General features: G+C 30.0%; 3 protein-coding genes across 4 annotated transcripts; 1 reads left to right on the top strand and 2 right to left on the bottom strand.

Moving 5' to 3' along the window:
• Window positions 1-40,090: 40,090 nt before the first annotated feature.
• nito (RNA-binding protein spenito) lies at window positions 40,091-44,653 on the bottom strand. Its single transcript, XM_075359494.1, has one exon. The coding sequence runs from the start codon at window positions 44,552-44,554 to the stop codon at window positions 42,203-42,205; it is 2,352 nt and encodes a 783-aa protein (XP_075215609.1). The 5' UTR covers window positions 44,555-44,653; the 3' UTR covers window positions 40,091-42,202.
• Window positions 44,654-45,016: 363 nt separating this feature from the next.
• LOC142321423 (mucosa-associated lymphoid tissue lymphoma translocation protein 1-like) lies at window positions 45,017-111,407 on the top strand. 2 transcript variants are annotated; one of them, XR_012755628.1, is made up of 14 exons: window positions 45,017-45,395; window positions 49,325-49,488; window positions 53,208-53,382; window positions 61,197-61,464; window positions 65,644-65,736; window positions 74,347-74,380; window positions 77,336-77,539; window positions 84,164-84,356; window positions 90,090-90,274; window positions 95,159-95,263; window positions 99,848-100,044; window positions 104,711-104,871; window positions 109,026-109,103; window positions 111,237-111,407. XR_012755628.1 is itself a non-coding variant. In XM_075359493.1 (13 exons), exons 1-13 carry the CDS (start codon window positions 45,247-45,249, stop codon window positions 111,390-111,392), a joined length of 2,001 nt encoding a protein of 666 aa, XP_075215608.1. In that variant the 5' UTR covers window positions 45,017-45,246; the 3' UTR covers window positions 111,393-111,407. The 2 variants fall into 2 exon arrangements, 1 of the variants encoding a protein (XP_075215608.1); XM_075359493.1 differs by lacking the exon at window positions 104,711-104,871.
• Window positions 111,408-127,842: 16,435 nt separating this feature from the next.
• LOC142321422 (m-AAA protease-interacting protein 1, mitochondrial-like) lies at window positions 127,843-139,406 on the bottom strand. The gene is made up of 3 exons (XM_075359491.1): window positions 138,700-139,406; window positions 136,953-137,154; window positions 127,843-128,255 (listed from the first exon to the last, which is right to left on the bottom strand). Exons 1-3 carry the CDS (start codon window positions 139,108-139,110, stop codon window positions 128,014-128,016), a joined length of 855 nt encoding a protein of 284 aa, XP_075215606.1. The 5' UTR covers window positions 139,111-139,406; the 3' UTR covers window positions 127,843-128,013.
• Between the last annotated feature and the right edge of the window lie 4,773 nt (window positions 139,407-144,179).

Genomic DNA, 144,179 nt, shown 5'->3' with positions numbered 1-144,179 from the left:
TCTCTCTCAAGTGTGTGTGTGTGTGTGTGTGTGTGCGCGCGCGCGCGCGTGTGTGTGTGTGTGTGTGTGTGTGTGTGTGTGCATGGGTGCATGTGTGTGTGTGTGTGTGTTACTGCAGTAACAGCTTACAGTTGCATTTCAAATCTTATGCATATATGAAAATTAACACTGACTACATTTCTTACATTTACATCACTCACCATATTGCTTTAAATATAAATAATATGCTACTTCATTAACTTAATACCACAAAACTAAAGAATTAATAACATTTTTACCTACATAATAAATATTACTTTTGCTTAGCCCCTGTACTTCTCTCTCAAATAACATGTTTTGAATGTATCATGGTATTTGATTCCTAAGAAATAATTTCTTAGGAAATCACTCATTTTCAAATCACTCTCTTTTTTCAGACCTACAGCAATGACTGATGTGACGGATGGAATTATTAGTTAAGGAGGGATTGGTGATATCTGTTTGGATGCATGAATGACAATGCAAGAGACAAAAAATATCACAAATAATGAATGCATTCATAGGGCAAGCTTTTTAACAAGGACCCTCTCTAAAGCAACAGTAATGCTTAATCAGGAGAAATGTTGACTTGGTTTCAACAATGTTAGAATGACAGCCCTCATAGTAAATGAAACAAATGTGATTCCAAACATTCATCACCAATTCGATTGAGCAGTGTCAAAGTAAATCTACTTGAAAACGAGTAGCCAAACATAATACATTGTGCATGATTTTATTGAAAAATACTTAAATATGAATATATTTAATGAATGATGATGGAGATGGAGACATGGAACACTGTGTTGCAATCAGCCTTGGTTTATTAGTATAATTTCCAAATGCAGTATCCCTCACAGGAGTGTTGTTTTCTAATGAACGTATAATTTATCTCAGTCCATGATTGAGGAATGTGATATTCAGAGTTAAGGAGAATCCTCATTTTGTGCTCGAGTCGGGAATAGTTCCACCATCTGTCTCAATGTAAGCTGGGATGACATACTGATATTTTTTCAGGCCATATTTTTTTGAATTGTAAATGAATGGTTATCTTACTTCAATTTTTTTTTTTTAACCTCCGGGTCCACCAATAGGTATTGCTTCAGAGGATGAGATGAATGATTTGCAGTATATGTGAAAATGCCATGCCTGACCAGTATTCAAGCCCGGTACCTCTGGATGAAAGGCTGAGACGCCACCACTCGCCCAATGGAGGACGGCTACTTAAAAGTATTGGAAAAATGGTTAATAACTCTAATTAAAGAGAAGAGTATTACTGAACATGCCTGGATACAGCAAGACAGGGCTCTAGCCCATTTTACTCTTCTAATAAAAAGTATTTTTTTTATTAAATTGTTGCCTTCTTATCTCTGGTTCTGACAGTTTACATTTTCCTAAATGAACAATTTCTAGACTGCTGGATTGACCATAAGCATCCATGGTTCATAACCTTTCCACAGTAATGGTTACCAGGAAGTCCTAACCTTACCACACCAGACAACTCATTATGGGTATGACCTTATCTCAATGTCGATATGTAACAAAAGATTTACATAACAGTGTGAAGAAAGCCTTTCAAATCAGTACTTTGGAAATGGTTGGCAACATGTTACGGAAAACATGGAGCTCTGTATGCATTGAATATGATGTTGCACCAATCAATTGAATAAATGATTGTAAGTACAAATACTTCAAAACGTTCAAAAATATGTACAAAGTCAACAAAGTACACTTATCAAGGGATACAAAAGACTTTTTGGACATGCTATTCATATCCTATACAATTAAACTAACTAAACTTAAAGTCTTTAATAAATGAACTTATTAATCTTTGTCGTTTCTTAACAAGATTCTGCCATAAATTTATATTAGATTTGTTATTATTCTGTAGTTATTTTTTCATATATAATATCTTCATGTAATAATACTTAACATTATTTCAGTGTTTATATTTTAACAAATTAGTATGGACTTTATCAAATTTATTTTTTATTTTATAATTATTGTGTACTTTATGATGCTGCAGTGATCAGAAATTTATTATTGTTTCCCTTGATCCACCCAGTCAAGTGCTGGAGTAATTCCTTTTTTATTCATGGAGTAGCAAATCTAATACGATTGACATGAAGTATTACCAAGTACTGATCAGAATAAAAGATTTATTTACCTAGATTTATTAATTATGAAGTTATCCAGTATTTTTAACCAAAAACCTATAATAATAATCTACATAACATCATAAAACCCATTTAATATGTTATTAAAATTAAATAAATAAAAAATTATACTAACCTGAGATATTTCTTATTTTTATTGCTTTCATAATGTTTTAAAAATCTATTGTGTGATGAATTTAAGAAATATTTTAATGAATTTGCTCATCTTTTCAATTTCATTATTGTTCCTTGTTTAATATGTTGCACATGAACAGTAGATTGGAAGAGGTTGATCACTTCTACTACAAGCTCAAAATGAATAATCTTAAATCTTTTGAATAGATCAGTAGTTCTCCATCACCTGTTCTGGGAGCTGTGAACTTACTTTACATCAGAATACTTAATGTATGTTTCACCTTCAGTAAGAACAATGCAGTCAGGACATAGGGCATCTTTGCCAAATGACATCTTTGGTGTGCCTTACAGGTTATATAAAACTGTAACTTTTTTTTAATTTTTCAGTACATCAATTCAAAGGCATCATTTCATATTGTTTATTTAGCTAAGTTCTCAGCTAAATTATTACCAATTTAACTTTACTGAAATATAGTCTCCAGTGATTGGCTTCAAGAGTTCTAATTTGTCATTTTTTTCATGAGCAAGTTGTATTTTTAATTGTTTTTAACAAGCTTATTTAAATTTGACTGCCAGTAGATGTTTTAACTTTCTATTAGCAACTGTACTGTTGATCTGTTTCCGTTTTGCAAATAGCTTAAAAAATATTTTTTATTAGCAGATTGCAAGTCATTCTGCCTGGTTAAATATTTTTTATATATTGATTAAACATTGCATATGGTGCAAGCTGCTGGTGGTAAGCTCTTTTTTGGTTATTGTAACTATTACTCTTTTTCTGAACTATTCTAATACCTTGGCCAACTCCAACTGCAATTTTGTTAATATCTGAGTATATTTCTTATTCTCTGAAAATATTCTGATAATAACAGATTTCTTATTTTTTTAGAGAAAATTTTATCTGATGGCTGTACTCATTTTTCAACTTAATTTCTATTTTCAGCATTAACCATCGGTTACTAATTTTTAGTAACCAATTGTTAACCATTTGTAGCTAATTTTTATCAGTATAACCACTTAAAAATTCAAAGAGCCTCAAAATAAGTAACTGTAAATGCTTTAGATATTTTAACATTTATTAATCCCTGGAATCTGTCAAGTTAAATTCTAATACATGTAAAATCTAATGCCTTTATAAATGTTGGAGCATTGTAAGAAAATAAGATGAAGTCTGTACCTTCATGTATCATGTTGAATGGTTCAACATTAAGACCTTGATTCAACTTTGATCCCAGACCAATTGTTCATTAATTTTTTGTATCAACCGGTTATATAACTAGTGTACTTATTAAAATTTAATCTATTTACAGTTACAAGAATAAATAATTGCACTGAATATCTTTGATTAGTTGGTAATGAAAATTTATACTAGATAATCTAAAGCAGATAAATATTATAAGTTTTTGTGCCAGTCATTATAATTATTTTTTTTTCTTATTTTAGGTCTATTCTTAATTTATATAAAAGGACAAATAACCTAATTAGTAAATTTATCTTTATATCTTATTTTATCTTTTAGATTTGTTGATATAGCCTTGTATTTAAAAAAAAAAACTGTTTCACACATAAGTGTGTACATATTTATAAAAATGTTATTAATACCTCTGTTTAGAGAAATGAGCTTCTAATAGACTAGTATGGAGTAAGTGGCAGGTATCTATTGATAATTCTGGAATAAACTGGTGACAAAGTTAATTTATATACAAGTATGCTGCTGTATGTAGAGGATTTCTTTTTAGAAGCACAGTAGCATCTGTATGAATCAGTTCATTTCCTACTCATATGCTTAATAACCTAACGTACTACAAAAGGTTTTAAGGAAATTTGAACATTTTTTAGCATGTTGAAAAAGTCAATATCTTTTTGGTTTAATTGCATATAAATTTTTTTAATGCTTAAATAAAAACTTTGTGAAATTATTACATACCATTTAGTGCCATGTGTGAGTGAATTCATAAGACAGTAACTGAAAGTTAATTGTGTATCAAAACATAAATCAGATGGGCAAAGTTTACAAGCAGACATAAAATCAGAATATGATAAATAACCAAACAAAACTCTAAAATAATTATTACTAATCTTTTATGTAAATAAATAAATAAAAATATTTTACATTGCAAAAATATTCAAAATTATAAAATCAACTGTATAGAAACACTTAAAGTGTTGCCCACATTGGTATACTGTTATAAGATTTTAAACTTTACTAATAGTAAATTACTATAAATAGTATATTATATAGTAAATTTATTTATAAATAAAAAAATTTTCAAGTTACTAAGTGAACTAAATTTAACAAGCATAAGGTTTTAAAAACTCCCCTTATAATGAATGTTATCAGCTGTACTTTGTGGCAACTTGTGACAGTCTGCGCCTGTCTTCAATGACTCTTTTTTCTGTTTAGCTTCCAGAACCATCGTAAGGTATTACTTCAGCGGATGAATGTGGATGAATGTAAGAATGTAATGAAGTATACTCTTCTACAGTCAACCATTCCTGAGATGTGTGGTTAATTGAAACCCAACCACTGATACTGCAAATCTTACCCGGGTGAGAGCTGATGTTATTACTGGTAATTTTATTATAAAAAAATTTATTGTATTTGAATTCTGTATGTTCATTTAGTACACCATTCTTATGTGTTTTTATAACTTATAATATTCAAGTTTGTTAAAACATCTTCTTTTGACACACATGCACGCACTGCAAATGCAATTACTAGTGCTGGCTTGCCAGGCCTAACATAACTGCGGATATAGTGCAATGTAAGTGTAAATATACTGGTAAACATATAGTCTGAAACAGACTCAGGTTCACCACTCTTGAGATGTGTGGTTAATTGAATTCCAACCACCAAAGAACATCGGTACCCACAGTTTAGCATTCCAATCCATATAAAATCAACTGCATTTATAAGGGCCAAATTAAGCTATGTATGATATACTGCAAAAATAAATGCTGCAGAAGAGGTAAATGTTAGTAAACATCATTGTGGTAATAATAACCAATTAAAACAGGAATACAAGGTCTGATAGTTAAATACAAGTCTATACTTCTCATAATATAAAACTTGAGCACAAACAGCTACACTTGAGTTAAAATAGGCAGTCAACATTCACCTTAGATGCTCCCAAATCTGACCTGCAAATTCTACTCCTCTCCTACAATTATGTTAACTACCATATACTGCCGGAAGCTTTCTTGCTCTGTTTAGCCTCTGAAACCACTGTAAGGTATTACTTCAGAGGATGAATGAGGATGATATGTATGAATGTAAATGAAGTGTAGTCTTGTAGTCTCAGGTTGACCATTCCTGAGATGTGTGGTTATTTGAAACTCAACCACCAAAGAACACTGGTATCCATGATCTAGTATTCAAATCCATATAAAAGTAACTGCCTTTACTTGGATTTGAACCTTAGAACTCTCAACTTTGAAATCAACTGATTTGCAATGATGAGTTAACCACTAGACCAGCCCAGTGGGTTATTGCTACTGTTAGAAGCAAGATGTATTACATGTATTGAAAAAATGTTTACTTCAGAAATTGAGAACATATTAACTTGAAATTTTCACCCAAACTAAACAAAATGATAACTGAATGTTTTTATTTGTTAACTGGAAGTATGAGAAAATTTTTATGTATTATGCAGAAATGTCTGAGTGGCAAAAAAACATTCCAGAAAAATGTTGAAGATAGTAAACTACCAGGAATAATTCATTTTTATAACCAATTACATCATTTAATGAATAGTACATATCAATAAATAGTACCATTACTTTATTTAAATAGGAATTAAAATATAAGAATTTATAAAACACTATTATGACACTTGATTAGTTTATGAAAATAAAATAGATTAACTGGAAAAAATAACTGGCAATAAATAACTTAACTCACTCAATTAGGCATGTACTAATACACCAAGTTTAACCACCAGAGCAGAGGCTTTAACTACTTGAGAGAATGAATGTTTTCAAAAAGAGAGATATTCTAGGATGCCTCATTAATTAAAATGTGGTTGGAATGATGTCATATATTTAATATAGCTTTTATTTGTCCAGCAATCAGTCACACTCTAAAGCATATGATAACAGATAGTTACTATTATGCAACAAAAATAACAAGCAGGGACTTCACACTAAAATAACTCAAAAATGTGACATAATAGAGCATTCTTTATTACATTTTTTGATTCAGAATAAAAAATACTTTATAAAACACTCATTAACATATCTGTTCTGAATGTTGTATAGACTAGTGTTATTAAATGAAACACAAAATATTCCATATGTTCAAGAATTTTAATATTTAGGGAAGACAATTATAAAAGGAGAATAAGAAAGATAACAAAAACTAATGAGTTTAAGCAAGTGGTACATACAACTATAAAAGAAATTAAACCAACATCAAAGATAAATAATTGTTTTATGGAAGTAAATTAAAGCATAATGTAGTTCTATAAATTTGGATAACAGCATTAAACCAATAAATTATGATGATCAATGTTCTTTCCTTTGTTCAGGTCTCAGTACATAACCTCCAAACCAACAGATCTTCCACTAATCTTTTTGTTTGCCTGTATTTCCCTTCTACCCGTTAATTAGCTGAAACCTTCTGCTTCCTCTTTGTCTCCTTCTTTTCACCAATATCTTTTAACATTGGTATACATGTTCTACTTCTAACAAGGAATAGAGATTTAATAAATAAAGGTTTAATCAAAGACCAAGAATTAAGTTAAAGAATTTCTAAATAAAGTGGTCTTGAGATGATTCTGAGATAAGAAACAGGCTTGGAGCAAATTTTCCTAAGAAAAACATGAGTTGTAAGTTAATTAAACTCATTAAAATTAATTGAGAACAAAAGTTAACTATCAGTTAACAAAATTATTTTTTGCTAATTAACATAGGTATTAAAAAGTGTAAGAACCAAAATGTTTAATAAATGATAAAATATTTAAAATAAATAAAACTAAAAGATAAATATTAAATAAAGTTTTTTTTTTAACATAAATGGTGTGAGTATTTTAAAGAAATATAAAAATTATTTTTCATCTATTTTAATGAATTGAAAATATTTATTTTATTATTATGTTAAAGCATGCATTTATTTATTAATTAATTTACAGTATGTATATTTAATTAAACTATTTATTAAACTTAATATTACCATGTACAGAGTTTAGGGAGCTCGCTCTATTAATCATACAGCAGTAACTTGCTTTTTTCTTTGTAGTATGTTTTAGTAAAAAAATAATAATAATAATAATGAAGAGCGGAAATCTCTGTAAAAATATGGTTTACAAATAAAAGCAGCAATCGGGAAAAAAATTAATAAATAGATCCATTACTTCTTTTAATTAAGGAATAGCATCACATTTTAAAAATATTTTCACATTATTCATCATTATGAATTTATACCAATTTTCCCCAATTTGATGTGCAAGTACATCAGAATTGGATATTAATTTTTGGTAATAATTATTTGCTCATTTATGGTATATGAGCTGATAGAGAATAACATAGGTGAAATTCTACTAAAACCCCCAAAAAATTGTTTTATTAATATTTGCATTTTTGTCTAAATGTAGAAGAATTGGTACATCAGTATATTTTGATAAAGTTCAGAAAGGTAGTACAAGTATACTCCAATCAAAGTTTTTGCTTTAACAAAGTATGACTATAACAGAATAATTGCCAGAAGATTTAGTTTTTTTTTCATTTTTATCTCTTGACTTGCAAGAAAGTTCATTTTTCAACAAAATTATTGAACAGTAGTTGCAAAATTTCTAGAGCTGTTTTTTATACCCATTATTTTCTGCCAGTTGAAAAATAGTGTTTTGAAGCTGGTTTCTTTAATGGTAATTTATGTAATCTATCTAACATATATTTAAAGCCAATAATTTATGCTCCTTGGGTTTGATTTGAATCATAAGCTATGATGTTATCTGTATAGGTTTCTTTTCTATATATTTCAAAATCTAGATTATTATTTCTTTCTATTGTTAGGTCTAAAAAGGTAATAGGCTTGTCTTTCTCTTTTTCCATTGTATATTTAATATTATGGTGGAATTTGTTAATTTCTTCCAGAATCTTACTTCATTATTTATCAAATAGCAGAAAATAACAAAGTAAAAATATAAAAAAGAAATGATCAGAAAAATGAATAAAACTAGAAATAAATTAAATGAAATTAAAACAATAAACAATAGAGACCTTTAAATGGAATAAATTAACATTTAATGGGAAATAAATTTACCCAATTAAACAATTCTTTAGTAAACATCATTATATAAAAATGGCTATAAATACAAATAATACACTAAAAAAAGACTTTTAATAGTGACATAGAAGAAAACGATATATACAATAGGAATGGTATTTACAAAATAAAATGTACATACAATGCAATATACACTGGACAAACTGGAAGAAACTACAATTAAGATATAATGAACACATGAGATCTTTTAAAAATCAAAAACAAGATTCTAACATCGCAATGAATTTAATAAAATTAGGACATACCTTGATGAAAATGGAAGAATCAATGAAATTAATTCACAAATGTGTTAAAGGATGAAGAATGAACATTTTAGAAAATTTAGAAATCTTTAAACTAAAAAGTAACAATAAAGTAATCACAAATGAACATATCAACGATGAAGCAGACATCTTTCACAAGAACCTCAATTTATTGAAAACAGGAAACAGATAAATAAAATTAAAAAATATGAATAACCATTAATAACAAATAAACAAGAAGAAGGTCAGATAAGGCATGACATCAAATAAAGGGAAGGGTGTTGACTAAATGCTATATAAAGATTAACAGAAATTCAAAAGTACCAGTACAATAAGTTTTGACAATGAAGTGGTTCTGAAACACGTCAACATATAATAAAGGAATGAAGCTAAGAAAGTTAAACAGTACTCAACATAAAAAAAAACAATTATAGAACTTGGCAAATTTCATCTATTTAATGGTGCATTTTACATCAATTACAATGAATTAGAAAAGCAACACTGAAATCAAACGAAGCTGTAGAATATAGCTGAGATTCCTCTTCTTGCAATGAAATATATTTTCATCTTCTGATTCATCAGACTGGGCTTCATAAGTAATAAAAGGGGCCCCATCATTGAAAATAAAAATTTTGTTATCTAAAAAATTTTCACAATTTTCCCATTAGCTTGTTTGTGAAAAGTTTTTGTGAAAATTTCTGCAAAAACGTATGATAAGCACACAAAAATGTGATCAAATAAAAAATAATATTTTACCATAAATAGATAAGCAGTGTTATAGATTTAATAAAATAAAAATGTATTGACCACTACGAGGTAAAAATAAAAATGATTTTCTCCCCACAAAAGAAAATACCAAAAACCACTAAGAACAAAAAGAAATACAATACAGACAATCTAATAAATAACCAAAACTACCAAGAATCAACCAAAAATGTTAACGAAAAAGAATTAAATGAACTCACAACAAAACTAAAAGATTCAGCAAAAGACAATGCTCCAATCCAACCAAGAGCCAAGCACCAACGGTGGAATAAAGATTGTGACATCGCAGTAAAGAAAAGGCACCATAGTTAGATCAAACACCAATGTGACCAATCAGAGGAGTCTCGCTTGCATTTAACAAAACAAAGAAAAGAAACCCACAAAACAATAAGATACACCAAAAGACAATTCCAAAAAGACCTACTAAAACAAACCGAAACTGAAAATGATAAAAATAATACAAGTGAATACTATAGAATGTTTAAAACACAAATACAAAAATATCAACTACCAAATATAAACCTAAAAGATGAAGATTGTAAACCCTCACACAATAATAAACAAAATGCAGAAATATTAGCTAAATTGTTCAAAAAACTACTAAATTGTTAAGAACCCACAGAACTCTTCCAAATTCACAAACACAGTTATCAAATAAAACAAAAAGCAAATAAACCCACCTACACTAAAAGAACTACACCAAGCATTAAAAGAAATTAAAAAACAAAGCAAGCGGGGAAGACCAGACAGTGGTAGAACTTTGGAAATACTCCTCCAAGAAGATTAAACAGTCACTTCTGGAAAATCTCAAAAATCTGGAAAGAAGAAAAATTACCTAAACACTGGACTGCTGCACACTCATACACCCACAACACAAGAAAACTACATTGGAATTTCACTATTAGATTGGACATATAAAATACTCTCAAGAATAATACTGAAAATAAAAGATCAACTTGAAAACGAGCTGGGAGAATATCAGGGGGGATTTAGACTGTGGAGAAGCTGTCCTGAGCAAATAATCACTCTCAAACTAATAATGGATATAAACAAAATGAAACGAATACAACTCAAAATATCATTCATTGATTTCCAAAAAGCCTACAACAGTATTCATAGACCATCAATGTTGAAAATATTAAGAAACCTAGGATTACACCCGAAACTAGTAAAAATGATAGAACTAACATTAACTGACACATACTCCAAAATAAAATTCAGAGGAGAAATATCAGAACCATTCCTAATCAAAACAGGTTTAAGACAAGGAGATGGACAATCCCCACTGCTCTTTAACTGTGCCCTAGAATATGTATGAGAGAGTGGTACAAAAAAGACCAACCACATGTAACAATTGAAGCAAGGAAACATGTAAACCGTATCAAAGTAAACTGTCTAGGATTTGCAGATGACCTAGCATTTCTAGCCAATAACATCTCATAAGTTAGAATCCAAGTAACATCATTGGAAGAACTAGCAAGAAAAATAGGCCTAAGAATATCATATGAAAAGATTAAAATAATGGCCATAAATCCCCTGGTATTGAACCACGTAATCATAAGCGAACATAAAGTTGAGCTAGTTGAACGGTTTAAATATTTAGGAGAAAATATCACACATAACCTCAAAGAAAAAATAAACTGGAAAGAAAGATCACAAAAGCTCAATTATGCACAAAATACCACCAAAACAACATATAATAAAAGATGCATCTCAATAAATACCAAACTCAGACATTACAAAACTGTAATCAGACCTATAATATCATGTGGAAGTGAAACACTCTTCAAACTAAAATCCAACATTTCCTTCTCATCAGAGATGCAAAGAATAGAAAGAAGAATTCTAAGAACATGCATAAATAAAAAACAACTTACTGATAGGGGAGAATAGAGACTCATACCAAACCATGAGGTACATAAAGATGTATAACCAGCTCTAGACTACTTTGAAAGAAAAGAATCTCCTTCTTTGGACACATAAGAACAGAACTGAACAGGCTCGTCAGGAAACTGGTCGAGAAATACTGGAAAATATCCAAAACACCGACCTGGATAACCGAAATTAAACAACACATGCAAGAACTAGAAATCACAACAGAAGATTTATGAAACAAAACTGACAATATAAAAATACTAAAAGAAGCAAACTCCGGATTTAAAATTAAAGAAAAAAAAACAACAAGGGTTTGTTCAGAAGAACTCAGAAAAGAAGATCTTACAGAATGAAGAAGTATTGGGAAGCAATCAAGAAAAAAATAAAAAGAAAAGACGAACCAGAGTTGACTAAAGTGGTCCACTTTGACCTCAAAAAAATAAAAATATAATCAACATAAGAAATAATAAATAAATCTTTTATTCTGGTCATATATAAAAATACATAATGTTCATGTAATTACAAAACAAATTATAAATATGAAAACATAAATTACACAATACAAAATAATGTTATTAAAATCCATATTAATTATTTGAAATATAAATTCATAAAATAATGTTGCGTAAATTTATGATTAAAAAATTACTACAAAATTCATCCAGTTCAGATTGAACACTCTACAGAAAATTCAAGTCTTTTTTAAATTTTCTAATTAGTACTATTTTTAAAAACTCATTGACAAGTTTCTAAAAATTAAAATTTTTAAATTTTAATTTAATTAAATTTGATTTTTTTTTCACATTTTAAATCTTCCTACGGGAAGATTTATTAAAAATGGGAACAGAATCATAGCAATCAAGTAATGAATAAGCAATAATTGTATTAACTAAAACAAGAATTGTATTATTCATAATCACTCTGCAAGCAATTAGTAAAATAATTGAAAACTGTATAATAAATAATTATTATAAAATAGTTACGTGAGATGAAGCTTTAACCAGCATAAAATATGGTAATAAAAGTATGCTATTCTTAGCTCTGTAAATGAAGACAAGTAAAGGAATGAAATATAATTTGATATAGACTGAATTTAATCAGGATTCCATCTTTATGTTAACATAAATAGTGCTGTAATAACCAGTAATATGCAATTAAGAATAAATGACAAAATTTTTTACATGAGAATTATCTTCAAGCAACAAGAAATTCATATATTTATCTAGTTTGCTCTAGGCACAAATGATAAAGAAAAACTTCTTTACAAATTATTACCCACACTAATGATTTCAACAGCAATACAATATCTTGAATATTTCTTAGGCAACAATGATTTATAAGTCTGACTATGTTAACCGCAAGCCGATTGTCAATTTGGCCATTATTACTACAATATTAAGATTTTTCATACATTTTGTAATACAAAGTAAAATACTGAAAAAATTTTATTTTTTCTGAGAAAATTTCTTATGTTTATAGTATTAATGAGACTGATTGCTTTGCTAAGTTGAAATATAATTCAGAAAATGTTAGTTTTATTGTAACAAAGTAGCTATATATCACTAAAGTATCACTTATTGGTCGTAAACATAGAAATTTGAATAATTTTTTGTATTATTATAAAATGTCTACTTTATGTTACTATAATGATATTTTAAACATTTAGTTGAAATTAAGAAATGATTGGGGAAAAACATTTAAAAACTGAGGTACCAGTATCTTAGAGAGATTGGAATATATGAATTGATGAAAAAAAATAATACAACAAAGAAATATAATATGAAAGATGTTTTCCAATTTTTTATTTATTTTAAGATATTTGTGTAAGTCGTGTGTTTAAAGATTTCATATCTTTCTAAGAATATAATCTACTATTTATAACTATTTTTTTAACTATTCATAAAAAAAAAAAATTATTAGTATTTCCAAATGTGTGTATGTGTAACTTAATGAGTTGATCTAAAAAAAGGTTTGTGTGCTCTGTTGGTTACTTTTTTATTTTAGTGTGACATTTGATTGCTAAACTTATTTTTTAAAAGGAAGATGATGGATGAAGTGATAAAATAATAAACCCTTGCCAAGAATTGAACCCAAAAATTAGAACCCATCAGGTTATTAACCTCAGCCAACCAGTTGGTATGTATTCATAAATCTGATTAATGTTTGTATATAATCTGAATAGACATCAAAATATTTTGATGTCAAAATATTTCATATTAGTTCCTTGTATTATTTATTTGATCATACATATCTTTGGTGTAAATATTTTTTGAGTCTGTATGTATGCATCACTTTAGATGATGTTCATGGTCTTCTGTAGGACAGACAATGTGAGTTTCTGCACAATACATGTAGCACTGTTAATAAAATCATCAAAAATAAAGATATCTCATCTTAAACCTTTCAGGCCCAATATACATTAAATATAATATACAGCATCAGTAGGGACAGTGGAAATCTTGCAATTCTATACATGTACATCACATTACATGGTCTTGATGTCAGTTCTGCTTTTTTTTAAAATAATTATTATAGTGGATTAAAATAAACTTAAGATACTAACGCAACACAATTCAGTTTAGCTCGTCTAATAACAAATCACATATACAAGAACTCAGATATGTTAAAGATATTTCAATAAGATAACAGAGCACAGCAGAACAAAATTAAATGTGTTAATATTGCTCATTATTTTTTACATTTTTTTTTTACCACAAATTACTCAAACAATTATATTCTTTATAATTTTATGTTGATTGTAACACCCCACTAACACAAATCAAAAGTGTATCAATTTGACAAATCTAGAAGTAGCACTTATTTTATTTAAGTAAAGATTACTTTTATGATGTTTTTCATTAACAAAAGGAACATCAATTGCTACAAGCAGCCAATAACAAATGCCAACTGAATGCAGGAAAACTTCACTTCATACTAATTAACTTTGGTGATGTACAGGAACTGTTCAACTTAAAATGGCTTTAGGCTATTAGTATTTTATCTATACTTAGGATACATTTTATGTTACTCTTCAATTTGCAGGATGTAATTGCAAGACATACGGAGTTTTAGAACCATTTACAATCTTACCCAGGATTCATATCTCCTTATGTTTTTTGTATATTTGAAAACAATCTTTTCTACAAAATGAAAATTTTGGGAAAATCTAAAGTAATGCAAAAACTTTAGTGGAACATAATTCATAATCTTTCACAAGGCTACATACCTTTTAACAATTTTTAAAATGAACTAATAACTCCTTGCTGCTTTGCAATGTTATTTTTACAAAGTAATGTTATATGTTTTAAAAAAATCAGCTAAAACCCTAGTGTATTCATGCTGCTCTGCAACATTATTTTTACAAAGTAATGTTATATAATTAAAAAACTTAACTAAAAACCTATTCCGTTTAAAACACATCTCACACCCAACTCATTTGTTTTTTTTTCTTACCTAAAACAAGTAAAACACATGCTCAAAACTATGAGTCATTCCAAGCACAATAAAAAAAATCAGCCTGATTTGTCAATTACAATGCCCAGATGGACTGGAAATAGGTTTTCAGCACTTTTTTTAATGTGTTGAATTACTACTTTATAGTTTTTATTAACATTTGAATCTAATTTTACTTCTAAACAAATTTTCATAGATTTTGTTTCATAATCCCCTCTTAATTCATTTTCATCATTATAACCACTGTTCAAAATTTGTCTAACTAATGATATCAGTGAAATATATCTATATAAATTATAATATAGCTCATTTTTGGACTAAATTACTTCCATAAACAGGGAATTAATTTAATTTAAATAATTTGTACTTACATAAAAGTATTTTATCTTGAAATTTAAAAAGAAATAAGTAATCACAAACAACTACAAGAAATCAATCAATTAAAAAAACAAAGTTTAAAAATACAGTAATATACGCGTGCGCGCTCGCGCGTTTAGGTAATAAAGTTTTTAAATTAGCAAAAAATCGGCACTTAACATTCGCAAATTACAAAATGGCGGCCATATTTATTTTTCAATCCGTTATATCTCCATAAATATTAATTTTATCAAAATTTATATTATTTTATAAAATATTAAGCCTTTTATTTTAAACAATTATTTTTAAAAATAATTGACATTTTATTTTTTTAAATCGGTTAACAAATAGTCGAGTTATGGCAGAAAATTGATGTAATTTGTCTGTTTTCATGTCCTTTATGTTCAATTCGATTAAATGTTGTTTTTATTTATTGTTAATTCTATTAATATTCTTTTTATTGTTAATTTTCTCACAATAATAGACCTAATAATTAAAAAAATAAAAACTACGTGTGATAATCTTACGTTAATTGTTATAAAACGTTAGGTGTACTTATAAACAGAAAAGTTACAAGAGATGTTCAAAATGTCCACCATTAGAAATTACATTCTCCAGTCTCTTTCTGAGAGATTGTCTTAATCGTTCAAAAATTCCGAGAGTATTCTAATTTTTGAACTTTATAGACACAAAATATTAATGCGATTCCTCTATCCGAACTTGGGATATAGTTTTTATATAAAAATAACAAAATTGCGAATAGGGAGAGAACGAAGGAGAAATTGCTATAGGATATTAGAACAATTATCCTAAGGATATTTTTTGTTTAGTTTTACAAGTAGAATCCGAAAAAGAATAGCCAGCCCGCCATTTTAGAATATACATGATCTACCACCAAAATGTTACGCTTTGAATTTTATGAGCGGAAATTCGCTTTTATTGAAATAAAACCCTACTCTCCAATAGGAGCTTCTTTTCTATTTTTGATGATTATACCCATTTACATAACCTGGGTTTCTTTAAATGGATAATATTTTACAATATTTATTGTTCAATATTAATTTTGTAAAAGATGATCAAGCAAAATTAAAAACAAAAGACAACTTAATAAACCTGAAATTAAAAATATAATTAATAGTGCATACCTAAACATGCAATAACTTATAAGGATTTTTTTTTTTTTTAATAACACTGGCCTTACTTAATGCCATAATTTTGGGTCCTATTGGCGGCTCACGTATTGGCACTGTGGAACTGCAGCACCCCTATTTCCACTGATATCAACATTTATTATAATGAGTCCTTTTTTCTTTCTTTATACTTATACAATATACGAGTATAATCCTTAAGCTTAATGTCAGTAGCCATCCCCAGTTTACGAAAAGATACAAAAATCTTTGTATGGAACTGTGCGCTTCACAGTTCCAGCGGCGTGATTTTTGGCTGTTGTGTGCATGGGCACATAGCAAGCTGCACGCGAGAGAGCGCTGTCACTTCCGCAGTGCCAACCATGGTGTACTGATGTAAGGTAGTTTTTTTTTTTTACTCTTGGTTTGTTCCCTTTTGTTTTGTCTGTGGAAGGCAAATGAAAGTTTTGTTTTTTCAGTACTGATCAGAAAATGGCGCAAAGAAAGGGCTCTTTGATTGCAAAATCTGTCCAAAAATATGATTGAGGGGTGAAAGAGAAGGTTATTAGTAAAAACTAATTATGCATTTGTTTCTGTATGCATAGAAATTTAAATTACACACCACTGGACTATAGTGTTTTTAAGCGGACATTTTATTAAGTTATTATCTAATAATATTATCTGCAATGACATTTTATTATTTGGTTAAACCATGTACCATATTCTTGAATGTGAAAGTCTAAAATTAAATTATTATCTTGCTTCCAGCTATTCTACTAATTCATTTTTTCCGGTTCTTTTATTTTACAGAAAGCTTTAACAATGCCCTTGAAAAGGCTCAGAAAAAAGTTTCTGGAGCAGCACCCCACCAATTTTAGCTAAGAGCTGCCACTGCTAATACCTTGTGAAATGTTAATCTACCATTGTAATTTGTAGTATTAGAAATCACTTATGAACATACCAAAGAAAGCTTTTATTAAAGAAAATACTAATTTATAGAATAAGCTTTTTCAATCTATGCGTTTAAAGTAATGTATTATGATTGTTACATGTAATTAATTGTAATGGTACAGCTATTGACAGGTGAGGTAATCTAAATAACTAAAGGTTTTCAGAATTCACCAGTATAAGTATATATCTCAACTATTAAGTTTGTTATTTGTTTTTTAACATTTCTATATTCTTTCCCTCTCTCTAAATATGTACATACACACCTCTGTATGTCTATTTTTAATATGATGAATTATTTAAATTGACAAACGTTTTTTTAATAAGTAGCTCAACTGTAACAAATATCTCATTCTCATTCAGTTCATGGTGATAACTATTGTTTTTTACATGTAACAATTATAATACATTAAAAGTAATCACGGTTTTTATTAATAACCAATTACAGCAAATGAAACTACACATTCAATATAAAAAAAAAGTTTGTGTACCTTGATGTTGTATTGTTCATATACCTTGATTTTACAGGTTTGTGAAGAGAATAATTCAGTTTAGATATTAATGAACAAATATATTTATTTCATAAAAATTAAAACTCAATGCTTTAGACTTACCATATTACTTGGATCAAAGTGTAACTTGAAATTACATTAGAAAATCTAACCCTAAAGAAATTATCAGTGGATGTGGTCTAAGAACATGACAAACTATTTTGTATTTCATTACTAAAAATCTTTTTAACAAAATTATTAGCAAGACCAATAGCAAGGATTAAACTGCAGTTGCCCAATCTTGGCTTGTCAGCCAATTCCAACATATTTTTAAAATTGAGAACGTAAGAAATGTATACTTACGAAAAAAATGTTTTCTTATCCTGAATTATCAGTTCAATTAATTTATAGAAACAAACTTGCATAAATAAATCTTCATTATTTAGCTCATAAGCAGAAGCATTGTTGCAACTTGGCTATGCAAACCCACTGGGTTGGTGAATGCGTCTTCCCAAATCAGTTGATTTGGAAATCTAGAGTTCCAGCATTCAAGTTCTAGTAAAGTCAGTTATTATTGTACGGATTTGAATACTAGAGTGTGGATACCGGTGTTCTTTGGTGGTTAGGTTTCAATCAATCACACATCTCAGGAATGGTCAAACTGAGACTATACAAGACTACACTTAATTTACACTCATACATATCATTCTCATTCATCCTCTTAAGTAATACCTAAAGGCTAAACAGGAAAAAGAAAAGAAACTTGGCAGTGCAAAATTATTTAGTAAAGATGTAGAAACCAGGTTCAACATTAAATTTTCTAAAAGTTCAATTTTGATTGAAAATGGGATTTAATTAAGAAAAATTGGAATTAAAGTTTGGTTATGATATAGTAAAAACTAAAAATTAAAATAAAAAATGCGATTCATTATTTACAATAACCTTTTTTTTTTTAAAATTAGTATACTTCAGTGTCTCCAAACTTCTAATAGCTGTACATAACCAAAATCAGGTTAGGAATACAAGCTCATATATATCAGGCAGTACTGTATTAACAGAATTGAGTACATGCTACTTGCCTCATATCTGTAGTACCCATTTCAGCAATTGTGAACCGCTTAAGGATGTTTCTGTAACACAAAGCACCAACTCCTTCAAAGGATATATACTTACGTGTTAACCCATGCTCCACATTTTCTGATATAGCTCAGTACCTTTCACAGCTTTGTAGATACGACACATATTCAGCATTGCAGCTACATTTTTACCTATTATTATTATTATTTTAGTTCTGGATTAAATAAATTCATGTACAGCAACATATCAGTACAGTTACAATAGTTTTTCAGTCGAATTTTTTCACAACTTGCTAAAATTTTAATATTTGACATAAGATTTTATTTTCCATTCTTAATGTGCATGTTCCAACTTGTGCACAATAAGTAACCCCATGGGCCAATGAGATAAGGATGACATAACATTAAAAAATAATCTAAGAAACTTACAAAAATCAACTACAGTAATATTACCTTCTTTTATTGTTTTGATATCAATTAAAGTGTTCAAAAATGTATATTTGTGAACCATGTTTATTTGAGAACTGTCATATGTCATCAAAATTGGAAAACAACTATAATTTTGCATAATACATTTTATGAAAATAATTAAATGGGAACACAATGCAATAATTCTTGTGAAGGAAAACTACATTTATTGTCCACAACTTTTTATTACTTAATAAAAAAAATATAGATCTTGTTTATTTTTAGATTACTTATTTTCATTTTTTTTAATAAGATTTACCCACATCTGTTTTGAGTCTTAACTATAACCCTGAGTACATCAGAGCTAACAGTACCTTATGTCTAATCTTATCTGTACTTGTATGAAACTAGTCAAAGAAAAACCAGGAGCATACATGGAAACTAGTGTTATCCCTCTAACACTAGTTTCCATTTCTCCATTTACAGTTGTGTAGTAAAAATCTGGACTACTGTAGCTAAGGGAAGAGGTTAGTTAAATGCTTTGTATTTTAAAGTGAAACATGAACAATGAAGAAAAGAAATAGAAATTCAATTGGGTCTTTTGAGATGTGAATATGGAGAAGGATGAATAAGTAAGATAGACAAGTAATGAACGACATTAAGAAAGAAAGAGCGCTTAAGATGAGAAGTACACAAAAGAAATAAAAACCAATTATGACATGTGGTTAAGAGAAAACAGCATTGGAAGGATTAATAGGAGAAAAGAAAAAGGATGAAATTAATGAGGCGAAGATTGGAAACATAAAAGGGAACAAAGAAGCAGTTTGGGACAGAAATGAATGGGAACAGTAGTGTTGCAAGGAACCTCCCACAAGGCACATCACCAGATGGTCATGACAAAAGCATAAGGAGCTTGCAATTTTTATTCTAATACTTCCAATTTTAGTTAATTTATCCTTCAATCAAAATTCCATTGACTTAAAAAATAATTGTGTATATTTTTGTTACAATCATATCATTTAGGTCTTTTACTTAAAATACACAAAAACCCAATTCTTTCTTTCCACTTAACAGAAAAACAATTAAATTCATTATGTGAAATCACTAATCAGTAACTAATACTGTTACCCTCAATCTGTTCTTATTCCATTGCCAGTTTCATGTCATCAGATTTGTTTTGTTCCATCTTAAAAGTTTCGTAGCATTTAATTTAAATTAATAAATGTAATAAAAAGATATTAAGTTCTGAAACCTGTACCGTAATAAACATAGGGCTGGAATCTATATGAAATATTAAATCTTAATCATTTACAATCTTTATAAATCTTAATATATAAAGATCCCATTTCAAACAGATAAACAACTTACCCAATGACTTCCCTGTTTTATAAATGTTATGATGATATTTAGCAGTAAAGATTATACAAACTATTTATTACCTTTTTTAACGAAAAACAGAACAAATTATATGTTTTATATTTTTATTTGCTTGATTTAACATATAGCACTCTATTTTTTAATGCTATGATAATCCTCGGTATTTTGTTGAATTATTTAGTTAATAGTGCTGTTTTAAATAATTCATGGTTAATTTTTTTTTCCAGAAAAATACAATTTTAACAAGAACACAACTATTTAAGATGGAGTTAAATATACTATGGTATTTAGTACTTATAATATAAGTACATACATACATATAATAAATAATTATGGTAACATTATATAGTATATATGCAACATAATTAAAAAATATACATATCTTAATTGTGGTTACAGGAAGGAGATACTAACATGTCGCCCTAAAGATTTAAGTTTTAATTCTTGTTAAAATGTCATTAGTTGCTAATTATATTATTTTAGTTGAGCTACAACAACAGTCTGCCAAATGTATACATATATATTTATTTTATTTAACATACTTTGAGATAATTATCTTCTGAACAAGATAAACAGGATTTTATTGTGTTTTAAAATAAAAACCTGTATAATTTTAACATCTAATGAATGTGATACAATTCCAAATATTTATAATAGTATGCAATATATTTTGATAACAAGCTAAATGATTTTCATTAATTGCTAAGATTAATTACAAATTTAAAATGTGTCAAGAAAACATAAAACAAATTATTCAACAGCATTATTAAAAAAAAAAAATTACATATAATTTACATAAAAATTTCATACATTGTTACTTGTTTAACCTTTCAAATAACTGTCATCAATTGACACAAATTAATAATAAAATAAATTTTATGTATTGTATGCTTTTATCATGTTTGACAAAATGTTCTTTCATACAAGAACTGACAAGACCGACAGTCATGATAAATGCATGCATTACAAATAAGTTTTTAAAATTAATTTCCATCAACTGCAGACATCTTTTGGAAAGCCAAAAAACATATTTTATAAATAAATGCACAGGTAACAAAATGTGGCACCTTTCTGTATATTTTTATAACTTTTTCAATATCATAGATTAATGTTAAACAAGGAAATATTAGAAATTAGTAATACATTATAAGGAAAAGAAGGTTAACGGTAAAGGAAAAAACAAAACAATGGATTGATTATGAAACATACTCATTTTATTATTTAACTTTTGTACAATGTTAATTTTTGTAATTTATTTAATTTTAATGCTCCTCAAAATTGTTAAAATTCCTATAATTGAATGCTTACATAACACTAATATTATTATAGATTTTACCTGAACCAATTAGAATGGGAATCAGAACACGGAAAGACATTTAGAACAAAGAATAACTCTATTAGTACTTAAAAGAGGCAAACAAAAATGGAGAATTTATTTACTTTTTTTAAAAGTAAATCTTTCTTAAAAGATTAATTCACGACTATCTCCTTCAGCTTGTAATTGTAGCTGTTAACTAACTGGGATTCAAAAGTAGGATACCAAAATCCTTAGAATTATTTATTAACCAAGTGTAATTTTGCAAAGATCATTACAATTACATATTTTTAAATCCACTTCTATATTACAGAATTACTACCACCACAATCTTTATCTTCAACTGTTTCATTTTTCTAAATACCATTAAAAAAATTTCTGTTCTTATATCTTACCTATTTCATTTAATTAATTTAAAATATAAATAACTTTTAAACTATACTCTTAACTCCATTTTAGTGCAACAGACTAACCATTGAAGTGATCCAAATGTTAACAGTAGTGTAGGCATTCTCTTCCATCACAGCTATTAGACAACTATCATAACAACAAAGTTTCAGAGTCCATTCTGTGCTATTTTCCCCAAAATTATAAAAGTGAACTAACGTATCAAGAGCAACACTACATTAATTACTTAGGAAACAAACATTCATTAACCTACTCCTCCTATACTTTAAAACAAATAAATTAACAACAAATACCGACTATCAGTGTGAAAACATAGCGAGAAGTTTTTACAGGATGATAAATAAATATCATTAATAAATATCTTATTAATGAGTCTACAATTATATTAACCCTCATCCTATCAACACAAAGTAAAACATCTTTGCTGTAATTGTAGAACAGCGTGCTGCTTTCATTACTGAACCATAATGAAAACTACTTTTTTCTTAAACTTTATAGTTTCCTTAAAAAAAGTTCACTAAAATGTATTCCTATCGCACAGCACTGCAAAGAATTTCTGAAATCATCTAATTTCAGGTACATCTAAACATTAGAGTACTATTAGAAAAAATATGACATTACAATGATTTGTTTTATTCTCTTTAACTGTTTTTCTGCAAATCCCAAATCAGGTATAACCCCTAACCAATTCTGGTTTTCCTAAATGTACAAATAGCTCCAATATTTTCACTAATGAACAACCCTTTTTGTTTGTTATCTGTACCATAAATTTAGAATCCCATTTACTTAAAATGAACTCAAAATAAAGAAAAGACAATTAATGCAAACGTAAATAACGTTCAACAATAGGATTTGATTCATTCGTGAACAATAGATAGTAGAATCAACAATATTGTTGATGTGAATATATTTTATCAACAATAAACAAAAAATAATACAACACACACACACGATGAGTATGTTTCCTATTCAACCACTTGAACTGTTCCTAATTTTTTTCTGTTGAAGCATTATTTCACAAACATTTAATCATTAATAATTTTATTAATAATCTCATAAAGGGAAGGTGGATTAATGGAAGGGGGTAAAAATTAATGTTGATTAAGGGAGACTACAATAACCCACCAGGTTGGTTTAGTAGTGAACTCATCATTGCAAATCAGCTGATTTTGAAGTCAAAGGGTTCTACTAAGGTTCAAATCCTAGTAAAGGCAATTACTTTTATATGATTTGTATACTAGATCATAGATACTGATATTTGGTGGTTGGGTTTAAATTAACCACATCTCAGGAATGTATAAGAGATTTGACTACACTTCATTTACATTCATACATATCATCCTCATTTATCCTCTCAAGTAATATCTTATGGTGGTTCTGGAAGCTAAACAGAAAAAGATGAAGGAAGACAGTATAAATTTTATTGTTTTTCAACATTCATCATTTTTGAGATTCACTTTTCTAGGAGGGATTCCACAAAAGTTATAGATCTTCTATCATAAGTCTTACCATCATTAATAGATAATGTAGTAGCTTAAAAAACACATTAAATTCCTTAGAATTGACTCTGTAGAACAAAACAATAAACATCCAGACTGAAAGTTAATTAATTTACTATATATATTTTTTAAATATATATATACACACAATATTCATTAATATGAAGGTGGACTCACAATTGTATAAGTTCATTTGTCTAATTACAACCCACTTAACGAAATATGAACACTGGTTATATCAACCAATCAATCAAAAGAGAAAGATAGGGGATGTGTACAAGTATGCTTATAATTAATAAATAATAATTAAGTATGGCATGTTTCATCATCTTACTAGCCAAAAGAAAAATTAACATGAAAATAATGGGGGAAAAAATAACCCATTTAAGCTGAAAATCTTGCTGCTAAGCCCACTTAAGCCATTATGTACAGTTATACTTGAAATATTATATAATAATAATTATCAATATCAACAACAGCAGACAATTGTGAATATACGGACACAATTTATAAATAATTTTTAAAATCTTTTAAGATTCCACAGAACAGCATCTCTTACTAATCTGTTGCTCAATTGTATACTTTCACTTCATTTGTATAGACTGTATTTTGAACATAGAACATAATAATAATAATGAAAAACTTATGTAGTAGATCCACACTCAGAAAAACAATTTACTTTTCCATTGTGAAGTTATCATTCAGTTACTTCTTGCAGGATTTATAAAGATGCACACTTCTGGTAAAACGCCTGTACATTACCTGAGCTGCAAATTTTTAAAAATAAGAAGACAAATCATTTGAAATAACTTACCTTAATCACTCATTACTCGAGACTAAAGCACTAAATTACATTCCAACAATTAAAAAAGTAATTAACAGAAATCCCAACTGTCTCATACATTAACTCACTACTAAAATGGTATAATAATTTTATATGTTACTTCCATGATATATACCTTTAAAAATTTAACTAAATTATAATCTATTTCAACATGAAATAATTTATTATCACAAGTCATGTTGTTATGCAAAGGATAAATTTCAAAAATTTATCCTTATTTGATAGTTATCAAAAAGTTTAGCACTGCTGCAGGACAACTTAAATATTCTTGAATGTAACTTTAATTTAAATAAAATAAATTTTCAAGAGAATTCACACAACAAAGGAAGACGTGCTCAAAAACATGGGAATATGGTGTGGTATTTTAACATATGAAAATTTCCAAGCCAAGCTTAAATTAGAATCTCAGGTAAAAAGGCAAAAAAGGTTAAAAGGTGGTAGAAAAAAAAGCAATGCAGTTGTAGAAAGAAAAAATTATTGGAAAGCAAAACTAGCAAATAAAAAACAGATAATTTCTGGGTAAATTAACATTACCAAGAGTATCCCTCCAGTAAGGTTTGACTGAACTGTTACAGTCCAAAAATACTTTTACACATTTCAAAATTCTGAAAATGAGTAAAAAACTTTCATATGGAAGCATAAATCTCAATTTATATGGTTCTGGAATAACCATAGGAGAAAAAATTGTTACAGCATATATATATATATTTAAACTGGTATATACAACACTGTTGACCAGAAATGGGCTTTCACAACCTAAGGATATCCCAATAGAAGTAAAACTTTTTTAACAAAAATATGACACGAGATATAATCTTATATAATCAGACTTAAAATACTGTTTATGCAAACCAAGACTGCAAATACGATGGTAGAATATATAAAACCCTAGAAAAGTATTACAATGGAAGATGGGTAATCAGACTTCAAGAAGCTTCTTGTAAATTATTACAAATGGTGTGTGCTTCTACATGAATGTGAAAAATGGATACAAGAAAAGAGGGGAGAAAAGGGCTAGAGGTTTTTGAAATGTGGGTATAGTGGAAATTGGAGGTAAAAAATTAAATGGGATAATTAAGATTCAAGTGTAAAATGAAATGATGAATGCTCTAGTATAAAAGCTTAATCAGAACAATTCAGGAAATAGTAAACTGAACTGGCCAAGACATAATGAAGACATCATTTTAAACAGTACTAGAAGGATCAAAAGAGTAAAAATCATTAAGAAAAAAAATAGTAAGTAACTCAAAGGTTAGCTGGGAATAAGGAAAACGCAGACAGATCTATATTCTCAAGGTACCAGCGCTTGAGCAGATCTCTTGAAAGCAAGAACATATATGTTAGTAATAACACACAAAACAATGTGATATCTCAGAGCAAATGAAAGTAAATAAAATAAAAAAAACATCAAGAAAGTATAGGTAAAACAGACATCACTAGTTCTTAGATTAATCTTGTAACACAGGGTGAAGAAAAACAAATCTGTTTACAGGAGATGTAAATAAAGCATTTAGTATAGGAACTCATGTCTCACCTAATTTGACTTGTGAATGCTTGGCTAGATAAAATTACAGTTTCCCTCTGTTGCTTTTCAATTTGTAAATAGAAAAATAGTAATTGAAGGAAAACATTATTGCAGGGTAACAACTCAAAGAGAGCAGATAATGTTAAAATTTTACAACAAATGCTCAAAAAATAAGTAGTATAAATAAATGCTACGGACTCTCATGAGCAGAACAGAAATTCCAACTGAAAATAGCATAATTTAAATTTTATATTACAAGACAAGGTTGAAAATCTGAAATATAATGGAGAGCACTGCAAAAATCTTTAAAAAAATGATACTGCTAAGCCTAGGCATTATGTAACCCCTAATACAACTAGTTTTTAAAATTCTGTATGTATTAATTTTTTTTTTAAACTGGAAGATAATCTGGAAAAGTGAAATTTTACCACATTCTGGTTCAACTTCTGAGATAGTGATGGAATACATGTAGCAATGGTAATATCTTCAATGTTTAGCCTTTTAAATTTAAAATTAGACAGAAGTATTATTAAAATAAATTCATCACTATAATATATTTATAACTTTATTGAACATAATTACTTGAATTTTTGAAACTAATGAATCTGTAATATGTATAATCTCATTCCAATTTTCTTTTGATTCTATTATAAGTGATCATTGTTACTGCTATGTTTGTGATACTTCCATTTACAATGGATAAAAGTAAAAAATATACAAATAAAAACTTGTCACTAGAAAAAAGCGTTAAGGCAAAATCTACAAGTAAGCACATTTATTAAGATATAAAAAGCATATTAACTGATATGACTGATTACATTATTTTTGTGTCACATGATAATTACATGAGAATGCACAGAATACGTGTTCAGAATACCAGTTTTAGAAAATCTATATTCTCAAAAATAAATGAAAGTACACAGTGCTCCAACACATGACAACAAACAATAAAAACCCCTATACATTGTTAGCTTTTGGAGTTCAAGAAACATGGAATAGGAAAAGTTAATTTCACACAGTCTTAAAAACCATATCTGTGAAATCAAACTGCTTTGATTTGATAAACCTAACCTCTTCTTAAAAGAGTGCACACTATTTACAGTCTAAGCTCAGAGTAGTAATGTATTTCAATAAGAGCAGATTCTGATGTAAAGTAACATTTATGAAAATTAAACCAAATTTGTAGAATAATCAGTAGCTAAACTTCAAATCAACTGAAATAAAAAAACAAAATTAGTTACAAGAAGGATTTTAGGTAACCATGTACTTGAAGAAGATGTAATTGTTCTACGCACATTAACTCAAATCCTGTACGAAAATTATTTTTATAAAATGTTACCTCCTGGTAAGAGCAAAAATGTTGTTAAGAGTATCACTGACATTTTTTAAAAGACATTTACCATAAATGTTGATTATTTCCATTAATACTAAAATTTAGCCTAATTACCTTCCATAAGTGTTTTTTAGCAAAAAAAGAATGTCTAAGCCAAATATAATAAGCTAAAACAAAAAAAGAACCATTTGCTAGAGGTCTACAGCCATACACAATATTGCAATGACCTAGTTTTATTCTATAAATCAGAATTTTTTAATGTCTTAGTGAATGTTGACTAAGTATATGAATGTTATAAAACTACCAGTCCGTTGATCAGATTCATAAAATCAAATATGGTATAACATTTATTAATTAATATTGGACAGCTCAGAACCTGCACCACAACAAAAAATGCACCTCAATTCAGTGAAAACACATATTTTAAGGGAAAATGAAAAGTATTTCTATGCCACTTAACTACCTCTTTTCAAAAAATGTTAAGCAACTTGAAATTCAATACATTTCAGGTATTTTTTGGATAACATGGATTAATGAAACATAATCCTAACCTACCAAAACATATCAATCAATTTAATTCTGTTGTTTTTACGTGAACTATATTATCCTGCAGACCCCTAGCAAACTGCTATTTTAATGCTCATCATACATAGCTTAAACATAAATATTTTACAGTCAAAATAATAAAAATCTAGGATTTGTTTTCCAATCTAAATTTATATCACAAAGAAAAAATCTTTTATAATTTAAAAGAATGGAATTAATTTCTGGAACAATATTACAAAACGAAATCGAGGTCCTGCATTAAACGCATTTTAACAAGACTACAATTAAATTACATGTTTAATAATATTGTATCACATACAATGTTTAAATTTTATGTAACATTTAGAATACTTCCATCATATGGTTATATATTGCAAAACCATAAAAATTTATATGATTTCTGTAGCGATTAAACAGTATTATAAAGTTATTTTGAATTGTAAAATATTTAACAATGGCTCAATAAAATCAAATTAATGCAGTATTAACACTACTGATCAAAAAGCCATTGGTGTACATGGAATGCATTCAAAACTACTGCAATTAACAGAAGTCAGTACATACATGAAATACTGTAACGCCTGCAGATGACCAGATATGAAATAAAGTCATTCCTAAAATTGCTCCAAACAAGAAATAACTGAACACATCAATTATAAAATAAAAACTAGAACTGAGCATCATAATTTAGTTCTGAAAACACCCAGGCCGATACATATTAAAAATATAAAATGAAAGATCTCCATGCATAATCTTTAAATGCATACATAAATATATTAGACAAAAAGAAAAATTTACTTATATTAAAAATGATAAAGAAATTACATACATTTTTAGGTCAGAAAACTAAATATATACTAATAAAAATACACAATCTTTAAAAATACTGGCTTCTGTCTAGCTCTGCCCAGCAGATCACCAAAGAATTATACTTCTGTTTGTATGAAAAATATTAATATTACATAAAAGGCAGTGAAAATTATCACCAGAAAAATTTATTTCATTACCATTTTTAGATCTGCAAACAGATACCGTGGTGTAATCAAATGACTATAACATCTTCCTACTTTGCAAATAATAATACAAAGTTCTTTTGTATTATTTTTTTTTTAATTTTTTTTTGTTCAGTTCATCAGCTATTTGACTACTTTGATGTTATTCTTTATTTCTTTTTGTTTTGTTGTAATTTACTACATCCTCTGTTTTATAAATTTCAGTTTTTGTCTTCTTTAGTTTTTACCCACTATATTACCATATTAATTATTAACTAAACTTGAATGTCTTAATACCTAATCTGCCAACAACATAACTCTCTCTTCAAAGATTCTGTCTCAAATTTCTCTCCTTTCTAATAAGATATAAGATTTATATTAAGATTTTTCCATTTAAAATTTTACTGACCCACCTAATTTTCAACATTCATCTTGATACTACATTTCAAAAGCCTCTAATTATTTTTCAATCAAACATATTACATCATCATGAAGCATTATGCTTTTATGTTTTCAAACAAAATTTTCTAATCTTAGATCTATACTTATAGTGTACTATCCAAATTTCTCCTTGCATACACCAGTGTTCTGGTGTTTGTATATTATACTCCCATTTCTTGATATATATTCCCTTCTAAAATTTTAGCTGGAAAAAACGGAAAACAGATTTGTTGCAAGGATCTGCCTGAGGGAACGGTTTTTTAATATTTTGGGAAAGTTTATTATATAATCATTTAATTCTTACAAGACAGCTGTAAATTAACTGCAAGAACTGGTCATAATTCCCATGGTCAGAAGATTGGCTGTTAATTATGCCCAGGGTCTGCAAAAGAAACTTAATTATGACACTAATGCGACTGGATTACTCATTTGTTAAAAATTAACCACAACCACTGCAATCTGATATTTTTTGCATTGATTTACAATGTCACTTATGGCATTCCAAACATGTCTTGATTTTCTTTAGTAAAAAATTTGAACAGACATCAGTTAATATCTTTGAATTTAAAATAAAATTTAACCTAATAAAAAAAGTAAAATTATTTATATACTTATTAAACATAAAATTGTAAAAATAGTTCATTTCTCAAGTTTGATAGAGGTAGATATTGCTATTTTTTTTAGGAATAAATGATTATTTTTCTTTAAGTTAACATTCATGAATATCAAGCATGGGATTTGGATTAAAATAAAGCATAGAAAATAAATTTGACTGTTTTTACATGGCATTATTTTGGTATGTTAAGATAATTTCCAATTATATTTTCAATATTTGCTTTGAAATGCACTGTAGTAATTTCTTTCTATTAATTACTATTTAGTTAAATAGGTTTAAATCTTTAACTGAATATTATCACATTTTACATATATGGCCTTGTGTGTTGTTTCTTAATTTCAGTATATTTAAACAAGCTTCTATCTTAGCTATTCTTGTTTAAAAAGTATATTAATATTAATATGCTGATTTATCAGCATATATTTAAACTTAGGAATCAAATAAATTTGGAAATTTATGCTAGGATGTATTATATTAATTAAAAGAGTATAGCAGAATACTTAGTGTAAAAAAACCAAGAAACTATATATATTTGGTGTCTAGTGATGTTTAAAATAAGTACATTTTTACTAGATACTCTTCTCAGTAATCTAATAAATAGGGTAAACAACTTTTGTCTAAAACATTTTTTAAATCTGAATTAGAGTTCTCTAACTGTTGTAAAAGTTGAAATTTGAAATGTGGAACCGACATAGTTGGTTAATTCATAAAAAGTGTTATTCAATTTTATATATCTTGGGTAATTGATTAAAAAAAATTAATAGTTGTGGCCAGATTAGCCAATATAAACAAAGCTGATTCGTTTATAATATTTGGAGCTATCAGCTTCATTTACTACAACTAGTAGATTTTAATTATTAAGATATCAACCACATCAGCTAAAAGTTCTTTAGGATTAAAATAGATCCTGAAAAGTTGGTTTAAGGCACTAAAACAAAATCATTTAAATTAATAAGAATAAGAAAATTTTACATATAGCCTTAGCTTCCTGATCACCAGTGAAAAAATATTAATTCTGGAACAATTTAAATGTTAATAATAATATATCTCTTTTCATCAGTTTTTTTTTACGATAAATTATTCACTCAACAGACTACTAATGAAAATATTATGATACTCTTTTTAAATGAACAAGATTTAGATATAAATAGAAACAGTTAAGAAAAAAATTTAATTAATGCACATACAACACAACTTTTTATTTAACTGGTATAATTAACATGGTCAGCCAACACTAATAAACCTATTGTTTACTTCCTGTAAGTCAGCCATACATATATAGCACGTTGCAGGCTTTAACTCAAGCTAACCAAGAATCATATTTATTTTTATCCTGCATGTCACATTTGCAATGTGTATTCTGTGATTTTACTGTACCCAGGTTTTCACTAATGAGGATTTCATGAAGTTTTATGAAAACTGTAAGCAAATTATGTCACATGTTTAGTATATTCCTTACAATATTATATTCAATTTTCAATCTAAATGTAGTTTTTATGGCAACTGTGTTCATTTGACATATTAGCTTACTTTGCATAAAGAAATTTGAAATAAAATTTGTTTGTAGTAACATAGAGAACATCACAATAATATAGAAAAAAGGACATCAACATTCGAGAATAAAAAAAAAATCTTTGGTTTTTTCAAAAGAAAAATACTATCAATTTTTACTTTCCCATATGTAGCACTATTACAACTGCACCAGTGTAGTTACAAAGGACAAGTATAACTGCCAGGCAAAATTTTGACATCAGGGTTGTCTTTACAATTATCAACATTGCAAGACTTTCTTAGTCTAAAAAACAAAAATTATAGAGATTTCCTTATACACACACACATATATATATATTATATATATGTGGTGACGTGTACTTTGATTTATATCTCTATATCTCCAGATTGGCTTAACATAGATTCTCCAAAAATAACAAAAAAATTTCTATACAGGGATACTTATGGCATTCAACTTTTTTCCAGAATTACAAAAAGGAAAGTGATAGTTTTCTTCGGTTTTAATGTTTGATCTTTTGTATAGTGGCAGTGGAAAACTGAACTTTAATAAAAGTTATTTAAAAATCCAAAGTTTTAGGACGACTGGATTTAGGGTTGGGAGATATTCCAACACTATTTTAAACAGTTTTTGTATTACAACTCAAAAACCCTTTGATCAAAAGAGTTGAAATTTGAACTATGTACATATCCCACAGCTTTGACCCCACTGGACAAGGGACTATAATTTTTTTTAGTCTGGTCGAATAACATTGCACCAATTTGGTCAGACTTATTTAAGTAAATATTTATTCAAATAAACAAACATTTAAGTGCCCAAAAAACTTCAATCTTTAAAATTAAAGTTTAAAACCTAATTGTATCAAGTATGTTATATATAGTAGCTGTCTCAAGCAACACGGTCAAATCGGAAAACTTTATTGAGTATTATGCTCTTTTTCACAATTATTGTGGGGTAAATATGTTTCTTGTACCCAGTCAGCCATACCAACAAAACACTATTTTCACTATTATTAAAAATAATAATGATTAAAATCATTATAACTTATCTAATAGTATTAATAAATTTTATTTTCATTTACTTATTATTTTCATGGCACTAAATATTGTTTGATTTTTACATGTGTCGAAGCCTAATGATAATAATCACAATTTTTATTTAAAATTAAATAAATTTTAATAAATTATTTTATTTTATTGTATTATTTCAATTTTAAAATTTTGTTGAACATAAGGGGCAGTGAAAGAAAAGCTTTGCAATCTTTTGCCAGCTCTTTTATTTTCCAAATTATTAAATAACTTTTAATAAGAGAGGAAGTCCTGTTCTTCTTTCTCACAAAAACTGATTCTAACAGAACAAATTGTTATTTTTTTCTTCAGTTTTCAACTGAATCATAGTCATAATGTTCTGATAAAACAAACATCTTAAAAAAATGTTTTAATCGTCAATATCTTGGAGAAATTTATTCGTCATGAAAGTGCTAGTTTATCTTTTTTAATTATTTATCTTCATTTTTACCACTGATAAAATGACATGCTTAAATTAGTTACTGTTAACACTGCACAAGTTAATATGTTCTCAAGCGAAAGGATAAATTAATGAAGATGTAAAAACAAAAATTTATTATACAGGTGTAGAAAAACAAATACCAAATTTCAAAATCATACATCTGTGCAACTTTGCATGACCAGAGAATGAAATTTTTGTAAGTTAAAAATGCATATACTAGAGTTTCAAACACTTACACTAACCTCAATCATTAACAACATGGTATCTATGCAACAAAAGACATTTTGTGTTCTATAATTTAACCAGACAGAGACTGTAATAACAGTTCAGCGTGCATTTCAGGATCAATCCAGCATTGAGTAAGAAACATTCGTGGCAGGTGTAAGCAATTTCTGATTTCAAAGTCAAGAATTCTAAGGTTCAATCCTAGTAAAGGTAGTTATTATTTTTATATAGATCTGAATATTAGATCATGGACACCAGTGTTCTTTGGTGATTGTGTTTCAATTAACCACACATCTCAGGAATGGATGACCTGAGACTATACAAGATTACACTTCATTATTCAAACATATAATCCTCATTCATCCTCTGAAGTAATACTTTATGAGTTCCACAACAAAAAAAGAAACAAAGGTGTAAGCAATTTAAAGAATCACGGTTACATAAAAGGAAGAGCCCAGAGCAACCACAAACTTTAAAGGAAAATGAATAACAAATCCAAGATGCTTTTCATGAAGCCCAAAAATTTAGAAAGCGTCAAGACAAAATTTGCATTTTAGTCTATACAGATTAAAAATTAAGGTAATAACTTCTGATAAACAAGTTATATAACTTACAAACTCTTTGAGCAAGTGACAAAAGAAAACAGATTTCTGTGAGTTGCAAAATCCACATGAATTTTGTATAGCAGAAGCAAGATTCCTCAAAAGTTAATGTTTTTATGCAGTTTTGTTTTACAGTCTTGAGATGAAGGACTGCCTTTTTCCAAAACTAAATAAAGATTCTGAAGAATTCATTTTTCAGCAAGACGGGAGCGCCATCAAATTCATCAGTTTCTAAATGAGACTTTGCCTAGACGCTGGATAGTGTATACAGGAACCTAAGATACAGCATACATACTTGACCTTACGACTTTCTTGGGAGATACGTGAAAAACAAAATGTCTGTTCCACTATTAACTGATGATTTAGACAATTTGAAAACTAGGATCACAGCTGCAGTACCTTCTGTAACAAAAGACTGTCTGCAACATGTTGCGGAAGAACTCAGCTATCATCTTTATATTATTCATGCAACAAATGGAACAATAATAACTTGTTAAATGAAATTTTAAGCATTTTTGAAAAACACATAATTTTTCTTAACTGTAAAACATTTTTACTATAAAATAATATCTGTTTGAAATAGGGTCATTTTTTTTATACATACTATATTTAAGAATTTAAACTAGGCATGAAACAGAATTGTGTAATTGATTTAATATGTTAATTTTACTTTTCTATTTACTACTTTTATTATTTTTCTTTTTTCTAAAATGTTATAAACCATGAAAATTTGTTCCATGATTCTGAAACAATAATGATCTTAAGTGACAACCTTGGATAAAAAAAAGTATGAATAGAATGTTCAGATCCTGTAACATTACATTTAAAATGTGACCTGATACAAGTAGTCACTTTTAAACAGGGTAATACTACTCTAAAAATAACAAACATGCTCTACCAGCCTTAGTAAGGAAATGAGTGAAGAGGTTTCCTGCTGCTGCCTTCTTCACTCACCCGAAATGTATTTTGTACATGAGTACGGTAACCCCAACAAATTTCAGCTGGTACTCAGCCCTCCAACTGGCATTTTCCTCTGGCCATCAATGAAAGGGACTACAATGAATATTATATCATATTATATTATATTCATTATTCTCAGAGAAGTAACTATAACAAGTGTGGTTTATACCTCAGCTGTTTCGCACATGTCACAGCTACTTTTTTCAATGGTATTTTTTTCCAGACAGAAGATTTAATTAAATAAAAATTTTTTAGAACAATGTTTTCAACTGAGAAATTTTTGTTTAAATACTGCACATTTTAAGTTGCTAATGTAACAAAATAACAAATTATTATTTATTAAAAATAAATTAACCTTAAAAGATTTCAAAGTTTAAAAACTGTTTTTATAACTTGTAAAGTTAAATAAAGTGATATCAATCAACATAATTTGTAAAAAGTACATATACTCTTTTTTCTCATAAATTTTAATAAGTTTAGAAATGGAAAACAAATGCCAGAATATAAAAACTTTTAATAGCAAATGAAAAACATTCCAAAATATCTACAACACAACATAACAAAGGTCTAGTTATGCAGTAAATAGCTGGTGTCCTAATGTCCTAACACATTAAATACAGAAATGCTCTTGCTTGATGTCACAGTTTATATTTTGACATTAAATTACCTAGTAGGTGGTGTAACCAGTGACTGACCAAGTATTAGTAAGTTCTGATTTGCATAGTTAGTATTTCAATAGCCATAATAACCTGGCTCCATAACTGATGCTACATCTTAAAAGGAAAAAATTTTTATTCAAATAAAAAATATATTAAAAGGTGAATTTATTCATAAATGGAAAATATCACTCATTTCCTACTCAAATACCTTGCACAAAATTTAACTTAAACTCAATTTTTTTTTTTCATTACTTTTATAATCTATCCAGAATGATGTAATCTACCCTAACATATAATTTTTCATAAAATTTTAGTGTAAATTTTAGGGAAGCAAAGCATGCTTCCCATATTGCTATCATTCAACTCTTGGGAGCTGGCTGGAACAACCAAATTAAAAAAAAAAATTCAAACAATTACATCTTGATGAAATAGACATGTTTAACCCAATCTGTTGTATGCATTATTTTTTTTGTAAATGTCAACATACTCTCTTCTTCACCCCTTTATATTTTTCCTTTTGCAATTATTAATAAATCGTTTATAATCCTCAAGCTACATTCTTTTAAAATATTTCACAAAAAAAAGAAAATATTATTGTAGGGCTGCAGCATTCTGAGAAGTAACATATTCACTGGTTTAGTTATACTAGAATTAAAACTAGGTTAATTGCTCTATGTTACACCATGCGCCTTCTTATAGCTTGCAGGGCAGTTGCTTCTTTAGAGGGGGACAGTGAACCTCTGAATATATGGAATTGTCTAAGGACTATTCCTATCCAGATGATTGCATAAAAATTAACACCTAAGGTACCTACTGGCGAAGGCCAGGCTTCCTAATCTTAACAATAATGTATGTTCCAAAAGATTATGCTAAGGTTTGAACTATTGTATCTTCTGAAAAAAAGAAAAAACAAAATAAAGTTAAAATTATTGATGTCATCATTACCTCTGATTAATAAAGATGAAATTACATTAACTTATCATCCTTAGTTTATTAAAACATAAAAAGAAAATTCAAGTTTTTGAATATGAAATTCAAATATCTTCCATATAAAAACTAGCAGAATTCTACAATTAACATTATTCATTCACTTTATTCTGCAGAATCATAAAATTTCCATCATAAAGAAAATAAAATTAGTATGTAAACCAATAAAAAACACAGCATTCATCATACTAAAAACTAATGTCTAAATTTCTGCAAAGAGAGTTACAACAACTAACATCTAAACATCTTGAAATACCCTACAAACTGTAATTAGCAGTAAATTAATACATAATTAAATGTATCAATCAATTTAGGTCTTCATTATTGGTTACAAGCAATTAGTCTAAAAATAAATCTGTAGGAAAGAAGCAAATATTATAAATTACGTAAGAATTAAACAAAATTTATATTTTGTACTTTTACTTATTTCAAGAAATATGTTTTATAGTTTTCTGTAATAGGAATATAGTTTTCTGTAAGAATAAACAACAATTTTTTTCTTTTTTTAAAATTATTTTGCTTTAATTTAAAATATGAATAGGCCCATAAAAAAAAGTAGCTTTGTGAAAAAAACAAATTCATATGAAAATGTGAGACGCCTACATCTTAATAAACATAATAAAAAGGACTACTACAGAGCCAGACTAAGGCTCTCCTGGAATGCAGGAATACCTAAATCTCTGGTTAACTGCAGACATGAAAAAATATATATCAGACGTATGAGATATCAAATGAGACTGTCAAGCAACATTTTTTATACCTAAATTTAATAGATGAAAGATTATATCAGTCCATGGCTAAGTGTTCACAATAAATAACAGCTGCAAAGGTGGAGGTAACAGAACAAAACGTTGACAAAAGAAAAAAGAGTGCACAGCAAATTTTGTGAAATGGTTCATTCATAAGCAAAGGCACTTTTTCAAAAACGACACTTAAATTTTCATATGTTTTTGATTGTACCTTGTACAATGTGAAGCAAAGCTTTCTACAAATGAGAAACCAAAATTTCTTCATACTGTGGTGTACAAATACGTAAATTTTGTTTTAAAAAACAAAGAATTGAAGATCTGTTTTAGAACTTCATTGAAGTTACTTACATAAAAAAAAAATAATAATTTTACTACAGGACCATCAGAGTAACTTCCTCTACAAAAAGAAAATAGTCATCAGAATAAGTACATTTGGTAAAATGTAAAGTTGAATTGAAAACCTCTAGCTTTTTAATTTTATTTATTTTTTTTAAGACTTACAATAAATTTATTCTGAATTCACCAATATTATATTCTAAACAAACAAAAAAAAAACAAGATAATTAGCTGCTATAACTTTCATCTCTCAGTATTTGGTTAACATGAAAAATAAATAAATAAAAGTAAACAGAAAAATTATATTAATCTGTATGTGGTGGGTTTCATTACAATTTCACAATAAAAGAAATTGCAGGACATTAAAGTGTTCTTTAAAATTATGAAAAAATCTTACAAAGAATTGAAGAAATTAGGAAAAAATAGGTTTACTCTAAGATCAGAATTTGAAAAGGGTATTTAGTAACTGACACAATCAAAGGATATTAGTCATATAAATGACTAATTAGTTAATGCATATTGTACTTAGGATGGTACTTTGGAATCAAACTACTGTCTTCTAATATTAGTCCAACCAAATTACACTTAGAGAAAAAAAAAATTGTTACCTGGACTTATATAAGTGGAAATGGTAAAGAGGCTTATAATAAACATTAAAAAAATGCGTGAGCAGATGCGATGGAGGGGGGAATTTTAACAATCTCAAAATTTCAGAGAAAATGCAAAAATTTTTTTTGTTTTTTATTTTTAATTTCCACAAAAATAATTTAATTTTGATGAAACTTGATAAAAGTATACCTTTCTGCGTCTTAAATAACCACAAATATTATTGACGTCAACTTTCACCAAAAACTGTGATAATACCACCACTGCCTCCGCAAACCCCGCTCACTCATTTATTTTTTTATGTTTATTATAAGCCCCATTACCATTTCCACTTATAAAAGTCCAGGTAACAATTTTTTTCCTATAAATGAGTTATTTTCAACAGTCTATGCATAATTCTTCTTTATAATAGTAAAAGTTTCAGAACTTTTTTTGAGTTTTATTTTTGGTTTCAAAACAATGTCACATTTATGACAGTAAACAATGTCACCCGTATTAGTTTTTAAAATGGTTAATTAAAAAAATTAAAAAAACAACCGTGTAAATAATAATAAAGCTAAGGATGATAAATATATTTTAAGGAATTCTTTTTTCTTTTTTTAAGATACAATAACTTAAGCTCAAACATCATCTTTAATGGTGAACATTAACTCATATTTAATGTACTTTAAAATACATTAGCAAATAGCATAAAGCAATCACAATAATTACAGTATTCAGAAAATGTAAAACTGCAGGATATCTTAAAATAATAATTACCAAAAAATTATTGTGTCGTAAATTCAATTTAAATAAATGAATGAATAAAATATAGTCATAAACCATGTGAATGGTTGTCTTACAAATAGTAAAATATACTTATTGAGAACTTAAAAAAAAAAAAAATAATAAAATCAAACTTACCTTTTAGTAATACATCAGAGAATCCACATACACTTAACTACTGTTCTCTTAATAATACTAATTTAGTGTAAATATATAATTTATGTAGGGAGAACTGAAGTTTAGCTCGAAATGGCTGACTCTAAACAATTAGGCCAATTTATTATACGGAATTATCATTTAATGTGAAAAATTAACAAATATAGCACCTCACTAGTAAATTCACTATCTCTTTCATTCATTAACTGAATTTTTGTCTACTAATTTATCACATTAAATGAAATAAAAACTCACAGTTTTCAAACTGTTCATGCAAGCCATTATATGAAACTCTTATACATTACTGGCTTACGTGGAACAAAAATAATTACAGTAAAATTTTTTTCCTTTTTACTTTTCACTAATTCATGCTGAGATAACTTTCACTTTCTAACTTCACTCACATAAAATAAGCAAGGTACAATCTATACTTTTGAATAGAATAAAAATGGGATAATAAAAATTTGTCTCAAATTAACTAATACACTGGTAATAAACTTACTACAAACACTTATTTTCACAAATAGCTACATTTTTAAAGCTCTTTTCAGCTAACACCTTTTACCTATCTTATGGTTTTTGTTTTTCACTGTTTCAAGAGCTCTGAAATGTTGCATGTGGATGAGATTAAAAACTATTTTACAATTAAACAAACTGCACTCCACTTTAAATTTCACAATAAACAAATAGATTTTTTAAGCAAATTTTTAACTCACTTGTGTAGCACCACACACATCTTTACATGTATTATTTTTTTTTACAGCACATAAATGACAAAGGGGTGAAAATGATTTAAAAACGATTTCCAGAACCATATTCTATTATTTTATCAATAATTACACCACACATCACTGAATGTAATACACAGATTTAAATAACTTTTAGCGTCTGATATACATATAATATATATTTAATTACACATAACACAAATCCAAGCAATATACTCATACAATAACAAAAAAAAATAATAATATTAATAAAGTCTTTCAAAATTTGCAGTTTTTCCATGCATTATATTGAAACAAACAAAAGTATATTATATTGGATGAAGAAGTCACATAAAGCACTATTAAATACTTTGGAAAAAAAAACAAAAAAATAGAAAGATTATCACAATTTTTACCTTAAGCATCACAAAAAAATCTAATCTAAGCATAGTTAAGTTATATGATACCACTTCGAAACTGTTAGATACCATATAAACATACATATAATTTTAATTTATTATTAATCCAGTAAACATTACAGAAAATATTAAGTTATGAAATTTTTATAAATGTTACATTTAAAATAAATATATGGTTTTAATAAACCTCATCAAATCAAAATGGGTTTGCTTCATCTTGAAAGACAAATTAATTACTTAGAATATAGTTATTACTGGCTGTTTAATTAAAAGTAAAACAAAGAACAAATTATTCTGTATCTCAAAATTAACAGTAAGGTTATTCTTGTAAATAAATAAAAACATATTCATCATACTATGTCACTTCAATTATTCAGATTGGTTACATAACGTCTTTGCAGAACCCTTTCATCAAAAAGAGATGATTTGAACAAAAACTACAGATATAAAAACATGTACTTTAAATATGTATTATGCATCTTATCATATGAGTAAATTTATGTATGCAACTGGAACATGGACAGTGTTCAAAAATATGAAGTAAAAGAATTGTGTAAAACTATATATAATTAGTATAAATATGATATGTTTAAGAATTATGATGTATGTAATCCAAGTTTTAAGTATTAAAACAAATATAGTTTAGTTCTAATTAGGCCATATGATGCAAAAAATTCCCCAAAGCTTCCTTGTAATTAATTCTGAATAACAACAGAACTGAGATAGTAAAGAATAGAATATCACTTCACTTGCAAAAATAACCAAATTCTACTAAAAATTATATTTAAAAAAAAATGTAAGAATGACTCCTAATACTGAAATAATTTTGAAAATTCATATTTTATGTAAAAAATTCATCTTCTATAATTAATAGTATGTAATCCTAAAAAATATATAGCTGTATTTAGATATTAATTAAAGAAAAAAAAAAATATTTACATGCTTATTGCATATTCGTGTCCTTACTGCTTATTACTTTTAAATGAAATTATAAAAATTTATTATAAATTCTTAAAATGTTTTGTTTGCAAACTCATTCTGATTTCCAAAAATAAAGCAATTTATGTTTTTAAATAACAAAAAATGAAATTCACAGTTAATATACAAAGTTGAGACTCCTTTAAAACATCAAATAACTAACTAGTCAACAATGATTAACATACTACATTATTTCTTATATAAAAAGATAAATAAATAATTATTTGCAATAAAAAAGGAAACAAAAAATGAATCTTTTATCTTTTTTCCAGTACCAACAAACTCAGGATCAAATCAGAACACTTTTGTAACAGAATTTTTCTGACTATATTCTGAGGACAGGAAAACATGTACTAGGAATTTGTAACTTAGATGTAATATTTATAATCAAATTCATTTAAAAAAATGCAGGCCAGTATCACTTAAAATTTAATAGTTCTGGTTTCCTATAGGCCTTAATTCAACACCTCAAAATTAACCTAATACTTAACGTTAGTCAATCTAAAATAACAAAGCATTAAATTTAAACTGCATAATGAATTATGTGTATCATCAGTACTCCAAAATAAATATTAACCTGATCAATGAATCTTTAACAAGTTACATCGAAGTTGAACAAAAATAACATCAATAATTCTTACAACTCAACTATAGAGTAATAAACAATTCAAGTAAATTATAAAATAATACATAAATTTCTGTTACATATCTTCTATAAATTGACATTCAAATCAATTATCAATAGTATGATACCCAAAAATAAAACAAAATTTCCTACACTCGGAGAATGCTACCAAATTATAAATCATATTAAGCTGTTCCACCTCTCACAACTACTACTACTAAATGGTCTTCTTTTAGGCCCTCCTCCGATAAATTATGAGCAGTTCGTTTGAGAAGTTCTGTTGAAAATGCACAAGGAGGAAACGCATAAAGAACTCCCGTTGTTTCAGTGTCTTTATTTACTAAAGATATAACACCAGCAGCTTCTTTTTGTTTTAAATAAGATACAAGATTTCTAAGAGGGCGAGTCTGCACAGACGTATCTTCACTAGCAACTGAAGCAGTGGAACCAGACAAACCGAGGAATATCGCATGTGAACTTGATGTAGCAATACGTTTAGATACATCCTCCAATTTAGGTTGGTCCAGTCGTAATCTCTGAGTTATACGAAGTAGATGTTTACCCTCTTCATCTTTCATCAGACTGTCTACGATGTCAGTATCACCATCTGTCAAATGAAACTTGGCTGGAAATAGTGAGTTTTTCAATATTAAAGCACCCTGCCACATAACAACACATTTTCTGGCAAGCTCTGGTAAAGTCCTGGCAGAACTAAGAACACCATTTGGACGCCCCTCTGAACCGGAATCACTGTCAACTGAATGTCTACGAGGAGAATGTGAATCTGATCTATTAACACCCGGCTCACCTGAACCAGATCTTTTAAATGGTCGACCGACTTCATATTCTCCTTCAGTAGGCGGCCTTCTACCAGCCCATTCAGGATCTTCCTTCATATACATTTCACCAGGATAACCAGGACCTCTGTAACCACCTCGACCGCCACCTCTTCTATCTTGCCAAGGCATACCTCCACGACCACGAAACCCTCCTCTTGGTGGGCCATATCCAAATTCACTATCAACCCACGCCTCATAAGGAGCTTCATATGGGAACTCTTCACGTCCAGGTACCCTACCTCTGAAATCTCCTCCAGCCCCCAAATCCTCAGGAAAAGGACGTGGTTTAAAGGGAAATGAAGGTGTTACATCAGCAAAATCAACACGTAATTTACGATCAGGACCACCTAAAGGAAACCCTCTCATTTCTTTAACGGCTGCTTGAGCTGCATCAATTGAATCATACAATATATAAGCATTATTATCGCCCTTCATGTAATCTATTTTCTTAATTGCTCCAAAACGGTCAAATTCTCGTTCTAACTGAGCAATTGATGTCCATGGGCCTAAACCACCCACCCAAATTCTAGTTGTTGGAGTTGCTTTACCATATCCAATTTTGCATTGAAATTTCCCAATATACTGACCTGACAGTTCAACTTTTGATCTGTGAGCCATATCCAGATTCTGATAACGAACAAATGCATAAGCGTTGCCAGTACCTGGTAACGGACGTTTAATGTCAATATCTTCTACAACACCATATCGACTAAATATTCTACGTAATTCTTCTTCAGAAATATTAATTTCAAGATTACCAGCAAATAAAGTTCTAGTAGCTAACGGGTCATCCTCTGGAGGAACATGATGCAAGTAATTTGGAAATTTATCCTTTTTGTTTTCTACCTTTTCAAAATGAGGAGGAGGAGGTTTAAATCCATGAACCATATGTCTTGGTGGGCCATAATGGTGAGGAGGTCCAGGAGGCATATGAGGTGGAGGACCATGATGTACTGGTGGTCCTCTAATAAATTCATGATGAGGAATTGGTGGCCCTTCTCGTCTGAACTCACGGTGAGGCAATACTGGAGGAGGGCCATATATACGATCATAAGCCCTTTCAGGAGGCCTATGGCGTTCTGGGCCAGGAGAATGTCTATAATACCTATCATAATCAGGACTAATACTCCGTGACCTAGGTCGACTACGACCCCTATAAATATCACTCGAACTGCGACTGCTTTCGTAAACAGCCTCAACTATTGCAACCTTATCAAATAAAATAATTCTAGGTTTACTGTGTTTAGCGTCTCTAGCATCTTCGGAGTTTCTAAAACAAACATATGCTACCCTTTCATCAAGATCATGAGATATTCTAATACTGAGTTCACCAAACTTTTTATACTCACGGTACAATGTATCTTTAATCACTTCATCACTGGCTTTAGGATGTAACGCACTTACACATAATACCTTATAACTAGGATAAGACCTTTCAACTTCTCTGGATCGAATATAATCGTCACGATGAGAACTCTCAGATGCATACCTCGGTCTTGGACTCGGAGGAGATCGACCACGACTCCGACGGCGGATTCTTTCAGGTGTTAGACGTTCATCAGAACTATCGTCGTATCTACCGATACTGGAACGAGACCTTTTCCTTCTCAAAGGTGGTGTATCTCGACTAGAACTCCTCTTCATATTACGTACTTTCACTGTAATTCTAGGTTTATCACTTTTAGAATACGCGCTCATCAATATAAATATAGAAAATCCTTACGCCATTCACTAATTACTTCATTAACAATAACGGAACTTCAACACCAATTCGTCACTCACAATAACAAAATGGCTAACCACAACGATTTGTTAATACAGCAGGAATACTTATGCGAACAAGCTTCAAACTCGAAACGTACAATCAAATTACTATTATCGAGATATTATCTTAAAAATTAATTTAAACATGGAAAAATTGTTATCTATCATTTTCCATATCTTCAACAAAAAAAAAACAATGAAGTATTATACTATAATATAAAATTTAAATATGTCAAAAATTTAACATTTATTTTATTAATATAAACCTACATGTATAATAATTAGAATAAAATTAAGTTTAGTCTTTGGAAAATTTTTAATTTATTACTATAATAAGAATGTTTTTCGCAGAGGTAACCCTGATTTGCTTATACTCCATATATTGTTAGGCTATCTTGTTCGAATGTGGAGGGAGAGAGGAGAACGAGGAAAGTTCGTAATAAAAAATACTTTGACATTCAAATAAATTGTCTCTGATATGAGTCAGACAGAATATACTTATAGGAATTTATTCGATCAACCTTTTAATAGGTGGATTTGGTGTGTTTTATTGTAATTTAATGATTGGTTAATTTGAAAACTGTATAAATTAGAGGTTAGTTAATACAAGTTAACATACGTTCAAAATGTTGAATGAAATCTTATCAGAACTTAGCATTGGAGAATTTTCAGCTAAGTTCCCTGATCTTTTCTACAGACTACTACTTAAGTTAAATTTAAATGATTCATGGAATCGTGTACTCAGTTACTTGGCATCTGATGAATCCATGTATAGGTAAGCTACAAGAGATTGCACTGCACTTGCATTGTTATAAGTTTTTCTTTTTGGATATAAAATTGCAGGTTGAACAGCTAGCTTTACCACATTCGGCCATTTTTTTTTTGTTTTGTCATAATGTGGTTCATATATTGCATACACATTGTTTTTCAATAACCATGGCAGGTTATTGGATTTGCATCTCAGGTGGTTAAAAAATTTGAATTTGATCATTGTATTCTGTTTGAATCTGTATCTGATGTTTGTGTAATGTACATTGGGCATTGTAGAACATTATTAAACCACAGCAATCAATAAACAGTAATAAGTGCATTTGTATTCAGTTTATTATGTTTGGTTGTAGTATTTTATGAGCAATGTTTTTCCTTTGTTCTGAAGACATTATTTTATTAGATTTTTTAAATCTGTCAACTATTTTGTTCAAGTTTTGTGTTATAATGATTGTTTGTTTCATATCACTTTTATATCCATCTGTGTGTGCTAGATGTTTTACAGTATGTTGAATTATATTTCATATTAAATTTGAATGGGTGTTGAGTAGTATGTGGTTCATATTTCAAAAAGCTTTATATGACATTGAATGTTTTAAATATGAACGAATGTATCCATCACTTTTCGTTTTTCTGTATATATTGAAAGTCTGCTTTTATTGTTTATGTTTTATGATTGTGAGGTCAGAAAAATGTAATTGGTTATTGTGTTCATATTCTGTGATAAAGGTTAAACTGTAATATCGTTTGTTTATATATGGTAATAAACATTCTCAACTTTCATTGTTTAAATCAATAAATTGTACAGTATATTATTCTATAGGCATATGTGTCTATTCTACTTAATTAAAACAATTATCTGCTAGGATCCTGTAAATAGGGAGGTCTTAGAAAGACTTTAGTAATATCTGTTTTGGAATATTAAGTGATCATTCATTAAATTCTTTTTTACACTTATACAAGTGTGGTCATCTAACAGAAGTTACCCTGCTGTACCTTATTCACAGTTCTGGTTACCTTGTTTGTATTCGTTTTATAATAACATAATTTGCTCCGTATACTGTTTGACCACTTGAATATACCTTTTTTTAAGAGGCGGAGGAATCCCGTTTATGGGTGCATAGGCAGTGTTGGGCACATTAGCAGGTTCCACAAGATATTAAATGCGTATGTGTTCCTGCACACTAGTGACTAAGCCTCCACTCCTGGCTACCCACCCTTCCTGATACAGCTGGTGTGCATTACTTCAGGAAGAGGGGAATATGCCCTCCCACACATTCAGACACCACAGTCAACAGATACGGACTTCATACCCACAAGATACCAAACATCAAACTAAACTTTCATCACACACTGGTATACTTATCATATGGGTTACCATCGGAGCAGGAGTGGAGTGCCCACAACCTCATCGCACCCAGACGATCCCCACACATACGGTGAACCCCCTAGGCTCTCAGCCACATGCTTGTTTGCTTCTGCACCCTCTGACAACCCCTTCTACCCCTGCAAGAATCCTCCCAGATGTATAGCTTCTCCATGATCTTCCTAGCAAATCTTGCTACAGCCATCCAGTTTTCCGCACTTTCCAACATGATCTGCTGCAGTTCCCTTTTATCTATGGTGTCCAATATTTCCCTCCTTACATCCTCAAATCGGGGGCAGCGGAAGAAAACATGATATGCTGTCTCTCCCTTATCTACACACACTGGATTAGCGGAAGGATCTAGCTTAAACCTAAAAAGGTATTGTCTGAACCCCCCCCCCCCCCGCCCTGTGTGGCCTTCTAGAAACTGTGTAAGACAGTAATCTAGCGAGCCATGGGCCTTCTCACACCAACATCTCGGATCCCTAATTATACGGTGTGGCCAACGGCCTCTATAGTTAGTGTCCCAACTGCATCTGGCATTCTATCCTCATTTCTTCCATAATGGAGCCAGCCACTCCTTTTTTCCGCAGGTGTTGACCCCTGTTGCTCTTTAATCTTCTTCCTGCAAGTGATCTCCAGATCGACAGGTAATATTCCTGCCAACACTTTGTGCGATATGAAGGCAGCTCCTTCTGTGTATTGATTCGAGAGCACCCCTGTATACACCATATCTAAAGACCTCTTCCCATATCTCAGCACTGTAAAGTTATATGGAATATAACACCCCAGACAGCACCTCCTCCTCTGCTGCCTTGGTCCTCCATAGTGCGGCAGTAATCTGGCAACCAGACACATGACCTGTTCAGCCTTCAAGCAGGCCTCCAAGACGTGGGTGCTGAAACGCATTCTGGCATCCACCCGTATTCCAAGATATTTTATTGCAGTACTTGAAACTATCCTTTGGCCCTCAAGCACCATCTTCAGTGTTGGCCTTTGCTTGGTTGTTGTAATCACAACAATCTCAGTCTTATCTGGAGCCATATCACTTGAATATACTGAAAGATCCTGAAACTTGCCAGACGTTTTCCCATTGTTATGCTCTTTAAATTATTTTGTTCTTTTCTTTAATCATCTTTGGTGCAGAATCAGATCAAAATGTTTGACAGTTAAAGGTTTAAGAAATTTTTTATAAATTAATTTTAGTATATTTTATAGTCTTTGATTGTAAATCATGGATACCAAACTTCAATCTTATAATTCTCCAATCTTACACAGGTGCCATTTTAAAAGTTAGAAAAATAATCCACATTCCATTTAACAAAACATGCTACTGTAAATTACTTGCCACCAAAATACTCAGATAAAAATTAAAAACAATACATGGGCTGCCTAAATCGCATAATATATTTATCAAAAATGTTATGGTAAATAAAGTGTAAATTGTAGTTAATTTAAAAGTTGCTCTAATTTTTTAAAAGTGGTATAATGTAGATACCAAAATTCAAAATTATTATAAAAGTTAAGTTTGCAGTCTAAATTCAATATATCATGAAGGTAATAAAATTATGTGCTAGGAAAAGTGGATTGATTAATTACCATTAGCGAATTCAGTTCTCACAAGAATTAAGCTAATAATGTGAAAATATTATTTCAAACTATTGAAATGAAAAACTGAATAATATTTAATGAGCATAATATTATAATATACTCTGTTGTAAATACTTGTCTGCCTGACTAAAAAGAAGAAAAAAATAGTAATAACACAAGATGATAACAGGGGGTGAATACCTATACCAGTTACTGAAGATGAACACAAGTGTTGTATAAATTAAATATTGTTTGTTTTGTGATTTCAGTCATTTATTATATTAAATAATTTTCTTATAGTTATAGAAACAGTTCTAAAAGTACTTCAATTTTTTATATATCATAAATGTTGTCCTGTTTGCATAACAAGCCTTTTGATAATTAAAAATGGATTCTAAGTATTTATATTCTTCTTTTCTTTTTGTCTTACTTTTTTTTATAGTTTTATGTTTCCTAATGCATGATATTCGATACTCATTCAGACTATCATTCCTTTTTTCCAATATTGTTTTTTTAATATGTAAGAATTAACTTCAGTGAAAAACAGAATGTATGTCACATCACCTAGACATAAAATATTTTCATACCTATTGCTGAAAAACATACTCGAAGGTAAATTTCAAAAATATATACTTCTCTTACATTGGACTTACATGGACAAGGTTTGTCCATTATGCGACAAACCTTTCATATTATGAGATAAGAGGCTGATTATGTAACCTATTGTAAAATATCACTGGTTGGTTTAGTATGTATGCTGAACTTAGTCACATGCTAATGTACACAATTAATGATCTCTCTTTTTGTGAGCCAATATGGTTTACTACTACTTTCATAAAACAGAATACATTAATTTAATCACCAATAAGAATGTTAAAAGAAAAACATTCTCATTTGAATGGTTTCTCCTTCTGTCAGTAGAATAAATAATTTGGGACTAATATTAATCTTTTTTTTGTGTTTTCCTCTTTTTAATACAGAATAAGTATAAGCGATAATCAGCTCTTTAGAATGAAATCATCAGATAATCCTTCACTTATACTTCTAAATGAACTTGATATTCGTTTATATAAAGTAAATCATTTGCAAAATATTTTAAGCGAAAGTGAACTTTTTGATGCACTGTCTGTGATATCTGATCCAGGTAAGCTGTTATTTATGAGTGTTAACTTATATTTTATAATCATAAAATTTCAGACAATAAAATATTGTATACAGAATTGTAATGATTACTCCGTTGTGCATACAATCACATTGCTATAGTAATGTTAGGTGAAAATATGTAGCATTACTATGTTCTTGGACTAATGTAGCCATATTATCAATCCTACAGTTGATCTGTGTTATTGGTTAGAGAGACATTTTTTAACTGGTTGTACAAGTTTCTATGTGTTAAGTTGTCACAATAATTTGTGACAAATTGTAGCTATTAAATTTTTATGTGAATTAAAGAAAGTAGGTACCAAAACATTTGAAATATTTCAAATTGTATATAGTTAGAGTTTTTATTAAGAACAGCTGTGTCTGAGTGCCATAAATGGTACAAAGAATGATGGTAGTCTGTAGAAGCAGTGAACAGAGCTGGTTGCCTGTAGCTTCCTGAACAGAAAAATTGGCAAATCTGATTCAAAGCTTTTCAGTACAAGATCAAACTTTGATCATTTGGATATTAGAAGAAATGATAAGATTAATAGAGAGATAATGTGTGAGATTTTAGTCAGATTTAATAAAGAAAATGTTTGTATTCTTTTTGTTCCTCATTTGTTATCACCAAAACAAAAGCTTTTTTTATTGAACAAAAAAAAACATGCCAATTTACTGATATCAGTAAAATGGATTATGATTTAATAGATACAAGGCATATTCATAAAGTAAGGGCCATCAGCTTATATTTAAATATTAGCAGGTTAGAACACAGTTTCATGCATGCAGGGCCATCTGTCGGCTACTTACGAGGCGACTGCTGTCTGATTTGATCAGTAGTTTTGCCAACTGGTGAATGCAGATCGCAACGTCTGTGACAATCGTCTCTCCTGCCAGTTGTGAAGTGTGCGCTGTGATTTGATTTTTGTGTGCAAAAGGTTCTTCAGCTGCTGAAATTCATCGGGAGTTGTGCCTATTGTATGGACCTACAGTAATGCGTGAAGGAAAGGTTAGACAGTGGAGTTGATACTTTAAAAAAATGTGCATGACAAAGAGTGGAGTGGCAGGCCCAGCATTCTGACTTATGAAATCGTTGAACAAGCGAACCAAAAATTTATAATTTTTTTCAAAATTTCCACCACGTATTATATCTTCTCCATCCTTTGAAACCAGTCTTCAAAGAAACCTTGCCATGTTTCAATCAAAATTTGGGTGCATTCATTGTCTTAAACTCTTAGGATGTCATAATTACTTGTAAAATATCCCTGTCAGTTTTTTCTTCACCTCTGGGGAAGTCAACATGGAGCGAGGTCAGGACTGTAGGGAGGCGTTCCTCGATATGCACTTTCTGAAACAGTCTTCTAAGTTTCCATTTTCTTCTTCACTGTTCTGGATTTTCGAACAGCCATGGGGTTCATCTTTGAACACTCACACTTTGTTTTGAGACTTGGTTGGGATGTCATAATAGTACAGCCAATTATGCAGCACAAGGGTACAAAGCTTTCTAACTTGAAGGTAAACTCTCAGAATAGCATGAACTGCTGGTGCATTAATGTCCGAGTATTCCTATTTGGTGGTAGTTACACATTTTTCTGTCTGAAGCATTTTCATACTGTAGCAATGTTTCCCTCACTCACACACAGATGAAGATGGTTGACCCGGCTTTAAAGTATTCTCGAGGCCAAAATTTCCTCTTTCAAACTTTGTGTTACCTAAATATTGTTGTGTAACAGTCCTCCTCAAGCATACGAACCATTTCTCTAAACACTGATAAATACTTGCCCCATGTGCATAATTACCTGGTATTCAGTTTTCAACCATGACAATATCATTAACGCAGCTAAAAAAATAAATATCATAGAGACAGTGACTATAACATCTACAATCAGGTTGAGACTGTCTAAATACACACTAACTTGTAACCACGTATGATTATCTTTTCTTTTTTTTTCGTTTTTCCCTGTTGATATGTATGAGTGTAAGTGAAGTGTAGTCTTGTATATCCTCAGGTCAACGTTTTCTGAGATGTGTGGTTAATTGAAACCCAACCACCAAAGAAGATATCCACGATCTAGTATTCAAATCCATATAAAAGTAACTGCCTTTACTAGGATTTGAATGTTTGAACTCTCAACTTTGAAATCAGCTGATTTGTGAAGACGCGTTCACCACTAGACCAACCTGGTGGTTACCTATGATTTTCTGTTAAATCAAATTAAAACTTTTCTAGTGCCCTTTGCAACAGCAGTATAAACAATGCATAAAAGCAGGCAGGAACTGTATTGAATGAAGATAATGTATGTATATATATATATATATATATATATTAATTTTTTTTTAATCTATTTGTATGCTTTTTAATTCTATAAACAATTATTTCACTGTATATGACTGTTAATTCAAATTATCAGTAGAAAAATGTTTTAAATGAGATTGTTATAACTTACATAAAACTTGCTAATTCATTCTTAAAATAGATGTCTTACTTTTGTTGCTCTTGAAAAAGTTTTAATCCTACTTGTTATTTCTCTTCTATTAAAAACTGTTTATATCTCAGTGTTAAATTATTTGTCTTGAATTTTCTAGCTTTAAAAAGCATTAATGCACATTTTTTATTGTTAGTTCTCTCCAGGGAACAAAAAACCTTTTGTGAAGAAATATGAGTCAGTAAAAATTATCATTTACAAGTATTTTTGTCTCTTTTAATGTTTTTTTTTCCTCACCCATATTAGGTTTTATTAAAACTCTCAATGTCATACATAAACCCAGCTTTCATCTTCCATTATGCTCCCTTGCATAAATGTTTCATCATCATCGGATTGTTCAAGAAGTTGCCGACAAACAATCACATTCTTTCTGCTGGTTCAGTCATCAAATGAGGAACAAACTTTGCAACTCGATGCACGTTCAATTTTGGAAGCTGCTATTAAAAATTATTTTGAGGACATTTTTGTACATGTACATCCATGTAAATCATGGATTGAATACTTTAATCTGTATTATTTAAAGATTCCTAGACATAGTAATATTGTTTCCTTAAAAGAAAATTATTTAATTATATTTTAAATAAACCAGGAAGATTTTTTTTCAAATGCTTTGGCAATTTATTAAAAGTGGCAATGGAAGCATGATGAGGCCCTTTCTCATAAGCTGAAGTATTGTGTTGAGTTAAAATGTAATATGTTTCATTTCAAAAAGAAATTTTCCCAGTATGTCATTAACTTTTTTTTGAGATTTTTTATGGGTGATAAAAAATTAATTTAAAAATAGAAAAAGCTTACTTATAGCATACAAGTCTTCTTTTTCCTCTTATTGTTAATTGAATTTGAAATTTATCTGTACTGTAATGCTGTTGTTGAAACAACGTTCAATATAAAGATAACTTCCTACCTTTACTATGAGCTGTAACAATTGTATTGCTGTAACAAAAGATTGCTACATGAAAGCTGTCGATATTTGTTAAAAATATTTTTAACAGCACATAAATATTTTTTCTTAAATATACTTAAACCTAAATTTTTTGTGTAATTTTTTAACAAAATTGTGGAACATTGAAATTACATTACAAGGAAAGCAGGCAAACTTTTTCTTTACATTTTTTTTACATTTACCATAAAAAAATTATATATAAATTTAAAAAAAACAATAAGTTTTTTATTCTTTTCTTTATTTTCATATATGTTTATTTGTTACTTATGGAATGTGTTTATTTTGTTTTAGAAGAATTAAAAATTGTGAAAGAACCTCGTGAACAATGTATTTCCCTGTTGCCTGGATCATTATTTACACTAGAATTTCTAGTCACGGGATTGCCACCTCCATCGTATCAGTGGTACCATGAAAACATTGCTCTCCCTAATCAGACTACTTCTTGTCTTAGAATTCAAAATTTTGGGTAATGTTTTTTACTTATGAAAATCTATTTCAAATTTAAGAAACTGTGATGGAACATATAAGGACCATTCAGAAAGTTCTCGGCCTGACAAAGAAAAACAAGATTTTTCGAAAATCTTTTTTATTTTTCAATGTTGTTACACTTTGATATTTGATACAATTAGACCACCAACTTGCCTACTTTTTAATACCTTCAGTAGAATGCAATTTGTCCAGCTGCAAAATAAGCTCATAATGGTAAGTCCCCGCTTCATCAACTGTTATAAAACATTTAAGACAGCAGAATCACATTTAAATAAGTTTAAATATATCCTCAAGCGGTGTTTAGTTAAATGCATTTTCTTATTTCAAAAAATATATTTACCACCAGTACCGCCTGTTACTCAGTGTTATTACCCCCCTTGGCAGCCTCCACCATGAATTATTGGCTTAGTTTCAGTCTATATAAAAAAATGGAGAAAAAGTTTTCAATATTATAAATAGCGTGAATCCAGATGCTATAGTTTATATAGAGGGCTCTAGACACAATAATTCTGTTGGTTATGCTTCATGGTTGCCAATAGAACATACCATGTTTGGCCTACCCAGCTTCACCAGTGTTTTCGTCGCAGAGCTGTATGCTATTAACAAGGGCTTAAATATACTTATCCCATCATTTTGACATGTACTTGGCTGTTCAGATTCTATGAGTGCCTTGCAGGTGATCTGGAGTGCCATGCACGTGTCTGTGATATACAGTCTATTGACACCCTATTGTCTGTGATATACAGTCTATTATCTCTGAAATGACTCAAGTAACACAGCCATGAGCTTCTGCTGGATCCCTTGTCATATTTCAGGCAATGTGCACCAAAAGAGGCCTGTTTGCAGCTCCCTTTTATTAATCGCGTTGTTTCAAACGATCTTGTCTGTTTTCTGAAGATGGTGGTTCATGATGAGTAGTAAAGTAAATGGAATGCTACCATCAACAATAAACTTTGTCCAATTAAGAACACTGTGTCAGCATGTGGCTTCATGTAGAAATAACCGTCGTGAGGAGGTTGTTATTTGCTGTTTGTGAATAGGGCACACAAGGTTCACTCATGGATATCTGATAACTCAGATTGATGCACATGTTTGTGTTCACCGCGACTATCTACTAACAGTGCACCAAATCCTTGTGGACTGTGTCTGTTATGTAGCATTTCATCAGAAGTTTAAACTAGTATCTAATGTACAAAATATCTTAGACAACAGTATATTGATGTTGTCTAATCTGTTACAATTTCTTAAGGCCATGCATTTGATTAAAACTTTCATCTTCTGCCTTTTGACATTTGATAATTTTGTTGTTTCATGCTATATTTTTAATATTGTTATTATTTTGAACCTAGAAATTTTCAATAATTTTAAACTTTAAAGTAAATTTCAGTTTTTAATTATTTACTTTGGTAATTTTGTGTCCAAGCACTGATAACGACACTTCGTTGTGTGCCAAGGAAAAAAATACAGCATCCCCTCTTTTTTACCATCAAAAACAAAGGGAAAGAATCCCTTTAAGATGGAATCTAACTCATTTTGTATGTCCATCAGGGTTAAACCTTTTAAAACAAAGTACTTTACAACTTAAACTCCAGGTTTATCAATTTTTCAGAAAATATCAGAACTTGTGTTTGCTTTACCTGATCATCACAAACAAGCAACTAATTGCACGCATTTCAAACTTTGCAGCATACTATCTTAAGGATTGTACTTCACAAATATCATAGTCACTTGTTAATAACTTGCACCATCTCTGAATCAGGGCGAGAAATTTCTGAATGATCCTAGTAATACAGGTTTACCTGAAAACAGTTTGGGATTTTTCTTAATATTCTAAGAAACTGAAGTATGCAAGTAAATTTTACTGTTTATAAATTTTATGTTTTTAAAATAAATTTGTTAATCTATTTTTTGGTGGTTCTGATTAGAGTTATACATTTTGTTACTATGAAAATTCTCAAGGGTTTCAAAATTATTTTATATGTTTTTATTATGTGCTTGTTTATTTAATAGTGTTACTTTGGGTATTTTTTGTATTTCCATTTTTTTTTTTTTTTGGCTTTAATGTGTTCTGACAATTGTTTCAAATGTTGACTTATTTTAACAATTCGTATTATAGCCATCATATTTTATTTTTATATTCTGTTTGGGTAATATTTATTTGTATTGTTCTTTCTATTATTAAAATATTTTATTATGCTTTAATTTCATACAATTTAATTTAATTGTATGTTAAGCACTTACTTTTATTATTGTCTTGGTTATTTAAGAATTACAATCCTTTATTATATAAATTCAGTTTATTTAATATAATTTAATGTTAATCATCGATGTTATTGGTATAAATTAATCTGTAAATCTCGGCCACAAAACTATTATATACACTGTAAGCTGTCATTTTACATTACAAATTTAAATCTGAAAAGATAAAACTTCATACATTAGGTTATGATTAGATGGAGATATGACTTCAAATATCAGCAACTTGTCCTGACTGACTGATTCACCAGCATCCAGCAAAAACTAATAAAGATAAACTGATGAAAATTTATATACATGTTCTTCTTATGGTGTAAGTGCACTCTAAGAATGGGTCTTTGAAATTCCGAGGGTTAGAATTGATTTTGATTTTTTTTTTAAACGTGGCTGTTTTTTTTTAATGGTAAAAATGAAGATATGAACTTGATTTTTGATGTGTATAATTTTCATGTAAATATTTAAAAACCAATTTTTAGAATATTCAAAATTCAACCTTGAAAAGAGCGAAGAAAGGCAAAAAAAATGTGAACAATGATTAAAAATGTTGTAGTACTATACTTAATGATATTCACTGGACTGGAGCTTGCAAGTACTCTTCAGATAAATATCTAAAAACCATTTTTGGGTTTTTTGAATTTTGATTTTTTTTTAAGGGGTGTGATTGTGTATAGTGCAGCAGTTTAATCAACACAGCCACTGTTACAGTATAACAGTATGCCAGTGTTACTGCCTGCACCTACCTTAAGTTACTTGACTAAAAAACATAAAATAAAAGTAATTAAATAATTAAAGAATTTAAAAAAATGAGAAACAAAGTAGTCACCTCCTAGTGGTGTTTACCTGGTAATGCTAAGAACCGGGCAAAATACATATTTACCTGTACTTCATATGGTTAACCAATTACAACTTTTTACAATTTTTAAGCTGGAGGCCGACTGTTTTGAAACTCATGTTCTTAGATGACTCAAAGTTTCAGGTCCTACAGTGACCAAACTGGTGCTATGAAGAAATTACTATACACTGATATTTTTTATAAATTGAGCAGGTTTTAAGTTTTATTTACCATTATTCTCACAAACATGAGTTTAATAAACAAAACAGGGTTCAAGGGGCAGAACTCTGGCTAGATGAGAAGGACAAGTGAAGCAAACCATGACTGGCTAAATATCCCTTGACTGCAACAGGGATGCTAGTTCAGTTATATCTTATATTGAATATCAGTTCTAATTCTATTAATAATTAAATTAAAAATTAAAAACTTTTTAATTAAATTATGATTAAAAGTTAAGAGTTAACTGTCTAATTATGGAAAGACATTACTCTTAACAGTGAATTCTGTGTTTTATTCTATGAGGATTGAATATATTTATATATATATATATATATATATATATTCTTATTTATAAATTCTTTTAACGTAAAACTTTACTTTATTATAATTTTTTTTTGTTATTGTATTTGCCCATATTCCCCTCTGTACTAAGACAAAAGTATAAAAAGTCTACCACCATGAGTACAGAATTTAATGTGTGATTTTTTAAAAAGAGTATGTTTTATTAACTGATGATGAGGGAAATCCTTGAAAGCGGTTTTATATAACAACAAGCATAAGTAAAAAGAATTATTGAATTCTGTATTCTTGGTGGTAGACTTTTTATACTACTTGTGTTTTTGATATACACACACACAAGGTTAATAAAAATAAAGTAATGAGACTAGTTTTTTTTGCCAGCCAAGGTAGCAACACTGTAAAGTTACTAGTAAACATATGGTTATATGAACAGCTGATTAATATTTATAGTCTGTTGTTGCCACGTGAAACATAAACAAACTTTTCGTGACACTAGTTTTTGTTGTGCATTACAAAAATGAGCGGTACTAATTATGAGCAATGTTGTGCAATCAAGTTTTGTGCTAATCTTTGTGAGAATGCTACTGAAACTTATTCAAAATTGAAAAGTGCATATGCAAATGATGCTCTGTCACAAGCCCAAGTTTTTAGGTGGTTTAAAGCATTTTCAGATGGCCAGGAATCAGTTGCTGACGATCCATGCTCCGGAAGACCGTTAACGTCGAAAAGTGACGACAATGTTGAGTGAATCAGAGACTTGATACTTTACAACCAGCGATTAACTGTCAGAATGATTGCAGAACAATTGAATTTGAACCGTACCACAGTCCATCAAATTTTGACAAACAAATTCGACATAAAAAAATTTTGTGCAAAATTAGTCCCAAAAAAACCTCACTGTTGAACAGAAAATCAACATGGTGGAAGTGTCCTGCAATTTTCTACGACGATTTGAAACTGATCCTGATTATCTAAAAAATGTTATTACTGGTGATGAATCTTTGGATATTTGAGTACGATCCAGAAACAAATACCAGACCAAAGAGTAGCACACTTCAAATTCATCACATCCCAAAAAAGCAAAAATGAGCAAATCAAAAATTATGCTAATATGTTTCTTTGATAGTAATAGGATTGTCCATAAGGAGTTTTTGCCTACAGGATAGACTTTAAATCAATATGTTTACCAAGAAATTTTTGACGACTGCGGAAAAGAGTTGCCCCCGTGAGACCAGCTATCAAAGACTACTGGATGCTGCATCGTGACAATGCACTTTGTCATACTGCACTTTTAGTTAGAGTTTTTAGCAAAGAAAAACATTCCTGTAGTTCCTCAACTAACTTATTAACCTGACTTGAGTCTGCAACTTTTTCCTGTTTCCAACTTTAAAAAAACACCTCAAAGGGGACACCATTTTGGAACAGTAGAAAACATTTAAAAAAATGTAACCAACCATCTGAAGGATATTCCGGGTTTCTGAGTTCCAACACAAGTATGAAGAGTGGGAAAACCGAAATGAGCTTTTCAACGATATATCATAAGTGGTACTTATTTTCATTGGTTCCAGAGTTATAGCCAAATGAAATTTTAATTAATGGAATATTTGGGTCTTAGAAGAGCAAGGCACATCTGTTCGAACAGACATCATCTCCTTTTTTAATTTTTTTTTTTTAATTTCATTTTAATTTAAATATATTGATTTATTAATATAAACAACAATTCCTAAAGCCAAAATCTTTTACAATTTATTCAAATTTATAACCAGTGTGTTTTATCTAATGTCAAAAGTAAATGCCCAATATATGTATGATGCAACTGCCGCTTGACTGCTCCACATACTTGTAGATTGTATATGCTATGCAGTTTTGCATCGTAAATTTAAATTGCCCAGATATATCTGTAAAATCTTTGGCAATGATAATGAAGTTTTAGACCGGTTGTTTCTATTTTTGCATCATGTTATATCTAAAATTTTATATTGTGTATAATTTTTGTATTGAAAAAGTTTTTAATGTGTCTGTTTTTGCTTTAATTTTTATGTATTTGTGTTCGTTTTTTTGTTCTGTTATCTGAGAAGGAGCCTTTACACCCTTCTTGGACTTTATAAAATTCTATTTATTTCTGGTTACATTTTATATATTTTTATTTTTTATTATATTTACGCTTATTTATATGTTTACAGCTGTGATATTAGTTTTAAATGTGTGTTATAAGAAACATTTTACGTTTGATATTAATTATAAGTTTAATTTTTAATTGTTTTAGCTAGTTATTTTGTTTTTTATGAAACCCATTTATTCCGGGTGATGATAACGTGAAAGCATTTTTCGCCCTCTAAAAAAAAGCCCAAAATCCCAAAAATTTGGATTTTGACATTTTTCTTGACTGTAGTAATAAGCCCTCATTGGAAGATTTTCAACAATATATCATCAGTGGTACTTATTTTCATTGGTTCCAGAGTTATAGCCAAATAAAATTGTAATTAATGAAATATTTTGATGTTACAAGAGGAAGGCACATCGCTTCAAATCAGACTTGACCTCCTTTTTTTTAACTTTTTTTTTTTAAATTTAAATATATTGATTTATTAATAATTATTAATCTGTGATTGTAAAAACCTTTTACGATAAATAGTAATTCAATAACAATAAAAATAAAATTTATGAAAAAATATTAGAAGAAGGTATTAATGGAATAAAATTTGATGTAATTTTAATTTAAAAAAATGTGTATGTGTAATTTAATAGTATAAGGAAGTCATATGGTATCCCCATCAGTTTTTTTTTTTAATTTTAGCAATGTTTCATAAAGTTATTGAAAAATCATTTCTTGAAATTGCAAATCTAAGTTTCTCAGAATGATAAATACTTTACTTCCTTCATGAATTAATAATAATAATAGTTATATATAATATTATATATATATATATATATATATGAGGATTTTTGTTTGTTCGTGATAAACAAAAAAACTACTTGATCAGTTGCAACCAAATTTTTACCCTTGTTTCTTGGCATAACTGAGAAGGTTTTTAGATGTATTTCATCTCAAAAAAAAAATCTCTTTATGTAATATTGGAGATTTGTCGGTTGAATCACAAACTTTAATGAACTGTGAGCTGGGTTTGAACTGAATGATTCAAACCAATTGAGTGAATAATATTACAAAAATAATATTAAATAAATTCAAAAGAAATCTGTTAACAATAATGTGTGGCTAGAGTGGTGAGGTAGGCCTTCTAGGAGTGGCAAGGTAGACTTCTTGGGAGGTTAGACCAATCATTACCATCAGCCAGTAACAAACAGGGTGCCCCTGGGGCGCTGTTTTGGGAGGTGCAAATGGAGTGGTCTAATATCTCTGTCTCCATGGCAGAGAAATAAGTTATGAAATTTTCATCATCAAACATGTGTGTACTTTAGTTGTTACTATTACTTTATCTTTTGTAATTTAGTTTCTTTTTCAGATTTCTATAAAGCCTGAATATTATAATTATTATTTACTAATATTATTCTCACAACCATGAAGATAATATATAGTGTGGGGGTCCAGGGGGTGGAGCCCTCTGAGTAGATGGGAATGGCAACCAAAGCAAGCACTGTGAGTGCCAAGGGAGCCCCTGAGTTGGCTCTGGGATTCACCTGGGCTGACCTGTGCCCTGAAGGTCCAGGTTCTGGTTAGACAGACCAGCTGGTATATATATAAATGAAAAATTTAAATTATTTAAATTTAAAAGAAATGGTGTTCATAAATAAAAATGTACATTTTCAATTTTGTATATTCAGTATTTGAATAAATATGTTGATATTCAGTTAATGTTATCTCAGGAGAGGTCATCTTAAAACAGACAAGATTAGCTACTTAACTGTGTGTACTGCATATTTTAAGACATTATTATCTTACAGTAGGATAAAATAAAAACAACAAAGTAAAAGTAGTTGAATAAGAACCCCATGACTGTAAGATTGTTCATAAAAATTATAAAAACTAGTCTTATTCCATCCTGATAGTGTTGTTTGCCCTCTACAAATCATTATACATATTTATGTTTAAAAAATAGATTTTTACAGTTATTAATTTGCTACTCTTATTTACATAAAAGATAAAATAGTTTACTTCATAATTTTAAAAAATTAAAATAAAAAAATAGAATTAAAACAGAATTTGTTATTGGTTTTGTTAACAGAGAAGAAGATGAAGGATATTATTATTGTATTGCTAAGCATGTTTTTGGTAATAGAGAATGTGAAAAAACATCTACCGATGTAGAGGCACAATTGATAGTGGCACCACAGTTTATAAAAAATATCGGTGACAATCCAGTTACATATGTTGTTGTCGATGAATGCCAAGATTATATATTTAATGTTAAAGTTTTTGGACGACCTCAACCAAAATTTGAATGGACAAAGGACAACATTGTCTTAAAAGATGAAACTACTGATACGCTGTTGGTTAGTTAATGTATTTTTAAGAAAATCTGTTTTCTTTAGCTCATTGACTGCTGTGATGTTTTAATTATCAGTGTGTATGTATACAAATCAGCTAGTCAACCCAATTCTGTTAATAGAAAGAAAAAATAAAAGTTTAGAAAACATCAATGGTGAGGGATCTTCCTAGACTCTTGAATCATAAATTTTCATCAGGGTTGAAAAGAATAAAGTAGAGGTTGAATATAAAAGCAAATAGATTATAGAGATGAGTGATATAAATGAGAAAGTATTGGAAAAAAAGGAATTCAAAAGCAAAAATCTAATTTTCAATAAGAGCTCTCTAAAAAAATTGTCTGCTAGTAATGTTAAAGCACTGGACAATGAGATCATTACATCTACTTTAGGAGAGCAAATTCATAGGAATTATTGAAGTTATTTTATGATGAAATCTGCTAACTGAATAGAAGTTACATGTTTCAAAAACGTTTGGGCTTAAAAATAAAATAAAAACGGAATATATGTAATGGATAGAACAGCATGATGGAACTTCAGAGGTTCTTTAAAATCACTAAAGAAGATTCTGAAAAAATGTAGTAGTGTTAAAATATTTGGAAGCGTTGCTTCAGTAAGATTGCTTATATGTAAGATAGGTTGGTCAGAATGAGAGATATGTCTAGTACTTTTTAAGAACATAAAAATGTTCAGAAGAAATTCAGTAGCTCTGTTTAAGCATATATGACAAATTATGCTGTTTGGTTATGAGTAATAGGCTTAACATGTAAAGAAATAGTCATGTTGAGATGATCCTTGCTTGTGTTACTATGGTGCAAAAAGTGAATGTTAATGCCAAAATGTATGCCACATCTTTCGAACCGGGGAGAGATGTTTCTTTAAGGTTTATACCTCAGCACCATACAAGACAGAAAATATATAACAAAATATAAACTCAAAGATCAAGGCTGATGCAAGGTGGTTGGATTTCAAATAACCGCACATCTCAGGAATGGTCAACCTGAGACTGTACAAGAGTACACTTCAAGAGTATCATCCTCTGAAGTAATACCTTACAGTGGTTCCAGAGGATAAACAGAAAAAAGATGGCACCTAAATATTTATTATTAGTGTGTGTTATTGTCATGATGTAGCCTTTTTTAAATTTATTTACTACTATTCATTTCATTTGAACATTCTAGATGTTACAAATCACGTTTCCTGTCAGTAAAGCTGGGTTTAATTTGTATAGCATATGGTTGCCAATTATTTCATATTTTCGCTTGGATTATCATAATTGGTTCGAATGTTATTGTTTGCCCATCGTAGCATTGACACTTTTAATTGATGTATTTTGGAGTACCCCATTCTAATGATTACTTTTAACACTCGCTCAGAGTGCTACTCGGACATACTCAAAAATATATCAACCATGAAGTTAGAGTTACAATACTATGAAAGGCAGAAAATAACACTCAGATCAATTATTTCACCATAAACTACTATTCCACCACCTTCTAATAGATCTTCTTGACAGATCTTTATACTATTCTAGTAACAGAATACATTCTTAACAAAACTCCTTGTGTACATTAATTTCTTTCACCTACTCATTTTCAACACTCGCATTCCAAAACAAGTCAAAAAAGTACATTCAGTACATTTTTTATTCCAGTATAAGTCTATAAGAATGTCGTATATAATGTAACAGTTACAATTATTATTATACAATATAATTTATAACAGTGTTTACATACATTAGTAAATATCTGTTCAGAATCCAAAAACAGACATATACTAACTAATTCATGTAAAAACGTCTGTGAGGGCAAGACAGTTATACTCTGTATGTTACCTGTTGTCCCAAAACTTATTTATTTATTCTCTTAGCAACAACTGGCTAACAAACATTTATGTTAGATGAATTTATATTAAAAAAATATTTTTGTAATTTATATTATTTTTTAATTGCATTAAATTATATTTTCCCTCTTGACACAATTATTCTAATTAGTGCAATGTTTATTGCACAAGTATTATACCCTTTGTCAAATTTATTACATATGTAGAGACAAACCGGTATTAGAAAACATATTGAACTCTTCTAATAAATATTTATCTTGCTGTTGTAAAAAAATGTTGTCAGTTCTACTGGCATTTTTAATGAGCAAGTTCATCTTTTTTCTTTTTTTTTAGAAATACTTTTCCAACTTGTAAATCTTCTACCTTCTTATACTTCCACCCATAAAAGTTATTGGCATACATAAGGGAGATCGATTATCCCAGCAGTTATTCATTTGCTGAAATCTCATTTTTTTGGAAAAGGATACGTTACATAGTATTAAAGATAAAGTTGATAGCAATACTGAAGAGTCTATTAAGATAACCATGTATGAGGTCTGTTCAGAAAATATTCAAACTTTATTTTTTTTTTTTAATCTTTATTATTAATTTTACAGATCATTGGTCCTTGTCCCATTCAAAATACTTCTCCCAGCAATGTTTCACTTCACGAAGCAATCCTCGATAGCTTCATTTGAATTTGCTTTAATGCCATCAATAGTCTGAAAACAGTGTCCTTTCATCACTGATTTTAATTTCAGAAATAAAAAAAAATTGCATGAAGCCAGGTCTAGCGAGTAGGGAGCACAGCCATCTGATTTTTGGCACAAAACTGATGAATTGACAAAGCTAGGTGTGCGAGGTCATTGTGGTAAAGGAACTATGACTTGTCTCCCCACAACTCTGGTCTCTTTTTACGAATTTTTTCATGTAATCTTTGTAAACACTCCTTGATAGTACAGATGGTTCACTGTTCACCTTGAGGAATTCAAAATGTACAGATCCATTAAAATCGAAAAAACAGAGGACATCACTTTGATATTAGATCGATACTGACGCTTTCTTGGGGCATGGAGATCCTTTACCAATCCACTGTGATGATTGAACTTTTGTCTCAATGTCGTAGTCATAAATCCATCTCCTGTTGCAGCTCTCATCTCCTGTTATGATCCTTTGCATGAATGTTTCATCGCCATCAGCTTGTTCAAGAATTTGCCGACAAATATCCACTTCATGTACTTTCTGCTGTTCGGTCATCAAACAAGGAACAAACTTTGCTGCCAATCAGTGCTTATCAATTTTTCAATCAAAATGTCATCATATGATTCTGAACAGACCTCATATCTTGCACCACTTTTCTATTATACAAATACTCAAATTATTTTATATTTTTATCAGAATGTTTTATGAGATATGTACATTTTAACCAGTACAGTTTGTCTAAATAGATTTCTGAATTATCTCTTCTTTTTCTATTGCATTGTGTTTTTTTTTTTTTATAATAATATTTTATATACAACAATTGTGTTTAGATTTTCCTATTACATTCTTTTGGTAAAAATAAAACATTAGTTAGAAGAAATTCTGAATGGGATGGATTTATTTCTAGGAGAGAAATTCATTTTGAAAATGAGTAAGTAAAAGAAAGATAAAAAATCATGACTGAAAGGAAGATGAAGAAAAATTATGTGAACAAAATAAATTAAATGTTACAACATTTTGCTATTTAGGAAAATAAAATAACAAGAGTTGATGAAGTAATATAATGATCAAAATCTGACAGGCGGCACAAGCAAGGAAAACTGCTACTTAGAAAAGAAGTGTGGTACTATCTTAATACAGATCTAAGTATTAGAATAATTTTCTGAAAAGTGTTTGGGAAAGTGTAATAGTTTATAAAATATATAGACTGTAAGAAAAACTGAACAACAAAAATGTTGAGGTCTATTGGCTTGTTTTGTTGTAGTAAAATGTTGAAGATAAAATGGGGTATTCAAATATGAAATATTGTTTTAAGGCAAGAAGCAAGTTAAAGAAGTTTATAGCAAAATCTGGTAGTGGTAAATTAGATAGTGGATTGATGAATTTAAGACATCCAAGTTTAGTTATTTTTGAAACAAAAAAGTTTATAGTATATAAAAACTGAGATGTGAATAAAAACTGGCATTTGTAAAACAAACAGCTGAAGATAGGATGTAATAATATTGCTGAAATTAAAAATAAGAATAGAAACCAGTCGTACTTACTGATGACTGATGAAAACTTTTAATCTTTTATTATTTATTAATTTTGTGTTTTCATATTTTTCATGAATTACATGAATGAAAATACTATAATTAGTTAATAAAACATGTATTTATTTTCTAGTTAAAAAATGTGGAGAAATCAAATGAAGGAGCATATCGGTGTGTAGTTAGAAACAAATGTGGTGAAGTTACTAGTAATGTGTGCCATTTAACTGTAAGTACTCTTATCTGGTCAGAAAATTTGTAATGTATTTATTTTTTAATAAAAAATCACAAAAGAGTAAAGTAATTTTGAACTCTGAACTTTATCATACATGTATGTGTATTATAACATTCCTCAGATTGACTGTTTTCTTTATTAATTAGGTAATTAGGTAACATTGTTTCTTTAAATTAAATTAATAAACTAATTTATTGAAAAGTTATTTATTTTTTAATTAGGTATTACTTTCCCGTCTAGATAGTGTTATAGCAGACCTATAGCTTTAGAAGGGAAAGTATTGTAATCAACCTTGTTTGTGCATATCTGGTTTTCCCTAGATCTTGATGCTTTGACATCTAAGGAACCCAAAAAACTGAATGGATATTTTCCGGATGTTAATGTTCATTTGTACATGTTTAAGTTTAGTGTTTAGTGATTATTTCTTAGTTTAGAAGTTCTTAGAAGATTTCTTAGTTTATGTGTTAGTTTAGTGATTATTTCTATAATCTGACCACGATTTATATGGGGCATTGATTCCATTAAATTTCCAGACTGACCCTCGACCCTCCTAATTTTCAGACTGTAGAGCAAGGTCACCCTCAGCATTTTAAGATTTCACCTAATTAAGGTCATATTTTTCTTAGACACATTTGGTAACAAATAAAAAATAACAATATTTGCAAAAAGGTTTTTCAAAATCACTTCCACCCCAAAAAATGCTCTAAGCTACTGCTATGTTGTGACATCAAAGGTGAGCAGTAGAATTAAATAAATGAATAGTTTTTAAAGTGTAAAAAAAAAGTAACTCGGTCTGGCTGGGTCTCAAACTCCCGGTTGACTCGGTACTGGTGCGTTAAGTCTCGCAGCTACACCAGTCTCCCAACCATACAAGCTAATTTTGTTCTATGTAAGTTGTGAAACTATATTAGTTTAGTTTGTTCCTGCCATCACATCTACGCGAACTAAATACTGTATATTGCTTTGCCTCAATATTTGAATAAGATATCCACAGTCACAATGTGTTCCATAAATCATCACCTTCATTTTCGTAGTCTCAAAAATGTTTGAGCTGCAGCAAGATGTTTTTCTTTTGTATATTTCTATCAACATTTTTGGTACCCATCTGGAATACAACTTTCGGTAACTCAGTTTTTCAGTCATAAATTACTGATCAAAATGAAATTGAATCGATAATTGAGAAACAGTAAGCCTTCTGTTTTCACGATTTTTGCATTCACATTTTCAGTCAATTCATCTGTGATAACAGTCCGGCGACCATTACGTTCTTCATTGTAAACATTCGTTCTTCCTGCACGAACAAACGACATCATTGGTGAACTTTACCTTTGCACATAACACTGGATCTGTAAACATTGACAATTTCTCTATGAATATCAGCAGCAGATTTGTTTTTCACAAATAAATAATGAATTACTGATTTCACTTAGCTTGCGGGATTATTTATTATAGCAATCATTTCAACTAGGCTATACATAGCAATTAATATGATAACATTAACCTCTTGTTGCAAACAGATGATCGTTGATATAAATAAACATGCTACACTAGCGCCATCAATTTCCACTTCATCCAATGGTGACAAATTTAAAACAGCCTTTAAAAAAATACGCCTCTTGTCTTTAAAAATATTATTACTTTTTAATAAAATCTGTACTCTATACTTGCTTTAATGTCAGTTTTCATTTATGAGCTGCAAGATCACGTAATTATTTTAAATAAAGAATTTGTGTAGAATAGCATTCTTATTGTCGCTGCAACAGACAAATATAAGCTTTTTCTTGTAACAGCCCTGGATGCAAATTATCACTTCTTCTGGTAGCTGATCACCTTCTCACACACTCAAAATTTGGTACCCTGGATGATTGTCATCAATGATGACGCTTTCACTGATGCTTTTGAAGTGACAGTCTGTACAGCCTCATATCTCTTTTCATTTTTGGCATCTTCACAATGTGTATTATCAGTCTCGAGGATTGTTTTATTTAAAATTTTATTCCATACTTTTGACAGAATTCCATGCATCAGCCACTATGTAACAACATTCTTTCAAATAAATATCTTTGATTATTTTAATTATCCCACTTACATCTTCATTACCACGCATAAGAATATTTTTGCAGTAAAGGCATTTCAGGGAAATGATAATCTCTTGATCCATTTGTTGTAAAATGGTTTTAACATTTGGAGATAGAAACAGAATTTTTAATTTTCTCTTTCAAGCAGCCTGCTGAAGAAAAAGTAGGTAGGTGCATTTTCTAATATGAAAAGAACATTTTTTTTAACTTCTATAAAATAATTATTATACAATCTGAAAAAATGTCCGAAGTCATCCATACTTTCTTATGGCTTTTATAAATAACTGGAAGATGTTTTAAAACCATGAGATCTCTTTGATTCCCAATCAGCATAAGATTTATTTAGTGACCTCCATTTGCATTACCATCCACCAAAAATTTCAGAGGTTCTTCAGTCATTTTGTAGCCTGGAGCTGATTCTTCTTTGCAGGAAACTAAAATTTCCTTAGGAAGAGCTTTCAATGTTGTTGATTTTTTATCAAATTTCTGTAAATTCATTTGCTGCTAGGATGTTTGCGGATAAATTTTCTTCTTGAATTTCAAGTGCTGAATTCCATGACTTTCAAATTTTGAAACCATCCATTCTTGTTTAAAACTTTCATCACCATGTAGTTTTTCATATAAAAATAATATATATATAATATATATATATATATATGTTTCGTATCATTTAATTGTGTGTTGTTTTTTTGTTTTTTGCTGTGTATTCAGTTGTTTATAAACTTATTGCTCTACTTTATTTACTTATTAATTGAGATTTAATACTGTTTAATTATTATATTTTGATTAATATTTGCTTGTTAAATTTGATTGAACAATTTTAAAATTGTGAAAGTTTAAAATATATTACTAAAAAGAAAAGAAATCTCACTAGAGAATAAAGTAAACATAATTAGTTATGTTAGTGGAGAAAAAATATGGTGGCTGTAGTTTAGGTATGTGGCATTAATTAATCCATGATTAATTAATGCCTATCGGAATTGTACTCCCTATCAGGATTAGTTAAATTTTATATAGTTTCCTTTTCTATTATTTTAACTTTTATATTTTAAAGACTCCATCTGTGATATTAGTGTTGTTTTATTTCACTTTTTTAACTTATTTTAAAATTTTTATTATATAATTTATATTAGTTTTAAGCCTTATTTAGTTTTATTATTTTAGTGTTATTTTACCTTTTTATTAAAAAAAAAAAATTCCGGGCGATGATAACGCACAGGGGTATTTCACCCCCCTCAAAAAAAAAATCCGTGATAGAGTATATGTATGGTATAATTTTTTTTTGGAACGCTTTAAAAGCTGCACCCCTGTACAACTAAATAATGTATCATCCAGAGATGCTTAATTATAAAGAAATAGAAAATATTTTGTGCTTGTGGATGAAACATCAGTTATGGAATGGTAACATCTGTCTTTCATCTAAAAAATTTTAGGTTAAAATCCTAGTCTTTTATTTCTCACACACTTCAAAAATTATTTTTAATGTTAAAATATAACGTAATTATAAATAAGAGAGAAAATAAAACATCAATTTAATACTAACTTAAGAAGCAACTAGTGGTATTTGTCGTAAACTTATCGTATAACCTATTTCCTATTAAAGAAACATAGAATTCCACTCAATTGACATATTGACTATCTTATTGATCATATCATATTGATTATCTTAATCAAATTCGAACAATTAACTATTCAATTATAGAAGACAATTATCATATCAAGAATCAAGATTGATATCATTACATCAGGCATATATATATATATATATAATCACATATATTGAACAACATGAAAGGCCAGAGTGATTAACATATATTCATCAAACAACAATAATCCTGTAACAGAGTCACCAACCAATCAAACCTAACAAGTACGACTATTGGTCAGTTGACAGGAAGAAACTCTCTGGATCATCCATCTCAAATATTTTGTGCAAAAGGGATTTTTTCTTATTGGATAAGTTCCAGCTTCCCTGATATCATCAGCTAATAAGTTATAAATTTTAGAGCCATTTAATCATACAGTCTTTTGAGGTACTCCCTTTCTGGAAAGGGAACAATAATTTTTCCCTTACTTCTATCAGATAGTACGATATTATGATCTCCTTCAATATATCCTGTTCTTAAATAGAAGTTATCCATTAATCTGAAAATATACAATTGTCTTATATATAATATTTTTAATTTCCTAAAAAAATGTAATGATGAATTTAACCTAGGATCATTAGCAGTCAACTTCACAATATGTTTTTGGATAATTAATGCTTCAATAACAATCGTTTAACGAGGTGTGTTCAAAAGTAACGAGAATTTTTGTTTTTTTGAAAGAATTTTATTTATTCATCTACTAATTTATCCCCTTCAAAATAGTCCCCATTAGGTATTATACACTTAGCCAGCACTTTTTCCAATCCCCAAAACACTTCTGGAACTTGATCTTTGGAATAGTGTTTAGCTCTTTCAACTATTTGCTTTTAATCTCATCTGTGCTTGTAAAATGACGGCCCTTTAAGATTCTCTTATTTTTGGGAATAGAAAAGTCAAACGGATTCATGTCTCGTGAATATGGCGGCTGAGGGTATCATTACAGTGTTTTTTTTGGTTAAAAATTGATGAACAAGCCATGAAGTATAAGAAGCCGCATTATCATGGTGCAAAAGCCATGAATTGTTACGCCACAAATCCAAGTGTTTTTTTTTTCGAATTGCTTCACACAAACTGCATTGAACTTGTAGGTAATACTCCTTATTGATCGTTTGACCTTGTGACAAAAACTCATGATGCTCCATGTTGTTAAAATCAAAGAGCACAGTGAACACAACCTTCTCGTTCGACTGTACTTGTTGAGCTTTTTTCGGTCTCTGTGATCTAGAATGCCTCCACTGAGACGATTGAGCCTTATTTTTAACATCATATCCGTAGACACATTTCATCACCTGTTATGACACATTTCAGTAGTTCTGCATCATTGTTGAATTCATTTAGCAACTTCTGAGCAACTTCCATTTGCCCCTGTTTTTGTTTGAAATTCAACAATTTTGGAACAAATTTTGCTGTTACACATTTCATATCTAAAACATCTGAAAAAATTTCATGGGATGAGCCAGTTGAAATCCCAACATCATCAGTGACTTCTCTAATTGTGATTTGGTGATCACTGATAATCATTTTTTCACTTTTTTCCATGTTTTCACCAGTTGTTGATGTGCTAGGGCGTCCAGGGAGCTCAACGTCTTCATGACCTTCTTGGAAACGCTTATACCACTTAAACCCTTGCTTTACTCATAGAAGACTCATCAAAGGCAATATTTAACTTTTTTAAAACATTGCTACAGTTTATTCCATTCTTATATCAAAATAAAATAAAAATTCTCTGATCCATTATTTATACAAATAAAAAATTGCCAATTATACCAAAAAACGTGTTATCCTTTTGACAGCTGACAACAGATCCAATATGGCTAAAAATTTACAGATACTTTTCAGACATGTTCACCATTACAACAATGAAAAATTCCTGAGAATCAGATTAATACAACTCGCAAAATTTCAAAATTCTCGTTACTTTAATGAGTATACCTCATACATGTTATAGTGTAATTGATTATGGACTGTACAAGAGAAAAGTACAACATTTTCATTATGTAATTTGGACACATATTTTTTAAGGAATAAAACTTTCTTATACAAAAACCAATAAGTTTGGTAACATAATGAATATGACTTTTCCATGTCAATTGACTATCTAAGATCATTCCAAGATATTTAACACTGTCAACCTTAATGATTGAGACACAGCTACACAAGGTTCCACCCAAACAATTTGCATTATGATATTTTAAATTATTACTTACACTATCATCCCTAGTTCTTAAATTAAATTCTACAAAATTTGATTTTTGAACATTTAAAATAATTCCAATCAATGTTAACCAAGCCCTTGTGTGTCAGAGATCACTTAACAATATTAGTCTGTAATTTCTGAATTCTAATTGATCAATAACTGGTAGTTATATCATCTGCAAAGACAACAATTTTACATTTAAATTTTCTATTACAAAAATTATTTATATATATATATATATATATATATAAGAAATAGGATGAAGTCAAGCATAGATAATGTGGAACTCCATGACGTAATTTACCTGGCCTACTTTTAGTACATTACCAACTTTAACTGATTTAAATCTATTTTGCAAATATGTCAAAAACCACTATACCTTTAATACTCATTTTTTCCATTTTATACAGTAAAATTGAATGGGCCACCATAACAAAAGCCTTTTGCATATCTAAGAATAAGCCTATTACTTTTTCATTGTTGTTAATACCTTTATTTATATTCGAGAGTAGTCTAGTGATTGCCTTTTCTGAGTTACACCCTTTACAAAAACCATACTGATTTTGACTAAAATTCTGTATGATTCAGGAAAATTCATAAGTTTATTTTTAATATTTTTTTCTAATACTTTTGAAATTAGTGATAGAATAGTAATTGGTCTGTACTTTTAGAAATCAACTCACAATTGCCCTTTTTTGGATCATTACAACTGATTGCTTTATATCACTGGGAAAAATACCTTTTCAAATAATAGATTAATTATTAATATTAATTGTTAATATATTAATTTAAATTTATCTGAAATCACACATGCAGTTTCTTTTAGAATTTTATTATTTATACCATCAAACCCAACAGCAAATTTATCAGCCATTGATAATATTGTTTTATATATTTCAAAAAAGAGTTAGTGAGTTCGAGAAGAAGAGACTACAGAGCTTGGTATTATAAAGTTTTTGTTTATGACCAAAGAAATTGAATTCCTATGAAGTATGACTTGTATTTCATTTTTTAATTTTCCTGTTACTTATAAAAAATATTTGTTAAAAGAATTTGCGTTATTAATAACAAGCACAAATGTTCTCCCCCAGCTCCAATTATTTTGTTAATTTTTTCAGATTGAGCTAAATCATCAGTCAGGTTATTAATAGTTTTCCATTGTAATTAAATATTTTTAATTACAATTAAAATATTTTTTTTATTTATTTAATATTAATTTAATATTTTATACGTTTTACTGTAATTTAATATTTTTAAATTTAATGTATTATTTTTAATAATTTTTTTATATTTTTTAAAATTTAATATATATATATATTTTTTTTTATTATAAATTTAATATTTCTCTGTTAAAAATAAATTATAATGATCCTTAGTATTGTAAAATCATTTTAAAGTTTATTTTTATGTCTAATATAATGATCTTTTAATTTAATATTCAAAGGTTGTATACATGTACAAAAGATTTAAAAGCTTCATCGACATTTTTAATTTCATATAGATTTTTCCAATTTAAAAATGAAATGGCATCTCTTAGTTTTTATAATTAATTCTAACAGTTTCCAATACTTCCTTAGTTTTTTTAAAAATATCTAACATATTAACTCACATAGCAAATGATCAGTAATTTTAAAATCCAGTAAATTACCGTAAAATTTAACATGCTTATTTTTAGCTCTAAAGTTATATTTAACATGTATATGATCAATACATGTATTTGATAGTAGTCTAGTAATATTACTAATGTAGAATCAAATCCATAACTTTGTAATAAACAACTACATTCAAATGCATAATTTTGATTACAGAGTAAATTAAAATTGTCTCCAACCAATATTTTCCTCATCAGATTACAGTTCAATTCATGAATAAATATATTCTGAATAACGATGGAATCTAGCTAAAGAAATATTACAGTAAAAAAGTTTATTAATATATCATATTTTGAAAATAACCAATAGGTGCTGCTGTTATTGTCTTTTTTCTTGTGTATTCCCCAAAATACGTGGGAGCACAAAAAATTGTTACACTTTCTATAAAAAATATTTCTGATTTAGAAAGGACTAAACTATTCTGGAACAAAATACCTCATCATTGTTAGATTAACAAAAGAAGTTGAAACGTCTTGAGCTTATTTACTAGGTTAGAAAGATAAAAGTAAGGGTTACATTAATAATAATTGTACAAAACATAAGTAAAGATATTTTTCTTAAATCCAAGGGTCATATTAATAATCATTTTAGAATTCTCTCTCAGCTGTTTGGAAATCTAACTACAAAGCACAAATTACTTCAGCTGTTTTTAAAGGAAAGTTTCTTTTTAATTTTGTTCATAAGAGTAAAAGATGTAAATGTTGTTAAAAGTTATTGCTGATACCTGTCAATACACTAACCATTCACAAAAGCTACTAAATGATTTTAATGTAGATACCTAAGTTTTTTTTTTTTGTCTATGTAAATATACTTTATTTAATCTTGCATATATAATTATTAATCTTAATATTAGGTAATGTTTTAATTCTGGAAATAAATATCTATTTATTTCCAGAATTATTGATAATAAATATATCTGTTTATAATATTAGGGTATTATTATTTTATATTCTTTTGATTTACTGTTAAGAGATTTCTAAAATCTTCAAGTGAAAAATATTTAAGTAATATCAATACATTTCTTATTGTAGGTTTCCTTTAATCCTGAACGAGGAAGAAATAAAGGTAATATACTTTAAAAACATTTAGACTAATATTTTGCATAATATCATTTGTTTTTAAATGATTTGGTAATCTTCTAAATCTGTTACTAACAATTGACTTACTCTTAGCTGTTTTAATTATGTTACCTACTCACCCATTGTAAATAAAATAAAACTAGATTTTAATATTATTTATTAAGAGGAGGAGTCAATTGTAAACAGGAATTTTCGTGTTTAATGAATGAATGTCAAAATAGACATCTCTCATTGGACAAAATCTGCATTTGTCTAAACTTATCAATTCTCTTTCTATCCTCCCTGTCAGTTGTAATGTCTAAGTAGAAGGTAACAACAGTATTGTTGTGGAGGAGATTACTACATTTTTGACATATGTCATATTGTCTGTTCTCAGTTGTATGAATATATTTTTTATTTCTGTTATGTATCATTAATTTAATATCTTAATTGTATATATATATATATATATAATTTTTGTCTTCAGTCATTTGATTGGTTTGATGCAGCTCTCCAAGATTCCCGTTTGATTTCTCTCTAAGATCTAGTGCTAGTTGTTTCATTTCAGTATACCCCTCTACATCCTACATCTCTAACAATTTGTTTTACACATTCCAATCGTTGTCTGTATGCACAATTATTTCCTTCTACCTGTCCCTCCAATATTAAAGTGACTATTCCAGGATGCCTTAATGTGTAGCCTATAAATCTGTTTCTTCTTTTAACTATATTTTTCCAAATGCTTCTTTCTTCATCGATTTGCTGCAACACGTCTTCATTTCTCACCTTATCCATCCATCTGATTTTTAACATTCTCCTGTAGCACCACATTTCAGAAGCTTCTAATCTTTTCTTCTCAGGTACTCCAATCATCCAAGTTTCTCTTCCATATAAAGCTACGCTCCAAACATATATTTTCAAAAATCTTTTCCTGATGTTTAAATTAATTTTTGATGTAAACAAATTATATTTCTGACTGAAGGCTTGTTTCACCTGTGCTATTAGGCATTTTATATCGCTCCTGCTTAGTCCATCTTTAGTAATTCTACTTCCCAAATAACAAAATTCTTCTATCTCCATAATCTTTTCTTTTCCTATTTTTACATTCAATAGTTCATCTTCATTATTTCTACTCCATTCCATTACTTTGTTTTGTTCTTGTTTATTTTCATGCGGTAGTTCTTGCATAAGACTTCATCCATGCCATTCATTGTTTCTTCTAAATCTTTTTTACTCTCAGCTAAAATTACTATATCATCAGCAAATCATAGCATCTTTATCTTTTCACCTTGTACTGTTATTCTGGATCTCAATTTTTTTTTAACATCATTAACTGCTAGTTCTATGTTAAGATTAAAAAGTAACAGGGATAGAGAACATCCTTATTGGACTCCCTTTTTTATTACGGCTTCTTTCTTATGTTCTACAATTATTACTATTGCTATTTAGTTTCTGTAAATGTTAGCAATTGTTCTTCTATCTCTGTATTTGAACCCTAATTTTTTTTTAAATGCCCAGCATTTTATTCCAGTCTACATTATCAAATGCCTTTTCTAGGTCTATAAATGCCTTGAAGCTGAGATAATTATTCTAAATCATCTGACCAAAAGTCGTTTTCCTCTACTCACCGAACCTCATTAATTCCTATTACATCTACATTTATCCTATCCATTTCCTACTTTAAATTTTCTAACCTACCAACCTTTTTTAGACTTCTAACATTCCACGCTCCAACTCATAGAATGTAATTTTTTAATTTTCCTTACCCCTTCCTTAGTAGTCCCCACCTGGAAATCCGAATGAGGGACTAGTTTACCTCCTGAATATTTTACCAAGGAAGGCATCTCCATCTTATTTAAAATGAACTAATATAAAGATAGAGAAGACCTTGTAATCCTAACGTAGCCTTTGTATAAATAAATATATATATATAATTTTTTTGAAAATTCATATAATCCATTTACATATTGACCACTGTGCTTGTAAAATTTAGTATTAAATGAAATAAACCACCAAACACAGTAAACAAATAAGTTAAACTTACCAGATTAATTCCAAGAATCGAATTTTGCAGGATTCCGCACTGTGATTTGTTATTAAATTCTATAATTATATTAAAACATTTTTATTTATGATTTGTTTTTTTGTAAAAATAGTGTTTTGAAAATTTTGAATTGGACAACAGAATTTGCGTATTTGCCCTTAATAGATTACAAAATTTTTAAAAAACAAATTAACAAATCATAAATATGTCTTAATATAATTATAGAATTTAAAAACAACTGAAGATGTGGAATCGCATGAAAATCAATTCTTGGAATTAATATGTAAGTTATCTTATTTATTTACTGTGTTTTGGTGGTTTATGTTTCATATATATATATATATATATATATATATATATATATATATATTAATTGTAATGAATAAATAATTTAAATATTCAATTCAGTTCTATTCATTACCAGCCTCCTTCTTAATCATCCTTCACTAATTTATTTTACGACTGCCTACTGGTTTTACAGCTGGCAGATTCCACTCAAACATTCTTCTTTCCATACTATTAAGATATTTCCAATCCAATGCCTTCTTCACTTTTAACTTACACTTCTACCTTATCCCTGACATTAATTAACAGTACCTCATTTGTCATACTGTCAGTAACAGTATGAATTAATAGCATTGTAGAAATTGGTTATTTTACCTTCATTGTTTCTACTGACTATAAATAAAATAAAACTACATGTTTGTAATTATAAAGATGTTTATAAAACTATTGAAAGTTTGAAAACATAAATATAAAAAATTTCTCATTGAAACAAGTTACTTGAATATTATTATTTACTGTTGTGTTGAGATAAACAATATGTTTACGAAATATTGGTTTTAAATAAAGAATTTTTAAACAAATTTTACTATATATCTGTGTGTTAATCTAGTGTTTTTTTTTGGTTTTTTTCAGCATCTATAAAAGTCGCATTACTTATTGGTAATAATGAGTATAAACATCATAAGAAATTATATACTCCTTGTAATGATGTCGCAATAATTGCTTATAACTTGAAACAACTTGGTTTTAATGTTATTCCATTTCAGAACCTTAATTTAGTTGAGATGTCAAATGCTATTGATATGTTTTGTAAGATTCTACCAAAAGATGCTTATGGTAATTACAATAGAGTTTCAATCATATTTATGTTGTTATTGAATAATATTATATATTTTATAATAAATAAAAGTTAGATCTCTGTTTACTTATTTAAGAAGTTTTATTATTAATAAGGCTGAAGTTAATTTAAAAAAATAATATTAAAAATATCATGGTAGGCAGTCATAAGATCAAAATAAAAATTGTCATAAAATACTGGGTGTCTGTAAAAGGCCGTAAGAAATTTGACTGAGTTTAAAAAAACATATAACAGGTGACCAAAAAGGTCATTTGCTTGACTATTTACTGTGGAATGCAGCAACAACGGCAGTCATGGTGGCTGGCGGTCCAACTGTAAAGTGGTACAAGGAAGTTTAGTTGCAATGGAATCGTTTACTGGAGAGCAACGTGTTTTTTTGCATATGGGCATTTTACCAAAACAGTAATTCTATTGTGACAGCTGTCAGTCATTGTCATGCGCATTACCAGTTGCAAGACATTAGCTTATCACTTAGCCATGTAAATGAGCAAAATTGCTGGTACTGGTGTGACAGTAATCCTCGCAGAAAGCATGAACGTTAGGATACTACCATTGGGTAGTAATACCCAGCGATATTGTGCAATGTTGCAAGATATTCTTGCGCCATCTCTCTACAGCAGTTTCAAGGCTTTAATTTAGAAACTTGGTTTCAGCAAGATGGTGCTACATACCACACATCACACATCAGATCATGCAATCAAAACTGTTCAGCAATTATTTTCCAATAAAGTGATTACAAGAAGAGGCAATATTAACTGCCCCCCCCCCCCACCATGTGAGCCCTGACCTATCACCTCTTTGATTATTTCCTTTGGAGTTACTTAAAAGTAAGGTATATGAGAATAATCCAGCTGATACAAATCAATTAAAGGCAAAATATCGAGGCACAGATTGATCTCAAAGGAAATGTGTTGATGTGTTATCAATAATCTTTGTTCTTGATTTAAAGAGTGCATACAATGCAACAGACGTCATTTAGACAATATTGTTTTCGGCTCATAAATTTCCATTGTCTTTACATTACTTTTTCATAAATAAATGATCACAGAAATTTTAGTTTTTTTATTTATACTTAAATCATTGTGCCAATACCCTTATTGGTCACCCTTTATTACCTACAATTATGATTCTTCCATAGTAAGATACCTCATAATTTCAAGTTTTCTCTGTGTATGAAATTCATAAATATTCATCATATGCTTCATTAGTTGTATGTACAATGTTTAGGTGGTAATCCCAACTCTTACTAGATTTGATATAACACATTAGCATCAATCTTAGTAAATTCAATGATGATATATGTCATCTACCTGAAAATTTTAGACATAAACCTTGACAAAATCCAATATAAAGAATTTGGAAATATTATTTCCAATGATTGTGATGGCAAGGTTGTTAGACCATCATGACTAAACCAGCTATTAGGAAATTTCTTTTTCAGAAGTTCACAAATGGATATAGTCCAATATGTGAGGCACCATCTTGCTGGAAGATGATGTTAGATTGTAAATGTTGTTGTTGAAGGTTGGCAGAGTTTTTCAATATATCAGTGTAATTGTAGCTGTTCATAGTTTGTTCAAAAAAAGAAAAGTTCAAGACTGAGATTGTTCTTTCTCTTATCATCTGACATCACAAATTAACTTTCAGATTCTCTGTTATGTGTTCAGGATTGAAGTGAAGGTTTTCTGGACAAGTTCTGACATTTAGTTTATTTACCTTTCCTGATAAATGAAAAATAAAAAAGTAACCGATGAAACTAATTTTATTAAGATAACTATCATCATCATCCAAACACTCAAACGTAGTAATAGTGAAATTCATATGAACAGTTCTTGTGCAATTGTCCATAGTAATTGAAATTTTTAAGGATACTTTTTTTAATTTTGTTCTGTAAACAGATAAAGAATGTTTAATTTACACATTACTTGTCATGTTGATTTGTGCGGACTGTGAATAAAAGCATATTGCACTTGTTCAATATTTTCCTCAAATACACTTGGCTGCCAGTAACCTTTCTGGTGTTCAACGTTTCCCATAGTCTTATACTTTTCATACCTTCACTGATAGTAGATTGCAACTGTGATGATCTTTTATAATGCGTTGTAAACTTACATTGAACCACTCATCATACTGTGCCTTCTCTTGAACAGTCATGCTATTATTAAGTGAAATCATGACTTGCTGTTTTGGCTAAAAGACAGAGCCACACATCACTTCCATATGATCAAGAATGCCATCTGTGAGACATTTTTGGAGTACTACTCTAAAATAAAACCTGCCTGTATCATCTGCAATCTATATTTAAATTATTATTGATATTTAAGTTGTAAAAATCTTTATGGATATCCTGTATTACGGAACTACGTCATTCAGTGATTAAAAATTTACTCATTTACTTTATGGTTATTATTAATTACACAAAAATTAAATTAATATTTTTCTTCCATTTAAAATGTTATACTTCTTCCATGGGTTTGCTTCAATCCTTATTCTAATAGCAAAGAATTCTTTGTCTTGATATCAAAGTTCGATATAGCAATTGAATTTTCATTTGTTCATTGTTTTGGAAATATGTCATCTTACATAATACTCTGAATCACAAGGTGGTAAATCTGGACTCCAGGCTGATTTCCATTAGCATTTCCTTTGTCAGTCAAGTGGTGTTTGGAGTTAATGTTATCTCTCAATGCAATTTTATCCCTTGATACTTTCTAATTGGTGCAGCTTAACCTTGTATATAATAGATTAGAATAATATCAGCTATTTCTGTCTCATCCTACATAAAGTCATAAAAAATTCCACCTCCATTTTGTATGTAGAATCTTCATTATAAAATAACTGGATGCAATCATTACAGACTTTATCATTCTGTTTCAGGATCTTAATGTTGCATGAAGTTTCATGTAATTTGAAGATATATTAAAATTTAATTATTATTTTCATAACTAATAAATATTTTATATATATAGAACTTTACAGTCACTTACAGACCAGGGATCTCTTTCTTCTACAGTTATTTGTCTGATTCACTTTTATGATTTCATCTATTGGGTTTAAGGAAAATGCTTCTTCATATTCTCCCAGTAGATGGCTTTAGGATAGCATAACTCTGGTAATATGAATCATATCTGGCAACTCTTGTGTACTGTTGAAAGTGACATCACTTTCAAAAAATTGATTATGTTAGTTTATTTTAAAAATAATTTCATTTTGAAAATGAGTGAAAATAAAGAATAAATTCAATACATTTGGAAATTGTATTATAAAAAAGGGAAGAATGTGACTCAGACTGCTAAAAAAAATTGTGATGTTTATGAATGTGATATATAATATCAGTAAATGTGGTACAAAGCTGGTTCAAGCATTTTCAGTCTGGAAATTTTGATGTTAATGATGAACCTTGCTGTGGTTAGGCAATAACTGAAAAAGTTGAAATCGTGGAAAAAATTGAGCAACATGTTAGCAGTTGTGACATCAATAATGAACTTAATATAGACTGTAAAAGAGTTTTAAACAATTTAAAGAAAGCTGGATAAAAAAACTCTATCTTTAGGTGTCATATGATTTGACAATGATAAGTTTAATGGTTTAAATTTCCATCTGTGAATTGTTAAAATGGAACGAAATTGAACCATTTTTAAAAATGCTCATTACATGCAATGAAAAATGGTTTCATACAACAATACTGTAGAGAAAAATTGTGGCCAAAGTAAAGCAGAGTTTCATAAATGCTGGCAAAGCCAGGATTGACACCAAGAAAGGTGATGCTGTGTGTGTGTGTGTGTGTGTGTGTGTGTATGTGTGCTTACATGTATATGGTGGATTGGAAAGGAATTGTTCATCATGAATTCCTGCCTGCTATGTCAAACAATTTATTCCAAATTTACTGTCAACGATTAATTATGCCAAAAGTTGAGATAAAGCAACCAGAATTAATCAATTGAAGAGGTATTATCTTTCATTGTGATAAAGCCAGCCCCGTTTATCTTTGGTGATACATCAAAAATTGAAAGAGCTTGGCTTAGAAATCTTTATGTATCCACTGTATAGTCCTGACGGTGCATTTGTCAGACTACCATTTGATTTGGTCTCTGCAGAATTCTCTTAACAATATAAAGTTGGCTTCAAAGTAGGCCTGTGAAATATTACTTGTGACAGTTTTTCGTCCTCAAAACACAAAAGTTCTGCATTGATGGGATTATGATTGTCAAAAGGTGGTCAGTCAAAATGGCTCATATTTGGTTTAATAAACTTAATTTGAAATATAAAAATACCTTGTTATTGACAGTAAGATGTCAGTTCCTTTTTTTTAAGAACTATAATGTTCAGTAATATGAAGGCAGTTTGGAAAGTAATCTCTGTTTGGTTATAAATAAAATACCTCCTTAGATAAGAATATTTTATTATATACAACTTAAAACTACAGCTTTTAACTATTTATCAACATAGTCACTATTTAAATTCAAGCATTTGTCATAGCATTTCACTAATTTACAAATGCCTTCATAAAATTTAGCCGCTTGGGTACCTAGCCAACCCTATGCTTTCACAGCATTTTCAAGTTTGTTGTCATCAAAGTGTTGCTACGCATGCCATTTCTTCATGCGAGTAAAGAGATGAAAATCACTCTGTGCTAAGACTGAGCTGAAAAGGGGATGATCAAAAATGTCCCATTGAAATTCAGAAGTTCTTAAGTTCTTTGAGCACTGTGAGGATTAGGGATGTCATGTAAAAACAACACCAGATGACAGCATACTGCGACGTTTGTTCTCAATGGCTTACCAAAGTTTCACAGACTGCTGAAGTAGCTGCTTGCATTGCAGCACTTTGATGAAGACGTTGAACCAAAAAATTATATGAAAGATTGGTTTGGTACCCAGGTGGCTAGATTTTATGAAGAAGGTATTTGTAAATTAGTGAAACATTTAGATTAGCAAATAATTATAAAAAAAAAAAAAAATTGTGAAATATATAATTGTTCACAATTAGAATATGACGTACCATTGCTTCTTGTCTTCAGAAAGAGTTAAGCATTTCATTTTAGACCAACATAGTCATTAAGTAGCTTATGCTACAGCATATATTGTCTCACTTTGGGTAGATTTATGGCTGAGCTTTATGTTTTACTTTATTGACCATAAAAATAATGATAATAATCATAAATAATTTTCACATATTTATTTACATTATATATTTTCTGAAAATGTAATTAAAATAAAGTGTAATAGAAATGTTACAAAATAACTTAATGGGGATTTCTACCCTGTAGACCTCATAAGCAGATTATTTTCAAGGAAAAAACTAATAGAAATAGATAAATGAAATTTAGTATACATAATTTTATGTATATATTTATTGAATAAAATAAAGTAATTAAATTTTTTTAATCAATGCAGAGATAAGAGTTGGCTAAAGTTTTGATATCATGAACATGGTGGTATTGGTGGAAGTGATAATAAAAGAATTATCTGAAATTAAAAAATCAAGCAGTTTTGTAATTAGTAAACATAAAGCACCTAAATTAGGTTAAACATCCGTGCATAAAGTAGATTAGAAAGAAATTAAAAAATTAATTTTTGGCTGAGTTATAGCTACTTAAACAAAAATATTTCTTTTTCTCAAAATGTTTGATATTTTTTATTGTATAAAAAAGGTTTTAATATTTTTCTATTCTACTCTATAACATGTAGTCCATGTTTCTGGTCATTTTAATCCCAGAATTATGCCAATTGGATAATTTAGAGATGCTGAGGACTCCCATCAGTTTAGAAAAAGTGTTGAGAAAAACCTAAAAAATTGTGAACTTTTAAAGTTCACAATCACTATCAATCTTGAATCCAAAACCTTATTCAGTTTCTGTACAAAAATTTACCTCACTGTCATATTTCTTCAGTAATATTTTGAAATTATCAAAAACAAACATGAAGTGTAATTCATTACCCTGCATGTGATCGACATTGACTTCAAAATCTTTATTAGTTTTAAATTTTTTGCCAAAGTACTCATAAACGATGGCTCTGCTTCTTTCATATGTTGTTTCCTGTTAAACTTTCTTTTATTTATTCCTCGGACATGAATTGCTTCCTCTTTTTCCTTTCGCATTAACAAACATAATTACGAATGCTCATATAATCATTATAATCTCATTATAATCTTGAAAATAAATAAAAACTCTAACGAACATCCTTCTCTATTAACGTTAAACATATTAAAATAAAAACTTCATAATGTATCTCTCACCATTATAATATCACTGCTATATTCTTGAATACATTCTGTTTATAATAGAAAAAGATTTTGGAAAGGCTAGGTAGGACACCTGCAAACCTAAACAATAGGAGGCAGATGTTTGAGATGTCAGGTCACTCACCTCACCCCCTATGTTTTACCTACATCTCTGCTACTTGACTTGTTATAACTTTATAAATATTATGAGCTCCCGCTTGAAAATTTATTGAGATATTTTTGAAAGTATCAAAAAATGAGAAAGAAATTGATTTTTTTTTTTATCCAACAAAGTAGAACCCCTTTAATTATTACAAATAAAAATGCAGCTATTGTCAAATTTCCTCCTACATTCTGAATGGATTTTTTTTTTACAGCACTCTTCTGTTTCGTTGGTCATGGTTTTGAGGTAAACAAAAGATACATGGTGGCAGTCGATTCTCCTAGTTTTGATCAATTTAATATTAACAATTATTATTGTGATGATATGCTTATAAAAAAGGTTATGAACACAAAAGCACAGCTTCTTGTAATCATGCTTGATATGTGTCTTAATGTGCTAAAAAATAGGTAAGGTAAATTGTATTATTATTTTAAATGTCTACATTTCATAGTTAATTTTTTTTATCACTTAACAGTTTTATATACATATTTTTTGTTTGTTTTGTAATTTAATGTTGATAATTTTTTCTTCCAATTTCACTTATACTTATACAACATATACTTATGTAATTGATGATAAATTTTGATGTGAACATATTAGATTCATCTTGATTTCAGAACAATTTATTTGAAGAACTAACTAGAAAATGCAGTATAAATGGAAACTAATGATTTATTTGAAAATCAAGTATAAAAAATTTACTGGTAAATTATTGAGAAGGAAAAAAGAAAGTGTAACTTACCAAAGATAATTAATGACAATTTAATGTAAACCAAACATCACAGTTTTAAATATATATATAGCCTACAGTAAATAATGTGTTTTAATTAAACAATAAAAAATTATTTTTAATTGTTCTTTTATAATTTAAAATATTTTAATTAATTAGATTCGATCCCATTTTCAGAAGAATCTCCGTATCACTATTTTCTGAAAATGTTTCACCATGACTAGTATTATCACTTCTTCCCACTAATGAAGATTTATATGAGGTCTGTTCAGAAAATAACGGAACATTTTTAATTACTCGCCAACAGAGATATTTAGTGACATGTGGTCGGCTGCATTGTGTTCCACATAACTTAACCATATGTTCTTGGATTGTTGATATCTTATTTAGTTTTCATGTTATTTTTGAGAGGAACATGTTTAAGTGTTAGTAGTGATTTTTGTAATGTACAATTTTCAGGAGCAACGATACAATGTAAAATTTTGCATAAAACTTGAGAAAACTTTCACAGAAACATTTCAACTTTTAAACAAGCTTACAGAGATGATGCTCTGGGTCGTACACAATGTCGCAAATGGTTTTCATGATTTAAAAGTGGTCATCAGTCAATTGAAGATGACCCTCGACCAGGAAGGTCTTCAACTTCAACTAATGACACCTGTCTGCGTACAGAAAATCAATGATCTGGTATATGCAAATCGCCAATTGACTATCAGAGAACCTGCAGAAGAGGATAGCATCTCAATTAAATTAGGCCATGATATTTTCATTGAAGAATTGAACATGCATAGAGTTGCAGCAAAGTGTGTTCTTCATTTCACACTCTGCTTTGTTAGTTTTGTGCCAAAAATCAGATGACTGTACTCCCTCAGCCTGCCTACTCACTAGACCTGGCTTCTTTGCAATTTTTTCTTACTTCGAAATTAAAATCAGTGATGAAAGGATGCTGTTTTGAGAATATTGATGACATTAAAGCAAATTTGTCATGTATCTTAAAAGCCATTTCAAATGAAGCTATCCAGGCTGCTTTGCAAACTGGAAACACCACTGGGAAAAGTGTATGAATAGGAGAGGGGGAGTACTTTGAAGGGACAAGGACTCTGTAAAATTATTAATAAAGATTAAAAAAATTAAGTTGGGTTATTTTCTGATCAGACCTCTTATCCTATTCATTACAAATGTAACATTTTAAAAATTATTTCTTTACTAAAAAGGTTTCAGGATTAATTTCAACCTCTGAAATCTCACTTTACAATTGTTGTTCGCAATTCCTTTCTATTTTATTACTGTGTTAAAGAAGATTGTTATTATATAGCCATGCCTCTTAGTGTTTTATACACATTATTTAAACAGCTTAACATATAGTGGTCATTTTGTCCAATCATACTCATATTATCACTATCATTATTGTTGTTTCTTAAGTGTGATTAAATTTACTCTGGTTTATGGCCATGAAGTGTGTCTGGTTACTGCTTTCTTTCTTATTATCTAGAATGGTATATTGTTTAAAATATGATATCATACTTTGTTTCCTGGCAAACCTACTCATATAATTTCCATATGCACCTAACCATTCATTTATTAATTCTGAAATCATGCATTTTTTCTGTCTATAAATTCTTATAAAATTGCTCAGCCATTCCAAGAAAGACAAGCATTTCATGGCAGGCCTATTTTAGTGAGGAGTGAAGTGGTTTTTCTTTACCGAACCAAAAAATTTTTTGCTTATTAGTCCTCTGAAGCGTGGATAATTTTCATTTTGCCGTTGCTTTTACATTATCCTGGCATAGGAAGCTTTATTTTTCCGTAAACTAATGATTTATTAGTGGCAGCCTACTAAGAGTTTTGTTTCATAATTTTAAAATATGTCTTATTAATGAGAAATATTCACATCGAGCATGACTGGCCTTAAGTAAAATTACCCAGTCTTTATTATTAATGCTTTCTAAACAACAAATAATTCTTAATTCATTAAAGTTGTAACAATTTATTTTATTTATTAATAATATAATTTACTCTAATTTTTTTTACTTTTAATCAGTTAAAATTGTTTCATTCTAATTACACAAGGTCTGTAAATAAAGTAATGAGACTAGCTTTTTTTGGTAGCCAAAGGGGCAACACTGTAAAGTTACTAATGAACATATGGTTATATGAACAGCTAATTTATATTAGGTATTAATATTTTTAGTCTATTGTTGCCATATGGGACGTAAACAAACTTTTTGTGAAATGAGTTTTTGTTGTGCATTACAAAAATGAGTGATGCTAATTATGAGCAATTTTGTGCAATCAAGTTTTGTGTTAAACTTTGTGAAAATGCTACTGAAACTTATTCAAAATTGAAAAGGGCATATGCAGATGACACTCTGTCACGAGCCCATCCAAAAAAGTTTCTGCAAAATTGCAGAAATGAAAAAAGTTTCTGCAAAATTGGTGTCAAAAAACCTCACTGTTGAATAGAAAAACAACAGGGTTGAAGTGTGCCATGATCTTCTAGGGAAAATTGAAACTGATCCTCATTATCTAAAAAATGTAAAAAAAAATCAAAACCATGCTAATTTGTTTCTTCAATAGTAATGGCATTTTCCAGGAGTTTTTACCTACAGGACAGACTGTAAATCAATATGTTTACCTAGAGATTCTTGAAAAACTGTGGAAAAGAGTTGTCTGCATGAGACCAGTCATCAAAGACAACTGGATGCTGCATTATTGATAATACACCTTGTCACACTGCATTCTCAATCAATGAGTTTTTGGCAAAGAAAAACATTCTTGTAGTTCCTCAACCACCTTATTTGCCTGACTTAAGTCCCTGTGACTTTTTCCTGTTCCTGACTTTAAAAAAACACCTCAAAGGACACCATTTTTTAAGGATATTCCGGTTTCTGAGATCCAACACTGCTATGAAGAGAAGAAAAACCATTTGTAGTGTTGCGTGGCTTCCCAAGGGAACTATTTCAAAGGTGATAGAGTCCATGTATAATTGGATTGTAAGTAAAAAGTTTTTCTCAACCAGTCTCATTACTTTATTTACAGACCTCGTAAGTTCTCTTTTTCTTCTTAACAAATTGAATTTCCATTAGCTTTGCCTTTCTTTGACGTCCTGAGAACCACATAGTAATCTTTATTTTAGCTCTCATCAGTGTAACTTTTATTTTAAATTCTAGCATTAATTTTAATTTCTATTAAGGTACTTTGTTTCCCAGAATTGTATGTTTAATATTTACATACAGAGTGGAACAGAGGAAACGCATGTTTATTAAACTGCTAGTTTTCGGCGGCAAGTGGGGGTATTGCCCTTTGACAACTTCTGGCGGACAGCTCAGACTACGCAGTTTCAGTCACTAACATTTTTTGTTTGCTGTAGAGCAGTTTTTTAGAAACAGTGATTCTGTGGTCATGGTTCAACATATTTTCTATCAAAACTTTAATGTCGATTTGCAGTTCCAGATCAAAACACCATACTCCAATGGGTTGAGGCATTTAGAAGTACTGGATCTGTAATGAAGACAAAACCATGTGGCCTTCCCCTTTTAGTCTGAACTCCAGAAAATGTAGACACAGTGAGAAGAGCAGTTCTTGCTAGTTCGAAACGTTCTGATAGGCAAGAGGCTGTAGCGCTGGTTTATCACATTGTTCTCTTCAGCACATCTTGTTCTCTTCAGCACATCTTACACAGTAATCTGAAATTTCACCCATACAAAATAATGATTGTTCAGCAGCTAACTAAAAGGGATTTGTGCAACGCAAAAGATTTTGTGGCATAATAAACCCCATTCTTACGGAGGATCCAAACACCCTAATAATGATGAGTGATGAAGCCCATTTCCATCTGGATGGTTGTGTGAATGTACAAAGTATCAGTACTGGGCACTGGAGAACCCACGTTAATTACACTAAACACCTTTGCATAGCTCAAAAGTAACAATATGGGTACAGTGTCTCCAAATACCTCTCCAAAACTCAAAAATAACAGTATGGGTGCAGTGTCTCCTAGCAATTGTTGGTCCTTACTTTTCTGAAGAGAAGGAAATCTCAGTTACAGTGACATCAGTGCATTACATCAACATGCTAAACAACTTCCTGCATCCAGAACTGAAAAGGTGTTGGTTGATTGTGAGAGAAATGTGGTTCCATTCAATAGGATAGTGCCATAGCTCACATGGTGAGATCATCAAAGTGGTTCGACAAATGTTTCCTGGACATGTCATTTCATGATTTGGCTATGTTTCTTGGCTCCCAAGTTCTCCTGATCTATCGATTTGTTACTTCTTTTGTGAGGCTACCTGAAATCAAGAGTGTACATGAACAAGCTGCACACAATCAAGCTGCGTTGAATGAAATGTTGGAGAAAGCCTTGCAGAGCTTTGAGGAGAGGCTCTGAATTCATCCAACAAAAAGCACGTCATCTTACTGACATTATTTACCAAACCTAATTAAGTTATGTTGATTTCAAAAATGTAATAAGAATATTATTATTCAATGTAAACTTTTTTTCTATAATTAAAACAACCAAAATTATTCAGTAGTGAAAAACATGCATTTTCTCTGCTCCACCCTTTATATATATATATATATATATATATATATATATATATATATATATGTGTGTGGTGTGTGTGTGTTTATTTATTTTTGGAGTTAATGGTGGTTGAAGATCCAGGATGTTAATGCTAGAAGTTTGTCTTTTCATTCCTTTCACTAGGCACACTCTTTAATGTCATATTTTTATTAAAAAAAAAGGGGGGCCACAACCTAGACAACTTTTTTATTTAATTTTTTTGTTAATAATATAAATTTTCTTTTTTTAACAGTGTTTAAGAGGTGATTGGAGCCCTTTTTCTCATATACTACCATTTACTGCATATTGTAGAGGACTTGTGGTTGAAAAATGAATTGAAAATAGGATTATTGTTTTGAAAAAAATGTATATTTAATATACTTAATGTACTTAACTATGACTGAAACTTTTGGTTTGGGCTATTAAACTGATACCCTTGATTACTTATAATAATACTTATAGTTTTAAGGCAACTGGTCCATCAGTGGAAAGATCCCTTGACTTAAACTAATTTAAAAAAATTTATTAAAAATATTTATTTTCTCAGACTTCAAACAAAAAGTAAGCAAAAGTGTTTACTTTTGGTAACTGTTTGGCAGCATGTAAGCCAATCAATCGTTGATCAGTAATCTCCCAAAAAAGTGCTACTTCCTTATAACTCTCAAGAAATATTTATTCCAACTTTTTATTTAATTTTATATGCCATTAAAATTTTTCTGGTCAGCACACAAATATGGTGGAAATCATTGTATAAAGTTATCACATTACTAATTTTGTTAATGAAATGAATAGAAATCAGATTATTTGAAATTAAATTTACTTCTTTTATTGCATTTGTTGTTACAGATCAGAACCAGTTATAGATTATGAAAGAAATCCAAATTGCTCTCTTATTAGAAATTATTCTACATCTTCTAACATGAGTTCGTATGAAAAAAAGACAGAAGATCTTGGAATTTATACCAAATTTTTAATCAAGTTTATAAGGCAAGATATACCGATTATAGAAGTATTTCGCAATGTAATCAAAGGTATTATCATATCATATCATATTATCACATCATCATGTAATATAGTATGTATTTATATATATATATATAAAATTTGTTATATATGATTCCTAAAAGGATCAATTTTAGAAAAATAATATAAATGTGTATTTTTTTCTCTATGGGAGACGTACAATTTTTAAATAAGCAATACTCTATTAATTTTTTAATTTTAATTTAAAAATGTTTATTGACATAAAATTAAAGTTCAGTTGAGGTACTCCCACAGAAAATAGTCACAGACTGATAAGGCAAAATATCTTGGAGGCCATGGAACATTGCCAAAATGTGAGATGATGTATCCAGGAAACATGCGTTGAAGAACTGGCATTGAATTGTTTGCGATGATAATAATAATAAAATGTGCTGTAGCACCATCTTGCTGGAGCCAAACATCTTTTAAAGTGATTCTTTGTCTTTGCTGTTGTGGCCTGAAGAAAGTCTGAAGCAGTTGAGTGTATCAAGTTGAATTAACAGTGACATTAATGTCATCTTTCTCAACAAAAAAAAAAAGCTTGATGTAATGCCAACAGCTCACCAGACTGTTACTCATTGAGAGTGCAGAGGATACTTATGAATGATGTGTCAATGTTCAGGAGCCCAGTAATGCAGGTTTTGCTTATTTATGGTCCCATTCAGATGAAAATGAGCTTCATCGTTCATCACTAATGTTACATTATCATTCAATCAAAATCACTTGCATTCTGTAAGCAAAATCCTCACATGCAGCAAAATCTGTCACTTTTAACTATTGCACAATAAGCATCTTGTATGGGTGGAAACTTAATACCTTATGTAAAATTTGTCGTAACAGATTCACAATCGATTGCTAACTCACTAGTATATTATCTAGCTGACCATCCTTTGCTTCTGACTAACATTTCCCTTACCCTTGCTATGTTTTCCAGTGTCGTTTTGCTATGTGTCGGGCCTTTATGCTTCTTATTCTTAATGTTTTCAGTTGATTTAAAAATATCCAACCCACCTGAGGATTGTGTTACAACTCAGAACATCTCCATGCCAACCTAGATTAAATTTAATACAAAAGAGTTGCTGCATAGCTGTAATAGATTTCACCACTTCTAACTAAGCTGTCATATGTGAACATCTGATATTGCAAGCTCCATGGCTCCATTGTTACTGAAGTGGCATTTTGTGAGGAGCCGAACTATCCTCACCGCGCAACATTTTCCCACCATTGTTATCTCAGTCTACACATTTCAAAACTGTCAAGTCTCCCATGTGTCATCCTGTATGTATATATATATATATATATATTTATTTTAATTTTTTTTTGTCTTCAATCATTTGACTGGTTTGATGCAGCTCTCAAGATTCCATATCTAGTGCCAATCGTTACATTTTGGTATATTCACTACATCCTACATCCCTGACAGTTTGTTTTACATATTCCAAACGTTGCCTGCCTGTACAATTTTTCCCATCTACCTGTCCCTCCAATATCAAAGCAACTATTCAGGATGGCTTATAATGTGGCTTATAAGTCTCCCACTTCTTTAAGCTATATTTTACCAAATGCTTCTTTCTTCATCAATTTTCCGCAACACCTCTTCATTTGTCACTTTATTCACCCATCTGATTTTTAATATTTTCCTATAATACTACATGTCAAAAGCTTCCAATCTTTTCTTCTCAGGTACTCCAATCATCTTAAGTTTCACTTCCATATAATGCTATGCTCCTAACATATACTTTCAAAAATGTTTTCCTGATGTTTAAATTAATTTTTAATGTAAACAAATTATATTTCTGACTGAAAGCTTGTTTCACATATGCTATTCGGCATTTTATATTGCTCCTGCTTTGTCCATCTTTAGTAATTCTACTTCCCAGATAACAAAATTCTTTTACCTCTATAGTCTTCTCTCGTCCTATTTTTATATTCAGTGGTCCATCTACATTATTTCTTCTACATTTCATTACTTTTGTTTTGTTCTTGTTTATTTTCATGCAGTAGTTCTTGCATAAGACTTCATCCATGCTGTTCATTGTTTCTTCTAAATCTTTTTTACTCTCAGCTAGAATTACAATATCATCAGCAAATTTTAGCATCTTTATCTTATCACTTTGCACTGTTACTCCAGATCTAAACTGTTCTTTAACATCATTAACTGCTAGTTCTACGTAAAGATTAAAAAATAATGAGGATAGGGAACATCCTTGCCTGACTCCCTTTTTTACTACTGCTTCTTTCTTATGCTCTTCGATTATTACTGTTGCAGTTTGGTTCCTGTAAATGTTAGTAATTCTTCTTCTATCTCTATACTTGAACCCTAATTTTTTTAAAATGCTGAACATTTTATTCCAGTCTATGTTATCAAACTCCTTTTCTAAGTCTATAAGTGCCATGTTTGTTGGTATGTTTTTCTTTAATCTTCTTTCTACTATTAATCTGAGCACTAAAATGTCTTCCCTTGTTCTTATACTTTTCCTGAAACGAAATGGCCTTCTCCTAACACTTCTTCCACTCTCCTCTCAGTTCTTCTGTACAGAATACTAGTTAAAATTTTTGATACATTAGTAACTTTTTAAGACTGACAGAACTTACCCTTTTTCATAAATATTACACCCAAGTTTGTATATAATCTATCTCTTCCTCAACTGCACTGTGCAGTAATTCTGCAGGTATCCCTCATATCCCAGAAGCCTTTCTGCCATTCAAATCCTCTAATGCTCTATTAAATTCTGATCGCAGTATTATATCTCCCTTTTCATTCTCTTTGACTTTCATTTCTTCTTCTCCCATAACATCAGTTTCTAATTCATTTCCTCCATATAACTTTCAATATACTCCACCCACCTTTCAACCTTTTCTTTTGTATTATAAATTGGTGTACCATCTTTAAACACATTAGATTTTAAATTATGTAACACAAATTTCTCTTTCCACTTCTGAACACTTTTCCTTAATCCGTTCTTCTTTTGCTAATTTGCACTTCCTGTGTATAGTATTTTATAATTGTTGATAGGTCCTTTTACCTTCTTCATCACTAGCATTCTTATACTTTTTGTGCTCATCCATCAGCTGCAATATATCCTCTGATATCTAAAGTTTTCTAACAGTTCTCTTTGTTCCTCCTAAGTTCGTTTCTGCTGATTTAAGAATTTCCTTTTTAACACTCTTCCATTCTTCTTCTATATTTTCTACCTACCTTTTTTACTCACACCTCTTGTATATCCTCCTCAAAAATCTTCTTTACCTCCTCTTCTTCAAGCTTCTCTAAATCCCATCAATTCATCTGACTCCTTTTCTTCAGGTTTTTAAACCCCAATCTATATTTCATTATCACTAAATTAGGGTCGCTATCAATGTCTGCTCCTGGATATACTTTGCAGTCATCAAGTTGATTTCTAAATTTTTGCTTAACAATGATATAATCTATATGATACCTTGTAATATCACCTGGCTTTTTCCATGTATAAATATATGTTTATATATTTTTTTCTCAACTGTATTAAATAATATAATTTAATCAGTTATAAAATTATAAAATCAAAACCATCAAATAAAGTACATTAAAAGTAAAACACTTACCAATTATAGTGCTTTCAAAGTATTAGAAATTACTCATAAAATACATCCGCATATAGTATATTATCATTTAATTAAAATTTGTTTCCCATACCGTGGCATGACAATGAGTATAGTATATTATATATATATAACTTAAATTCAAATAATTCATTAACATATTGACCACTCGGCAAATAGAATTTAATATTAAATTAAATATAAACCATCAAAACAGTAAATAAATAATTAAACTTACCATATTAATTCCAAGAATCAATTTTCACAGGATTACGCATCTTCACTTTGTATTTGTAATACATTATATTATATAAATATATAATAATATTACATAATATATTATATAATATTATTTATAGTACATGTTTTGTATTTATAATGTAATTTTGTAATTACATTAAAAAATATATATATTTTTATAATTTATTAATTTTGAATTTGCGAAATTTTGTTTTTATACATTTTGAGATTTATTATGGAGAATATATATTATAAAAGAATATTTTTTATAAAATCTCTATTTTAATTATTGTTATTTTTAAATATTTTATAATGTGGTTATTTGGTTTATATGTTTTTTTATATTTATTTTTATCATATATGTTAGCATTTTTTTTTCTTATTTTAGTTGTGCAAGTAAAAACTATTATTAATCTTTGTGTTATTATCATGTTTTTGTTTTTGTCTTTATAATTATTATTTATTACTTACAAATATTTATTTACTTTTCAAATATCTTTTTTAGTATTTACCACTGACAGCATTATTGGTTACTGAAATGAAATTCTTTCATACAGTATCTCTTCATAGCCGCTTAATTTTATGATAAAATTTAAGTAATAATTTCTTTTAATTTAAGTTGTAATATGTGTCTTTAGATTTTCTTTTGCAATTCATGCTTGATTATTTTTATGATTTCAATAAATCACAAAAGAAATTGTGTTTTTAAAGGGTATTTATCATTCATTATGAAATCATAATAAAATATAACATTCTCACACCAAAAATAAGAAAGAAATTACATTTAATTTGGTGAAATAAATTATCAATATATAACATTTCTTAGCATAGTGCAGAAAACCTTTTCATTATCTGTAAAAAAAAAGTGCAATTTGTGAATATATGAAAAATCAGAAGTCCTTTTTATGGAATAGTCACTACGTAATCAAGCATTTAGAATTTTGGCACTCAAACACCCACACAGCAACACCCACATAGCAAATTTCTCTTTGCTATAAGCATTAGTTACTGCTCATTCTGTATGAAAATGCATGTGAATATGTGATATGTCTATAGATATTTATTTTTTTCAGAATTTGGGTATAGTAAAGAAATAACTGAAGAAACTCGTCAAAAACAAAAGCCATCATCATGGTATGATGATTACAGGGATTTTAAATTTACTGATCCATCTACAGGTAATTATAAAATATTTACATCTAATATTTTTTTATGTACAGTGTACCGTAAAGAAACAGAAAAAATATCAGGACCCATTCTATAAGAAAATGAAATTCATATAAACATGGATTTGGATTCATGCAACTAATTTTGATATTACAATTAATAATTTTTTTAATTAAATCAATCTTTATTGTGAAAAAAGATTCAAGCTACAAAATGTCAAGCAATATTTCATACAAAAAAAAGTCTAAATTAATTTTTTCAAAATAATGAGTTTTCATTTCTTAATATTTATATCATAACACAATGAAATTTAAATGGTATTAAATTATTGTATTATTTAGTTTTATCTTTTTACTTCCTTGTTCAAAGAAAGAAAGTATTGTGATCGCAAAAAATTTCAGTTTCCAGATTTCAACAGAAATATCCATTTTGACTAGTTTCAGCTTGACATGTATGTATGCATATATGTATCTCACATAACTCATAAATGATTAGCCATAGGATGTTGAAATTTTGTATTTAGGACTGTTGTAACATCTAGTTGTGCACCTTCCCTTTTGATTGCAATCAACTGAATCAAAAGTGTCCAAAAAGCCCGTAATCCAATTTTTTTTTTATTTTGGACTTTTTTGTAACTGCAGTAGTAAACCCTCATTAAGAGCTTTTCAATATTATATTATAAGTGGTGCTTATTTTGATTGGTTCCAGAGTTATAGCCAAATAAAATTTTAATTAATGAAATATTTAGATCTTAGGGGAGGCACATAGCTTTGAATCATACTTCATCTCCTGTTTTTCTTTTAACTTATTTTTAATGAAATAAAATTTTATATATTTTGCATTTAAAAAAAATGTGTAAATGTAATTTAATAGGCATACAAAGAAGTCGTGTTGTCCACATCAGATTTCTTAATAATTGACTTTATTTCTAAATATTTTACAATTGTAAAATGATTGTTTTGGTGTAAAATTATAATACAGTATTTTTCGCCCATATTCTGTTTTTAATAAAAGTCAAATTTCTTAGGCTATTCTTCATGTTCAGTTGACATTACTTACACAGATTTTCTCAGAATTAAATTTTGTTGCAAAATGTTATTTGTTTATTGACAACTTAAGGAATTTATTCTATGTCAAACCTAAAAAATGTTAATAGATACAGATCTGAGACGTATAATAAAGGTCTGTTGTAATGAGAGTTAACAGCACCTTAGAGAATTTTCATTCTAACAAATGTTTGTTATTTTGTGTGTGTATATGGCTTTTTTTATGTGTATGAAACCAGTTGTTTGTACAAAAACATTCACTTATTATTAAAACTACAACTAAACATGTGATGTACAATACAATATAGTGAATATAGTAATAAATAAATAAATACCACTATTTTTTTATATACAGCATTTTCTCGTTAATGTAGAATACCAGTATCGACAAGTTACATGAATTAAGTCAATCAAATTATTTATTAAAATTGTAAAATTTCACTTTCATCAGTCATTCCACAAGAGCTTTTCTTGTTTTTACAATTTCAAACAGATTATTTAAACCATTTTTTTAGCTATGTACAATTGGGTGCCATTTCAAATAATGTTTTTTTTCCTCTCAAGGTATATAAGATTTTTATATCTGATATTGTGATTATGTAAATTAGACCATTTCTTGCATAAAAACCCTTTTTAAAACCAATTTACTTTAATTTCAGTTTATTTAAGGATCATACATTCAAAATATTGTTTTAAATATAGCTCTTGATCCACTACCTAACATAATAGAAAGAAACATTTCTGCACTTGAAAAGACTTTTCCATCATTACTATACAGATGATCTCCAAATTATGTTGTTACGTCACATTGTATTCACATTGTTATTCACATATACATCATGTATTGTAATCATGGTGTATTCATCACATCATATTATTTATGTTGTATGAAATTGCTTTAGTCAGCCATTATATAAAATATGTTTACCTTACATTATACAATAATCTTAATTAATAGACACAGAAGCAATACATCATATTTGCAGAAAATATTGTATTTCTGATATTAACAAAGTAATTTCTGAAAAAATTATTTCAGCCATATTTTTGAAATGCTTTGGTTAATTGTTAAAACAGTTAGTCAATAAATCTTAAGAAAAACTGAGTGGATAAATTAAATAAAAGAGTTGAATATAAAACATTTTTTTTTTTACCGAAAAAAAGATTAAGTTTGTTTTATTAGAATTTTAGGGAAAGAAGATGATTTTATTGTTATTAGTTTTGTTGATTGTATCATTTATTGCGTCAAGTGATTTTATTACCGTAACTTTTTATGTATGATTTTTGTTTAAATTAATTCTTTTGTAAATTCAGAATATAGCATCACTTTTTTATTTAAAATATATATTTTACTAAAAACCTATTCCAAGGGAGAGGAAATGTTAAACTATCTTTTGTTCACAGTAGTTTATATTTGGAAACTGCACATTGTTATATATCATTCTACTTACTATACTGTGCAAATTAATTGGGACAGGGTAAAATGAAAAACACTTTCAAAAAACTATGCTTTTATATGCACTAGTATGTTCTCCTTTTGCAGAAATGACCTCTTGAAGACATTTTGGCATTGACTGCACTGGATTTGTGCACATATTCTTGACTTCATCATTGTGTAACCACACTTTTATATTATTAGGTATGTGTTCTTTTGTCGTATGTCCATCTTCCTAAAAATGTCTCTTCAAAATATTCCAAAGTTCTCAATGGTATTTAAAGTCTGGTGAATTTCCAGACCAATCAAGCCCATTAATCTGATTTTCCAACTTATAAAAATTTGACATATAATTATCCATATCCAACATATAGTTATATTAAAAAGAGGTTAACAAGGGGCCAAGTCATGTTTAAATGTCCCGTCATAAGGTTGTGTGAATGAAAAAATCCTGCGTCATAAGACGTAAGTTGAATTCATGATATCTTGAACAGGAACTAAGCTTTCAGTGCCATTTGACATGAAAAAACCCCAAAACATCTGTTTCAGGTGGTGTTTTACAGTTTGTTGGATGTGCTCAGATCTCAAAGGTTCACTGTCGCCTCGTCTCACGACATTTGCTTTGTAACCTTGCACAAATAAATGAGTTCCATCAATAAAAATTACCTTCTTCCAGTCATCAGCGGTCTTATGTTTTATACTTTTGGGCCCACACTAAACGTTTTTGCTTCATTTTAGGAATTAAAAATTGTTTTTTCATTGGTCTTCTTGCCTTCCAGCCAGCTTCCAGAAGCCTACGGCGTACAGTTGAACTACTAACATCAAAATTGGTTGCCAATAAATTTCTTTTAAGATCTGAGCGTATTTTCCTTGGATTAAATTTAATATTTCTTATTAGAATTTTATCAGTTCTTGGAGTAGTTTTCTGTTTGCACCCACATTTTCCTCTCTTTTTTTGTAGATGATGATCAGATCCTTTGAATGTTGTCAGAATTATTGATACATTTGATTTGCCTACACCAACTGCAGAAGTGTGATATCTCTCACCATCATACAAGTGTGATCTTTAACAGCTATAATCTTTGCAGGTTTCCTCAGAATAATATCCATTTTTAAACACACGAAAGCAACACGCGTTATACAGAGCGCAAAAACTAACATCCACCTGCCGCACTCAAAGGCATACAACTGAAGCTAAGGTGACTACTTCCACTTTAAAACCAGTTAAACTGCCTTCTTATAGTCAAGGTCAAACAGCCACAGCATCTCAAGGCAGATAAAACCGGTTTAAGGTGATTTTTTAACTGGCAATCGCATAACAATTTAGAGAAAAAAAGTAGGCTGTCCCAATTAATTTGGACAGTATAATAATTGTTGAATCATTTATTAATAGTGAATCTATTTATCTTTTATTTTTAATATTTAATTTAATTCATCTCATAATCCAGAAAATAAAGTATAGACTCATATTATCCAACTTGAAAGTTCACCAAACCAAGTTTGCCCTTAATTCATTATGTTATTTTTCAAGCAGGTGTTGCTTCAAGGATTTATTACATTTTATATCAAGGCTATACAGGTAATATCAGAATATTTCACTATAATGATTATTTAGAAGGGACATTTATTCCTTTTTTCTCAGTGTTATTAGATACTTCAATATTTAAGAAACAGAAAGCAACTGTGTAACCTATTTATGACAACCTTCAAGTTGCATTAGTAGATTCAGAAAATAATAAGTAAGTTGTAAAGAGTAACATTATAAAAAAATAGGAAGTTACAATAGGATTTTTTTTTAATCCAGTTTTCTTAGATAAGTGATTGTTATCTTGTAAAACAGTCAATAACATTTATATATTGATAAAGTTCTTAAGATATTGAATTTTTTATGTTTGTGGTTTGTTAAATTTATTTATTTTTTAGAGTAACAATGAGCATCCAGACTATAATTTCCTGAATTTCCACATGGATTTTTAAATTTTAAATGATGAAACATAAAATCTATGTTTTCATGGATGATAGATGTATAATTTTTTTTTGTGAACTGTATTTTAATTAAAGTTGCTATAATTAGTGAAATTTTTCATTTTTCTCTTGTAATTTTCTGCTTTCAGTTTCAGTAGATGAAGAATTTCATAAAAAACTTGGTTTGTTTAACTTACCAGAAAAAGTGGAATTAAACTTTTCAAGAGTTGGAGTTACTGTTGATGTTAAATTTTCATTCCATAAATGTTGTTTTGTGAATTCACTAGATATCATATTTCCTGTTGAACTTAATGCCTGGAAGATAAATGCAGAGGCAAACAGAGAAGTATGAACAATAAATTATCAAATTATAAAAATTAAGCACATTAACTGTATTATGAGAAATCTGCTCTAAATATGATTTGATTTTCTACCCCTGATATTTTTATAACTTTTTATATATACCAGGAGTCTGCGCCCACTGCATTTCAGCATTTTTCTTACCATATTATAATATAGGCAAAATCATGTTCGCTCATATTTTAACTCAGAGTTGAGAAAAATGTTGGGTGAGGCCTCATTAGGTGTGACTTGATTCTCTTAGTGTCTTAAGCCATTGCCCATCCCAGTAGTTCAGTTAGGTCTCGTGTTATATAATTCTTGTGTTTTCAACATTTTTCATACCATTTTATAATATAGGTGGGATATACAGATGAGCCAAAAGATACACAGCCCTAAATTTGGAAACATATTGCGGAGGGAAATTTAGTTTTCTGCCACCGTGAATGTATGTGTTGGCAACAGGTGATATTGTGCTAGAAGAATAGCACATGATAGCCAAGCAATTTCCCTCCTTTTTTATGACAGTGGTGAAAAAGCTGTGAGCAGACAAACATGCGTGTCTCCCAGGCTCAATGTGCGTTCATTGTTGAAAGTTACTTTAAATTGCAGTCATTCTTAAATTGTCAAGAAGATTAGGGTAGATTTTCCTGAATTGTGGGTGCCTAATTATGCATAGTTACTTGTTTTATAGAAACTGGTAGTGTGGATAAATGTAAATGGTCCTGCCGACCTATGGTTTTAACTGATACATCCTTGAAAAGTATCTGCGTATCCTTGCTATGTTCACCAAGAAAGTTGATACGAAATCTATGTCAACTAACCAGAATATCTTACAGGAGTGTTTACAGATCCACAAAGAAGCTGCAACTCCAGCCATATCGCATACATGTTATGTGTGAACTTCAAGAAACTGATAGGAGAAAAAGACTACATTACTGTCAATGGTTTTTGCGTTTTATTCGCAATAATGTTTGGTTGTTGGATTATGTTTTCTACTCTGATGAAGCATAGTTTCTCCTAAGTGGCTATGTAAACAGCCAGAACAGCAGATACTGGAGTTCAAAAAACCCTCACATTTTCCATGAAACACCATTATATTCACAGACGATTGGAGTTTGGTGTGCAATTTCATGGAAAAGGATTGTTGGCCCAGTCTTTTTCACAGAAACGATAACAGCTGAACGTTACCAGGGCATCATCATGCAGTTTTTGACACTGTTAAAGGCTGATGTAAGAGACAGCTGGATGCAGTAAGATGGTGCAACAGTGCACACAGCGAATAGCACAGTGATAATGTTGCTCGAGTTCTTTGAGGAACACATCATTTTTCGTGGACTGTGGCCGCCCAGATCACCAGATTTAACTCCCCATGACATTTGAAGGGCGGCATTTTGTCTGTAAGAACAACCATCACACAATCGACCAACTCAAGCACAACATCAAAGACAAAGTATTCTGCATAAGTGCAGCAACCATCCAAAAAAGTAGCAACTGATGAAGAAATGTGTTAAGGCATTTGTAGCAGCTGATGGAGGACATTTCCAGCTTGTATTGTGAGAAAAATAAATACAAATACTTTTTATTCACCTACAAAATACAGTAGAGTATATTATGTTAATAAAGATATTTTTAATAATATTAATTATTGGGTTAAGTATCTTTAGGCTCACTCTGTATATAAAGTGTATAATTTCTATATTTCAAAACCTAAGGCCGATGAGAATGATCTGATAATAATACAAATGAGATGTGACAGTAATACAAAGTAAGGTCCATTTTGAAATAAAAACATAACTGAAAAATATGAACAAACCTAATTACTTAATGTATAAAAATTACATTTATTTACTACTTTTCTATGTAGCTGCCTTCAACTTTTCATTTTTCATAACATTTCACTAGCTTTTTCATTCCTTCTTCAAGAAATTCAACTTTTTTAATCAAATCATCTACTGTCACTGACGGTCAGCCACTATGTTCTTCATGATTATTTGCTTGCCCGTTTCAAAATGAATGCTACCACCATCTTACTTAAGCAACTTTTCGTAATATTTGGCCCATAAATGTCACACATTTGCTTGTGAATTTCAGCCATAGATGTTTTTAAAGAGGTGGAGGATCCCCATTTACGGGCGCCTGAGCAGTGTTGGGCTCACTAACAGGTTCCGCAAGATGTTATTAAATGCATGTGTTCCTGTGCACTACCGACTAAACCTCCACCCCTGGCTACCCATCCTTCCTGGTACAGCTGGTGTGCGTTACTTCTGGAAGGGGGAATACCCCCTCACACACATTCAGACACCACAGTCAACAGACACGGATCTCACACCTACAAGATACCAACATCAGACTAAATCTCATCACACACTTCGCAACATCAATCTTCACTCAGAAAACATACCTCATGCCACACACTCCACACATCACATCAAAGCCAGCCACATCCAATTGCATAAACAAACACCTCACAGACAATCGAACACTAGTATATGTACCTCATGGGTCACCATTGGACGCGGGAGCAGAGTGCCCTTGACATCATCGCACCAAGGCGATCCCCACATGTATGGGGAACCCCCTAGGCTCTCAGCCACGCACCTGTTTGCCCCCGCACCCTCCGACGACCCCTTCTTCTACCTCTGCGAGACTCCTCCCAGTCATACAGCTCCTCCGTGATCTTCTTAGCAAACCTTGCTACAGCTGTCCAATTTTTCGCGCTTTCTAACATGATCTGCTGCAGTTCCTCTGGGAGGAACATTTCCCTTTTATCTGTGGTTTCCAATATTATATATATAATATATATTGGAAACCAATATTATATATTGGTTTCCAATATTTCCCTCCTTACATCCTCAAATTGGGGGCAGCGAAAGAAGATGTGATATGCTGTTTCTTCCTCGTCTACACACACTGGACAACTAACAGAGTGATCTAGCTTAAACCTAATGAGGTATTCCCTGAACCCCCCATGGCTCGCTAGAAATTGTGTGAGACAGTAATCCAGCAAGCCATGGGCCCTCTTGCACCAAGTTCTCAGGTCCCTAATTATGCAGTGTGTCCATCGGCCTCTATCACTAGTGTCCCACCGCATCTTCCATGATGGAGCTAGCCACTTTCCTTTTTCTCACAGTTGTTGACACTCGTTGTTCTGTAATCTTCTTTCTGCGGGTGATCTCCAGATTGAGAGGTAATATTCCCACCAACTCTTCGACTGCCTCTGGAGAAACCGTACGATATGCTGCCTCGGTCCCCCACAATTTGGCAGTAATCTGGCAACCCAGACATACGCCCTTTTCAGCCTTCGAGCAGGCCTCCAAGATGTGGGAGCTGAAACGCATCCTGGTGGCCACCCGTATTCCAAGATATTTTATCACAGTCCTTGAAACTATCATTAGGCCCTCGAGCATAATCTTCAATGTTGGTCTTTGCTTGATTGTTTGTAATCACAACAATCACCATCTTATCTAGAGCCATAGTTAACTCGACTCCGATCATGTACTTCACACTTAGCAGGATCACAAATCATAATTATAAATGGATGAGTATAAATATTGATGCCAACAGTTAACTAATGATTGAAATAACTGATGTGCAAGCATCATCTGTTTACATGTGCATTTATATATATATAGGTAGCAAATTCAAAATGGACCTTACTTTAAAAACATACATAATTTAGAAGATGAATTAACCGTAGCATATGAGTCGGTGACCACTGACATGATACAGTGTGTGAAACACAAGCAATGATTGTATCTCTGTATGTTACATTTTTGATGCTTGTTTCTAATGTAGTTTGTACAATTCGGTAAATATATTACCTTTCTGTTGTATTATCTCTGTTTTCTGTAGATAATCGTCTTTGTTCAATAATTCGAGTTATTGATAATTGTGCACTTATTCATCAGATACGTTGCATAATGAAATTAAAGATGATCCAGAATGTAATTATAAATTTGATCTTTAGTTGAAAAGCAACTTTATTTATATGATTACACTGGCTCTTATTAAAGATAAAGAAGTTTGCAGGATAATGCAAGGGAAGAAATTGCAAAACAGATTTCAGAATCCGGTAAGTTTTCATTCGTACCCTCAGTTGTAGCTGCACCAAGTTTACTGATACATAATAGTTTATATTTATCAACATTAAACTTGATAAAGTATCATTGCCAGAAGAAGAGGATATCATCTTCTGGTTATAACTTTTTATAACTAGCTTTTACTCAAGGCAATTAATCATTTGGAGTGCTTATAATAAGAAAGTTGTATCGCTGAGGATGTTATTGTCAGATTAATTATCATATAGCTTTGTGAGCACTTAGGAACATAAAAAATTTCAGATTGTAAGATTTTAGTTAGTTATTGCGCTAAACGTTTTAGGAAAATATCTATCAATCTATTTAGATTGAAGTTTACTATACAGTAAATCTCCTTATTCGCGATTTCGTTATTCACGGTGCAATATTTTGCAATGTCTTTTCTATATTTGCGGCTAAAATGTTCTGTATTCGCATACATTACATTATGTAGTGACATTAAAAAATAAAAATATTAAAAGATTCAATGGTGCAGTTGGAGTATGAACGTGAAGAGGTAGAAGATATGTCAGAAAACAGTTAAATGTCAAAACACTTACTGAAGGCATTAAACTATTCCTCGATCTTATCTAGTTTTTTATAGTTGCTGATCTATCTTTGAATAGAAGCTTAATCTTTAAACGCAAAATTGAAGATTCCATACAAGAATACGCAGATCTTCTCATGAATTTAAAAATAAGAGTGAAACAAGGAAAAATGACAGATTTTTGTAAATGCAATCCAAAATATTGTAGGTGAGTTTTGTAAATTTCTTTTACAGTAATTTTACTTTTAGTGTGCATAGTACTGTAGTGCTGTTTTCTTAACTTTTTAAGGCAGTTACAGAGTATGATTTGACATGTAATACCATTTTCTAATGCAGTGTATACTGTACGTACTTTTTAAATCAAAAAGTTTTTTTAAATTCAGTGAATTTTTAAATCAAAAAGTTCAGTAAGTGCTTACGAGTAAATTAAGAAATATACTGTAATAAATATTTAAATAAATTAAATTAAATTTTAATATTTAAATATTTTTTGGGTAGTCTACATATGTACTTTACTAAACCAGTGCTTATAATTAATGTTGCCATCTGTATTTCATCAATAACATTGCCCTATGTACACATGATTTTTTTTTTCATTTTACATAGAACCTAACCATTCTTCCTTAAATGAGTATTAGTTCCGTTACATATTCCCAGTTTTCTGTATTCATGGAATTTTTACAGTCTCTAACCCCCATGAATAAGGAGATTTTACTGTACTTTATTTTTTCTAGTTCTATCCTAATGTAAATAAATTGAACTTGTGAAGGTGCAATCTTATTGTATTGAAAACGCACTCATTTCCATTAATACACAACATACAACTATGTGCACTTTGTGTTACAGCCATTTATTTTCATAATAATAAATATAATTTTCATATTATTTCTATTCTTCAACTATAGTTATTTTCAAATAACCCAGTTTCTAGGTTCATTCACATATTATTTTTTTCCTTTCTGTTTCAACATCTTTATCATAGTAATTTAGGGTAACTTAAAATTAGTAAATAATGTTCTCATACTTAGCAGCTGCTGTATTGTTTAGTAACTGTTTATAGCTGACAAAGATAATCCAGATCATTTTATCAAATGCATTGCAAGAATTTATTTTAATTTTGATTAGGTTTTGTATTATATTTCTAACTGTAAAATTTGTTGGTTTTATCTTATTATAAGTTAAAGTGTAAATTGAAACCTAGTATTTTTTAATTGTAGATTTTATTTTTTTGTTGTTTTACTGAATACCTACATGGTATGTTATATAAAGGAAGGCATATTAATCTGGTCAAATTTTGCAAATCAGGGTTTTTGCTGAACTTCCTAGTTTTTGTTGGCATGTTTTTTCTTGATTATGTTCAGATTGGATGTACTGATTTGGATGAAATTTGGCATAACTGTCTCTGTAAACAAACTATTGATGCCATATAATATTGGTCATAAGCAGGGAGATGTGGATTTTATGAGTCCTGTATCTCAAAATTTTACTTAAAGATTTGGTAAATTTTTTCATGTAATTTAATGCTCCATAGGAAACTAAGATAATTTTTTATGGTCTTATTAGAGCCTCCCTCTTCTCCATAGATGGCTGAGGCAAAATATCATTTTTCTTTTGTCATTTCTGGACTCGTGACATTAGACTATTCCATTACATTGTATGTCATTTTGGTTATGTATGTGGACAATTTCATTCAGGGAAAGTGGATAGATAATAAACCTAAATTTCGGACTTTATTGTTTTGCTTGATATGTTCAGGCTAGTTAAATCAATTTTTATCAAATTTTGTACGATGATTTTTAAATACAAGTCATTGATACCATTTAATTTTGATTACAATTGTTCAAGAGGATGTGGAGAATGTCATCATGATTCCTGTATCTCAACATTCTACTCAAATTTTAGAGTAGTTTTTTGCATTTTCTTTTTGTATACTTATGTACTTAATTTTCCCACTTAATTTTCCTTGTAAGTAGCAGTCTTCTTTCGAGGGCAAACCCAAACTCCATTCTGCATAAATCAGCCACTATTGTGTTAAACCTTGAACCAGTTACTCTAATTTCCAACTGGTAAGGCCTTTTCAATAACTTCATCGTTCATTAGTACAAATTACATAAAAAATTTATTTTTATTTTTACCCTTGTAGTTATTAAAATAACCAGAAAACTTAGAATAAGTTGTAATCATTTACATAAAAATTAATTTTATATAACTCGGTACAGATATTATTTTATTTTAAATAAAAAAAGATGGATGAATAAACAAGAAGAAAACTTACATGTAAAATTCTACAACTATATCTTTAAAAAATAAAATCACAAAGGATTAGTAGGAGAAAAGAGATAAAATCAATATTATTATGCTTAAAAATTTACCTTAATATTCCTAAAATTGCAAGCAAATACATAACGACTCGTTAAAAAAAATTTGCCTAAGATGTGCAACATATCAGATCCAATTTAGCAACGTTGCTAGTTGAATAAGGAATATAATCATTATATGAGGGGTGGCTGAAAAATTAGACTAAAACGTAATTGGAGAACAAAACAGTGCACAAAGCTGCCATCTTGCAGTTTCATTCTCCTATTACTAACATTCCAAAACTCATTGACCCACAAACCCCCCTCTCATTGTCAGTCAGTCGCCATTTTAATGGAGTTGAGTATATCTGTTATGTCAACGAGTCCAAAATGATAATGCAGCGATTGGATTTTTAATAACGATAAAAGTAAATGCTAGTAAATTCATCATTGTCTAAAAGCTGTTTAGGCTGTGATCAAATTGTTGATTGAAGTATTGTGAGTAGGTGGGAAATAAAATTTTGTGTATCAGAAGCCGGTAAAGAGAATATTGAGGATAAACCTTGTAGTGGCCCACCAGTTTCAGTTTTTGAATACGAAGAAGATGACTTCCTTTTGAATATTGTAATTGGAGACAAACTTAGGTACATAATCACAACCCAGAAGAAAGATGACAGAGCATGGAATACTGATATAGTTTGCTGCAATCAAAAAAAAGTTAAAACATAACCTCTGTAAAATAAATTTTCTTTACATTGTTCTGAGATTCCAAACTATTGTCATGACTGATACCTGGAAGCTGGATCGACTGTAAATTCTGTGCAATACATAGAAATGTTAAAACAGCTTAGGAGACGTGTGTATTGCATTCAACAATCCATGAAGCTGATAATTCTGCGACATGACTATGCTCGGTCACACACTCCATAACTTGACGCAATGACGTGGATCAAGAAAAGACTGTCAGCATTTTTCATTGAAGCAATGAGAAAACTGGTTCACTGTTAAGAGAAATTTGTGGTGACTGTGGAAAAATAAATGTAAGTTTTTATAGGAATTAGAACATACTGTTATGTCGTATTTGTTTCATTTGACTATCTTTTTTCATCTGCAAGTTATGAGCAACAGTGCATTACATTTCAGCTACCCCTTGTAAAATCTGTAAGTTCCAGTTGAGATATAATTTTACATCTACTGATGCTGTTAACATTTGTTATTATTACTTCATCCCTAGAGCAGTTGATGCCACTTCAAGAAAAAAATATTTCAGTTTAACATTAACATTATTTGATGTAGAAAAGTGATGAAGACAGATAATTTTTCAAATTGAGAAAAATGTGGAATTACCAATGTTCATTTTACATACATCATTAATTTACATTGTACTAACAGAATTCTTTTCGAATTTAGTTCATTATCCATTTATATGTATTAAAAAAGTACCTAAATAAAAAATAAAATCGGATAATTGTTTTATGTCTAGGGCCAGACATACCAATAATTCTCCCTTGATATAACTTTTACTCTAGTTCTTTACAATGAATCATAACTTTCTAGAATAATTTTTAAATAATTGCATTTTTCACGTATTAAGATTTTATTGAGATTAGTATTGAAATTAGCGTAGTATCCTTTGTGTTATAAGAGTTAATCATTGTCTTTGTCTCCAGTCCATTTCTTTCTTAGACATTTATTTTTTCTTACACTTAAAATCTTGAGTAATTTATTTGTCATTATTATCCATCACTTTGTCTTTCCTTATATTTTTGATCCTTTATAATTTCTCTGAAATTTTCTTAAAGTTTAGTTTGCAATTGGATCTTTTAATGACCACCATATAACTGCTTTTAAATTTTGGTAGAGAAAACAACCTAAATATTTGATTTGATTTTAATTGGCAGTGTTAAATTGAATAATAAATGATGTATTTTTTTGTAAGGTGCTTAAACTTTAACAAACATATTTAGAGTGCAAAAGGAATTACTCTCTCTGATTATATGTCTCTTTTAATCTTTACTGGATTAATGTTTGTATTTATTATTCCTTTGTACATGGTTTTTTTTAGGAGTTGAAGAAGTATCAGTGGTCAAAGAATGATAAAGGAGAGTCTATTTTGACTTTCTTTGGATTGCAAAAAGCTAAGGTATAGTATTTACATACAGTTAAGTATCATTTTTATTTCATTATAATTTATCATGCATTTTATTACAAATGATGATTGGGTTTTGCAATTGATTTTACTTCCTCAATCCCTATTTCAATTTCATAAATTATTAGCGCACTGTTAGTAATTTTCCTTCCTATTTCAATTTTGATTGCGACAGAATGCAAATGCATTAAAAAATGGAGTGCCATTATTTATGACCATACCCTCACTAATGTGTACATACTTATAAAATCAATACCAAACTTAAATAAAAAAAAAAAAAAACAGTTTTAATCCATATGGAAAATAAATTTCAACTTAATCTTGGTTATCTAAAATGAAAAATATCTTAAGTGTTTCAGATTAATGGATTTTCAAATTACTGAAATGTATATATTATCAATATTAAATAAGATTAACATGATATGAAATTGCATACTTAAAACAAATCTATGATGACTAAAAATTAAAATCTTTTATAGACTCTAACTTAATCCATTATTTACAAGGGTTGTTCGGCAATTAAAGACACAAATGGCAACTGCAGAAATAATATTTATAATAGAATAAATTGAAACTGTCTGATGTTCAGGTTGGCACCCGTGACAGAAAATATCAGCCGTTTGTATAGAATTAACATTATTATAAACTCTCTTGTTTATCTTAAAGTGTTGGTTTCCCTTGAAATGTATACTGTTAAAGAATAAAGATAAGATTTTCGGTCCCAAGCCAACTTGCTAAAGTTCATTCATGGATGTTAAAACAGTATGGTAAAAAGTGTATTAACCATGCAACATTTTTATAAGTGGATTAAACAATTTAAATCTAATAGAACAAGTGTTGATATTATTCATTGTAACTGAAGATTGGTGGAAGTTTCGATTGATGGTCTCAAAATCACATCAATGATCTTATTTGCAAGGACAGAAACATAAAAATTTGCGAAATTGCTGAAATTTGTAATGCTAGTATTGACACACTGATCATTCCATTATTCATGATATTCTGAATTACTACAAAACATGTACAAGGTGGGTTCTAAAATGTTTGAGTCAGTATCATAAAGACAATCAATTTTTGAACTTAGCTTTTGCGGAAGGTACACCTTTTTTAGAATGTATAACTTAGGTTGAAACTGGCATTATCATTTTGAGCCAGAATCCAAATATCAGAGTATGGAATGGAAACAGTGAAACTTGCCCTACACATCAGAAAAAAAAAATAGTATTCATCATTTTTCCAGCAGAAAACAATGAATTTGCCTTCTGTAATATCAGTCCATTTCTTGGAATACATTGTTTTGATTGCTGCTTTGTATCAGTTGTGTAGTGATGAACGCAGGTTTCATTGATGTTTATGAACCTGTAAAAGTTCATTTGGGTATTGCTTGAAATATTCTAAACTTTGAATGAGAATGTTTTAAATAATTTTTGGTTGAATATGAGCAAATAGCATGCGTCATGCATGAATGTTCATCCCTCATGAATTCAAATGTTCATGCAGGATGTTTTGCATACATTCAGTGGGGATGCTGACTGTCTTATTTATTTCTCTGACTTCAATTTTGCTGTCTGTTCAAACAGTTTTACCTATTTCTGTAATAATTATCTGGTTGTCATCTTATTTGGCTGTTCATTCCAATGTTCATCTTCACAGTTCATTTGACTATGTTTAAATGATGTAATCATTTTGTGAATGGTTTTAAATGATAGTATAAACTCGCCAAGAACTAAGTTTCTTTTTTTTTCATGGGTAGCCATTATCCATCTCAAAAAGTAGAATTTTATTACAGCACAAACTCCCTTTTTCTACTTTGTACTAAAATTTTGAAGCATCTTCTTTGCAAATTGTCAAATAAACTAAATTACATATTGAATATGTAGGATTTGATAATTTAAAAAATGAAGGACAATAGTTGACAAAGAATATACTGCCATTTATGCCCCAGATGTTATTTATCAAACCACCCTTGTATATAAAGTTTTAACAGTTGAGGTTTGTATATTAAAAATACAAAAATGTAATCATTTTGGTATTGGGACATTGTATAAAATAGTTTATGATAAAAAGTAGTAAATAATATACTCATCATGTCTTTGCTAAATTTAAAGTAATGAAAATCTTTTTCAGAGTGATATATATTTAGTAGTGCAACTAAATCGCAAAACAAGTAAAAACAATGAACTGATTATGGTTGACAACTGTGAATTAGATTTGGACTTTGTTGGAATTGTAAAACATTGTCTTTGGTTTAAAAAAAAGAAAAAAAAGACTTTAACAGAATAAATTACTCTATTTAAATTATTGTTTTAGGTTCTTTAATATTCCTTGCTAAGTATTCATATGAAATTATATGTTATGTATTGTTGCTGGTAAACATACATTTACCAGCAATAATAATAATAATATCTCCAAAATATTCTAACCGTAGCATAGATGCAGTTGCTTCATGCTATACTCCAACATATCTGATATGCATTTACACATCTCCCTTTTTTTTATGCCGTGTGTCTTAGACATAATATGTGCTTTACATCTTTTAAATGAAACTTTTTCTTGAAAATAAAAAAAAATGTTTTTTTTTTATTTAAAAATGAATTTTATTATCTTGAATGTACATTTGAAAAATAATGTTAGGTGTAAGGAAATAACCCTTTTTTAATGAAAGTATTAATTTAGTAAATATATATATATATTTATACATATAAATGCAGCAGTACATTTGCTGTGCACTGGAATTATGGAAGTGTAATAACAAAACTTTAATTATTATTATTTTTTTTAATTTGATTATTTTATAGAAATGGATATTACGGTAATGGAGTAATTATAAAAGGTGTTGAAAATGAACTCCTCCAACATCAGTACAACACTGCACACGTTTCAATTTGTTTTCAAACACTTCAACCAGCTGATGTACTGGAATGTCTCGTTCATATGCCTGTTATCGTAGTTTTTAATCTGTCAATCGTGTGTGGTCTATTGCAGTACATTACTTGTTTTGCTTCCCTCCATAAAAAGTAATCTGGAGGAGTCAGATCGGGTGTGATCTTGCTTGCCACAAACACCTCGAAATGATTCGTTTACCAAAGACATTTCATATAAAAGTTGTTAACCTGTTAGCTGTGGCGCCATCTTGTTGGAACCAACTGTGATTGATTTCCACTTCTGTTAACTAACTAATGAAGTTTTTTATATAATAACAACCATTATTAGCTGTATTTCCAAACCTACAATGCGCATTCTACTCACACCGACCCATACTCCAATTTTTTTGTGTAAATATTGTGGATGTAATTCATGATGGTTAGTTGTCAACCACGGTTGTGTATTCTGTGAATTAATATACCCTCCCTGAAGAAACTACATTTCAATTGTAAAAAACGTAATCAAGGATACCTACATAATTTTGGTCAATAAAAATATTTAATCTATTGACAATAATTTAGTCTTTTGGCATGATCTGACGGTTTCACTTCTCGAACACACATTACTTTGCAGGGAAAATTTCAGTTCTTTTTTACAGCTTTATGCACAGTAGAAAGACCAATGTCTTGCTGCTGCACTAACTTATGAAAATTGATTTTGATGGACTTTCAGACATAGCATCTGAAATATCTGTACATCTTAGCTTCTGTTCATTTAGTTTAGGTGGTCTTTCACTTCGATTGATCTTTAACAGAGCCTGTTGCCCAAAATTTTTCAATAAGAATTCAAACTGCATGCAGTGAGGAACAGGAGTATTTTAACATTTTCAGAAAACTTATGTTTAACAAAATCAGTATATTTCACTTTCATGAAAAACATTTCAACGAGAAAAAATGCGTGCCTGTACCGAAAGAATCATTACATTTTTCACAACTATTGATTCCGATAAATTTAATGAGACAAAGCATGTTCAATCACAGCTCAATATCTGATATCTTAGTTTAACCAACCCACATGGCAAGCAATCTAACACCAAAAGAACAGAATAAATCATATAATTCTAAAGCATACTGCACAGAGACTTGCCAAACGTACTGAATATTTGAAATTCTATTAATATAAACTATGAGGTGCAGAAGATTGATATAAGACATGTCTTACCTTAATTTTATCATAATGAAAATACTTTTGCGGAATCCCACATGCTCAGTCATGATTGAAATATTTAATTAAACTGAATATTAAAAATACTAAAATAAACCATGCATGGAGTAATATTGGTTATATTACTGTAATATAATTAAAATTGTGTATTAGTTTATGAGTCATATATTAAATCAATATGCAATTTTTAAAAAATCTATGTTAATTTACACAAGTTAAACTCCAATACAGTTTTAATAATTATGCAGTTACAACATATAAATAAGTATTGGATATAATTGCAGTGTAGCACGCTAAAATAAGTGAAATTTAATTAGGAATCCTAAATGTTGTAATCATACAACTGAAAACTGTGTATTTTGTAACATTTTTAATGTGTAGTGTACATTACACAGTCTTTTATCCAATAAAAAATATGTATCTACCTGTTATTCTAGTAAGTAGAAGTGTCAAGTAGAGATGTTAGTAATTAATACACACTAGGATCAGCAACTTTGTTAAGAGTTTTAAATGTAGATTTATGAATCTTGAGCGTGAATTTAGAGGTGGCTGTTCATAATCAATTAACACACTCGCATCAACTTGGCAGCAGGTGGAAACAGAATGTAATAGAAACACATTAATATTTCTTTATTCTATAACATTTCAGACATTTTTCCACACTGTAAATTAATCCTTTATCAGAGTATGTATCATCTATTCTCATCTATCCCCAGTTAAACTTTAATCTCTTGCTAAATTTCATTTCCTTTTGGTAATCTATTATTTTTGTACCTTGTATTGATTCTTCCAATGCCTTTTTATCAACTCTCTTCTCTCATATATCCCAGCTGATAAATTACTCAAAATTTCAATTCATTCTTCTGACTAAAATTCATCAAAATATGTAATGAGATACTTTTTTAAGATAAAACTATTGGAATAGAATTTATTATTCTTTAAGCAGAATGTTGAAAAGTTAAGATTCTTTTGTTTGTAAATGTTGTGACATGTGAACATACTAATAGAAGAAAAATTGACTAACTTCCTCTCTGAATTGTTCAAGTAAGGTTCTCATTCAATCTGTCTATTTAATTTTCAATTCTCCGCCATGCCCACTTTCCAAATGTTTCCAGTCTTTTTCCCAATGTTTCATAGAATTCATCCCTACAAAATCATATTGGAAAGACAGTACTTCACTAGTCACTTTCTTCAAGTTTTACCTCGGTCTTACTGTAATTATCTTTCTATTAAACACCTCATTGCTATTCTTATTTTTAGTTGATAAGGTGTCTAAGTACTTGCACTATTTTAATTGTTCATTTCTTTCTTCTTTTGTGTAGGCATTCATTAACTTTTTCTACTATCTTTATTACTTCTGTTTTCATGGCATAACATATTCTAATTTTGAGATACTTTTAAAAATGATGCTGTACTTCATCTCCTAAAAAGTCATATCATTTGCAAATCTTATCTGATTTATTCTCTAATAATTCTTAATAGCCTAATCGCATCTTGTCCCCTTCCCTTTCTGAATCCATATTTTCTTCTGTAACAAACAGCTCCATTTTTCAACCGAGTCTTCTGACTAAAATTTATCAAAATACTCGTGAAGCACCTTTTTTGCAAGATAAATTATTGGAATAGAATTTGTTATTCTTTAGTGGAATATTAAAAAATTGGATGTTTACTTTATTGGCTACAGCTATAATGAAAAAGTACACAGATCAGTTAAAAGAAATTGTATTTTTTTTAAGTATTGAGCCTAAGAAGACCTTTAAAAAATATAAATATTTAAATAATCAATGAAAAATTTTTTTCCATCTCAAGTCCAAAAATCTATTTTTGTCAGACTGATGTTTGTATGCATGATGTCTTATAACTCTGACCCCGTTGACTGATTTTCTTCAAAGTTGGTAATACCTTACAAAGACAGGTAATACCTTCAAGGGAAAAGAATGTATTAAATATTTGGAAAAGGGGGTGGAGGTATTTTGGCCAAAATGAAATTTCAATTTTTTACAGGAGCAATTTAGGAATGTTTGTTAAGTTGAAATTTTTTTTTATCAAGATCACAAATTACCAAAAATGTTTGCTTAATATTTATCCCCTCCCCCAAAAAATTACTATATTTTTCTTTTTTTTAGCTATATCTTGCTTCAGAAAAAGAGTTAATTAGAATTTTTTGCATCTATATTTTCTACATTGTTACAGCTTTAAACCATTTAACAATTTTTGTCTCGCTCCAATGATCTGTGGTAACAAAAGATATTTTTTAAATTTAATTATTTTTTTTTATTTATTATTACCTTTAGGAATTATTTTTTTTAAGATTTATCCTACCCTAATTCCTCCCCCTGATGAAAGAGCTCGCAAATTTAAAAAAAAATTGAAAAATTTTTGAATTACATAAGTTGACCAATGTAGCTGAGAAAGATTGCTTTTTACAGTAAAAATTATTTTAGATTAAGGCTTAATTAAAAAAAAATAGATCACTCCATAGCCTTCAATAATTCTAATAATTTCACTATGTGACAACATAATGAAAAATGCACATTCATTTTGAGGTATATTGGTAAGAAGCAAAACTTACTTTTTCATGCCAAATGTTTAACTTTTTTTTTGTGAATTAGATTTTTAGTAACTTATTTGTCACCATTTGCTTACATGCATCTAAAAGCCAGGACCATTTTCTTGGAGTGTTTTTATAATTTAGGTTATATTTTTATAAACCTTTAATCATGGACAATCTACATTTGTGAAAATTCATCATTTAATCTACCAGAACTGCAGATAAAATTACTATTTGCAGAAACATCATTCAAGAATCTTCTTATTCAACAATTTACTGCAAAAAGGGACTCGCAGTATCTAGATCTACAACATCTTTCTTAATTTATTATTACATTTAATTTACTTTGTTAACATTAAAATTATTAATTTAAGTTATTTAATACCATTATGGAATTGGAAGAACTAATAAGACAAAGAGAGTCAGTAAAGGCCTCTATAATGAGAATTCACAACTTTACTGATAAATTTGATCCCTCACAAGGTGGTAGAATTGACTTGCAAATTAAGTTAAGGAATCTTCTTGATCTCCAAGACAGATATAACATCACTCAGATGCAATTTGATGATTTATTTTTAGATCATGAACAAGTCAAACAAGACTTGTGTATTAAAGAACGCCAATTACATTTAATAAATGTAATGATGTACCTATTTAGAGGTGATGTGTTAAGAGGAGCAGCATTTTTATAACATATTTATTGACTTAATTCATAATAATACTGATTTAATAAATTCACAAAAACTACTTTATTTGCAAGCTTTGTTAAAAGATAAAGCATTAGCCATCATTGAAGATCTGCCAATAATTATCGAAAATAAAATGATTATAAATTATTACAATTATTTAAGGTATGATTGACAACAAATATTTAATTGCATCATAAGTTCAGATTCCATAAAAGTTGAATCTGTAAATACTTTGTCTAATTTATTAACAAAATATCCTCACATGTAAATTCACTTGAAGCAATGTAACTTCCTCTTAATACATATGAATTTATCGTAGTCCAATTTCTAACATCTAAATTGGATTATAACACTTTCAAAATATGGGATTAGAAATTGTCAAATCAAAGGGTTTCAAACTTTAAAGACTTTATAAAATTTCTCAACACAAGAAGACAACTTCTAGAAAACGTTAATGTAGTCACTTCAATTACACAAGTGAATATAGGAAACAATGTCAAAGTAAATCGCTACAATAATTCAACTAAAGCTTTTACCAAATTCTTTACTTTAAATCATAATAAACAATATAAAAGAAAAAATGTCGGTCTTTATTCAAAATTACAATAACCAATGTTCAGTCTGTAATTCAAATCATTACTTGGAATTTTTGGAAGGAATTTTTAAACTTGCCCATTGATGATCGTAAGGCCTTTTTGGAAAATAATTGCTTGCATAAAGACTATTCCATTAATCAATTTTATTCAAAAAATCAATGTAAGATTTGTGCTTAGAAACACCATACATTCATCCATACGTACTAATTTAATGATTCTAAATTAGAAAGTAGCAACTCTGAAATTAATAACTTATTGTTTATCTAAGAATCAGTCACAGAGAAAAATTTGTAGAGTTCAATCATACGTATCATGTGTTGGCAATATAACGAAGAAAAAAATAATCGAAGGAAAGTTAAAAGAACATGATTCATGCTATTCCGGGCATCAACAAATCCAGATGAGGCAAGGGTTGAATGTCGAAAGACTTTTTTTTTTCTGAGAAACCACAACCTAAGGTATTGATCAAACAATTTTACAATAATAATAATAAACAAAATTCTAAGAATAAACTACTTCATTCAAATATCGATGATAATATTAACCATCTGTTGCAACGAGATCACAGTATTTATCAAAATAGATTGCATAAGTTATCTGAAGAGAATATTCCTCAGTCGAACCATAAACATAAACGGTATCTGAATCCTTTATAACCCCTGAAAAGGAACAATTTTATTTTACAGATGCCAACAAAAACCTTCAATTCACAACAAAGTAAACTGAGTGTACTAAAAACACAATCTTAAAATTAATACAAACGATAATAATATTGACAGTAATAATAAACGTAATCCTTATGAAGATTTAAGCCAAGAACAAAGCTACATCAGTTATAGTGATGTTCTACCACTACCGCAAACAAATTCTTTACAAACTGTCAGATTTTGATTTGTCATGGCGAGCAGAGGTCTAGACCTGCATAAATTAAAAGATTGCTGACATACTCATAAACATTGTATTAGTATTTGCAATTTAATTTATATGTTTGTAATTCAAATTTAGATTATACATTATATTCATGTATTATTATTTACTCATTAACTACATCATATAATTAATTATAGAATGCAAATCAAGCATTATTATCATCATTATTTTTTGGCGGGCAGTATGTTCACACTCGGCTCCATACAGTTAACACAGCTTTTTTCAGATGATTCAGCAGCTCCACACAACATTCAGGCAGTATATTATTCCAGCCTTCTTCCATAAGGCTTCATTGACTCAGTGATTCAAAATATAATATTACATAATATCATTAAAAGTCATTTATATGCATGTATACATAATCTTGTATTATTCATTCAAATATTAAAGAATCATATCTAATTATTAAGCGATAAATGTCTATACTTTATTATTTGAACCAGTGGTAAATACACAGAGTAATTACTCTAACCAAGATACTACACGAAGGTGTATATTATCTCGACAGCATCTGCAGACATACAAAGCAAATTGCGCTGGAGCAGCATCTTGGTAAAATGTAATGTTCTCAACAATCCCTTCTGCTGTTAATTCTGGAAGAGACCACTCATCGATCATTCTCAGATAACTGTGTTGATTAATTGCACCATCAAAAAAATACAAACCAAGGAAATGTTCAGCTGTCATCTCAGCCCAAATCATAACATGAGATGATGGTGTTCAATTTCCTCAAAAAAGTGAGGATTGCCTTCTACCAAAAAAAAAAAAAACAGTTTCAATTATGATAGCTTTGATAAATCACACATTGTCTTTGAAAACATTATGTTATTTTTATCATTTGCTCTTAGTAAGCATTCAATCCATAACTAGTAAGCATAAATACGTTTGTAGATCAAGGACATTGTCACTAAATTCTAACTGTGGCTGGACAAAAACATTTAACTTTTCAAGTCCTGCATATAGCCTCACATTGTTGATCTTGGAATGCCTAACTCTGCAGAATGTTTAAGCGTTGATTTCATCGATTACTGAATTGATGCCTCCACAGCAGCTCGAGAGCTTGGCCTCCACTGCGTGGCGCATCAAGAACACTTCCCATTGTAAAAGCCTTCTCACATTTTCAGTGATGTTTGCCGTGATTGTGAAAATGAACAAAGAAGTCATTCATAATGTTCTCCAATATTTTACCAGTGTGTGGACATTCATTGATCCATACACAAACCAATAAATGCTCTTAGACAATGTACACACTCATATCTGCCATTGCTCCACATTTGACTGTGACTAAGTTCATTTCACCACAAATTAACACACCATTATTCTTAACATACCTTTTCCAGCAGTGGTGAGAATTGGCAACAGTATAGCCTAATTAAGCTGAATTTATTACAGTGTAAAAGGACTTCCAGTTCACACAGTAGCTGTTTGCTGATAAGAAATACAGTAGAAAATAAAAATCTGTAAGAAAGCTATATTGTCTTATTTGCAATGTCTGGGTTGGTAAGATGTTTTTACAGATAAGTATGTTAGTGTTGTGAGTTTTCTGTAAATGTAAAGACGGCCTTATATATTTTGGATATGGAGAGGCCAAGAAAACAACTTATTTAATAAACATGCATAAAATACTTCAAATATATTACTCAACTATATATATATATATGAAGAAGTCTTAATTTTATTTAACACACCGAGTGCTAATGACTCTGATGCAGCATACTGAACTCTGCCAAGGGACTCCAGAGAGTTGTGCCATCACTTGTTAATATTTTTTCAATGCTATTTATAAAGTAGTTCATGGTTATCTCAGTTAAAAATTAACTCAAAAATTGATTTTTAACTTTTTTTACCGTACTCATTTTGTTTTCACGATTACCATACTTCTTGGGACAGATTGACCATGTACGTGCATAGGTATGCACATACACATATGTATGAATACATGTTTAGAGTAACATTATAGATTTAGAAAATTATATTTAAAATTCAAATAAATGATTTTATTTTATTTCATTTCTTTTTTTTATTAGGTTAAACTTGTTATATTTATAATCAATATTTATTTAACATATTAATTATTATTAAGTTTCATATCTCTGAGCAAGTTAATAAATAAGTAAAAACAAGTATTTTATAAATTAAATTTCCACTTGCCAACAATTTAAAAAGTGTAAATCCTAGTGCTTTCGAAGCTGTTACTACATATTCAGGGATTTTCTAAAAGATGTTAATTTAAATTCAAATCGATGATCGTTTTTAAATTAAACTATTATGTTCATCGTAGTCTGTTGTCAAGAATAAAATTAATTTGTTTGTCAATAAAACATTAACGTCATGTTTGTAAGATGTTTGCGACTATTATAATAGTCCCAAACATCTTAGTACTGTTATAATCTTGCGTCTTATTCTTTAGTCTTTATAATATCGTGACTAAGGTTACAGCCTTCCATTCACGATGTTCCTTTAGTCTTTATAATATCGTGACTTAAGGTTACAGCCTTCCATTCACGATGTTCCTTTAACATGCATTGTATGGTATTATCCGGTGTCAGTCCTTGAATATCCCATGTGCGTCTTAGTTCGTCCTACTGGTGACAGAAATATATTGTGTGTTCCACGGTACCTATTTCTTCACAGTATTTGCAAACCGGTTTGGGCCTTCTGCCAAAGCGGTGGAAGTAAGCTCCAAACCCTCCATGCCCACTCAACAAATGAAAGAAATGGAAGCCCACTTCCCCATGATTTCTGGAGACCCACAAGTCAATTTGTGGAATCATCCTTCTTGTCCAACAACCAGTATTTGAGGCTTGCCAGTATGTCTGCCATTCTTCCAACATGTGATTTTGGGCTTCTTTGCGCTGCACACCATGTCGTATCCTTTTCAACATCAGGACTTGAAGATGTACGGTAGGAACTCCTGCAATCACCTCGAGTGCATTCTGCGAAACAGTTTTATAAGCCAATATTATGCTTATATTCATCCTACGCTGTAAAGATGAGACCCGTTGAAGTTTTCGTTTTTTATCAAAAGCCTTCGCCCAAGCCAGAACAGCATAGTATATTATTGACATGGCTATGGACAGTATCAGATTTCTCTTAGAGGGGCTTGGTCCCCGGTGATTACTCATCAGTCTTTTTAATTTCCCGATGACAGTTTCTGCACGTTCAGTCACCTTGTTCAAGTGTACATTATGTAATCGGTTTTTATGCAACCATACGCCTAAGTATTTGACCGTGTCGGTTGCGCGAATGTCCGTATCACCTACTCGGACGATTGTGTCGCTGCGGTCTTAGTGGGCACTAACATCAACCATTTGTCTGACAGCCATGCCTGTATTTTGATGATGTAGTCCAAGGACAACCTCTGCGTTATTGGGACGTCTCCCTCTTCAGTACTGACGTGCATCGTTCTGTGATGAAGTTAAGAATTTATAATACTTCTGAGATATGGACTAAAGTTTTTTTTTTTCACTTAGGCCTGATTGATAACCGGCCAGGGGGAGGCTTCCGAAAGCATTTTTGACGTCTAGGAGAAAAACCAATGGTATCCAACGTCGACGCCGAGAACCACCCGCCCTTTCTCTGGCCCAGTTAATCACGTACTGCAAAGCGTCAATTGTGGATCTTCCTTAGAAGAAATCGAATTGTTTGTGAGACAATCCGCCTCTCGATTAAAGTTCAGCCCTGAGTCTGATGACAATCATTCGTTCGAATAACCTCCCAGTGGTATTTAACAGACATATGGGTCTGCATGTAGTTTCTCCTGGATTTTGGTTTTTGGAATCAAGAATAATCTTGTGTCTTTCCAACAGTCTGGGAGGCATGTATTTTTTAGTGCCACGTTGAATGCGTCCAAGGGTGTCTGTACACTATTTCCTTTAACAATTTTGCCTGGAACCGAGTCAGGCCCTGGACACTTGTTGGGATGTAAGGTGGTTACCGCAGATTTTAGCTCATCAATAGTGAACCTATTGTTGTTATACACTATCGGAATCTTCCTCCATTCGGTCTCTACGACTGGAAATAATTGTTTCACCTTCTCAATCCCCACTTCGCCAGGAAGAGGGGGATATGTCTATCAAATCCGTCCATCACAGCCTTGCAGACTCCCTCCAAGATAAATGTCCGAAGAGTCATACAAGTTCATACACGTGGTACCATTTCAAGGATACCTATTAAAGTCTTATTTTAAATAAAGAATCTGATTAATGTATAGCGATTTCATTGTCTTATTGCTTCTCCAGAAAAGAAGCCGAAACAGCTGATTCAAAATCTTTCTATTACAGATGCTAATTTTACCACACCTTACCAGTTAATCTGTAATCGTTAAGATAACAAAATAATTATAACTAAGCATGTAAATTCTCTTTTATCTCTTCCACAAGCGGCAAAATGACCAACAACAGATGAAATACTGTTACTACAAATCGTTACCGACAGAGTTGATGTATCAACACGAACTCAATTTAAATCCTCTTATAATGATAAGGAAATACCTAAGCTAGATCAGTTAATTAAGCTTTTGGAAAGAAAATGACAAACTGAACAATTAGTAGTTTTAATAAGGATTTACGCATTTCTGTGTCAAACGTTTCTAGGAATAACAAATAACAAAATAAGCCTGGTTTATGTTTACGAACCAACTGTGCGTTATTTGTAAGAATCAACATGTAATTTATAAATGTCCGACTTATATGTCTTTAAAACCCAAAGAGCGGTTTAATCAAATAAAATGTAACAATTTCGGCATAAACTGCTTAACATCTAATCATATTCATAAGGATTGTAAACCTACAACAACGTGTGCTAAATGTAACGCGCGCCATCATTTTTATTTTGAAAACTGACATTTAAAACAAAGCGCATCGCCGAGCAATATCAATCAAAAGCTAGTAGTCATACTTTCCAGAATAGCCAGCCACAAATATTATTATCTACAGCACTATTATAATTCGCGACTGTTATGGAAACTTTCAGTTATATCGTGCCCTATTGGACAGGGGATCTCAAGTGAATTTTATGGCTGAAGATCTCGCGCAGCAGTTAAAACTTAAGCAGTCCAGAAACCCAGTTCCATTAGAATCTTTTGATAGTCTTGCATCAGATTTTTTTTGTGCGTCAGTGCAAATGGCTTCTAATCGCTCCGACTTTTCGATGAGCATAACTTGTAATCTTTTATCAAAAATAACTTCAGATTTACCCGCGATGCGTATCTACTTGCGTATCAACACTGGAATATTCCAGCTAATATTAAACTAGCTGTTCCGTTTTTTAACAGACTCCAAAAGGTAGATATGTTATTTGGCGCTCAATTATTTCTAAAAATCTTACATATGGACCAATTAACTTGCAAGGACGCTATCCAGTTTCACAAAATGCTGAACTAGGGCGGATTTTAAGCGAATACTTAACGGATCAAGACACAAATCTTTGCAGAATTTCATCTAAAACACCGGAACTTAAAACAGTTCCTGAGCGGAAAGAAAAGAGTCGCTTAGTTTCTACTGAAAGGGAGCCTGACTTAATTTCTAATTTTTTTCTAAATTACTGCATCTGCAGAGAACCATTGCCTATTTATAAGGTTTGTTAATTATTGTCGAACAACTGTGAGCTTCCTCAGAGTTAGATGCTGCTCTTTGAGTTTGTTCAAAATATGCCAGAAATCCAGCTACCCTCAAGAAATTATAGCCCTGGAAGATGGGAGAAACATTACCAACTAAATCATCCATTTCTGAACAATCAAGGAATATTCCGAGTAGGGGGACGCCTACAAAATTCAGAATTACCTTTTGAATCAAAACATCAATCATTATATCAACAACCCTTCACTTATCGTGTCTCATCATTGAATATGAACATCGTCTTCTGCATGCCGGTCTGCAGTTATTAATTTCGTCTTTATGGGAAAAATACTGGATCCCAGGTATACAACGCCTGATTAGAACTGTTCTTCACAAATGTGTGACCTGTTTTAAACTAAATTCTGTAACTCATTCTCAATTGATGGAAAACTAGTTATCATATCGGGTGCATCCTGCTCATGCGTTTATTAACACAGGATTAATCATGCAGGCCCTGTGTATATCAATGGTACTTACGTATTAACGCCACCGCAGCTATAGCTTTATTTAAAAACAAAGTAGTCAATCGGATTTCAGTGTTAAATGAACAGCCTCTTTATTAATTTTAATAAATGGTTATTTATTTTATAAATATAATTTAACCAAACTTAACCTATGCTCTCTAACCTTGACTAATTAACACCGTAATATTTTGAGTATTTATTTAATAAATTTACTAATTATTTATTATTTAAATAATCAAAACACTCCTGTTAATTAGTCAAGGTTAGCGAGTGAAGCGAGCGTAGGTTAAGTTATATTTATAAAATAAATAAATATAATTAACCATTTATTAAAATTAACAGAAACTGTTTTGAATCTATGTTAAACTCTATATCGGCCCATTTTCCACCAAAATCTGATTGACTACTTTGTTTTTAAATAAAGCTGTAGCTGCGGTGGCATTAATACGCAAGTACCCAAAACTGGAACACATCATTCTAAAACCAAGGTTAAAACTTACATAGCTTTTAACTCCATTAGCTGCTTAGTAACGTGAGCAATTCATTTGGAATTAGTAAGCGACCTATCTACAGAAGCCTTTATGGCTGCACTTTTGTCATTTTATGGTATGAAGAGAAAAGAGTCTGAATCTGTATAGTGAAAATGGTGCAAATTTTAAGGGAGCACATCATGAGCTAAATGAACTATATAAATTTTTAAATGATAAGAGCATCGAAATATCTGAGAAATTGTCATCGGAATCTTCCCAGTGGACTTTTATACCACCATATTCTTCACATTTTGAAGACATCTGGGAAGCGGCTGTCAAATCTATGAAATACCACCTTAAATGTGTTGCTGGAAATAACAGCTTAACATTTGAAGAGATGGCTGCTCTATTAGCTCAAATTGACGCTTGCCTAAATTCAAGACCTTTGACAAAATTATCTGACAATCCTTTAGATACATCCTACCTTACTCCTGGCCACTTCCTCATAGGTGAACCTCTGACTACCATTCCTAACGCAGACCTATGTGATATAGCTGTTAACAGGTTGAATCGTTGGCAGCATGTCCAGCAGATCTGGAAGAAATTGTCAGTGGATTTCCTGAACACTCTTTAACAACATCAAAAATGGACAGTAGCAGAAGCTAATCTTCTCAAGATTGGTGATGTAAACATCATTAAAGAAATAACTTCCCACCACTACGCTGGAAGTTAGTGATTGTTGATCAGATTCACACTGGCGCAGACAACCTGGTGCATGTGGTGACACTTTGTAATGAGCAACGAACATTTAAGCGACCTGTTGTGAAATTATGCAAACTTCAAGTCTCCAATAAACATGATAAATAATAATACCATGAACTTTAATTTTGTTTATATAACTTGGTGTATTTAATATAATTGTTTTGGTAAGCATTATGTTATTTTCATTTGTTTGATATAATTTTTTTAGTTGTTTATTACTTTTTCATGTTTAATAATTAGAAAGTATATTAAAAAATATACTTTTTGGCTGGCGACATGTTGGACATTGAGAAGTGGTGGGAGAACTTGTAATAAAGTTTGGTTGTGGCCAGTCATTAAGTCAGTCATGCATAGCATTTGTCGGGAGCAACATCATCTTCACTCCATCAGCAATTAGTTGTGTTTAACACTTGTCGGGAGCAACATCCTTGGCTCCGCAAGTCAATCGTGATTAGCATTTGTCATAAGCAACACATTCCGCTCCATCAGCGAGTGTATCATTATATGCATTTACTATGTTTTGTAGTTCAGTAAGTCTTATTATAAATATAGTTTATCTTCTATATCAAGAATCTTCATTCTCATACCGGTCCAAGGGATTGTTCCACCCCTAGCATTATCTTACACAGTCCACACTACTTCCAAATCAACATCATCCTATCATTCATTAAAACCCAACATTTATTTATTTTGATTTGCCAGAACAGAACAACTTCTGTTCTGGCAAATTTTAAGGTTATTTGACCTTATATGCAGATGATACTACTGCCCTTTTTTATGGAAAAAAAAGCGTTGACAAGGTTTTGAAATCTATTGAAGAGGACTTATTTAAAATTAGGTTGTGGTTAACCAAAAACGGAATTACGTTAAATGTATCTAAATCCAAATACATAATCTTCCAGTTAAAGGGTGAAAAAAGTAGTAATTTGCATGTTAGATATCATAATCTCAATTGCTCTAGAATCGCTGAGTGTAGTTGCGATAGTATTGATCTACTCCGTAGAATGAAATATCTAGGGATAACTATAGATTACAATCTTTCATGGGAAAAACATATTCTTAGTCTAAAGAATGAGAAGTTATAATATGTGAGAAAGTTTTATTATTTTTGGGATTTCTGCCCGATGTTGTTCTGAGAATACGCTATTTGGCTTTACTTTATTTGCTTGAATCTCGTTTAAGATATAGAATTGAGTGTTCGGGTGGTGCGTATTTTAATAATTAGTATTTATTTTAATCCAACCTATAGTGACAGGCCAGAAACACCTTATATGTAAAATATCTGCTAGGACACATTCATTCCTGTTTTTTTTTATATCTTGAACTTGATCTCTTTGAGGCATTTATTCCTGTTTAAGGTAGTTACGTTTCTTTCTTAGGAGTGGAGATAAGATTCTTAAATATAGACTAACTGATGCGAAGAAAGGGTAATTTAGTACTTCCTAGACCCTGGAAGGAGTGTTTTCGTAGATTTTTCACTTATATGGCACCAAAGATTTATAATTTTTTGCCTAATTGTGTGGAAGATAGTCTAGGTTTAAATTCATTCAGAATTTCTCTTGAGCCCTGGCTCATTCAGTATGAAAACGTTGAGTTCTTTTTGATTCAATTGTGACTAAAACTGACAAGTTATGCTAGGGAAGCATAAAGCTTATGGCTTTCATGAATCACATTTTGACTTTTAATGAGAAACTGAAAGATTTTCACTTTCTTTAATATTTCTGTAATTTTGGTAATTGTTAAATTTCTACTCAGCCACTTCTGTCCTTCATTTATACATCTTAAATATTCTTCAATGTTTTAATCATAAATTGATGGTAACTCTTAAAACAGTATTCTTTCCCCAGGGAGTACCTAATTTTCCAAACTATTATTAAATCACAAAAATTATTATTTCATCATAAATTACTACATCACAGTTATAAATTAAAAAACTGTAATTACTCTTGTGAGCATGTTGTAGTTTAATTACAAGCAACGGGTGGAAACTGTTGTAGGACAACAGAAGTATTTATATAATTCATAAGCTATGTATAATTTGTAAATGTTGTTTATTGTAAACGATATTTTATTGTTCGTCTTATAAAGTATATTCCTAGTTTGGAAAATAAATTATTATTAAATCAAGAATAAAGAAGTCAATTATTTATCATCAGCTGTGGATTACCTTATGCATCTCCATATGCAATGTTACCCTTTAAAAAATGGCTGTAAACAACACCATTTAATTTTCATAAGAAGTAAAACAAGTTTTATGTAATAGCTAATATCATTTTAGCTACTTTCAGATTCTTTTATATTTAAGTTTTAGGATATGTTATGAGAGAGATCCAAATTCAGTAGAGGAAAAAATCCAAACAGGTTTATTAAATACATCACGTATAAATGGAATGCTGTTTAGACCTCAGAGATTTTTAAATTTAATTACTTTTTAAAAGTTCTAAATCGACAGAGATTCTTTCTGATGACTGAAAGTACTAAAAGTACTTTCTAATTAAAACTAATAGTATGCAGTCATGAATGATTCATTTTATAATTACTTGGCAAATGTATAAAACAATTCATTCTATAAAATAAGCATTTTCATTAATTTAATGGTATCCACACAATAAAACAATGAAAAATTGTATGAAAAATATGCATTTTAAAAACTACTATTTTTACACTTAATGACTGAATATTACTTTAACTTTAACAACACAATCAAACAATTATGCAAATAAACACAAGATACATCATTCCATCTGATCAGCTGGTCTAAAGTGGTTGAGAGCATTTATGGTCCAATCTCCATCGACTCCTTTAGTAAAATCACGGATAAATCTGTAATTACAGATAAATATTTTTTCTCTAAACTCTGGCATTACACCAATATTTAGGGGTATATTATCACCTTGGTCTTTCATTTCTCTCAAGCCTTGTAATATATGGTAACACATAGTGATTTCAACAAATCGCTGCTGCTTCCCTCCTTCTTCTGCAAAGAAAAAAGGATATAATTACAGAAGTATTGGCTTGATTACTGACATTAAACATATACTCTCATCGGTTATCGACACTCTATGGATCTGTTGTTACCCCATTATTTATATTTTTGTCTTAGATCTCAAGGTACTTTTCAGAATTCTTTTCTTCTAAATTATAATTCTCTCAAAATTATAATTAATTATTTATTAATAATTTATACTTTTTTTAGTCTAAAAAAAAATGTGGTGAACACAGTTCAAAAACAACTACATTCACCTGAGTCATTCACACATTACTGGCATTATTCAGTAAGTTCTATTGTGATATATGAAACATTGCGAGACATATATTAACCTGAAAATTAAATAATTTCTTATTAATCATGAATTATTTACTGATGCATGAGTGCAAAGTAAGTTACGACAAGAACCTTGGTGAGTGTCATAAACTTTACAAGAGTGCATTAATGGTTCATTATAGAGAGTTGCAAACCATATTTTTTCTACGGCTAAGAAAGTACTGGGACTATTGATTTAAATCAATGAAAGAATAGATTGTTTACAGAATATATTTTTAATTTTTCAAAAAATACATTAACAATACATTTCTGTGGCAATAGGTTATCAGTCATAAGTTCTGCCTTTTCTTTAATATGGCATTTCTTCCTCAGAAATAGATAATTAACAAAAGGATAAACAGTGAAATGTAGAAAATTAATTAATTACCTATTGGTATACTTTCTAATTAACCTGTTTCTAACTACCAAGTTGGATTAAAATCAAAGTATAAAAGCAGCTGATACATTGAACAATACCGCTTCTGATCGGTCAATGGTAGAAAAGAGTAGGCTTTTGATTGATTGAGCACCTGTATCATAATTAAAATCTGCTTCATAATGATCCTCATTATGATACAGGTTACAGCCGAATAATTCAAACATTATATACAACTGTAGGAAAAATACATTTATTTTATTATTTGTGAAAGAAAAAGATCTATTCTTTGTCAACATTACAATGGTAGCTGAACAATTTATAATTAAGTTGGACATTTTCTTAGGCAGTACAATGATGGACAGTAGGTTCTTCCAATACCTGTTCTAAGGATGCTCCTCAAACACTGAGGAGGAAAGTAATTTTTACCACAGTATATATATCTCATATATTCTAACTTACGCCTGATTCAAATCACTGATCAATAATAAGTTGCTCCCATCTGACTAAATTCAGTTTCATTCCTGAGGAATTAAAGAGCACAATGAACTCGCACTACATGGATGAATTGTTGCCTCATACTCTCATATCTGAAGGTTAAGAAGGGTACTCTCATCTCTGAAGGGTATTTAAGAAGGTCAATGGAAGACCTTCTTCATCCTCCAAGGTGAGAGAATCTTGGGACTTCTTGATCCAATATCCTCAATACTACCTAATAGGGAAGGGTCAACATGGAAGCATCCTACCTGTGCAACACCTATACCGGAAGACTGAAATGCCTACTGAACGAAACCAAGCATTCTAATCCCTACTAGAATATAAACATAATTCATCTTGAAAATTATTAGCACCACTTAGCAAAAAAAAAGCCAGACATGGCTTATTAGCTATTAAATTTTGTTTATTAGCACAAAAAGGCAGTCATTCAATCCTGTATTCTTCAAATGGACACATACAGTTTAATGGTGCAAATGGAATAGTGAAAGTTAAATAGTAGATTCAAGATTTTAAAATAGTTTTACACACAAACATTACTGAAGATGGGCTTATGCCCGAAAGCGCTTTAATGTGAAAAAAGATAAGGTAAGAATGTTTTTTAATTCTGCACTTTGGGGAGTGGCTGAATAAGTTTTATATTATATTATTATCTAGAGTTTATGTACAGAGAAGATATGGACTACAAAAAAAAAAAATAATTTAATAAATTAATAAAATAAGTTATATTTGAAATAATAAATGAATACTATTTTACACTTGATTTATTCAGTTTACCCGTAAACATTAATTATAAGCATTCAGATCATAAAGTTCTATTTTTAGTAACAATTTGGCATACAATATGCATAAAGAAAACATAATAAAATATTTAAGCAAACCATCTAGCAAATAAAATCTGTTAAATCATGCACAAGATACAAGAAATTTTCAGTAAAAAAAAACCTTTTACAGTTAGAACCCACTAAATTTAATTGTAAGAATTTTTTTCTTTTTTTTATTGAGAATGCATACATTTAGGCTGTAATCGAAAAATATATTAATTTTATCTTAATATTCAGTTTCCCTAATGTAAAATTCACTGTAGACAATGAAAAACTGGTTCCAATTTCAGTGTGACATGCTTAATTATCCTCAAAAACTAAATTAACTTCTTAAAATCACTACAAATAAAGATGTTCCATAATAATATATAGTTTGCATTTGCTAATCAAATCACAAAAATATTATCTTTACTACAATTGACAATTTACAAATTTGAAAAATATTTACAAAATGAAAAATATTAACAAACTAATACTTATATGCACAAAAATTACATTTATTTTTTTTTACTATTTCTCAACATAGCTGCTTTCAACTTCAACACATTTTTATAACATTTCGCTAGTTTCTTATTTCCTCTTAAGAAATTCTGGCTCCAGTGGCTTAAACTACATATTAATGCCATTTTTCAATTTGTCATCACCATCAAACCTTTGAGATGCAAACCATTGTTTAAAGTGGAGAAAAATAAAATAATCACCGAGAGCTAAGTCAGGTCATTTTCTATGGATGATAGAAAATTTTCCAACAAAAGTCTTCTAATTGCCTTAGTGAATGATTTGCCATGTGTGGCTGGAAGTTGTCATGCAAAAACAAAATCCTACAGGATAGCATCCAATTTGTTTGTTTTTTTAGCTCTTTTAATGTTTTGCAATATGTATTGGCATTCACAATAGTTTCATGATTACTAAATTCAACAAGTAAGATCTTTTAGTCCCAAAAAACCACAGCCATAAACTTGTTTAATGAACATTCTTGCCTGAACTTCTTCACTCCAGATGAATGCCTGCTTTGTCTCGACATTCAAATAAGAAATCTTGGTTTTACCTCTGGTAACAATGTAATCAAACAATTCATCTGCTTCATCTATAATATTGCAAAATTCAAGTTCTGCAGCAAAATGTTTTTCATTGTGAGTGGGTGTATGTTGGTTAACATTTTTGGCACCCATCTGGCACATACATAATTTTTAATAACCCAATTTTTCCGTCAAAACTTCATAAACCTAAGATCGTTAAACATCAATGATAATTAAATTGTGACACGGTAAAGCACCAGTTTTCTCTAATTTTCCTTTAACTCTAACTTTTCAATCAAATCATCTGTTATCACTGATGGCCAGCCAGCTGCTAAGATCTTTATCACAAACATTCATTCACCCTTCTTGAAATCAACAGCACCAATGTCTAACTTTAGTCACTCATAATATTCGAACTGTAAATGTCACAAATTTGCCTGTAAATTTCAGCCACAGAATTGTTTTTCCATCAAAAATCAGATTAATCCTAGTACTTCACACTTGGTAGAATCACGAATTGCGGCACTCATTATAAATGGATTATATCAATTAATAGTTTCGGATATTAAAAATATTCTGACAGAAATAAAATCATTACTAGATTAAAAACTGTAAAAACAAGTAAAACTTACTGCAAGTATTTTTTTACATGTCTGAATTTAATTGCTTTTATTAATTTTTTTTTTAACTGGAAGATAAAGTTTTCGGACAAACTTGAACTTGTGGATGAGAATACAGTATGGAAATTTGGTACCTTTGATATTGGTATATCAGATGGTATGGTATAAAAAACACTAAACTTGACTAAGATTCAAATTTGGGACCTTCAAGATAAAAGGCTGAGATGCTAAGACTATGTAAAAGATTAGTAGAGAAACAGGATGCAAACTTACTACTAAATTTAAAACTTTACTTTCCTTATCACATTGTCCAGTAGAAGATAAAAATTAACCCGATTCCTTCGCCCAATCTTTTCATTACATGATATAAATATATACAGGTGTTGAAGCAAACAGTATCCTAAAGCAATAACTGTATTAAGAGAACCAGTTCATATGGTTTAATAACTTTTTTTAATAAACACAACTCACAAGTTTTAATTAAGGTTAGCCAAGATCAATGTGTGCACTTTCTATAGCTCAGTAGATGTCTAGATGATAATCCAACTATTGTTTAGTGTTTAGGAATACCTGCAGCATTATTAGTCTAACAGCTTCAACAATTCTATTTTCAGCTCTCCAAATCTCAAACCTTTCTTTGGTATTCACAACTTTTAATAAATCCCCAAGTAAAAATGTCCAAACAACTGATATCTGGATAACTAGGTGGCCATGCAGTCGGACCTCCTTGTCCAATCCAACAAGTGAAAAGTGTTAGTCAAGAACATGAAAGTGTGGTGGAACACAATCTTGTAAACTGAAGCTTGCAGGAATGTGAGAAGCAGCAAAGTTCTCAAGCATGTCAAGCTATGTGTGCCCCATCACAGTGGGCTCCATGAAAAAAACTCTATCAATAAAGTCATTTTTGAGCAATTCTAACCAGACATTTACTTTTGATAAGTCTCTTTCATTTTTTATTACTGTATCAGGGTTTTCAGTATACCAGATTCAACAATTGTCAGTTAACTTTCCTGCACATATAAAAAATTTTCCTCATTACTAAACAATAATATATCAAGATAATTAGAATTGTTTTCAACACAATGCATTACCTCTGCAGCACACTGATACCATAGGCAGAAGTCATTTGGTTTAATGTGATGAAGGAGTTGTAACTTGTACATTCATAAACAGAGGTGCTTACGAACAATGTCATGAACAATGGAACAGGGGATTTGGAGTGCATAACTAGTGTTCATAATTAACTTTCCAGGATTGGCAGTGAATGCATAGTGTTCACAAGATCCACATTCTCGTCACTAATTGAAACTTTTGGATAAATTCTATTCTATGAAACCAAGTTTCCTGTCTCTCTTAAAGTCATATCCCATGGATGAAAAGACTTGGATGTAGGAGGACCAATATTCCCTAAGTTTGTACAAACCGTTAAATACTCATAACTGAATGAAACTCCCCAAACCAAAGCAAGCACTTGAAACTTCTGTTGTAGGGTCTGGATTTTCGGTTTGTAAAAGCAAGCTTCCAGACTATCCTAAAATGTTACACTGCACAAGTGTAACATACATTATTTTCGGACTAAATAATTTGGTTAAGTTCGTTAAGTTAAGAATGAGATTAGATTTGTTTAAAACTAAATTAAGTTATATTACGCTGTAGTGTAAGGTAGGTCAAGTGAAATATACATTATTTAAAGAGTAAGGGAAATTTAACTGAGTTTAGTTAAGTAAAGGTAAAGGTAAGTTTAGGTTACGTAACTAATGATTCCAGTTACTGAAATTCATATGATAAACATAACTAGCACTCATTAACTTCATCTAATTAACTCAAATGGGCCAATTGTTAGGCTCAGTCCATAATTATATACAATAACCAATTATTTTGTGAAAATAATGTTATATTACACTTTTACGGTGCTGAAATATGAAATTTTTGGTGACAACACTGTGTAACTTACAAGGGTGATAACTCAGGTGAAAGATGTTTCTCAAAAAAATTCAATTGTTAAATGTTTTAAGTCCTAAATAACAGTATATTCAAAATTTCATAAAACTTGACAGTAAGTCCCTAATTGTAAACGATTACCCAATTATAATATACTTTTCAATTGCATTCTAAATAGATTTTTATTTAACTAAAAGAACACAACCAGCATTAATATCACCTAACACCAAGCTGAGGACACCCAAACTAATCACTGAAAACACTATAATATGAGTTTAAACTGTCTTTATTACGTTTGGTTAAGCTTAGGCTTATCATATATTTTTTGGGTCCAACATAGGGCATATTTTTGAAATTACATAAAAATCGTAACAGTTTACTGAAACATTAAACTTTATTTATTCAGTTGTATTTTTCACTAGATATAACTTTTTTCAATAATGGTTTTTTTGTTTTAATTACATCATAAAATTGACAACAAGAAAGTTCTGAATTAATTTTAAAATTTAGTAGATATTTAACAGTAAATAATGAAAGTCTACCCCTTTTTACAGACCAAATGTTCCCTATAATTGAAAAAATTCTCTCAACTGGAACAGATGTCTCAGGCAAAGACATCGCAAACTCATCCATTTTAGAAGTATTGCAACATGAAATATCAGTCTTTTGAAACACCTTAAAAACTGCTTTCCATTTCTCTTCAAGAATATCTGGAACTTTTTCAGAACTTGAACCACAACATACCCTTTGGTTTTGAATTACCTGGTTCAACAATGTACGTTCATCAAATAGATCATCAATATTTAAGGAATCTTTTATAATTTCATTAACAACTTGTGCACTCTCTTCTAAATTAGACCAGGCAATTTCAGTTCATAAATTTATCCACTGAAACTTAACTTTATTAAAACTGTTTCTCCACAACTCTAAGTATTGGATACTAGAATTATAAAAATGATCTACGCTTGAAGACTTTTGTTCCTGAACATCATTATTTTCTTTTAGCATGCATAGCAATTCTTTGGCAGAAGATGGTATAAATTTGTGGAGTTTTCTTTCCTGAAGTTGACAAATTAATTCAAAATATGTCTGAAATGCTTCTGTTGCCGTGATAAAATTAGCTTCCAATTTCAGAACTATATTATTAAATAACTATAGAGTACCATATAAAAATTTCAAAAACTGTTCACTTTCTAGATTTAAAAAAAAATCAAATAATAATTCTGGGCACAAAATAAAAAGATTTTAGGCCATTAAAAATGGAAAGAATTCTTTCTATTGCAGGTAAGAAGCTAAGGAATCACGTGTTGCTATGAGATAATACTTTTTTGTAATCTGTTTCCATAAATTCACAGAACATAAGTTTCGTTACTCTTACTGTATATATGTGAAAATATTTATAAATTCTTATAACAATAAGTTTTATGTCCAGCGGTAGAGAATCACATGCTGTTTGTACTGAATTGTGTACGATGTGAGCTCAACAACCTAATCCCAAAGTAGGTCTATCTAAATTACTTTTAACTTTTCTGAACACATTTTCATTTTACTTTCTCTTCACACCACCAAAATTACTTTTAAGTGTTTTCAGCAGTATAACAAACCAACTTTTTCTTTAAGTTTGTATTTTTTCACACACTGCAAAATATACAGAGTCAAAATTTGAGCAGTTTCACCTGACACTTCATCAAAATTTAAAAGTCTTAACTTGAATTCCCTCCTCCAGACTGAAAAATCTTACAACAATCGGAATAAGTTTTACTTCACTTCTGTTGAGCTATCCATCGTTAGTTTAATAACAAAGAACAGTTTTCCATAGAATGCAACACATTACCAAATATAAATGACGAAATAACTTTAACAATAATTGCCTTGGTTTTGGTTCTAGCAGATGAAAATTTTGGGTCATATAACTTTTTAACCAGTTTAGATGTATAGGCTGATGTTTTGAAACAGTTTGTGTCTAATAGTGTGGTATGAAAATGTAGCTTTTCTTTAGCAGTACACTCCAGATCACTGTTATTTCAAAAATTTGTATTCCTGTTGCAGGTTAACATTTAACACACATTTTCTTTTGCCCATTGCTAAATGATGAGACAAAAAATGAATAGAGATAAAATTATCAAAAACAAGTTATTTCACACAAGAAAACAATATAAACACACTGCTCCTGTTGTGTTGCTAAATGACTAAGTAAAAAGCTGTGGCGAAACTGGTAGCCATGCCTCCATCAAAATTGATGTCAGCACTTGCTCAAAGATCGAATGAGAAATGCACGGCCATAAGAGAATGTTTAAAAACATGATATCAAACATACAGGTTTAAAATTAAAAATATCCTCCCCAATCATAAAATTCTCAAACCCCAGACAGCACTAAAAAATCACAACTGTCCAGGCTAATCCCGGACGTATGATAAGCCTAGTTAAGATGTCATTTTAAATAATTTCCATTCCTGACCATCACAGAAAAACAAAATAAATAAAGACTCCTAAATCCCATACAAAATGAAATATACTCACTAACATATCCTACCCTTACACTACTAACATACCTTTTAGTAAAAAAATATACTAAATAATTTTAAAAACAATGTGGGTTACCAACAATCAAATTAATAACATATGCATGAGCATAAATTAGAGGCTGAGGGACTATTAAGAAAATTTATAAATATGCAATACATTCTGACGTGAAAAACTAATAATGGATAGTATACAAAAATCTACTACAAAATACACAACTAGATAGACAAGGCCCTTTTTGTTAACATAAAAATTGACAATATGAAATAAATAGCAAGTGGTACTTTTGCAAGTAACTAAATCTTCAACAAATGTAAATAAAAGTAGCATATCTTCCCTAAAAATCATTCTGTTTTGCATATGAAAATTGGCAAAAAAATGTAACTAAGTGTTTAGAATTAAATATTCCTCATCTTGACCGTACTCCTTCTTCAGCTATGATCATGTTCTCTAAGTTCTTAATTAGGTGCACAAGTGTGAGGTGGTGAACCAACTCTGCTATAGGTTTTATAATGATATAAAATATTAGACTAGACATTGAGAAACAATCACATCAATTACTAACACTTACCGTTATCATCAGGAAAAATTACACCAATTTCATAAGGAAAAGAAAAATAAATATCATCTTCTTTTACAGCCAACTGCTGCCTCTGAGCCATGGTGAAAGTAGATAAGCTTTTCTTTACTTCCATTATAACCTCTGGACTAACTAAGCCCTCTAAATTATTTATTTCTCCTCGAGATAAGAATTCTGAGACAACTACAACTGCCTGAAACAAATTGTCAAAACTGAATTTAACATATAATTTCTATTCTGCTCAAAAACTCAATCATCCACCATGTTTATGTAAATATAAAATTTACTTTCAAGAGTTTAAGAGTTACATCACTACCTTTCAAAACTGAATATTAAAAAAATATAAAATCAGTAAAAATAATTGTTTAAAAAATAAATTTAAAAAACTACTCATGTAAACATGCATTCACATGATTCTGTCTGAGATACTGTTCACTTCAGAATGGAATGGAACACAAGAATGGCGGGAGTTTCAATATTTCCCCCTACACATCGCAGAGCCTGGACAATGTCCCTTGCTGCTGTATCATTCTATAATTGGACATGTTTCATGGGTTATTTAGTGGCGGTTATAAATTTTAAGTTTTATTTATGGACGGATTTGGTGATTTGCGTTCCTGTCCATATGGACCAGCAGGAAAATTGATTACTGGGTCTGACCGTAGGGTTCACTTCCTACATCAAGGATTTTGTAGGTATTACAGTTCTTATTGCAACTTATCTTGAGGTGGAACGGAAACCCACTTTTAATATATTATTTATTTCATATTTAATCAAAGTTTAAGTTGTTTAAAAAAATAAGACATTTGTCTAGTGTTAATGGATTTTATATGCTACATATAAAAAGTACATATTGCTGTGGGGGTGGGGGGAGGGTAACTGTTTTTATTCATTAAGTTCCTACATGGATACACACAAGAGTTTTTTGTAAAAAAAACTCTTGTAAAGTAACTTTTTTACAAAAGTAATTTGTAAAAATGTTAATTCTATTGATTTTACTACCTGTATGTACTTTTCTTTATCTATAAGTGTTAATGTAATTAAAAAACTGTACATATTATTAAGCTGCATTTATCAATGTGCACCCAGATTCCTATATAAACTCATATGTATTTTGTTTAGGGTTTGAAAATAAATTCATAATTTTTTTTCTTGAAAATGTTGTTAATTTTGTGAGCATGTTGATTAATCTGCATTAACAATAATAACTTAATAATAACAGGCGTGTCCTAAGTGCCTAGAATATTTTCTACACTCGTGGTTCAATACTGTAACAATTTTATGATAGTATTTTATTACTTGCAAGCCCCAATACCTTATTACATTTAATTAAACTGTTTTCTACATACTTAATTTCTTTAATTCAATTTTCATCTAAAAAGTTGCTAACATTTAACTTTGACATTAACTACTATCCTATTAATGAATGTGTCATCAGATATCAGCATCAATGGTGTCAATACTTACTTTTACTCAAAAAATATAGCCAGTACATAAAAAATCAACAGAAAAAAATGATTAAACTATAACTACATATCTGGTGACTTCAGTAAAATTAAAAGTTATTTTATTGTATGAGCAATGTATTGATTGACAAGATGAGTATCAGTAAAAACACACAGTCTGTAAAAATTAAAAAATGTTAAAGTTATTGAATCGGATTTTGCTACCATCTAACCAGACGGTACAAGCAAAAATATGCTACCTCTTAATAAAAAATAAGATTAATTTAAATTACCTTTTTCGAGCCGGTTATAAAATCCTGGAGATTAAAATCCTTATCGAGGTATCTCATTATAATAAAATTAGATAGGATCCAATTTCTCACAGATTTTATTATACTAGGCCAAAAAATTTCAGGGAATTCCATTAGTTTAGGTAACATAGGTTGTTTATTCTGTGTACAATAATAATGACAGGGCGTACTGGAAACACTACCACACTTAGCCAAATTAACACTATTCTTAAATAATAATGGCACAGTTTCTACAGGCAAATGATACAGAAATTTGTTTTCCAGTTTATTCATAACGAATCGAGTATTTTGAATTGCACATGAGCTTAGTGGTCTACAGCAAAGTAATTTGTTAAATACGTTATTATTGCAGCTGCGTTTAAGCAACATTTTATACACATTTTTATTACACATGCTAAAGATATTCCACAAACCACTAAAAAATAAACTTTCTAACAAGTACTTAAATGATGCTTAATAACACCGCCGAAAAGGCGAAGTAGATAACTGGCCAGCCATTAACCCAACCGACAATAACACGAAAACGACAATACCAGCTCAAAACAACCACCAAAACGTGATTAAAACCAAATTATTAAAGAATTACGGTGTAACTATAATTTATTTTTTCTTTAACAACCGAAAACTGAGTGATCACTTTCCAACATTAAGAACCAGATGAATTGAAGAACAAGGAACTATAACCTACAAAAACATAATGGCGCGCAATTTAAGTACCGACTTGTCTTATTATGATTCTGAGTAAAAAAATCATCAGTTTCAAATTTGCAATTAAACAAATTGTAAATCAAATATGCCTTAAACAATTGTTTAAGAAATTCTGTCTACTCCAATAAAGATTTTGTTGTAATGGTAAGCATGATAATAACCTGTCAAGTTTTTTTTATTCATAATTAAAAGCATGATTATTTTCCAAATATCTTGAAATGTTTCCAGAAGAAATTCTTCCATGTATCTAGAAAATGGGTCATAAATATCTTCTTTTTTTTACTTTTTTTTGTAAGAGAATAAATGTAGAAATATTAGATTAAAACAATGTTTCACATCTAACACTGTAAAATGTTTTTAACATGAAAAAATGTACTCGTAAAAAAAACTCAGAGAAAAATCTTCATATATAAATGGATTTGAGAATAGCTTGTTTTAGAATTTTGGCTCCTAAAAGGTTTCCCCTAATTTATGATGCTTAAAATTAAAAATAAGGCAATAAATACTGTATTAATATGGAGGTAAATATTTGAATATATGCCAAGTTTCAGTTTCAGTGAAACCTTATTTGGGTTCTTCATAAAAAATTAATGGATATGTCTTTAAGAAAATTTCAACTGAAACATGGAAGGCCTGACAAAGGGGATTGAAGTTTAAAAATGGCATATTTAAAGCTGAAAATACGTATAAGAATAGTACATCCCCATATATGTTTGTAAAGAGGCTCGAGTTCTATTGATTCATGCAACTTGAGAAATAGAGAGCAGACTGAGAAAGATAAAAATACTTCTGTCTGAATTGGTATATTACTGCATTGCCCACCCACTTGTTGAATATAATTATAATTTTAAATGCATTAAGAATGTACTTCATTATTGACTAGAATAATTTTAAAATGAGTCCTTGAATTTGGTTTCTAGTACTATTTAAAAAACATCATACAAACACACTTGTTAAATCTTTGTTAGTTCAATAAAATTACTAAAAAAAGTTAATAAAATAAAATTAAGTTGTAGAGAATTTAATTTTTAGTGAAGTTTTAGTGTAATTTTTTGTTAGGTTATCTATAATTAAAACTAATAGTCTGTAATAATAGATCTTGCCAAGTGAGGGGCTTGAGTGCTCAGTGATACAGAGTAGCAGGACCAAAGGTGCAACCATATCAGAGAGGTATCTGTTGAGAGCCAGATTAAAGAATGATTGCTGAAAGAGGGTAGCAGGTCTTTCCGTAGTTGTTAAGCCATAGTTCAGGAGGACTTAAATGGCCATATCAATATCAGTCAATCTTCTGAGTACTGTGCAGCTGAAAGTAATAGAAAACTACAGCTGTGTTTTTTCCAAGAAAATGTAACTCTCTGCATTTTCATTTAACAAAGATGGAGGTGCCTTCCTTGGTAAAATATTCAGGAGGTAAACTAGTCCCCCGTTCAGATCTCTGGATGGGGACTACTAAGGAAGGGGCCACCAAAAGGTAAAAAAATAACATTCTATGAGTCGAAGCATGGAATGTTAGAAATCTAAAAAAGATTGGTAAGTTAGTAAATTTAAAAAAGGAAATGGGTAGGTTAAATGTAGATGTAATAGGAATTAGTGAGGTTAGGTGGGAAGAGGAAAACGACTTTTGGTCAGGTGATTTTAGAATAATTAACTCAGCATCTAATAAAGGGCAGGCAGGAATAGGATTTGTAATGAACATGAAGGTAGGGAAGAGAATAGAGCATTTCAAAAAACTTAGCGATAGAATCATTGTAATCAGGATAAAATCAAAACCTAAGCCAACAAAATTGTTAAGGTGTACATGCCTATAAGTGCCCATGGTGATGATGATGAGGTAGAATGTGTAAATGAAGAAACTGATGAATCAATTAAACATATAAAAGAGAATGACAATTTAATAATAGTTGGAGATTGGAAAGCAAGCATCAGAAAAGGCAAGGCAGAAAACATTGTGGGTGAATACAGGCTGGCCAAAAGGAATGAAAGAGGACTGACTTATTGTTTTGTATGAAGTATAATTTAGTAATTGCCAACACCCAGTTTAAAAATCGTAATAGAAGAATATACACATGGAAAAAGCCAGGTGATACTGCAAGGTATCAGATAGATTATATCACAGTTAAGAAAAGATTTAGAAATCAACACTTCGATCCAGTAGCAGACATTGATAGTAACCATTTATTATTTTTTTTTTGTCTTCAGTCATTTGACTGGTTTGATGCAGCTCTCCAAGATTCCCTATCTAGTGCTAGTCGTTTCATTTCAGTATACCCTCTACATCCTACATCACCAACAATTTGCTTTACATATTCCAAACGTGGCCTGCCTACACAATTTTTCCCTTCTACCTGTCCTTCTAATATTAAAGCGACTATTCCAGGATGCCTTAGTATGTGGCCTATAAGTCTGTCTCTTCTTTTAACTATATTTTTCCAAATGCTTCTTTCTTCATCTATTTGCCGCAATACCTCTTCATTTGTCACTTTATCCACCCATCTGATTTTTAACATTCTCCTATAGCACCGCATTTCAAAAGCTTCTAATCTTTTCTTCTCAGATACTCCGATCGTCCAAGTTTCACTTCCATATAAAGCGACATTCCAAACATGCTTTCAAAAATCTTTTCCTGACATTTAAATTAATTTTTGATGTAAACAAATTATATTTCTTACTGAAGGCTCGTTTAGCTTGTGCTATTCGGCATTTTATATTGCTCCTGCTTCGTGACCATAATTTAGTAATAATTAAATATAGATTGGGGTTTAAAAACTTGAAGAAAAGGTATTGGGATGAATTGGTGGAATTTAGAGAGGATTGAGGAAAAAAATATTTTTGAGGAGGACATTGCAAGAGGTCTAAGTAAAAAAAATAAGGTAGAAAATATAGAAGGATGGGAGAATGTAAAAATTGAAATTCTTAAATAAGCAGAATGGACTCAGGCGGAATTAACTAGCAGTTAATGATGTTAAAGAACAGTGTAGATCTGGAGTAACAGTGCAAGGTGAAAATATAAAGATGCTACAATTTGCTGATGATATAGTAATTCTAACTGAGAGTAAAAAAGATTTAGAAAAAACAATGAATGGCATGGATGAAGTCCTACACAAGAACTACTGCATGAAAATAAACAAGAACAAATCGGAAGTAATGAAATGTAGTAGAAATAATGAAGTACTACTGAATGTAAAAATAGTAACAGAAAAGGCTATGGAGGTAGAAGAATTTTGTTATTTAGGAAGTAGAATTAATAAAGATGGATGAAGCAGGAGCGATATAAAATGCAGAATAGCAAAGGAGAAACGAGCCTCCAGTCAGAAATATAATTTGTTTACATCAAAAATTAATTTAAACATCAGGAAAACATTTTTGAAAGTATATGTTTGGAACGTAGCTTTACATGCAAGTGAAACTTGGACGATCGGAGTACCTGAGAAGAAAAGATTAGAAGCTTTTGAAATGTGGTGCTATAGGAGAATGTTAAAAATCAGATGGGTGGATAAAGTGACAAATGAAGAGGTGTTGCGACAAATTGATGAAGAAAGAAGCATTTGGTAAAATAGAGCTAAAAGAAGTGGGACACTTATAGGCCACATTGTAAGCCATTCTGGAATAGTTGCTTTGATATTGGATGGACATGTAGATGGGAAAAATTGTGTAGGTAGGCAGTGTTTGGAATATGTAAAACAAATGACTTAAGAAAAAAAAAGGTCTGTTATATCAGTTATAAATTAGATGGCAATACATATTCACAGAAAACTGGTTGAAGATTTCATTCTGCTCTATCATGTTGACTTTTCGTGGACCACCTCTCATTTATCCTTAAATTAATTATTCTACTCCATGAAGAAATAGCTTCATCAATAAATAAAAATGAATTTACAGCTTTACCTTAAGAGATTATGAACATTTTTAAAATAAAAAGGATTAAAATTTATTCAATTCTTGGTGCTAATGTACTTTAAAATATGCCAGTATTAAGGGAAAATTTGCTATTCTTAGGATGAAGACCAATTTTACCATCTGAAAAAAGCATTTTATTTCACAATAAGATGCTTATTAAATAAATATTTGAAATTAAACATTAATATATATAATGCTAAAAAATAAATAAAAATACCTGCACTAAACCTTTATGTGTAGCAGCTCAGGAATTTATATTGCAAAGCCACAAATGAATATCCATAAAATGGAACAGAGTACAAGAATGTCAGGAGTTTGTTTTAAACTCCTATTTACTGCAAATCCTGGACATCAGTCCCTTGCTGCTGAGTCCTTCTATTTATCTGCCAGGTATTCAATTTTAATGGCGGCCATAAATTAATTTTTTTAGTTTGATTTTAAGATGGAGAGACTTTAGGAATGCATTGTAATCCCTTGTAGATTGTGTTTGTGGAAAGTATTTTTACTCAGGTTATTCCTTGGGAGATTAGCAAGATATTTGTATCTTTCTCCCAACGTGAATTTCCTTCAGTCTATCCACTGAAGGCCTTTTGGTAAAGCAGGAATCTGCCTGATGGGGCCCTAATTTTGGGAAGGGGTAATTCCCTTCACAGAGGTGTCCGTGGACGGTTGCCTGACTAGTTATTCTTAAAATTAAAGGATAGGGAATCTAGATTGTGGGGATTCTTCTTCTGACAGTGTAGGCTGGGCTGAATTCAACTTCATGCCTTGCTCTTTCTTACTTCACTCTCCAGTTTGTTGGCTGTAAATATTAATAACTGTAACTGAAAGAACTGCGACATCTGAGAAGAGCATTA

Source organism: Lycorma delicatula, chromosome 3, assembly GCF_047948215.1.
Source record: "Lycorma delicatula isolate Av1 chromosome 3, ASM4794821v1, whole genome shotgun sequence".
Lineage (NCBI taxonomy): Eukaryota > Metazoa > Arthropoda > Insecta > Hemiptera > Fulgoridae > Lycorma > Lycorma delicatula.
The sequence above is the reverse complement of the archived record's forward strand: the minus strand, read 5'-3'. Positions and strand labels throughout refer to the sequence as shown.

Excerpts from the sequence above, each read along its gene's own strand:
- LOC142321423 (XM_075359493.1), top strand. The coding sequence starts at position 45,247 with ATGTTGAATGAAATCTTATCAGAACTTAGCATTGGAGAATTTTCAGCT. Across the intron at positions 45,396-49,324 it reads TCTGATGAATCCATGTATAG|AATAAGTATAAGCGATAATC; the intron begins GTAAGCTACAAG and ends TTTTTAATACAG. Across the intron at positions 53,383-61,196 it reads CTTAGAATTCAAAATTTTGG|AGAAGAAGATGAAGGATATT; the intron begins GTAATGTTTTTT and ends TTTTGTTAACAG.
- nito (XM_075359494.1), bottom strand. The coding sequence starts at position 44,554 with ATGAGCGCGTATTCTAAAAGTGATAAACCTAGAATTACAGTGAAAGTA.
- LOC142321422 (XM_075359491.1), bottom strand. The coding sequence starts at position 139,110 with ATGTGTAATAAAAATGTGTATAAAATGTTGCTTAAACGCAGCTGCAAT. Across the intron at positions 137,155-138,699 it reads TTATAACCGGCTCGAAAAAG|GCAGTTGTAGTTGTCTCAGA; the intron begins GTAATTTAAATT and ends AATTTGTTTCAG. Across the intron at positions 128,256-136,952 it reads AATTTTTCCTGATGATAACG|AAGAAGGAGGGAAGCAGCAG; the intron begins GTAAGTGTTAGT and ends TTTTCTTTGCAG.